The following is a 144179-nucleotide window of genomic DNA, read 5'->3' on the forward strand; positions in this document are numbered from 1 at the left end:
CTGCTGCTGCTGCTAAGTCGCTTCAGTCATGTCCAACTCTGTGTGACCCCATAGACGGCAGCCCATCAGGCTCCCCTGTCCCTGGGATTCTCCAGGCAAGAAAATTGGAGTGGGGTGCCATTTCCTTCTCCAATGCATAAAAGTGAAAAGTGAAAGTGAAGTCGCTCAGTCGTGTCCGACTCCCAGCGACCCCACGGATGGCAGCCCACCAGGCTCCTCCGTCCATGGGATTTTCCAGGCAAGAGTACTGGAGTGGGGTGCCATTGCCTTCTCCGTCTAAAAATTGAGTATTTCCCAAATTTCTTCATTCCCAACTTCTATTTTTTGTGGTTTTAAGTGATCTAAACCCTTGTAAACATATCAAAATTAGTTTTATGTCCTCAAACAAGGTATACACTGGAGAATGTTCTATAAGCTTTTGGAAAATTGTGTATTTGTTATTTTAAAGTAGAGTGTTCTATATATATCAAATTGATTGATAGTACTGTTCAAGTCTTCTTGAACATCTTTGCTGGTTTTTCTGTCTAATTATTCTATTAATTACCAAAATTGGTGTATTTAATCTCAAGCTATAATTTTCTAATTCTTTATCTCTTTTTTCAATTCTATTTTTGCTTCATAAAATTTAAGACTTTGCCAGTAGGTATTTTTACATTTTAAATTGTAATGTCTTTCAAATGTTTTACCCTTTGTCATCATGACATGCCCCTCCTTGTCTGTAGTAATATTGTTTCTTAATGTTTATTTTGTCTGATAGCAAAATGTCCCATCTGACTCTCATGTTGCTACTATTTCCATCATTTTATCCTTTACATCAATTACATCCAACCTATTTGTGGGTTGTGTGTGTGTGTGTGTGAAATGTGTCTCTTATAAACAGTATCCATTGAATCTTGCTTTTTTACAGTCTAACAATAATTGCTTTTTGATTATAGTGTTCAGTCTATTTATATTTAATATAATTATTGACATGGTTGGACTTAGGTCTGCCACTTTTTTTCTATGTCTCACTTTTAAAATCTGTTCCCTGACCTCTCGCCTTCTGAGATCACCCACACTTTGTGGAGTGTGTTTGGCTCTAAATAAATTCACTTCTTACCTATCAAAAAAAATCTGTTCCCTCTTCACTGCTTTTGTACCAAACAATATTTTCAGGTATCATTTTGATTCTTATGTTGCTTTATTGTAGTTTTGAGTTATTTTCTTATTGGTGCCTCTACAAATTACAATATGCACACTATTATACCATTTGCTACTGCTGCTGCTGCTGCTAAGTCACTTCAGTCATATCCGACTCTGTGCGACCCCATAGACGGCAGCCCACCAGGCACCACCGTCCCTGGGATTTTCCAGGCAAGAACACTGGAGTGGGTTGCCATTTCCTTCTCCAATGCATGAAAGTGAAAAGTGAAAGTGAAGTCATTCAGTCATGTCTGACCCTTCACGACACCATGGACTGCAGCCTACCAGGCTCCTCTGTCCATGGGATTTTCCAGGCAAAAGTATTGGAGTGGGTTGCCATTGCCTTTTCCGATTATACCATTTACTTTAGGTTAATACTGACAATTATCATAAAATATAGCAATATTGTTTTAATATCTTTTCATTTCTTCCCCACTAGCTTTTTGATATCAATATCATGGTTGTTGTTCAGTCGTTCAGTCATGTCTGACTCTTTGGGACCCTATGGACTGCAGCCTACCATGCTTCCCTGTCCTTCACTATCTCCCACAGTTTGCTCAAACTCATGTCCATTGAGTCAGCAATACCATCAAACCATCTCATTCTCTATCGCCCCCTTCTCCACATGCCCTCAATCTTTCTCAGCATCAGGGTCTTTTCCAATGAGTCAGTTCTTCACATCAGGTGGTCAGAGTTTAGGAGCGTCAGCTTCAGCATCAATTCTTTCAATGAATATTTAGGGTTGATTTCCTTTAGGCTTGTCTGATTTGATTTCCTTGCTGTCCAAGTGACTCTCAAGAGTCTTCTCCAGCACCACAGTTCAAAAGCATCAATTCTTTGCTTTTGAGCATCAGTGGTGCTCTGCATTCTTTATGGCCCAACTCTCACATCTGTACATGACTACTAGAAAAACCATAGCTTTGACTATATGGATCTTTGTTGGCAGAATAAGGTCGTGGTCTAGGTTGGTCATAACTTTTCTTCCAAGGAGCAAGTGTCTTTTAATTTTGTGGTTTCGGTTACTGTCTGTAGTGATTTTGGAGCCCAAGAAAATAAAATTTGTCATGGTTATCAAAGATTGTTTGAATCACACAAATACACCGGGATTCTTGGCCTCCAGAGGAGAAGAATTCAATCCAGGGCCAGAGACGAGGCTTGATCACTCAGAGATTTTATGTAATAAAGTTCTAGTAAAGTATAAAGGAGATAGAGAAAGCTTCTGACATAGACATCAGAAGGGGGTAGAAAGAGTACCTACTTGCTAGTGTTAGCAATGGAGCAATATACTCTCCAATGAATCCAAAGAATGTCTGGAGGTTGTAAAGACCTCACCAAACCTACTCCCATAATTTACATTTTAAGATAACAGAATTAGCCAGAAGGTTTAATCCAGAGACTGTCTTCAGGCAGGATACATTACTGTTATATAATCCCCGTAAAGACCAGAAAGGGAAAGTGAAGTCGCTCAGGGTCAGACTCTTTGTGACCCCATGGACTGTAGCCTACCGGGCTCCTCCGTCCATGGGATTTTCCCGACAAAGGTACTGGAATGGGTTGCCATTTCCTTCTCCAGAGGATCTTCCTGACACAGGGTTCGAACCCAGGTCTACCTACATTGCAGCCAGACGCTTTATCCTCTGAGCCACTAGGGAAGCTAGTGGCTAGTAAAGACCAGACCTACTCCCATAATTTACATTTTAAGATAACAGGATTAGCCAGAAGATTTAATCCAGAGACTGTCCTTAGGTAGGATACATAATCCTAAGGAATGTATGGGGGGGGGGGGAGTTTGTCCTTTCTTCCTCCTTGAGAATTCCAGACCCCTATCTCTTTGGGATCTGGAATTCTTATCAACTAGGCTTCTTATCAACATGCCTAAGAAATGACTCTCAGTTACCCCATCTATTTGCATTGAAGTGATGGGACCAGATGCCATGATCTTAGGTTTTTGAATGTTCAGTTTAAAGCCATTTAAGTTTTAGGTCTTTCTCCTCTTTCACCTTTATCAAAAGTTTCTTTAGTTCTTCACTTTCTGCCATTAGGGTCGTGTCATCTGCATATCTGAGGTTATTGATATTTCTCCCACAATCATGATTCCAGCTTGTGATTCATCCAGCCCAGCATGTTGCATGAGGTACTCTGCATATAAGTTAAATAAGCAGAGTGACAATATACAGCCTTAATGTAATCCTTTCCCAATATTAAACCAATTCATTGTTCCATGTCCAGTTCTAACTTGCTTCTTGACCTGTATACAAGTTTCTCAGGAGGCAGGTAAGGTGATCTGATAATCCCATATCTTTAAGTATTTTCCACAGTTTGTTGTGGTCCACACAGTCAAGGGCTTTAGCTTAGTCAATGCAGCAGATGTCTTTCTAGACTTCTCTTGCTTTTTCTATAATCCAATGAATGTTTGCAATTTGATCTCTGATTCTTTTGCCCTTTCTAAATCCAGCTTGTACAGTACATCTGGAAGTTCTCAGTTCATAAGCTGTTGAAGCCTAACTTGAAGGATTTCGAGCATTACCTTGCTAGCATGTGAAATGAGCACAACTGTGCAGTAGTTTGAACATTCTTTGGCATTGCTCTTCTTTGGGATCATGATGGAAACTGACCTTTTCCAGTCCTGTGGCCACTACTGAGTTTTCCAAATTTGCTGACATACTGAGTGCAGCACTTAAGTACTGAACTCTTTTAGGACTTGAAATAGCTCAGCTGGAATTCCATCACTTCCACTAGCTTTATTTATAGCAATGCTTCCTAAAGCTCACTTGACTTCACACTCCAAGATTTTTTTTTGTACAAATCTTCTGTGTATTCTTTCCAACTCTTCTTAATCTTTTCTGCTTCTTTTAGGTTCATACCTTTTCTGTCCTTTATTCTGCCCATCCTTGCATGAAATGTTCCCTTTTTATTTCTAATTTTTTAAAGAGATCTCTAGTCTTTTCCATCCTATTTTTTTCCCTTTATTTCTTTACATTGTTCACTTAGAAGGGTTTTTTTTTTTTTTAAATCTCTCCTTGTTCTACGGAACTCTGCACACAGTTGGGTATATCTTTCCCTTTCTCCTTTGCCTCTTGTTTCTCTTCCTATCTCAGTTATTTGCAAGGCCTCCTCAGAAAACCATTTTGCCTTCTTGCATTTCTTTTTCTTTGGGATAATTTTGACCACAGCTCCTGTACCATGTTACAAACCTCCATCCATAGTTCTTCATGCACTGGGCCTATCAGATCTAATCCCTTGAATCTATTTGTTACTTCCACTATATACTCATAAAGGACTTGATTTAGGCCATACCTGAATGACCTAGTGGTTTTCTCTATTTTCTCAACTGAAGTCTGAATTTTGTAATAAACAGCTGATGAGCTAAACACAGTCAACTCCTGGTCTTATTTTTGCTGACTGACTGGAGCTTCTCCATCTTCAGTTGCAAAGAATATAATCAATTTGATTTCAGTATTTACCATCTGGTGATGTTCATGTGTAGAGTCATCTCTTATGTTGTTGGAAGAGGGTGTTTGCTATGACCAGTGTGTTCTCTTGGCAAAACTCTATTAGCCTTTGCTCTGCTTCATTTTACACTCCAAGGCCAAACTTGCCTGTTACTCCAGGTATCTCTTTTTTCCCCCAAGTATCTCTTGATTTCCAGCTTTTGCATTCCAATCTCCTATGAAGAAAAGGACTTTTGCTTTCTTTTTGTGGTGTTAGCTCTAGAAGGTCTTATATGTATTCATTATATGTTTATATGTTTCTAACCCAACAATCGGAGAAGGCAATGGCACCTCACTCCAGTACTCTTGTCTGGAAAATTCCATGGATGGAGGAGCATGGTAGACTGCAGTCCATGGAGTCGCTGAGGCTTGGACATGACTGAGCGACTTCACTTTCACTTTTCACTTTCCTGCATTGGAGAAGGAAATGGCAACCCACCCCACTGTTCTTGCCTGGAGAATCCCAGGGACAGTGGAGCCTGGTGGGCTGCCGTCTATGGGGTCCCACAGAGTTGGACACGACTGAAGTAACTTAGCAGCAGCAGCAACCCAGCAATATAGTGTTGCAATTATTACTTTATATAATCTTATGAAAGGCAGAGGATTCAGAGAGCAAATTGCCAACACCCATTGGATCACAGAAGAAGCAAGAGAATTCCAGAAAAACATCTATTTCTACTTCATTGAATATGCTAATGCCTTTGACTTTGTGGATCACAAAAAACGGTGGAAAATTCTTAAAGAGATAGGAGTACTAGACAACCTTACTTCAGATCAGATCAGATCAGTCGCTCAGTCGTGTCCGACTCTGCGACCCCATGAGTCGCAGCATGTCAGGTCTCCCTGTCCATCACCAACTCCCAGAGTTCACTGAGATTCACGTCCATTGAGTCAGTGATGCCATCCAGCCATCTCATCCTCTGTCGTCCCCTGCTCCTCCTGCCCCCAATCCCTCCCAGCATCAGGGTCTTTTCCAATGAGTCAACTCTTCACATAAGGTGGCCAAAGTACTGAAGTTTCACCTTTAGCATCATTCCTTCCAAAGAAATCCCAGGGCTGATCTCCTTCAGAATGGACTGGTTGAATCTCCTTGCAGTCCAAGGGATTCTCAGGAGTCTTCTCCAACACCACACTTCAAAAGCATCAATTCTTTGGTGCTCAGCCTTCTTCACAGTCCAACTCTAACATCCATACATGACCACTGGAAAAACCATAGCCTTGACTAGACGAACCTTGGTTGGCAAAGTAATGTCTCTGCTTTTGAATATGCTATCTAGCTTGGTCATAACTTTCCTTCTAAGGAGTAAGCGTCTTTTAATTTCATGGCTGCAGTAAACATCTGTAGTGATTTTGGAGCCCAGAAAAATAAAGTCTGACACTGTTTCCACTGTTTCCCCATCTATTTCCCATGAAGTGATGGGACCAGATGCCATGATCTTCGTTTTCTGAATGTTGAGCTTTAAGCCAACTTTTTCACTCTCCTCTTTCACTTTCATCAAGAGGCTTTTTAGGTCCTCTTCACTTTCTGCTATAAGGGTGGTGTCATCTGCTTATCTGAGGTTATTGATATTTCTCCTGGCAATCTTCATTCCAGCTTGTGTTTCTACCAGTCCAGCGTTTCTAATGAAGTACTCTGCATATAAGTTAAGTAAACAGGGTGACAATATACAGCCTTGACGAACTCCTTTTCCTATTTGGAACCAGTCTGTTGTTCCATGTCCAGTTCTAACTGTTGCTTCCTGACCTACATACAAGTTTCTTAAGAGGCAGATAAGGTGGTCTGGTATTCCCATCTCTTTCAGAATTTCCCACAGTTTATTGTGATTCACACAGTCAAAGGCTTTGGCTTAGTCAATAAACCAGAAATAGATGCTTTCCTGGAACTCTCTTGCTTTTTCCATGATCCAGCAGATGTTGGCAATTTGATCTCTGGTTCCTCTGCCTTTTCTAAAACCAGCTTGAACATTAGAAAGTTCATGGTTCACATATTGCTGAAGCCTGGCTTGGAGAGTTTTGAGCATTACTTTACTAACGTGTGAGATGAGTGCAATTGTGTGGTAGTTTGAGCATTCTTTGGCATTGCCTTTCTTTGGGATTGGAATGAAACCTGACTTTTTCCAGTCCTGTGGCCACTGCTGAGTTTTCCAAATTTGCTGGCTTAGTGAGTGAAGCACTTTCACAGCATCATCTTTCAGGATTTGAAATAGCTCCACTGGAATTCCATCACCTCCACTAGCTTTGTTCGTAGTGATGCTTTCTAAGGCCCACTTGACTTCACATTCCAGGATGTCTGGCTCTAAGTGAGTGATCACACCATCATGATTATCTGGGTCGTGAAGATCTTTTTTGTACAGTTCTTCTGTGTATTCTTGCCATCCCTTCTTAATATCTTCTGCTTCTGTTAGGTCCATACCATTTCTGTCCTTTATCGAGCCCATCTTTGCATGAAGTGTTCCTTTGGTATCTCTGATTTTTTTGAAGAGATCCCTAGTCTTTCCCATTCTGTTGTTTTCCTCTATTTATTTGCATTGATCACTGAAGAAGGCTTTCTTATCTTTTCTTGCTATTCTTTGGAACTCTGCATTCAGATGTTTATATCTTTCCTTTTCTCCTTTGCTTTTCACGTGTCTTCTTTACACAGCTATTTGTAATGCCTCCCCAGACAGCCATTTTGCTTTTTTGCATTTCTTTCGATGGGGATTATCTTGATCCCTGTCTCCTGTACAATGCCACGAACCTCATTCCATAGTTCATCAGGCACTCTATCTATCAGATCTAGGCCCTTAAATCTATTTCTCACTTCCACTGTATAATCATAAGGGATTTGATTTAGGTCATACCTGAATGGTCTAGTGGTTTTCCCTCCTTTCTTCAATTTAAGTCTGAATTTGGCAATAAGGAGTTCATGGTCTGAGCCACAGTCAGCTCCTGGTCTTGTTTTTGCTGACTCTATAGAGCTTCTCCATCTTTGGCTGCAAAGAATATCATCAATCTGATTTCAGTGTTGACCATCTGGTAATATCCATGTATAGAGTCTTCTCTTGTTTTGTTGTAAGAGGGTGTTTGTTATGACCAGTGCATTTTCTTGGCAAAACTCTATTAGTCTTTGCCCTGCTTCATTCTGTATTCCAAGGCCAAAGTTGCCTGTTACTCCAGGTGTTTCTTGACTTCCTACTTTTGCATTCCAGTTCCCTATAATGAAAAGGACATCTCTTTTGGGTGTTAATTCTAAAAGGTCTTGTAGGTCTTCATAGAACCGTTCAACTTCAGCTTCTTCAGCATTACTGGTTGGGGCATAGACTTGGATTACTGTGATATTGAATGGTTTGCCTTGGAAACGAACAGGGATCATTCTTTCATTTTTGAGATTGCATCCAAGTACTGCATTTCAGACTCTTCTGTTGACCATGATGGCCACTCCATTTCTTCTGAGGGATTCCTGCCTGCAGTGGTAGATATAATGGTCATCTGAGTTAAATTCACCCATTCCAGTCCATTTTAGTTCGCTGATTCCTAGAATGTCGACATTCACTCTTGCCATCTCTTGTTTGACCACTTCCAATTTGCCTTGATTCATGGACCTGACATTCCAGGTTCCTATGCAATATTGCTCTTTACAGCATCAGACCTTGCTTCTATCACCAGTCACATCCACAAATGGGTATTGTTTTTGCTTTGGCCCCATCCCTTCATTCTTTCTGGAGTTATTTCTCCACTGATCTCCAGTAGCATATTGGGCACCTACTGACCTGGGGAGTTTCTCTTTCAGTATCCTATCATTTTGCCTTTTCATACTGTTCATGGGGTTCTCAAGGCAAGAATACTGAAGTGGTTTGCCATTCCCTTCTCCAGTGGAACACATTCTGTCAGATCTCTCCACCATGATCCGCCCGTCTTGGCTTGCCCCACGGGCATGGCTTAGTTTCATTGAGTTAGACAAGGCTGTGGTCCTACTGTGATTAGATTGACTAGTTTTCTGTGAGTATGGTTTCAGTGTGTTTGCCCTCTGATGCCCTCTTGCAGCACCTACCATCTTACTTGGGTTTCTCTTACCTTGGGGGTGGGGTATCTCTTCATGGCTGCCCCAGCAAAGCGCAGCCATTTCTCTTTACCTTGGACAAGGGGTATCTCCTCACCACCGCCCTTCCTGACCTTAAACGTGGGATAGCTCTTCTAGGCCCTCCTGCGCCCATGCAGCCACAGCTCCTTGGATGTGGGGTTGCTCCTCCCAGCCGCCGCCCCTGTCCTCAGGCTTGGGGCATGGGGTATCTCCTCCCGGCCGCCACCCCTGGTCTCAGATGCAGGGTAACTCCTCTTGTCACCGCCCCTGACCTCGGACGTTGGGTAACTCCTCTCGGCCGCCCCCCCGACCTCAGACATGGGGTAGCTCCTCTTGGCCATTCCTGCGCCGTCCAGTCTGGTACTCTCGGCTGCTGCCCCTGACCTCAGACGTGGGGTAACTCCTCTTGGCCGCTGCCCTTTGGGCATGGGGTCCTCCCAGCTTCTGCCCCTGATCTCTGATGTGGGGTGGCTCCTCTCGGCCACGCTTAGCATGCCTGTCGCAGCCACCTGCACTTTAGCACGCCCATCACAACCTTACTTACCTCCTGAGAAACATTTTACAGGTCAAGAAGCAAGTTAGAACTGGACATGGAACAATGGACTAGTTTAATATTGGGAAAAGATTACATTAAGTCTGTATATTGTCACCCTGCTTATTTAACTTAAATGAAGAGTACATCATGCAAAATGCTAGGCTGGATGAGGCACAGACTGGAATCATGATTGTGGGAGAAATATCAATAACCTCAGATGACACCACCCTAATGGCAGAAAGGGAAGAGGAGTTAAAGAGCCTTTTGATGAGGGTGAGAGAGAAAAATGAAAAAGCTGGCTTGAAACTCAACATTCATAAAACTAAGATCATGGCATCCAGTCCCATCACTTCATGGCAAATAGATGAGGAAAAAATGGAAGAAGTAACAGATTTTATTTTCTTGGGCTCCAAAATCACTACAGACAGTGACTGCAGCCATGAAATTAAAAGATGCTTGCTCTTTTAAGAAGAAAAGCTATGACAAAACTAGACAGTGTATTAAAAAGCAGAGATATCGCTTTGCTGACAAGTCAAAGCTATGGTTTTTCCAGTAGTCATGTATGGATGTGAGAGTTGGGCTATAAAGAAGGCAGAGCACCAAAGAATTGATGCTTTTGAATTGTGGTGCTGTAGAAGACTCTTGAGAATCCCATGGACAGCAAGGAAATCAAACCAGTCAATCCTAAAGGAAATTAGTCTTGAATATTCATCAGGACTGATGCTGAAGCTCCAAAACTTTGGTCATCTGATGCAAACAGCCAACTCATTGAAAAATACCCTATCCTGGGAAAGAATGAGGGTATGAGGAGAAGGGGGAGACAGAGGGTGAGATAATATGAAGCCAACAGATCAGAATACAGTTGCCATTGATAAGATAACTTGTTATACTCACAGAACCTAAGAAGATGGTTAGGATCATCTGCATGGTGATAAGCCATGGAGAAGCACCAGACAAGTCATGAGGCAGAGTGAAGAAAATTATTGGCCAGAGTTTTTGTTGTGGTTTCTATGTGAAGGAATAAGTGAGGCAGTGCAAGCAGGCTGAGAATTGGCTAGCTTAAATAAATTCAGCAGGGTCTAGGGCATAAAGTCTGTCCCTGTTATGTCTGGCAGTGGGGCAATGAGGGCAGATGGATAGTGGCCTAGGGTCTGATAAAGAACATAGTGGGAGTAGAGGCTCTCCATTGGTTGGTTTGTGTATGAAAGGCACACTCTCATGTGTACCTTATTTACTCTCCCTAAGAATTAAGTAGCCTTGGGAGGGGTGAAACTTTCAGGGTTAGCAAAGCTTCAAGATGTCAAATCTCAAGTATGAAAACTAGAAAATACGTTTATTACATAACACTCTTATCAACCATCCATTGCTTAGTGACTCAGGGAAGGGCTGGAAATGAGGGAAGAGACCATCTTGCTTTGGCATCTTTAACCAGGGACAGAGTTCTGATGAAGCTATATTCTAATGGGGTCATCATCTCTACCATTCTCCCTTGTTTCCTCTCTACACTCTCCTCCATTCTACCTCATCTGCCATAAGTGTATTAATAAGAAAATGAGACCTAGCATTTATTGAGCAAGTATCTTATCATGGTCTTTCTATTATTCCAATTTAGAGGGTTTTTCTGCTTCAGTGTTAGGGGAGCTAGAACAAGGCTTCTCTCTATTCTCCCTCATCATGGGTGTTTCGCCGAAAGTTTTCACTTTCATCTCAGGTTCAAAGGGTTTGTTAACAAATAGGCCACTCATTATATATAAATAAATAATACCAATATTTATTAAAGAATTAGCTTACTTTCAGTATACTAACATTAAAAGAAAAGAGAAATAGAAAGAGCAGAGAATACATCACCAAATTGGGTTTTGACCAACATCCAGACTTAATCAGCATTGGGAAGTCCCATGTTACAGAATATCTGGAGTCCCAGTTAGGAAAGGTTCCCAGGCAGTGCATTCACTTCATGGGTGAGACTTAAAAGATTGCAGTTTGGAGTTTCCGCTTATAATCCCAGGACAAGCTGATATCATATCAATCTATGACCAAATGGCAAGCCTGGTTTCATGTTAATGCTGTTTGTTTATCTTGCAAAACTTGGAATGCTGCTAAACCTGGGACTTGGTTGGCCGGGCCCCCTTCGGGGGCTCAACAATCTCAAGATTCCTCCCCCATCTTTTCTAAGGTGCTGCAAGTCTTGCACTCACAGCAGGCAGGTTAAAAGCGAGGTCAGAGGCCTGCTCTGCTTGGTCTCTGAAGCCTAAACAAGACTATTTATTTAATTTCCCTAAGAATCGGGGAGATGAATGAGATAAAATCTGACCTGAACCTTGACTTCCTGAGAAATAGCATTACATTTGGCTTTTTTGATCCAAAAGCTCTTGACACACAAAAAAAATGTCTGGGCAAAGGCTGTCTTAGTAATCAGCTCTTGGAGGAGGTAGAGATCTTCATGTTGTTCTATTCTTATCACTAAGCATCCAGAATTCCGTGATGTTTTCCCAACAAGGAAACATGTATATGATGTAGAAAATGCTTAATTATGACTTCATACTTTTCCTTGCCATCTGAAGCCACATATACATTTACAAAAGCATTGTCACACAGAAGACATTTGAGTACAATGATGGAAATTGCATGGAAGCCAGAATTTGTGCACTGAGTTGCACTTTGAAAAATTAGTAATGAGATGTGATAGGAAAAGTTGGGGGGTGGGGAATTGTTTGTGATGCCTAAACCTATTTGTAAGGCACAGGTGCTAGCATCAACCATCTCAGGTAAGTGATCTTACAAAGAAAGAGCACAAAATCAATGAGTCCTAAGTCCATTTCATTCGCCCAAGATCAAGAGGGTGGCAGGGGATTGGGGGTGGTGGAGTGGCAGTATCAGAGGATTGGACAGTGGAAGGGGAGAGAGTTCTGGGCATGATGGCTGTACACCTGAAGACGTTTTGAAGTTTATGGTCCAAAGCAAGATTCAGCTGGACAAAGCGCACTTCTGCCAGGGTAGCCTCAAATGTTCATTGTCAGTGTGATGAACTGGGAATAAAAAGAGAAAGAGAGCATCATCCTTCCACTCCCTTACCAGCCCCAGTTTGTTTGTTCGACAGGAACTCTGACTTCTGATTATTTTGCTACAAACATGGACTTTTGCCTCAACAGGAAACATTTTTTAAAAACTAATTCTTAGCTTTTTACGTTTTCCAGAGGTCCTGAGCTCTTTCTGAGCACACTCAAGTCAAGTGTGGATGGTGAGAGAGAGAGAGAGAGAGAAATGTGCTCTCTCCCTGTCAAAGAGACACCTTGAGGCACCTTGGGCAGGGCAGTATAAAATAAGCATTTTCCTTTTTTGATGAGGACGTTGAGGACAGAGGTGTCCTCTGTCAGAGAGGGACTGCAGGGAAGTGAAGCAGACTCAGCATCTGGGCATTTTTCAAGTGAGCTGGTGGAGAAGTGGATGGACTTCCTCTTTCTTTGCCTCTCTCCTGAGGCTATTTGCCTCCTCCTTCCCACCAGCTTTATCATCATGACATGGTGACTTGGGGGAACATTATTATGTAGGTGGATTTTTTCCTCTCCTCTCTGCCCTACTTCCTGGGTGTGGCACATGACAAGGTCTTGGTTATGGAAAATGGTTGGGTGAAGGAAATTAGAAGTTACTCTTAGCTGAGTAACTGCAGATGAGGCCAGATCTGGAATAGAAAGACTAGAGTTGTTTGGGGGGCAGGAGTGGAGGAGAGGCATTTAGAGCAGTAGCTCTCAACCTGGTCGCATACTCAACTCACCAGAAGTATCTTTAAAATACTACCAGGGTCCAGCCCCAGTAGGATCCAGGGATTCCCTCAGGAGGACAGCGTCGGTGATAAGGAAAGTTAAAGGGGAGAGAAAGGCTTGATCTACCTTGGTTTACACAGAAAGCCAATAAAGTCCATGACACGGGACTTGCTCTGTCCATGGAGGCCACCAGTGCCCTCCCAGTGGGGTGAAGACGCAGGGCGCCCTTCCCCTGAAGATGCTAGGTGCCTTCCCGATTGAGTCTTAGAAGCCCAGGCTGATAAGTGGACTCAGAGAGCCCCCGTGCTCCAAGTAGTCATCCTGAAAGAAGAACAGAGAGAGAAAAGGAAAAAAGAATGACACGGGAAGACCAAGCCTGATGAGCAAGGCCCGTAACTTTATTTTTAAAAGGAGCTTTTATACCCTCAGTTGTACATAGAGGATAATAGGGGGGTGCAGAGTCATGCAAGGTCAGCAGTCCTTGACCCTTATCAAGACCAGGCTTTCTTTCTGCAAACTTAACATATACAAATGCTGTAGGTGAATTACATCATCTTCTGGCCAGGAGGCCTGCTAACATTTTTCTTCTGATAAAGGTTAGTTAACCAGAAAACTTATTTTCTCTAAAGGTGATCTTTCTAAAGTTTGGCGCCACTCCCAGAAAGCACTAGACACTAGATAAAGTTGCATTTCTATAGGGCAAAGGTGCGGTGGGGTGTAACAAGGAAAGGATTTATTACCTCGAGGGTCTAAAGTTGTTAACATCAAGGCTACTACTTATTTTTCCTATATACCAACTATATTAATTAATATACTCACAAGGACACAATGGGTAAGGGATATGGAAACTTGGCAGCAAGCATTAGCTCAACAATTAAATCCTCTACCAGTTCTATTATAATAATTTTTAACTCCCCGAGTAGCTCTGCATTGTTAGAATATCTTAAGCTTCCCGTGCCTCTCATGGAGGCTATAAACAATCACATGCATAGCTGTAAGAGTCCAGATAAGCCTGTCAGGCAAGTTAGAAAGCTATCTGAGGGATTTGAATTGGAACACACCTATTATGCCCAGAAGACTTATTAACTAGAGCTTTAAGTTGATTTCTTTAGAGAAAGGTGGTCAGGGATAGCCCCCCCGTTAATGTCAGAGGAGTTGGTGAAAGTCATAAAATAGTAAGACAGACAGACTCTGGTTTTGGGGTAGGCGCTCAAGCAGGTCCAGGGGATCCCTTGAGTCCTGATTCGCCTTTGCCTGTCAGGTCCTCTCCGCATGACCTTTGTCATGGGTGGGATCTCCCATGCTAGCTCCTGGCAAAATATCAATGCTTGGGGTCCCACCCCCAGAGATTTGAATTTAATTGGTCTGGGATGTAATCAGGCCATTGAGGTTGTAAAATCTCAGATGATTCTAACTTGCGGGCAGAATTGAAAATGAAAGATTTAAAAGGAGGAGTGGGGGAAGACTGGAAGATCTTTCCTGTTGTCTTGGAGGGTGGTAAGTATGGGGCAAGGGCAAGAGCTTACAACAAAATGACTTGGCCTGTTGAAGAGGAAGAAATAGGAATATAGAGTTCATTCCAGCCATCATACCTGTGGCACTTGGGCTAGAAGTGACCTAGAACCTGAAGAAATGCTTCCATCCATGATTCTGGTACTCTGGGGCCTTTGACTGGCTAAACTAAGAGCTGCAGCTGCTGCTGCTGCTAAGTCGCTTCAGTCATGTCCAACTCTGTCCGACCCCATAGACAGCAGCCCACCAGGCTCCCCCATACCTGGGATTCTCCAGGCAAGAACACTGGAGTGGGTTGACATTTCCTTCTCCAATGCATGAAAGTGAAAAGTGAAAGGGAAGTCGCTCAGTCATGTCCAACTCTTCGCAACCCCATGGACTGCAGCCTACCAGGCTCCTCCGCCCATGAGATTTTCCAGGCAAGAGTTCTGGAGTGGGGTGCCATCGCCTTCTCCAAAACTAAGAGCTACCAAATTCCAAATCTGCTCACTCTCTCTTTGCACTATGGATACATGGCACATCTCACACTCTCTTTGTATTTATTGGAGGCAAAACCTTGATGCAAATGAGAAGTAACGGTGGGTATATTTGTCTGTCTTTTTTTCATAATGGACTGTTTTGAGTATGTACATCTTTCCTTGACATCCTTGGGGTGTTTTATACATTATCAATCAGAGGAGTTATATTTACTGAATGTGCCATACATGTTCAAGGTGAAAGAGAGTACTAGAAAAGAAAAATGTCCAGTTTCTATTTCTCAGTGAAATTATAAAATACAGGAATCTTGGGAAACTAGTGATGAGTCAACACAATAAATTACTAAGTTACATGATATTATTATAAACCAAACTTCTGGATTGAGATGAAGGCCTATATCTTTCTGCAGATGGTGGAATTGAGACACAGAGACTGACAGTTTCATCTCCCACCTAATGGCATCAGGCCAGTATCAACCTCTTTATCTAAGAATAGTCAATAAAATGGTACCTACATCCAAAGTTATGACTGAATTTGGAAGTGAACCAATGTGTTCAGTGTGGGGAGAAGAAAGAGCTCGGAGATGGGCAAGGAGACACAGGCTGTTTGCTTGACTTTTCTGCCCTTAGGTCCAGAGGAAAGCAGAGCTTGACAGGACGCACAGGGAGAGAAAAGGAAAAAAGGGAAATAAAAATTATGATCCCATTGAAGGAAAGTGTCTTGTAATTCCCCTGCCACCATCTTTGGGCAGAAGGATGTCTAAACAGTGTTCTCAGACTTCAGTAGGTTTAGGAATTTCTGTGTATCCTGATAAAATGAGACCTGTCCCAGTGGATCTGGGGTGGGCCTGGTACTCTGCATTTCTTTTTTGTTTTTATTGATTTATTTGATTGAGATATAATTGACATATGACATTGTATAAGCATAGATGTAAATGCATTGATTTGATCCATTGATATAGTGAAAGATGATCACCACTCTGACATCAGCTAACACCTCTATCACATCACATCGTTTCTTTTTTGAGTTCAGGACAATTAAGATCTAGTCTTTTAGCAACTTTGAAGTTTATAACACGGTACTGTTGATTGCAATTATTATGTGGTACTCTGCATTTCCAACAAACTTCTCTAGGTGATGGCCATACAGCTGGTCCCTGGCTCATACTCTGGGTGGTGGCAGGGAGGTGAGGGGTTGCATTATCCACTCCTGGGACCCCCTCATCCAAGCCTTCAAAACTGACCCATTCTCTCCCCTCCATCACTTTTGCTATCATCAGCCCCTGCACTGGTAAAAGTTGTGTATTCTTCAGGGTCTGTGAGGTGCATGTGCATATGCATAAACACACACACACACACACACACACACACACAAACACACATGCACCAAGAATCACAAGACCCCAGGATGACATAAGCAAGTAGTGGACATTGGAAGGCAGAAGGCAGGAGGCTGAAGAGCCTGGACAAGGTCAAAAGGGCAGGGTTTGTTCACTCACTCTTCTGGGGATTAAATCTCTCTATGCTTCAGTTTTCACCTCTTCAAAATAGGGATTTGTTGTTGTTTAGTCATTAATTGTGTTGTCTCTTTTAAGACCCCATGGACTGTAGCCTGCCAGGCTCCTCTGTCCGTGGGAACTTCCCAGGCAAGAATACTGGAGTAGGCTGCCATTTCCTTCTCCAGGGGATCTTCTTAACCTGTGAATCAAACCTGTGTCTCCTGCATTTGCTAGGCAGATTCTTTACTGTCTGAGCCACCAGGGAAGCCCCACAAAATGGGGATGCTATTAGTCTTTACCTTAAAGGGCTATTATATGACGATCAGTTCAGTTCAGTTCAGTTCAGTGACTCAGTTGCGTCCGACTCTTCGCGACCCCATGAATCACAGCACGCCAGGCCTCCCTGTCCATCACCAACTCCCAGAGTTCACTCAAACTCATGTCCATCGAGTCAGTGATGCCATCCAGCCATCTCATCCTCTGTCGTCCCCTTCTCCTCCTGCCCCCAATCCCTCCCAGCATCAGAGTCTTTTCCAATGAGTCAACTCTTTGCATGAGGTGGCCAAAGTACTGGAGTTTCAGCTTTAGCATCAGTCCTTCCAAAGAAATCCCAGGGCTGATCTCTTTCAGAATGGACTGGTTGGATCTCCTTGCACTCCAACGGACGCTCAAGAGTCTTCTTCAACACCACAGTTCAAAAGCATCAATTCTTCAGCACTCAGCTTTCTTCACAGTCCAACTCTCACATCCATACATGACCACAGGAAAAACCATAGCCTTGACTAGACGAACCTTTGTTGGCAAAGTAATGTCTCTGTTTTTCAATGCTAGCTAGGTTGGTCATAATTTTCCTTCCAAGGAGTAAGCGTCTTTTAATTTCATGGCTGAAATCACCATCTGCAGAATTTTTGAGCCCCCCAAAATAAAGTCTGACACTGTTTCCACTGTTTCCCCATCTATTTCCCATGAAGTGATGGGACCAGATGCCATGATCTTCGTTTTCTGAATGTTGAGCTTTAAGCCAACTTTTACACTCTCCTCTTTCACCTTCATCAAGAGGCTTTTTAGTTCCTCTTCACTTTCTGCCATAAGGGTGGTGTCATCTGCATATCTGAGGTTATTGATATTTCTCCCAGCAATCTTGATTCCAACTTGTGTTTCTTCCAGTCCAGCGTTTCTCAGTATGTACTCTGCATAAAAGTTAAATAAGCAGGGTGACAATATACAGCCTTGACGAACTCCTTTTCCTATTTGGAACCAGTCTGTTGTTCCATGTCCAGTTCTACCTGTTGCTTCCTGACCTGCATACAAATTTCTCAAGAGGCAGATCAGGTGGTCTGGTATTCCCATCTCTTTCAGAATTTTCCACAGTTTATTGTGATCCATACAGTCAAACTATATCAACTACTAAATGAATGAAGTGAAGTGAAGTCTCTCAGTTGTGTCCGACTCTTTATGACCCTGTGGACTGTAGCCCAGCAGGCTCCTCCATCCATGGGATTCTCCAAGCAAGAATACTGGAGTGGATTGCCATTTCTTTCTCCAGGGGATCTTCCCCACCCAGGGATCGAATTCAGATCTCCTGCATTGCAGGCAGATGCTTTAACCTCTGAGCCCATTAGCAATATTATTATTATTACCCCGAGGCTAGATGTGTACCCTCATATGCGATCATGTGTTCAGCAAGCATTTGTGAAGTATGGCCTCTACCTAGCCCTGGAGGGGTTTCTGAGTGGGAAGTCTGGGTCAGTCATACCTCATCTATGTTGAGATGAATAAACTCCTTGTTCTTCTTACTGAGAGCCTGGAACATTCCTGGTGGGAGAGATGTGAGAGAGGCATGATTGTGGAGAAGTTCCTTCAACAGGTCTAGTTATTTCCCCATTATGGAGAGGCCTGCAGGGAAGCTGCTCACTCTTCTGGTGGGAAATGAGCCTCTTCTAGGGCAGCCACTGGACTCAGGTTTCTCTCAACTAGGGGAGCCTCTGGAATCCCTGTGATGTCAGAAGCCAGTGCCCTTAGCATCAGTAGCAGGTCTCTTCATCTACTGTATGAGGGTCAGCCAGCCAGCTCCTGGATCTAAAATAGCTCCCCTATCTTAACTGTTGGGGCTACCCTTGTGGTCCATGGACCTTCTCTTTGGAATAAAACAGTGCAGATACATAATGTTTGCATGAATCTTAAAAACTGCTCAGTCTCTAAGAGTCCTTCTTTTGGGGAAGGTGAGCTCTGGGTGGCCCCACATGTAGGCAGAGCTGGGGTTAAAAAAAAAAGAGCTCATTTGCTGCAATGAATAACCTGAGACAGTTACTCTCTTCTCCTGGGCCAGTCTCCCCATCTTCATCCAAGTGGTGGAACCAATCAACACTGGCTTTACCTGAGAGTCACCCTGGGAGGTTTAAAAAAATAAAAAAAGCAAGAAGGGGAAGGAGCTTTCATAGAACAAAAGAGAACCCAGCAACCACATGCAGTGAGTGGATCCTAAGATGACCTAGGGAATCTCATTGTGGACCAGATCTTAGATGATTTTGAGGACTCACTGAGAATTTTGTGAGAGTGCAGGTGGCATGGAAATTATGTTAAAAAGAAGTCTTTCTGATAGGAATGTTTACAGATGAAAGGACCAAACTCAGGGGGAAAAGCATGCCTCAGGGGATCATATGGAAAAGATTAGCGAGATTATTGTTGAAGCTGGGTAGAAGGTGCTGGAACCACTGGGAAATTTTAATAAAAATGATACTATGTTACTACCCCTTAGATTCTAATTTAATTGGTCTGTGCATACTGGTCATTAATATTTTTGGAAGCTCTCCCAGTATTTCCATGGGGCAGGATTTTGAGAGGTACTGGTGAAAGGCACATGGAGACTGGTTATTATTCTTTATACTTAGGTGTATGAGCAAAAATTTCTAGGATAAAAAGTTAAAATTCATCTGGGGTAAAGCCCTAGTTTTGGTATTTTTGAAGTTCTCTAGACGGTGAATCTAACACAAGGATCCAGGAGGATGATATCCAGTTTCGAGTGCCTTTTTGTTAATATTCCTTCATTATGAGAATAAGCTTGGAACCTCCTGCAGGAAAAGGGTTGGGCCTGAAGGAATTCAGAAGGAAAATGGCAGCTGAGAGAAGAGAAGCTACCAAATCTAATTATGTCAGGTCAGCTCTGACCACCTGTAAGTCTAATAAGAGATGGTCTTTCAGGAAGCTCTTTCTAAAATGCACCTCTAACTGGCTCCCAGTCACACCCAGAGAAAGCCCAGCCACGGCATGGCAGATCAGGCTCTTCAGAGCCTACTCGCCTGTCTCAGACCATTTGCAGCATCAGTCAACATGTGTACCTTGCTTCTCCACTCAGTAGGGCTCTCTTGGAGAGCCTGGAAGAGACATGCTTTAAAAGAGTAACTCCTTGTGTTCTAAGAGTCCCTAAAGAAACAGAGGGGGATCTCCACAGTGGAACCAAGGAGCATAGACCTTGTAACTGTTTAGCCAGTGCTTGGAAGTCATCCAGCAAACACACTTTAGAAAGTGCCAAATAGACTGGCTCCATAATCTGTGGGGCGCAGTGCAAAATGGAAATGTTGAACCCCTTGTTAAAAAATATTGTTAAGATTCAAAATGGTGACCCCAGAGCATTTACCCAAATGTGGGCATCTGGGGGACATTTGCACAGATGGCACCCCCACAGCAGCCACCCTGATATTGAGTTACAGGCCCTGGAAGGGCTTTATTCAGTTCAACTGCATGTGGATATAAAATGCAAATACTACATAATCTCTTTCTCTTCCTGGGGTAACAGATCTTCTCTGAGACAACTGGGTCAGTGTCTAGGGCTTACAAAACACAGAACGGTGGAGGGGTGGGGGAGAGAGCAGAGGGAGAGAGGGAGAGAAATTCTTTCAATTCTGTGTGCTGTGATGAGATTTGGCCTTCTCTCAATTATAACGTGGGAACCCCCTCCTCACTCAGTTACCCTCCCACAAAGACACTGAATGAATGGAGACTGACTGTCAAAAACACACTGAAGAGAAGATACATGCACTCCCACCCTTTGGCTAACCACACAAGTCACAAGGATGTGGGTGGAGTTGGGGGTGGCTCATCCTGCCTTTGCTGGAGTTCCCAGCAGGTTGCTTCTTACGTGCTCTTGGAAGGAGACGAGGAACTGGGCTACCCCTGGAGCCCAAGAACACACAGCCCTTCTGGACACTTACGGCTTGCATTCTCCAGCCCAGTTGGAGTTCCTGGTCTGCATACCTCAGGACAATCAGCTGCAGAAGGGGCCTGCTGAGCTGGAAGCCTGTGGGGAGAGAGAGGAGGTATGGCCACCTGGCTGAGCCCTCCCAAGGAGCATCTTTGGGAGCACCAGTTCACCCAAGGGTAGAACTCCAGTGTTCTTGCCTGGAGAATCCCAGGGACGGGGGAGCCTGATGGGCTGCCATCTATGGGATCGCACAGAGTCGACACCACTGAAGCAACTTAGCAGCAGCAGCAGCAGCAGCACAAGTATTAATCAGGCTTCAGAGACAAAGAAAGAAGAACAGACCTCTGACCTTGCTTCTGACCTGCCTGGACACTGCCCTGACTTACTGGAGAAGAACCGCATTAAGTTGGTATTTCTCATGGGTATGTTAACCCAGAGGTATTGGGGGGCTCTAGAGACCAAGTTTCTCATAGTGGATGCTGCTGCCATCAGTAGGAGACCTCATGCTGGACTCATCAACATGCCCATGATGGAGTGCAAATCTGAGCCTGGATGCTTTGTGTCCCTTCTCTAGATTTTGCTCATTGGTTGAATGAGGGGTTTAGAGAAGGCAATGCTCCTCATGGATTCCACACATGATGCTTTCATTCTAACCAGCACTGCCCTTTTTCATTTTAGCCCACATGCTCACTTTCCTGGAAAAGTGAACATTTCCTGGAAATGTTCAAAATATTGCTTAGAAGTGTGTGTGGAATCATCCTGCCTCCTCATTCCTGATTCCAGACTGAGAGGGGGTCAAGAAGAGGACAGGCATGGTTTGTGGAGCCTGCACAATGGTGACGCAGCTTGTGATGGCCAGAATCCTCCATGTGCCCTCTAGGCAGCTGGGGGAGGGCAGGATGGGGACAGGGGGAAGGAAGGGTGTGAGTGTTCCTGTCCCCCTCCCCAAGTCAGGAGAAGAAAGAGGTACCCACATGTTCCTCTCTGAAGAGCTTCCTTTGTCCCCAGCTCTGTCCTCCTGCCCTAGAAACCAGGTCCCAGTAAAGTAGGAGATAGATGGGCTCCAGGTTAGATATTTACAACTAGCCTCTTGTTTGCATTTCCTGAGATAAGGGTTAGTAGGGCTCCAGTTGAGGCATTTACAATCAGCCTCCTGTTTGCCCTTTGAATGGAGTTAACAACAGAAACAGGGTAAATAACCATTCTTTGTCTCTTATACAAACATCTCAAGGAAATAATCACGGCAAGGACAAAGAGAGGCAAAATCTTTTCCAAAGAGTAAAGTATTACGGGATCTCCCTCCCCTCTCTTTTGGGACAAGGGAGACACTACACATGCTTGGAGAGGCTCCTTGTGGGTTAAAAGTCAAAGGATAATGCCAGACCATAATGAGTCTTGCACCTCCCAGAAACTTTGGTTGAGGGGTGCATGTGCACCCCAGGGGAGGGCCCAAGGGTAGGTGAGGTGTGGGAAAAGAAACTAGATAATTGGCCTGAAGGAAGACAAAGACCTGGAAGAAATGACCTATACAAATGACTTAACTGCTTCTTTACAGAGTTCTTCTTCACTAAGGGGACACCCACACCCTTTCTCTCTGGGTGTGCATCTCTGCCTTGCTTCTGTCTCAGCTAAACAAACCATTTCTCTATGTGCTCTCCCACTTGCTGTTGTGCTATGTCTCTAATGTCTCTAATAATAAACTTTGTACCTGCATTTACAGTTTCTGCCTCCTTGATATTGCATTTTTCATTGGGGAAAAGATCCAGGGAAAAACAACCTCTAGCCCTTTCTCCTTTGGTGGCTAGGATCACTGGTTTTCACCCAGGCTACCCAGGTTACCCAGGTTCAATTCCTGGGCAAAGAATTAAGATCTCACTTCAACTGCTCACTCCTGTCTCGCTGAGATCAGAGGGTTCCCAAACTGAGATTTAAGGTAAACTGTGGGTTTCACCCAATCTGCTGGCTGGAGACTTCTGACTTTTGCTGTCTGTCTCTCCCCCATGAGAACTTGGTTGCTGTCACTCTCCCTCTTTCCAAGACCATCAAGGCTTAGTCCTAATCACCTCAGTAAAGGAGCCCAGGAGTTTTTCTCTTTTCTCTCTCCTTCCTTCTCTCACTTTGCCTAAACTACAACTCTCAGCATCCCCCATGTCCAAGGGCTGTATCTTCATCAACTTTGCAAGTAGTGCACTGGGAAATCAGAGCTTGACACCTGCCACTGCTAGCCAATAAATTGCACCCTGCTACATGATACACTTATTTCCTGGGGTAGAAAAATTATATCTTCCAGGCTCCTCTGCCTTTCAGCATCTTTTCCCCTGAGAGGCTCGCCTGCACATGCACCATCCTTTACTTTTTCTCCTGCAATTTTCTTACCTACTCTACCCAGAAAGTAAGGTTTCTTTTTCACCTAACACTTATATCCTCTTCAATTTTATCTTAGATGCCAAACATCAGGGTAATAGACCTGGGGTTCTTCTGCTGTATATTCTCCCATCTTGCTCTGTGACCAAAAATCCTCTATAGGAATACTCTCAGCCCTCAAATCCTGATTCCTGTGACATTTCCCACTGTGGCCAATTCCTGTTTCTCCATGAGTTCCCCCTTCATTCCAGGCCTTGGCAACCCATACACTGAAATGACTAGCCTATTGAGTTGGCCACTGTAGTGCAGAGCATGATGCTGCAACAGACCTCTCTCAAGGAGAGCTCCAGCAATGCACTGGAAAAGAAAAGCCCTTCTCCAGCCATGCCAGGTTGGGCCCAGAGATGTCTGGCTATTATTCAATGGGGAAGTAGAGGATGCTCAAAACTCCATCAGACAAAAAGATTCAAGGGAATTCAGGGGATGCTCTGAATCCCCTTCTGGTGCCTCCCAAATGTATCTGGAACACAGGATTGTGTTTCTAGGAGTACTCAGTTCTTGGTTGTAGGCTATTCAACATGGGAGGATCCCTTTCTAAGCTAGAAGAAAACCCCTGTAAGGGCTAAGAAGGGTGGGGGGGGGGGGGATTAAGTCTTACTGTAGCAGTGCCTGGTCTTTATTTCCCTGGTGGCTCAGACAGTAAAGAATCCACTTACAATGTAGAAGACCTGGGTTTAATCCCTGGATTGGGAAGATCTCCTAGAGAAGGTAACAGCTACCCACTCCATGGCTTGGAGAATTCCATGGACAGAGGAGCCTGACAGGCTACAGTCCATGGGGTTACAAAGAGTCAGATACAACTGAACGAGTTTCACTTCACATGAAAAAAAAAAGTGGGGGGGGGGGGGCCTGAAAATGAGTCTCAATCTTATTGCCAAAGGATGGGAAAATGGATTGAGGTTCCCTTATGTCCAGGACTGTCTCTTATAATCAAAAGCCTGAGCATTCAGAAAAACATTCCTAACATTCTAAAGAATTCCCTTCTAATTTCTCCTGTCTCTTGGTGGGGAGGGGATGGGGGAGAGGAAAGAACCAAACTTCCCACACTCCTACAATTTCCCTTACTGTTCAGATTCTTCTGATGGGACTAAGACCTCACCTAGCTAGAGAGGCAACCCCTCTGGGACAAGATTTTATCAGAATCAATTGGAGCTCTCTCTGGTTTAAATTTTAGCTAGAGACCATGACCACATAAAGAAAAAAGACAGTGTGGACACAATAGTCTTTAGACTCTGGAAAAAAATTGGCTAAGACAAAATTTCTTTTCAATTTGCAAAACTGGCTTTTTTTGCACATGAGATTAAAAACAACTAGTTTATTTTTTTTTAATGCCTAGAGAAAACTTGAAGTTATCATGTCCATGAGATACACAGACTACTTTTCTGAGACTTCAGCCTTAGGTTAATTATTTTTGTGTGTGTGTGTGTGTGTGTCTTTTTTTTTTTTTTTTTTGGTTCATACATGATATTTTACATGTTTCAATGCCATTCTCCCAAATCTTCCCACCCTCTCCCTCTCCCACAGAGTCCAAAAGACTGTTCTATACATCACTGTCTCTTTTGCTATCTCGTACACAGGGTTATTGTTACCATCTTTCTAAATTCCATATATATGCATTAGTATACTGTATTGGTGTTTTTCTTTCTGGCTTACTTCACTCTGTATAATGGGCTCCAGTTTCATCCACCTCACCAGAACTGACTTAAATGCATTCTTTTTAATGGCTGGGTAATACTCCATTGTGTATATGTACCACAGCTTTCTTATCCATTCATCTGCTGATGGACATCTAGGTTGCTTCCATGTCCTGGCTATTATAAACAGTGCTGTGATGAACATTAGGGTACACGTGTCTCTTTCCCTTCAGGTTTCCTCAGTGTGTATGCCCAGCAGTGGGATTGCTGGATCATAAGGCAGTTCTATTCCCAGTTTTTTAAGGAATCTCCACACTGTTCTCCATAGTGGCTGTACTAGCCTGCATTCCCACCAACAGTGTAAGAGGGTTCCCTTTTCTCCACACCCTCTCCAGCATTTATTACTTGTAGACTTTTGGATCGCAGCCATTCTGACTGGTGTGAAATGGTACATCATAGTGGTTTTGATTTGCATTTCCCTGATAATGAGTGACGTTGAGCATCTTTTCATGTGTTTGTTAGCCATCTGTATGTCTTCTTTGGAGAAATGTCTATTTAGTTCTTTGACCCATTTTTTGATTGGGTCATTTATTTTTCTGGAGTTGAGCTGTAGGAGTTGCTTGTATATTTTTGAGAATAGTTGTTTGTCAGTTGCTTCATTTGCTATTATTTTCTCCCATTCTGAAGGCTGTCTTTTCACCTTGCTAATAGTTTCCTTTGATGTGCAGAAGATTTTAAGTTTAATTAGATCCCATTTGTTTATTTTTTTTTTTTATTTCTAATATTCTGGGAGGTGGGTCATAGAGGATCCTGCTGTGATGTATGTCAGAGAGTGTTTTGCCTATGTTCTCCTCTAGGAGTTTTATAGTTTCTGGTCTTACGTTTAGATCTTTAATCCATTTTGAGTTTATTTTTGTGTATGGAAGTTTGGTGGGAGGCAGGGAGTGGAAAATGAGTCTGGAGATGCAAGCCACATCAGATCATGACAGTCCAGGTTTAAGGGCTCAGAAATTTAATTCTGCTGGTTGAAATTGGAAATGAATGTGTGAGCCATAGGACACATATAAATCTGATAAAAATGAGCTTCAAAGCAGAAGTGTAGGATTCACAGGCTAACCCATTAGTATCTCCATTCTCTCTTTCCCAGACTCCTCTCCAAAACCTCTGAGGCTGTGAAGAACTATTATTAAACTTATTTTTTTTTTTTGGCTGCACCATGCAGCATGCAGGATCTTAGCTTCTCCACTAGGGATCAAACCCTCAACCCACAGCGAAAGCACAGAGTCTTACCATTGAACTGCCAGGGAAGTCTCTCAATATTTTTCAAAATGATAACCCACAAGATTAAATTTCAGTTATTAATAGATGGAATACTTTTGACTTTCTGAGGATGGTTAATCTGAGGATGGGGGAAAGATAGGAGGTTGTGCCAGTAGTGCATTTAAAGAGTGCAGAAATAGAGTAGCGGTCTCCAGATAGGTGGTCCTACTGAAAACCTGAATGAGATGAAATATATCAAAAGTAATCTCTGAATTTGTGTGGTCATTCTTCTCCTGGAGTACAGGCTAGAGCTGAGAGTTTGGCCTTAGCACAGGCAGCAGGCTGCTTCTGGGGAAGAGAAGCTAACAGAGCTTTCTGTGGTTGCACAGTGCTAGAGTGACAAAGCTAGAAAATTAAAGGACCTCAACATGCAACTTGTTTTCTCAGAATCTTGAGCTATGTTGGTCGAAAGGCTAAAGAAATAAACTTTTGAAAACAAAGAATAAATTTTTGCAGTTTCATAGCATTGAGAAGACACTTGCCAGAGGACAGGGGCCTCAGTGAATGTTCAGTTCAGTCACTCAGTCGTGTCCGACTCTTTGCGACCCCATGAATTGCATCACGCCAAGCCTCCCTGACCATCATCAACTCTCGGAGTTCACTTACACTCACGTCCATCGAGTCGGTGATGCCATCCAGCCGTCTCATCCTCTGTCATCCCCTTCTCCTTCTGCCCCCAATCCCTCCAAGCATCAGAGTCTTTTCCAATGAGTCAACTCTTTGCATGAGGTGGCCAAAGTATTGGAGTATCAGCTTTAGCATCAGTCCTTCCAAAGAACACCCAGGACTAATCTCCTTCAGAATGGACTGGTTGGATCTCCTTGCAGTCCAAGGGACTCTCAAGAGTCTTCTCCAACACCACAGTTCAAAAGCATCAATTCTTCAGCACTCAGCTTTCTTCACAGTCCAACTCTCACATCCATACATGACCACTGGAAAAACCATAGCCTTGACTAGATGGACCTTTGTTGGCCAAGTAACCTCTTTTCTTTTGAATATTCTGTCTAAGTTGGTCATAACTTTCCTTCCAAGAAATAAACGTCTTTTAATTTCATGGCTGCAATCACCATCTGCAGTGATTTGGAGTCCAAAAAAATAAAGTCTGACACTGTTTCCACTGTTTCCCCATATATTTCCCATGAAATGATGGGACCAGATGCCATGATCTTCGTTTTCTGAATGTTGAGCTTTAAGCCAACTTTTACACTCTCCACTTTCACTTTCATCAAGAGGCTTTTTAGTTCCTCTTCACTTTCTGCCATAAGGGTGGTGTCATCTGCATATCTGAGGTTATTGATATTTCTCCCAGAAATCTTCATTCCAGCTTGTGCTTCTTCCAGCCCAGTGTTTCTCATGATGTACACTTCATAGAAGTTAAATAAGCAGGGTGACAATATACAGCCTTGACGTACTCCTTTTCCTATTTGGAACCAGTCTGTTGGTCCATGTCCAGTTCTAACTGTTGCTTCCTGACCTGCATACAAATTTCTCAAGAGGCAGGTCAGGTGCTCTGGTATTCCCATCTCCTTCAGAATTTCCCACAGTTTATTGTGATCCACACAGTCAAAGGCTTTGGCATAGTCAATGAAGCAGAAATTGATGTTTTCCTGGAACCCTCTTGCTTTTTCAATGATCCAGCAGAAGTTGGCAATTTGATCTCTGGTTCCTCTGCCTTTTCTAAAACCAGCTTGAACATCTGGAAGTTCATGGTTCACATATTGCTGAAGCCTGGCTTGGAGAATTTTGAGCATTACTTTACTAGCGTGTGAGATGAGTGCAATTGTGCGGTAGTTTGAGCATTCTTTGGCATTGCCTTTCTTTGGGATTGGAATGAAAACTGACCTTTTCCAGTCCCGTGGCCACTGCTGAGTTTTCCAAATGTGCTGGCAAATTGAGTGCAGCACTTTCACAGCATAATCTTTTAGGATTTGAAATAGCTCCACTGGAAATCCATCACCTCCACTAGCTTTGTTCATAGTGATGCTTTCTAAGGCCCACTTGACTTCACATTCCAGGATGTCTGGCTCTACGTCAGTGATCACACCATCGTGATTATCTTGGTCATGAAGATCTTTTTTGTACAGTTCTTCTGTGTATTCTTGCCATCTCTTCTTAATATCTTCTGCTTCTGTTAGGTCCATACAATTTCTGTCCTTTATCGAGCCCATCTTTGCATGAAATGTTCCCTTGATATCTCTAATTTTCTTGAAGAGATCTCTAGTATTTCCTTCTGTTGTTTTTCTCTATTTCTTTGAATTGATCACAGAGGAAGGCTTTCTTATCTCTTCTTGCTATTCTTTGGAACTCTGCATTCAGATGCTTATCTCTTTCCTTTTCTCCTTTGCCTTCCGCCTCTCTTCTTTTCACAGATATTTAAGGCCTCCCCAGACAGCCATTTTGCTTTTTTGCATTTCTTTCCCATGGGGATGGTCTTGATCCCTGTCTCCTGTACAATGTCACGAACCTCCATCCATAGTTCATCAGGTACTCTATCTATCAGATCTAGTCCCTTAAATCTATTTCTCACTTCCACTGTATAATAATAAGGGATATGATTTAGGTCATACCTGAATGGCCTAGTGGTGGTCCCTACTTTCTTCAATTTAAGTCTGAATTTGGCAATAAGTAGTTCATGATCTGAGCCACAGTCAGCTTCCGGTCTTGTTTTTACTGACTGTATAGAGCCTCTCCATCTTTGGCTGCAAAGAATATAATCAACCTGATTTCAGTGTTGACCATCTGGTGATGTCCATGTAGAGTCTTCTCTTGTGTTGTTGGAAGAGGGTGTTTGCTATGACCAGTGCATTCTCTTGACTAAACTCTATTAGCCTTTGCCCTGCTTCATTCTGTATTCCAAGGCCAAATTTGCCTGTTACCCCAGGTGTTTCTTGACTTCCTACTTTTGCATTCCAGTCCCCAAAGAATGTACTAGGAGTTAAAATACTAATGTGGAGATCTGACACTAATGCTCTACAGCCTCCCTTTTAACCTGGGGCACTTAATCTGGATGTGGCATAAGGCTGAGAATTCAGGCTTGATCTCTGAAAGTGGCTGTTCATAACAGAAAAGCTAGTAGTACTTTTGATGATTGTACTGAGCAGAAGTGACAAAATGGTAGATTTGAAAGACTTCAAACATATGGTTAGTCCTCCATCAAGATATTTGCCATATTCTGTACTCTAAGAAGCAAGAGGCTAAACCTTTGAATCAAAAATACCATTGAAAAGCAGAATGAAATTTCTTGTAATTTCTCTGGTCTAAGGAAACCAAGAGAATCCTAGAGGGTTGTGCACTATGCACAAGGGTAAACTAGACATAGACTGAATCTCATAAAACTGCAACTAGCTTCAACTAAGCACAGACCCTGATTGCCTTACAGTGATCATCTTTGCACACTATTTGTCTGGCAGAGGAGATGGTGAGCTGTCTCTTGTGGAAGAGAACAGCGTCTAGACTCTACAGTTTCTATACACAGTATATGGTTTCAATAAAAGTGTGAAAGCACATTCACACAGGTGATTCATTTCCTTGAAGTTAACAAAGACTTAAAATAATGGTAATTAAGGACTTCAAAAACAGAAACATGGACAAAATAAACAATTTTGGAACAAAATAGAAAACTGAAATATGTTTAAAAATCAAATGATAGTTCTAGAACTGAGAGAGACAATCTGCAGTTAACTACAATATCTGAAATTGAGGAGATAGTTTTAAGAGCAGATTGATATGCAGGAGACAGGATTAGTGAACTGGAAAAGAAAAGATGAATACAAAATTTCGAAACAGAAACTCAAATGAAAAAAAGAGAAAATATAGGGAAAAGGTTAGGAAACAGATCTAGTACATTTTATACTGGAGTCCTAAAGGGGAAAAATAGAATGGGACAGAGGCAGTATTTGATGAAATAAGGGCCAGATTTTCCAAAACTCATGAAAATGTATCAACCTATAGATCAAGAAGCTCTGTGAACCTCAAGCAGAATAAGATGAAGAAAATTATATGTTGTAACATCACAATAAACCTCTTAAAAAAAAGATATATATATATATATATATATATATATATATATATATATATAAAATCTTAAAAGCAGATAAATTGGATACTTTTTAAAGCAGCAACAATAAACTTAATAGCAGATTTCTCAACAGAATTGTGGGATCTGAAGACAATGGAATGGTATCTTTAAAGTGCTGAAAGAAAATAGCAAGCTAAATCCTGCTTCCAAAGAAAATATCCTGTATAAATTATAGCAAAACAAAAAAAGAAAGAAAACGAGTATTTGTCACCAGAAGACTTGCACTAAAAGCAATACTAAATGAAGTTCTTTAGTCAGAAGGCAAATGATCTCAGATAGAAACATGAAAATTCAAGAAGCAATGAGGACCACTGGAAAAGTATATATGGAGATCAGTATACTGGCAATAACACACACAATAAGACTGTCTTGTGGAATTTAACATATATGTAGAATCAAACTTCATAATGATAATGCAAAATGTGGGAAAGGAGTTAACAGGGCCCAAATAGCTCTTACATTATGGGAAAATGGTATAAGTAATAATTTACATTAAACTGAGATAAGACAAAGATGGATCTTTTAATTCACGGTAATTACAAAAAAATAAAAGGATGTCTAGTAAGTTATTAGAGGGAAAAATGGGAGTATTATAAAAACTGAAACAAAAGAGGACAAGAAGAGAGGAAAAAATAAAACATGATTTTAAATATATCAGGAACATGGGAATTCCCTGGCCATCCAGTGGCTGGGTGCTTTCACTGATGTGGCCTGGGTTCAATCCCTGGTGGGGAAGCTAAGATCCCACATACTGAACAGCACGGCCAAAATATTAATTAATTTTAAAAAATCAGTAACGTAGTAGGTAGAAACCAAACTATATCAGTAATTCCATCAAATGCAAAGGACTAAATATTTCAATTAAAATATTAAAATTGTCATGTTGGGGACTTCCCTGCTGGTCCAGTGGTTAAGACTCTCAGCTCCCAATGCAGGGGGCCCAGGTTCGATCCCTGGTCAGGGAACTAGATCCCACATGCTGCAACTAAGACCTGGTGCAGCCAAATGAATGAATAAAATAAATAAATAAAATTGTCATGTTGGATTAAAAACCAAATCAGAGAAAACAAAACTATATTTAGTACAGGAGACACACGTTTTTTAAAAAGACACAGAAAGGCCCAAAATTAAATAACATAGAGATACACTACAATACTAACCAAAAAGAAAGCTGTATTAATATTAAAGTAGACTTTAAGCTAAAAGCATTATTAGAGATAAACACATTTCTTAATGAGAAAAGGATCACTCTGCTAGTAAAATATCATGATTTCACCTATGAGTGTAGTGTGTGTGTGTGTTTCCAACAACATGACTTCAAAATCTTTACAGCAAATATAAACTAAAAAATAGACAATTTCACAATCATAAAGGGGAAACTTGGGACTTCCCTGGTTAAGAATCTGCCTTCTAATTCGGGGGACGTGGGTTCAATCCCTGGTCCCTGGTAGATGAACTAAGATCCCACCTTGCACGGGACAACTAAGCCTTCACTCCACAACTAGAGAGAAGAAACCAAAACGTGATGCAGCCAAATAAATATTTTTTTAAAAGAGGGGGAAAACGCACACATCACCCATAATGGCTGTGAGAACAAACAAATATCATAAGCACAATTAACAAACTTGACCTTTCAAGAAGAAAGAACAGTCTTGTCAACAAATGGTGCACCAGGTTGGCCCTCAGCCGGCATCTAGCTTTTGAAACTCTTCCTATGCACTGTGAGGTTGTATCTGCTGTGCTGGCATCATTTCAGTGAACACCTGCTTACCTTCTGGGAGCCTAGAATTTTGGTGGGCCACGTATGCCTACATGGTTTAGTTCCCAGTAAAGCCCCTGAACACTGTGCCCATGTTCCTGCATTCACTGCTGGAGGAAGACTCCACTCTGTGTGGCCCCTTCAGAGGGAGCTTCACGGTTTCCTCTAGACTCTGATCTGTCTTTTCCCCTTACAGATGTAGCTGCATACCTCTTCTGTGTTGCTGAAACAAATCAACAAATCTTAGCTGTGAGTATGAACATATGCTTCATCTTGTGAATTCTTCTATTGGCACATTGAATGTGTGGATGGTCATGGGACCAAGACGAGTGTATTGGAAGTGCTTACACAAATAGTATCACAACTGTTCCCCAAAATGTATATTAAGAGTTTACAATAAAATACTGTACACACTACTCATAGTGTTATTTTGCACTAAAAAGATTTCAACAAAAGCAAGCAAAAGATATGAGGAAAGCATAGCTCAGAACTTGGACACATGACAGCATAATAAAAACAACTTCCTCCTGGGGTGAGAAAGGCATGCCCCTCCCTCTGCAACCACAGAACCTAAGAGAGTGCTGAAAGTAAGTTTTTAAATAAATGTATCCTATTATATGAAAATGCCTTCAACTGCTAGAACTTTTAGGTGAATATTCCCTCTTCCTATTAATATAAAACCACATTCTTACATAATGAGAGCAGAAATTTAAATGTAACATGATACAAATAAGTGATAGAACACTATTTTAGGTTATCACCCAGACACTATTGCATCACAAATTATTTCTAGAACCAAAAATGTCAGCTGTCCACAAATTTTCTACTAATTCTACTACAAAATTATTACTATTAATGAAAAAATTACTGGTCAAAGTGTATCAATATAAAGTTTAGGAGTCTGCAGATCTTAATACAAAAAAAAATTTTTAGAAATGACTAGTTACGGGCTTCCTTAGTGGCTCAGATGGTAAAGAATCTGCCTGCAATGCAGGAGAGCTGTCAGGAAGATCCCCTAGAGAAGGGAATAGCAATGCACTCCAGTATTCTTACCTAGAGAACCCATGGACAGAGGAGCCTCGTGGGCTACAGTCCATAAGGTCGCAGAGTCACATATGACTGAGAGATTAAGCAGCAGCAGCAGCAGCAATCTATACATAGGAATTTCTATTAGTGAAATCAGATGAATCTCTACCTGCTATCTTGTCTGTACAACACAACTGTCAGAGCAGTCAGAGAAGTACTATAAAAAATGAGAACTGTCACAAATAGTCGGCATCACATTTTAGGGCCATTAAACTGCAATTAAACTTCTGCTTTAGGAAAAATTTTTGGAAGTCATAGTTAACAGTTGATAGAGTGATGGAAATAAACTTTTAAAATCTGGATTTGTCATTATTTTATTATATTAATAGTCACTTCAATAGCTTCACCAAGAATCTCTCTTAATCCAAGAGGAAAATAAATTTCCCTAATCTTCCCACATTAAAAATACACAACTGTGACAGAGCAGGATTCTGTAACACATCAATGACTGAATCATGTACCAAGCAGGTCATTGTGATAAAACAATAAAGGAAATGAAAAACTACATATGGTCATGTTTTTATCATTTTTTAAAAAGTTACTCTTTTGAATACTAACTCAGCACAAGTTACGCTTGTGCTGTTTGTTTCTCACCTAACCCATTTTGATTCTTTCGAAATTGACTAAGTAACTTTAAAAATTCCCCTAACAGAATTCATGGAGGGGTAGCAAAAATGAATAATCATATATGGTTCACACAGGCATATGTAAAGCTTGTTCAGGAATCGTATGCTTTTGAGATAGTTGGGGGATAAGGGTTAGGTTATCCTGCATAGCCTGATAAATATACAATAAATCATGGATTTATTGTATATGGCAGTTGTCAGTGTCCAGAATCCAATTTCAATACGGTTTCTAACTGTCTCAAAGCACTGAGGACCTTAAAAGGTGGGATTCAAAAGACTACCCATTTTCCTCATTCCCAAGAGGTCCTTAAATTAATGGCTAATCTATGGAAGAAGGTCCTTGTCTTCAGATTTAGTTAGGTACTAACATACTCTTTTTTAGAATTAAACACATCAATAAACCCAAAATAGTGATCTGACTGATCATTATGCTGCTTCTGACTTTTAATTAATGATGAGAATCTGTGCTCACTCCTCAAGAGAGTGGCTGTACATTCCATATGTAAGCAAAGGCAAACAAGAGTTAGGCAAGCTTCAAAACTTTAATACAGAAAAAAAGACACTTCCAAAAATAAATGTCACACAAATAAAAGGTTTTTAAAAAGTGAAAGATATTCATGGAACAAAACCCTTTATTATCAAAATATACTAAATACTTAAATCTAATGATGTTGAGGGTTCAAATTCTGGGCCAACATAGCTTATAATAACATAGTAAAGTAGTGTTTTTCATGATAAGGCTGTTTTAAGACATCACTTAATATAGTTACTTTTTAAACCTGTATTTTCTTAAACATCCATTTCACAATTCATTTATTTATTTTACATTCATTTGTAAAACACATTTTCTAACACTGGGTTATTTTGTGCTTAATAATAATGAAACATGGTAAAATACTTCAGTGATTTAAAATCTTTGCTAATGACTATACCCATTACAGATTTTTTGGATACTTATACAGCTACTGCAATAATCAGAAGACCTACAACTCTTCTTAAAAATGACACTCAAGTTTGGTAAACATGCTAATAATTAGAGATGTATTTTTTTTCTAAGACCATCAGGATTTTCTAGTTTTTTTTTTTTTTTAATCTGCAAAGATAATCTGCTCATTTAAGTCACTTTAAACTGACAAATTATAAAACAGAGGAAAAGTGTCATTTTAGAATTTTCTTTATAATTTCTATGGTTAAAACATGGATGTCCTCTTTCAAACTGTGATAGCACTAAAATTCTGTTTTTGAAATTCTAGATTTTAAAATGTTAAGAAATACAATGCTAGTTACATCTAGAGGGGTATTTTAATGAATTAACCTAATTACTCTTTAAGTCTATAAAGACTTTTTCTTCAATGTGGGTGACACTGCCTTATATTCATCTCAGTACTCTAGAAAATAATTCATTTTATATGTGATCCAAGACAAACCCCAACATATTCTAAATTCTATTCTATAACAAAGGACTAATGTATATCATCCTTTAGATTGACAATTTAGTAGACAGATACAAATCTAAAGCAAAATTTATATAATTAATTGTGCTTAAGTTGGACACAACTGAGAGACTAAGCACGCACTCAATGCCAAGTACAACAGACTTCATCCTTACAATTTGGAATTAATTTTCATGCAAAATTTTATATAGAGTATTGATCCTTACTTGTAGATAAGGCAAATTTTTATCTTTCAAAGTAATCAAGACAAATAGTAGAAAAAGCATTTTATTTAAATGGAAAAAGCTACATTTAGATCTGTAAAAGGTGTCAATATAATATTGCCTATACAGAAAAAAATTCAGATGTGAATAGCAACAAATAAAAGTTATACATCTTTCTACTTAGCAGTGCAATTAATTCACATTGTAATAAAGTTAAGTCAAGTATAACAAAATCAAAACATTTTTCCATAATCAGTATACTGAGAATTACAGTGTAAAGATCATTTCAGGTTTAAGAAATCTGCAATCAATCTACAGAATACCCCAAGACAAGGGAGACAGTTAATTCATTTCATTATCAGATGTTGGGTTTTTTCAATACTGTTCACAGGAAAAAAGTAACAAGTTGACATACATGTAAATAGAATATATTTAGTCTATACAGTAAAAAAATACAAATTATAAAGTGAGCTAACAAAGAATGAAATCTGAATACAGATTTATAAAACTGACAACATCTTAGATAACACATACAGTATTTTTCATGTAAAAACATCTAGTTTCAGCAAAAAATAATTTGGTTGCTTTTCAGATGCATTGTAGATCTTATAAGCTGAAGATGCAGATGTCCACGTATCTTAAAAACCATAATAAATGTCTTTCTCAATGCATACAAAATGATAAATGCTCTCATCACAGTCTCAAGAATATTTTTGGAAGTTTGTTTTGTCTTGCTTCAGAAATACATTTAAAATGGGTAAAAATCAGGATTTCATGGTACAATGAAACAGTAAACAGTGCTCAGTTTACTGCTAATGTTGAAAAAAACCTAGATTTTACAGTACTCTAGTATATATGAAATTTTTTTTGATTTTACATTGCATATTTCTGAGTCCATTCTCTTGCGTGTCTGTTGTATCTGTAGATATACAAAAGGGATACAGTAAAAACATACAAATTAAATGTTTTAGAAGATCTGTCAATGTAAAACTGTCTAACTTTTTACATTTAATCACAATAATCATACATATACCAATTATTGGGTCAATGTGACTTTGGTTCATACATAAATAAAACAGAAAACATAAGGGATTTCTTAAACTAACAGATCTCTTTACAACCTATATGAAAATGTACCTAAGTTATAAATAACAAAATAAAGAAGTCATAAATAACAAAATAAAGAAGTCAATTTCTAATACAAATCTATAAAAGCCAACCCTGAATGGTCATTATCTGTAAAATGCAAATGAATCAATGGTACCAGCAAGATGTAGGTCAGTTTAGGGGTAGTTAGGGATAACTTCTCTTCCTGGAGAAAGTAAGGAATATGATATTCAGTACTTTCCAATTACCAACTTCTTAAATTTTAGATTTACTACTTAGAATTACATATAGCTTGACAGTTACTATCAAAAAACATGCATATTATGCAAAAGCAAAATAAGTACTATTAAACAGTAAAGGATGAAACAATAAGTGGGAAGGGGTGAGATTTTTTGTAAAAAGAGTAACAGTTTAAAAAGAAAGATTTACTCCTTTGGAAAGATAAACAACAAAAATACTAAGCGTAACTAAATGTACTTAAATACACTGATAATACTTATGTTTTGGCAGACTACATAGAAATGCATAGAAACCAATGTAAGCAAACACTTACTTTTCTTTGTCTGATTTATAGATTTGAGCAATATCTGGTACTAAGGGATCATCTGGATTAGGGTCACAAAGCAGAGAACATATGGACAATAAAACTAGATTTAAAAGAGAACACCATATTAGGTAATGAGTTTTCTACTTTATACAAAAGTACATATGTAAAAATAATTTTAATGAATAGACAATAAACTTACAAAGAAAAAAAGCAAAATGAACACATAAATTACATTTGAGATTAAAACATACAGACTCCAAATACACAGTTGGAAAATATTAGTATAGCATCCTAACCTCAGATGTTTCTTAGAGATACTTTTTTACTTTAACAAGAAAACTGTCCACTTTTTATTCTATTTTAATGCAAAAAAATCTGTGTTCTAATCAATTCAAGGTAAAACAATCAAATTATAGTTAATAGTTCAAACTATTTTGGGAGACTGAGCTCATGCACTTTTTATTCGGGCTTAGAGCTAAAGAGGGAAGATTTGTAAATTATTTTCAATGAAATTTTTTATTACATGTACAGTATTTGTATCAAATGCATTTAAAAATAATATGCACAGCTATCATTACATAACTTGTATATTTTACAATGTAAATTAAAATTGAAAAAATATAGTAGTTGTTTCTTGCCATGTTGAATCCAAGTACTAATGCAAATAGCTATATTTTAAAAAGCAAAAACAAACCAACAAAAAAACTAAGTATCTGAAAAAGAAGGGATCAAGGACTCTGGTTCCTCATTGTCTGCTTCCATGCCACCACTTCCAAGGGGATACATGGAGTCTTTGGAACAATCTTCCATCTTCACCTTCCTCTACTATGTTCATTTATCTTTTTCTACTGTTACACATCCAAAGGTGAATTTATAAGGCAGAGGTGATCCTTAAATGACCTGGAAAGGGGGCAATAAGGGCTAAGAAAAACTAACATTTCATTCCTCTTTTATCTTCCATCTACCCAAAGAAATTTTAAGTCTGTATATTAAACAAACAGGGTAAATTATCTGGGCTCATGTCTCCAGAAAATTTCCAAACTTAACTCATGATAAAAAGTGAAATAAAACATTTAAAATATTAAAAAGTGAAAAATGAACACATATAAGGAAAATACACGCTACTTTATAAACTAAGCAAGAAGGAGGTTCCTCATCTCCTCCCTCCTGCTACCAAGAGCCCTGTACCCTGATTTCACTATTATGCATACAAAACAAATGTTTTAAGGGAAAAGGTAAATATAGTTAACGTTCATTTGAGGCCACAGGATTGGAAAAGGTCGGTTTTCATTCCAATCCCAAAGAAAGGCAATGCCAAAGAATGCTTAAACTACCACACAATTGCACTCATCTCACATGCTAGTAAAGTAATGCTCAAAATTCTCCAAGCCAGGCTTCAGCAATACATGAACCGTGAACTTCCAGATGTTCAAGCTGGATTTTGAAAAGGCAGAAGAACCACAGATCAAATTGCCAACATCCATTGGATCATCAAAAAAGCAAGAGAGTTCCAGAAAAACATCTATTTCTCTTTATTGACTATTCCAAAGCTTTTGACTGTGTGGATCACAATAAACTGGAAAATTCTGAAAGAGATGGGAATACCAGACCACTTGACCTGCCTCTTGGGAAATCTATATGAAGGGCAGGAAGCAACAGTTAGAGCTGGACATGGAACAACAGACTGGTTCCAAATAGGAAAAGGAGTACATCAAGGCTGTATATTGTTACCCTGTTTATTTAACTTATATGCAGAGAACATCATGAGAAACGCTGGGCTGGATGAAACACAAGCTGGAATCAAGATTATGGGAGAAATATCAATAACCTCAGATATGCAGATGACACCAACCTTATGGCAGAAAGCAAAGAAGAACTAAAGAGCCTTTTGATGAAAGTGAAAGAGGAGAATGAAAAAGTTGGCTTAAAGCTCAACATTCAGAAAACTAAGATCATGGCATCTGGTCCCATCACTTCATGGCAAACAGATGGGGAAACAGTGGCGGACTATTTTTGGGGGCTCCAAAATCACTGCAGTTGGTGACTGCAGCTATGAAATTAAAAGACACTTACTCCTTGGAAGCAAAGTTATGACCAACCTAGACAGAATATTAAAAAGCAGAGACATTATTTTGTCAACAAAGGTCCATCTAGTCAAGGTTATGGTTTTTCCAGTAGTCATCTATGGCAGTTGGACTATAAAGAAAGCTGAGTGCAGAATTGATGCTTTTGAATTGTGGTGTTGGAGAAGATTCTTGAGAGTCCCTTGGACTGCAGGGAGATCCAACCAGTCCATCCTAAAGGAGATCAGTCCTGAGTGTTCACTGGAAGGACTGATGTTGAAGCTGAAACTCCAATACTTTGGCCACCTGATGCAAAGAGCTGACTCACTGGAAAAGACACTGATGCTGGGAAAGATTGAAGGCAGGAGGAGAAGGGGACGACAGAGGATGAGATGGTTGGACGGCATCACCATCTCAATGGACATGAATTTGGGTAAACTCCGGGAGTTGGTGATGGACAGGGAGGCCTGGCGTGCTGTAGTCCATAGGGTTGCAAAGAGTCGGACATGACTGAGCGACTGAACTGAACTGAGTGCTTTACTATGTGCTAGTTGCATAGTGACCATATGTGGTAATACTATTATAATTTCTTATTCGACATATGAGGAAACTAAGGTTATGTGAAACTGTTCTTAAAGGACAGCTTCTAAGCTAACTAATGAGAATCGACTGTACAGCACGGGGAATTCTACTCAATGCTCTACGGTGACCTAAATGAGAAGGCAACCCAAAAAATAGGGGATATATATATATATATATGTAAAGTTGATTCACTTTGCTGTACAGCAGAAACTAACACAATATTGTAAAGCAAATATACTCCAACAATTTTTTTTAAGTTTCTAGAAGTCGACAAAATGAATTGTTTTTTATAAAAAGCTACCAGTATCAGAAGGTAAGTATTTAACACCTGACAGTCTGCACTTTCTCTTGTAATTATTTAGCTGCATAGTTCAGTCAGTTCAGTTGTACAGTTGTGTCCAACCCTTTGCCACTCCATGGACTGCAGCACACCAGGCTTCTCTGTCCTTTACCAACTCCTGGAGCTTGCTCAAACTCACGTCCATTCAGTCGGTGATGCCATCCAACCATCTGATCCTCTGTCATCCCCTTCTCCTCCTGCATAAGCTAACTGAATTTCATTTTGTGATACTATTCCAGGAAAGTTTATTAATCTGAATAACCTAATGACAGTTATCTTTCCTATATCTAGTATGTAACAGTTATGTGAAAGATTTTTTTAAAAACACTAGCATCACGATACTGGATGCTTGGGGCTAGTGCACTGGGACGACCCAGAGGGATGGTATGGGGAGGGAGGAGGAAGGAGGGTTCAGGATGGGGAACACATGTATACCTGTGGCGGATTCATTATGATATTTGGCATAACTAATACAATTTTGTAAAGTTTAAAAATAAAATAAAAAAAAAAAAACACTAGCATCTACACAAACATTTTATAGGGACATTTTAGGTCAGAAAAAATGCCATTCATAAATAACTAACTGATCTGAAGGGCTGTTACTTATCTAATACTTGAAATAATCATGGCTGTAGACACTGTTTCCTATAAAGCTTACCAATTTTTACACAAGTTATGTAATCAGGTAGCATTTATTTAAAATTTTTTTTAATGATCATCAATTCTTCCTCTAAATTCTTCAAGAGAAATAGTTTCCTTAAATTTTATAAAAAGGGAAAACTACCAAGTTACTTTGCGGGGCAGATGTTTCTATATCAAAATAGTAACTAAGGCTCTCTTCTGTTAAGAGACAAGACAAGAGGGTGGCAAAGCAAACAGCATTAGTGAATGAAACAAACAGCTTCAGATGCCCTATATACACATCTCAAAGAATAATGCTATATAACTGTGAAAGTTGAGAATCTGTATGGAGTATTTATCAGTCCTTACAATGATGCTATTGATTGCCTAAAGTTTAGACTAACATGCTATATGTACTGCATTATTCTAAAGTGTAAGTATGTCTTTTTTTTTTTTTTTTCTGGCCATACCATGAGACTTGTTCCCAGATCAGAGATTGAACCTGGGGCCCTTGGCAGTGAAAGTCTAGAGTCCTACCCATTGGACTGAAAGCAAATTCCTGTCTTTTTAAATCATTTATTTTATCTGCCTAGTTTGGCATTACTTCTTAGATGAAGTAAAAGAGAGGTAAAACTTTATTATGTCAATAAATAATTCCATTTAATGAACAGGACAACTGGTCCTAAAATCTTATTTTTACTTCTGTGTGTGTATCTCTTTCTGTGTCCCTGTCTGTTTTTAAAGATAAAGCCCAAACTAAAGGAATGAAATGTCAACAGGCTTATCCCCAAATTTCTAGTTCTACCGTTTTAAATTTCTCTCATTTCATCATTTAGATCAGCCCATCAACACCCCTAAGCATGAGTAATATAAAAGCTATGAAAGGAAAGCAAAAGCAAAGCAGAAGAAAACAGTCAATTGGGTTTTTGTTTCAAACTTTGGTCCCTAAGACCTTTTTGCTGTATTTTTTCTGTCTCACTGTTATTAACTGTTTTAAATCTGATAAATGAAATTACCTTTTGACACAGTCAGAGCTGGTGACCACTGTGACCTCAGGATATCAAGACAAATACTTCCATTACTGTTTATGTTTGGATGGTAAATTTTTGTTGTGAAAGCAATCTAAACATAAAACAAAACAAAATTGTTGATAATCCAGGAACTATGAAAGCAAACAGAACCTATTTATTCTAGGGTAAAATGTCCTCAATTTCATATGACCTTAGAGGAGAAATGTATTCAACACAAACTGGATGAGCATCTACTTTATCCGAATGTAGTTTTAGCTACTGATAATATGAAAGCAAATAAATTCAGTTTCCTGCTCTTCCTAACACCAAGCAATTGAGAAGTATTTTAGAAATTGTAATAAATAAGTCTGTAATAGCTGGTGTGACTAGGTGAGTAACACCTGAGATAATTAACCATGGCTTTCATCACCCCTCAAAGCGACCCTTTCCTTAATTTAATGATCAATTGACACCTGAGCCTAGAAATAGAATGCTGACCCTATTCTGGAGGAAAGTTAAGGGGCCCCAGCTTATTACCTGTGCTAAGAAATCTACCAAGAATTCCAATCTTTCACAAGAATTGTTGTATCATTTCATATATAATCGATGTTTTTAAAAATCTAAAGTAATTATCTCATGAGTGACAGAATTTGTTAATGATTCGCTCCCTCACTGACACCCCATCATTTGTTGGTTTCCTCTTTAGAGCTAAGCTAAATTTAATAAGAATGTGTTTTAATCTTTCCTATTTTTGTGCTTAGTTGCTCAGTTGTGTCCAATTCTTTGTGACCCCATGAACTGCAGCTCTTCAGGCTTCTTTGTCTCTGGTGATTCTCTAGGCAAAAATACTTGAGTGGGTTCCCATGCCCTCCTCTAGGGGATCTTCCCAACCCAGGGATCAAACCCATGTCTCCTACATTGCAGGTGGATTCTTTACCACAGAGCCACCAGGGAAGCCCAAGAATACTGGAGTGGGTAGCCTATCCATTCTCCAGGGGAACTTCCCAGCCCAGGAAGCAAACCGGGGTCTCTTGTATTGCAGGCAGATTCTTTACCAGCTTAGCTAGCTACCGAAGCCCTTAATCTTTCCTATACTAAATATAATAAAAGGACTGTATCTTATTTATTATATTTTGTATTCCCCAGTGCAACAGAATATGGTAGGTGCTCGATAAATGTTGGTTGAATACTTAAAAATTGAGAAAGAAGGATCAGCCTTGGAAAGAAAATCCCCGGAATGGAAAAGTCTAATTCTTGACCATAAAAACTTCCAAACTACACATATGTAATGAGGAAGGTAAGACAGGTTAGGGAAGCTAATTTCTAACCTAACAGATACTGCTTTTTGTTTACAGACATAGTAAAATATTTGATGAGGAAACATATTTTAGATTCAGTGGCTTTATGTAAAAGTTTGGACACGCCAACCCACCCACAGTCTTTTGACATCATGAAAATATCTCTGGATAGAGAGTAAATTCCCTGACATAGAGGTGACATCAATGATAAAAATAAAAATACCTTTGGTGGTTTAAAAGGATAGTCTGTCGGAAAATGTACAGTGAGAAAGAAGACTCCACCTTGATATGCGCTATCAGGCTGAAATTACAAAATAATTACATCAGTGTCTGACTGCTGTATTTATTAGTAATCCAAGATGATTCCCTCCAAATACAATGGTTTGGAAAAAAAAGCCATCCTTTTGTCTTAAGTTCAAATCATTTACCTTGAAAACAGGTTTCTCTTTGTAGGCATGAAGGAGGATTTTCCAGCAATCATGCCAAAATCATAGTTTAAAACAAAACAAAAATAGGACACACACAGTAGAGTGGTGTGACTTGCCCAAATAAACCTGTTTATGAGTACAGGTTGTTAAAGATAAGTATACACACAAGACTTTGTGAGAAAAGAATGATGATTCACAGCAGTAATCAATATCAAAGAAAAGGGTTGAGGCTAGTATATTTCTTCTTAATTATAAAACCTAAGTTTTCATGCCTCTTCCCTTAAAGGGGCAAGAATAGAGATAAATTGAAATGACCAATTTATGAAAAGAAAAGGCTAAGTGACACTTTTACATAATTTAAACCTCAAATCTTCACTTAGTAACAGTTTACAAAATAATGTGGAAAATGTGAAAAAGCCACTAATGAAACTAGAGAAATTCAGTTTCATAGAATTATCAAATTAGGAATCAACTTTATAAGAGGAATTTAAATTTGGCCATATGCCTTTATAGCAATTAGGAAATACTATGTTACAAGCAAGAAAAAAAAAAAGGATGATTTAAAAAAGGGGGAAAGGGGAAAAAAGTAGCAAAAATACCTTTAAATTCTATTTTAATTCATTTATTTTAATTAAATGTATCATGTTATACTCTGTCAACATGTTGGTAAGAATAGAAGGCTATCATTACTTCCTACTTAAGTTTCTACATAGATATTAGAGGACCATACTGTATAATTATTCTTACTATATACATTGTTTAATTCTAGTTTAGCAAAAATTATAAGGAATGTAGAAAATATAAGTTAATTACAATCAACAGATATGATCTTCTTAGATACTCAATTATACTATACAGTGGCATATTTACATTACTAAAATAAAGGGGGGTATGAGTAACATAAATTGCTACATGTGATTCACCTGCAAAATATTTGTGGAGGGCTATAATTCATAAGGGTGAGAGGTGATGTTTTGAAAGTTCTTGGTAAGCAATGAAAAAAGATTCCTATCAAAGTAGTTAAATAAATATGATGCACTTCACCCTTTAAAAAAAGAACTTAATGTAACAATTTAGTTATTTTAAACATTTGCCCAGGACTCCTGCTCTGAAAATTCAGTAACTGGTGTATGTTTTAAAAGCTTAGCATGAGGCAATTATGATTAAAAACTCTATGGCTTCCTGGATAAAGCTCTTTCAAAGGAGGGAGGACAGAATGATGCTCATGGAAACATGTTACTAACATACTCTTATCTAGAAGCAGACCTGAGGTGTCAGTGCCCATTCTCACACAATCAGATTTTTGCCCACAAAAAGAAAAGTCACAACTGCTTCTCAGGTGTAGAAAGAAATAAGCTTAACAAAGGCAATAAGTATAATGAGAAGCCAGGTACAGAACAGCAGGTGATTTTGAATTCAGGACAACGCAACAAGAGGCAAGCTCATGAGATGCCAACAGAGCCACTGCAAAATTGTATCTGATCTCTCACACAGTGATGAAACACTGCAGTGAAACTTACTGCTTGTTACTTATAGGAATTCCATTATTGGGTTAATTAGACTTATATCTAACCTACTAAAAGGTTGAGAGTAACTACGCTTAGTTCCAAACAACTTTCTGTATTTAAAGAAAGATAAAGCAAACACGAAGCCTGGTTGCAAACTATGCATAAAGATCAGGGATTTGGTAAAGCACTGTAAATGTGTTCCAAGCAAGTATTTGCCACCAGGGCACTAGAAAATCATCATAAATCCTTTTCTCATATTTTGCTTTCTGAGTGACTCAGAGTACAAGAAAATTCAACCCTAGCCACAAACATCTGATCAAAGATGAAATGGTAAGAATGAAGGATGGTTGAAGGGATTAATTTCACATATATGAATCATACTTACAGGCCCCATAATAGTTGCTTGCCAGTGGAACACTGAAACAAACAAAGGAGTTTTGGAGTCATTAATAAGAGTTCAAACCTGTACTATTAATGGTACCAAAATCCTAGCAAGAGAGTAAAGCTTACAGTCATCTCCCACAGGTCCAGCTGAACAGTGAGCAGGTGGGTCACGTTGTAGATCACTTAACTCCTGAAGCAAAACAAAAATAGTTCAGATTAATTCTTTTCCAGTGAAACAAGTGCAATAATCCATGAAGACACAAACAATTCATTTAAATATCATTTTAGGCAGTTCTATTCAAAATATGGACACATAAAATGTACTATGTCACTGACGGATAGAAGAATATGGAATAAGATATTAAATTCCTTCATGAGACAGCTCCAAATTTAAAAAAATTAAATGACTTAAAATACTGTTTTTTCTTTACCATCCCTAATACAAAATATTTTTGAGTATCTATTGTATGCAGTGTAACTTAGGATTTTTTTTTCCCTCAAATCAATATTATACACCTAGTACTTATATAGGTACTAGGTGTATAATATAGATTTAAAAAAAAAACAGATCCTACTTCAACCAGTTTATAATCTAATTTGGGAGAGTGAAGGCTCACGGACAGATGGATATTTAAGGAACAACATGAAGGTTAAATGGAAAGAAAGAAGAGCAGCTGGGCCATATCTTAAAGCCTAGCACATTGATTCATATGCTCTTTTCTGCTTTCAAGGAAGCAAAAGATCATGGAAATGGCACAGTTGTAGTTGGTCAGTCCTAGGCTGGCATTCCACTCCTACCATAACTAACGCTATGACTGTGGGGAAGTAATTTACCTTCAGTTGGGAAGGAAATGACCACCACCAACTATGAAAGGAATAAATTCAATATAAAAGACTGTAAATTAGGACTGAAGAACCTAATTTAGTTAGGCAATCAGTTAGGGAATGTCTTTGAGAAAGTGACATTTCAGCTTGAATCTAAAGGGATGAGTAGAAGTTAGTTTTGGCAGAACTGATACTGTCAGGCACAGCAGCATAAGATGAGGTTGAAAGAGCAGGCAGAGGCCAGGCAGAAAACTGAGAACAATATACAATCATATTAAGGATTGGGGGCTTTATACCAAGTGTGTTGGGAGGGGTTTTAAGAAGTGGCATAATCTGATTTAAAAGATGGCTCTGACTATGTACTGAATGGATCAGAGATGGGAAAAAGGGGAAGCTACAAAATTAATTGCTACAGGCAATAATAGGGGCTTGGACCAGAGAACAGGGAGATAAAAGAGGATGAATTTGGGATATTGTGAAAACACTACTTATGACAGGATTGATGATGAATTACGTGTATAGAGGAAAGAGAAAAGTCACAAATATACATGATGAAAACAAGCAGCAGCTAATATTTACTCAATGTTTTATCATCTTAATAATCCTGTCAGGTAGGTGTTATTATGCTTCCCATTTTACAAACAAAGAATAAAAGTGACATGGTTCACTATGTGCTCACAGAACTAGTATAGTATGGTACTGGGATTCAGACCCTGGCAGTAGGCCTTCTACAGGTGTAGATACCAGTTACTGAGATGTGGGAATATACTAGATGATGTTGATCTGGAAAGTAGATACACCAAATCTGTGATCCCAGTGATATCAAAGAAAAATTTATTCAACATACAAGGCTAGAGCTTAAAAGAGGATGATACTAGAAATTAGAAAATCATTGTATATACTCTGTATTTGAAAACTGTGGGGATGGTGTGAACAATTTCATGGGAACACACGTAAACAAATATTGCATTCATCAAATCTAAGATGCTGTCAATGGTAAATCACATCCTTATGTATCAATAATTAAGCAGAAATGTTGCTGATTAATTTTAAGACACATCAATTACAAGGCACATCCAGATTTTAGAAATGTTAAAATGAAAAAGATGGGCATCTTAGCATCATTGCAATGAGTTTAGTGCTCTAACAGAGACAAACAAGAAAGAGGATGTGGTAGGGAAAAGAATCTAATACATGATTAGATTTCCTAAGAATTTCTTTCTTTCCTAAGAATCTGATACATGAGCTAAGTAACCAAGCCAAGTGCAAACTCAGGTCTCCTTCCAAGTTTTCTAGTCCCTTCCAGTGTAACTCGGTACTTTCCTTTTTGTTTTTGTTGTTTCTTCCCCACAGCTTGTGCTGTGCTTCTCTTCCTAACAGGAATTAACTAACAGAGTTAGCAACTTCTTTGGTCCCAGTATAGTTCAACGATAAAGTGGAAGATGTCAGTGATAGTGTTAAAAAAGCAAGGCTCTGAAGTTTAAGTCCAAGTACCATCACTTATTTGCCACATGATCTTGGGCAAAATCTCTTTTTCCCTCTCCAAGTGGCTTGAGGAATCAGTTCCCCAACCACGGATCAAACTTGGGGCCCCAAAAGTGGAAGCACAGAGTCCTTACCACTGGACCGCCAGGGAATTCCCCATAGCCTCATTTTATTTTATTTTTTTTTTAATTTTATTTAATTTTATTTTTTTTTAATTTTATTTTTAAACTTTACATAATTGTATTAGTTTTGCCAAACATCGAAATGAATCCGCCACAGGTATACCCGTGCTCCCCATCCTGAACCCTCAATGACTGCTTTATTTAACGATTTTCTAATTTAGACTTTTAGGAGATTGCTTTTAAAAAGATTCATCACGTTGTGTTTTCTAAACATTAGTGTAAATGAATAAATGGAACTTCTTGGCCCTTATTTTAACTAGAAAACTAGTTAAGTGAAAAATGACAGTGTCTTATGAAACTGAAACAGAATCACACACATAGCTGGAGGAGGGGTGGAATGAGAGGCTGGGGTTAGCAGATGTAAGCTTTTAAATATAGAATGGATAAACAACAAGGCCCTACTATATACCACAGAGAACTATATTCAATATTCCTATGATAAACCATAATGGAAAAGAAAATATACATAAGAATGTGTGTGAGTGTACATGTATATATACATGTGTAACTGAAACACTTTGCTGCATAGCAGTAATTAACATTGTAAATCAACTATACTTTAATTTAAAAATAATTTTAAAAAGGAAAAAAAGTCTCTAATTGAGATTTTTAAAAACTGTTAATGGTTTGCATGTATATATTTTACAGAGTAATGCATATGTGAGTAAATCATACAAAATTAATTTTACTAACAAAAAACCCCAAACCATATTTTACTTGGAATAGCCTTGAATAGCATTCAAATTTCAAATGTTAGACTGTTCTTTCAAATCCCTTTAAAATAGTATAGAAAAATACTCATTATCACGTTCTTAAATTTTTGTGCCCTGATTCTACCTCCTGTTGGAAGTTAGAGCTAAGGATGAGAAAGATAAAATCTAATAAGAGAACTCCTGCAAAAGCCAGGTTCTTAAGTTGTCTATTTAAACCTGACATTATAGGAAAGCTCACTTATTATAGAAAAGAGGCAGCTGATGGTACATCAAACATTCTTAACAGTCACATCAATCATTAGTTACTACTAAAAATGACACAAGTGCTTTGGTGAGATATACACATCCTAGAATTTTTAGGAGGGTCTTGAGAGTCCCTTAGACTTCAAGGAGATCCAACCAGTCCATCCTAAAGGAGATCAGTCCTGAGTGTTCACTGGAAGGACTGATGCTAAAACTGCAGGCTCCAGGAGTTGGTGATGGACAGGGAGGCCTGGCATGTTGCAGTTCATGGGGTTGCAAAGAGTCGGACATGACTGAGCGACTGAACTGAACTGAACTGAAATTTCTAATGTTCTATCCCTTTATCAAAATATGTATCTGGTAGCTAACAAACACATGAAAAGATGTTCAACATCACTCATTATCAGAGAAATGCAAATCAAAACCACAATGGGGTACCATTTCATGCCAGTCAGAATGGCTGCTATCCAAAAGTCTACAAGCAATAAATGCTGGAGAGGGTGTGGAGAAAAGAAACCCTCATACTGTTGGTGGAAATGCAAACTACTACAGCCACTATGGAGAATAGCGTGGAGATTCCTTAAAACACTGGGAATAGAACTGCCTTATGACCCAGCAATCCCACTACTGGGCATACACACCGAGGAAACCAGAATTGAAAGAGACACGTGTACCCCAGTGTTCATCGCAGTACTGTTTATAATAGCCAGGACATGGAAGCAACCTAGATGTCCATCAGCAGATGAATGGATAAGAAAGCTGTGGTACATATACACAATGGAGTATTACTCAGCCATTAAAAAGAATACATTTGAATCAGTTCTAATGAGGTGGATGAAACTGGAGCCTATTATACAGAGTGAAGTAAGCCAGAAAGAAAAACACCAATACAATATACTAATGCATATATATGGAATTTAGAAAGATGGTAACGATAACCCTGTATGCAAAACAGCAAAAGAGATACAGATGTATAGAACAGTCTGTTGGACTCTGTGGGAGAGGGAGAGGGTGGGATGATATGGGAGAATGGTATTGAAACATGTATAATATCATATATGAATCAAATCACCAGTCCAGGTTTGATGCAGGATACAGGATGCTTGGGGCTGGGGCACTGGGATGACCCAGAGGGATGGTATGGGGAGAGATGTGGGAGGGGGATTCAGGATGGGGAACACGTGTACACCCGTGGTGGATTCATGTTGATGTATGGCAAAGCCAATACAATATCATAATTAACCTCCAATTGAAATAAATTTATATTAAAAAAATATGTATCTGGAAATATGCCCTGTTACACTGTTTGGAAATAAGTGACTGAATCTATGGTATATATGCACAGACAGAGTGACCAACAAAAAACACAATATATACCCTCCCCTGCCTGCAAAAAGACAGACTTCATATTTGAAAAAGGAAAAATTCTGAGATATCCTAGGGAGGTAAAAATATAAAACAAAATACTATAACTAGACATATCAAAACTGTACCTTTTTGCTCTAAGTCTATTCAAAAGCCAGTGTACTTTTAAACACAAAAAATCAAAGACTACTTATACGTCTCCCTTTTGATTTAATTTACTCAAAGTTTTCCAGAAACTGCCCTACCTGATTTATGCTTTCTCTACCATAACTGGAATTCTTATGTATCTACTTCAAGCATCACAGCCACATATGGAGTATTAAAAATAATTTAATGATTCTTATTTTAAAAAGAAATGCCAGGGTCAGTAATCGCTTCCTTTGCTCTTCTCTCCACTCTTTAAGAATTAATACTGAACTACTGTCTTGTGAATTACACAAGCTGCTCAAGTCCATAAGATCCCCATAAGACCCAATGTATTCCATGCTGATCAAACGCAGATCTCAAAGACAAAGCATTCAGAATCATTCATTTTAATTATTGTGTGTGTGTGTACAAAAGCAAAACAAAGCAAAATAGTGCTGTGTAGGGAAAAATAAGATAAAGCAACGTATAAACTGTGAGACACCCATAAGGTTATTACCCAAATCAAACCACTATCACCCTGTTAGAATACCTCCATTATGACTTTGGCAGGAAAGCATGTCACTTGCAGTTGGAGGGAGTCTAAGTTGAGATTTATTTCCCTGGTGGTCCAGTGGTGAAGAATATGCTTTGCCATGCAGGGAACATGAGTTCAATCCCTGGTTGGGGAACTAAGATCCCATGTGTGGAGCAACTAAGCCCACATGCCTCAAGGAAAGATCCCAAATGACTTGAGCACCACAACTAAGACCTGATGCAGCCAAATAAATAAATGTTTAAAAAAAAGAATGAGAGGACTTCCCTGGTGGTCCAGTGGTTAAGGCTCTGTGCTTTCACTGCAAAGGGTATAGGTTCAAATCCTGGCCAGGGAACTAAGATCCCACATACTACAGAGCCAAGAAAAAAAGAATGAGATATATATGATGTATGTTGACATCAAACAATGTTGTGTGAAAATAAAACAGTTTTTGAGTGAAAAATATATGTGGCAGAAGTACGCCCAAGAGATCCCATAATACTATACATGCAGAGAAAATAAACTAGAAGAATACACACCAAGCTCTTAATAGTAGTTATCTCTAGGGGAGGGTTGTCACCTTTTATTCTTTTTACATTGTTCTAAATTTTTACAATACTTTTTCAACTTTTTTTTTAATTTTAAAGATAACTGCTTTACAATGTTCTGTTGCTTTCTGCCGTACAACATGAATCAGTCATAATTTTATATATATATATACATAAAATTTTACATATACATCCCCTCCCTCTTGAGCCTCCCCTCCCACTCCCCCTAATTTTTCAACTTTTCAGAGGAAAAAAATGCTGTTTTTCTCAGCTTCTTATGCATTTTAAGAGAGATTAAATGACACTTTTCTCCCCCACTACATATAAGCATCTTCTTTTTTTTTTTTAAGGTCACTTTAACTTATTTATTTTTGGTTGCCCTGGGTCTTCGGTGCTGTGCACCAGCTTTCTCTAATTGCAGTGAGGCAGGGCTACTCTGTTGAGATGCATGGGCTTCTCATTGCACTGGTTTTTCTTTTCATGGAGCACAGGCTCTAGGCACACAGGGTTCAGTAGTTGCACATGCGGGCTCAGTAGTTGTGGTGCATGGGTTTAGATGCCCTCTTCCTGGATCAGGGACCAAACCTGTGTCCCCTGCATTGTCAGGCAGATTCTTATTCACCGTGCCCCAAGGGAAGTCCTTCTGTCAACTTTTTTTAATTAAAAATTTTTACAAGACAAGGAAAGGCTGAGGAACTGTCACAGATTGAAGCGCGCGCGCGCGCACACACACACACATACACACAAAGGGGATACAACCACTAAATCTGGGATCCCAGATTGGATCCTTGGACAGGAAATGATCCCAGACTGGATCCTTGGACAGGAAAACAACAGTGAAAAACTGAATGGTAAAATCTGAATTAGGTCAGTAGCTTAGTTTACAATATTGTATCAATGTTCCTTTCCTTATTTTGATAACTGTACTATAATTAAAGTGAAAGTCGCTCAGTCGTGTCCAACTCTTTGCGACCCCATGGACTATACTGTCCATGGAATTCTCCAAGCCAGAATACTGGAGTGGGTAGCCTTTCCCTTCTCCAGGGGATCTTCCCAACCCAGGGTTCAAACTGGGGCCTCCTACATTGCAGGCAGATTCTTTACCAAATGAGCTATATCTATGGTTATGTAAATTGTAAGTAATAGGGGAAATTAAGTGAAGGATTTATGAGAACTTTCTGTACTAATTTGGCAAATTTTCTATATGACTAAATTATTTCAGAATAAAAAATAATGAAAAATATTTTTTACATATTCTAAAACTTAATTCACAATTTTCCTTCCCAAGCTTCCTTCTTTTTATGTGTTCCCTTTATTTATTAATGGAATTATTAGTCTCCTAGTCACCAGGCTCATTTTGACTCCCCTTTTTCTTGTTCACCTCATCAGACAAACAAAATAATATATTCTACCCCAATACCTATTTGTTGTTGTTGTGTAATCACTAAGTTGTGGCTGACTCTTTTGTGACCCCATGGACTATAGCCTGACAGCCTTCTCTGTCCGTGGGATTTCCCAGGCAAGAATACTGAAGTAGGTTGCCATTTCCTTCTCCAGGGGATCTTTCTGACCCAAGGATTGAACCCTGCTTGCCAGACAGATTCTTTACCACTGAGCCACCTAGGAAGCCCCCAGTAAACTATTACCTCAAAAACCTATTACAGTTCAACTATAATTGTTTCCCAATACTCTACAAATTACTTGCATAACAATCTTCTAAAAGCAGTTTGATTTATTTCATTTTTCTGTTTATAAAAGGTCAGTGGCTCCCTATTACTTATTAAAGACCAAATTCAACCAATGAAGGTCTTTTCATTTTCTAGTCCTAACCCTACTCTTTCAATAGGGCTCCCATTCACAAACATGTCCAATAATTCTCCAAAGAATGCCCTTGGGTTTTCTAAAAAACGTTCAGGAGATCTGTGAAGTCAAAAGTAATTTCATAATAAGACTAAAATATTTGTATTTTTCACTCTCAATTATCTCATGGGTATACAGTAGAATTTTCCAGGTTAAAGATAAGTAGTACTGTGATAGACTGAACGCATGAGATGTGAGAATTCAACTATCATTTATAAGCCTGACTATAATGAGGTCTGAACACGTATAAAACAGTGGCACTTTATTTTTGTTGTTGCTGTTTTGGAATATATAGTTGTTTTTAATAAAAATGTTATTTATGTTAATACATATTGTTCAGTTCAGTTCAGTCGCTCAGTCATGTCTGACTCTTCATAACCCCATGAACTGTAGCACACCAGGCCTCCCTGTCCATCACCAACTCCCGAAGTTTACCCAAACTCATGTTCATTGAGTCGGTGATGCCATCCAACCATCTCATCTTCTGTTGTCCCCTTCTCCTCCTGCCTTCAATCTTTCCCAGCATCAGGGTCTTTTCAATTGAGTCAGCTCTTCACATCAGGTGGCCAAAGTATTGGAGTTTCAACTTCAACATCAGTCCTTTCAGTGAACACCCAGGACTGATTTCCTTAGGATGGACTGGTTGGATCTCCTTGCCATCCAAGGGACTCTCAAGAGTCTTCTCCAACACCACAGTTCAAAAGCATCAATTCTTCAGCGCTCAGCTTTATTTATGGTCCAATTCTCACATCCATACATGACCACTGGAAAAAGCATAGCCTTGACTAGATGGATCTTTGTTGGCAAAGTAATGTCTATGCTTTTTAATATGCTGTCTAGGTTGGTCATAACTTTCCTTCCAAGGAGTAAGCATCTTTTAATTTCATGGCTGCAATCACCATCTGCAGTGATTTTGGAGCCCCCAAAAATAAAGTCAGCCACTGTTTCCCCATCTATTCGTCATGAAGTGATGGGACCAGATGCCATGATCTTAGTTTTCTGAATGTTGAGCTTTAAGCCAACTTTTTCACTCTGCTTTTTCACTTTCATCAAGAGGCTCTTTAGTTCTTCTTCACTTTCTGCCATAAGGGTGATGTCATCTGTATATCTGAGGTTATTGATATTTCTCCTGGAAATCTTGATTCCAGCTTGTGCTTCCTCCAGGCCAGCGTTTCTCATGATGTACCCTGCATATAAGTTAAATAAGCAGGGTGACAGTATACAGTCTTGGCGTACTCCTTTTCCTATTTGGAACCAGTCTGTTGTTCCATGTTCAGTTCTAACTGTATGAGTTTATTGATATTTTTAAATTGCTAAATATTTTTATATTTCTGTTTTAATTTCTCACGTGGTAAATACTAATAGATACAACCTATACAAACAAAAGCTCACTGAGGCACTCAATGCTTTTAATATAAGGGGCTCCTGAGACCAAAAATTTGAGAACCATGTAGTCAGGTCTGGCCTGAGTACCTGGATGTTCGCTGAACATGGCTACGTTTTCTGGCCTTCAAAATTTTCCCTCTCCTAAAACAACCTTCCATCTATCTCCCTATGCCCAAATTTTAGCCCTTCTTCTTAACAGTAACAGTGCTGTCTTCTCAATGGGCACTTTAAAAACAAGAGGTTTGGAGTCAGATCTGGCCTTACTACTGACCCTTAATAGCTATGTGACCTTGGGCAACTCCCTTAACCCCTTGCTCAAAGGCCTCATATGAGGACATCACTGGAAGAACTATGCTGCTGCTGCTGCTAAGTCGCTTCAGTCGTGTCCGACTCTGCGACTCCACCAGGCTCCCGGGTCCCTGGGATTCTCCAGGCAAGAACACTGGACTGAGCTGCCATTTCCTTTTCCAATGCATGAAAGTGATAAGTGAAAGTAAAGTCTCTCAGTCATGTCTGACTCTTCGCAACCCCATGGACTGCAGCCTACCAGGCTCCTCCGTCCATGGGATTTTCTGGGCAATAGTACTGGAGTGGGTTGCCACATTAGAATTAAATGAAAACATGTAAGTGAAGTAGCTTAATGCCTAGCATGTATAATAGAACCTCAAGAAATACTAATTTTCTCCTTCCTTCTCCTCTTCTACCAGAATATTATTTTAAAACTAGAAATTTTTTTGCATTTATTCATGATCTCCTCCACTATACTTAGCACAATGCCTTTCATATAATGTGCTTGATATTGTTTGAGTTAATACAGTTGAAGAAACAGTGTGATCAGAAGAGCATAAATCTCTCAAATTTCTATTTTTTTCAAAATGCAACTAACTAGATTCGACAACAGAATCAGAATCAATGCTCCCTTATGTAGAATGCATATAATAAAAAAATCTTAAAAACAGGTGTTAGAGAACAGTGCAGGTCACTTAAAAAGGCAGGGGCAGCCCTTTAAATAACATATAACAACATCTAGAAATGCATCTCTAAAGAATATTCATCATTAAGGTATCAAAAACATATGCTGCCATGACAACTATTTTCATTTACAGAATATATTATATTCTAGCAATTCTAAAGCCACACAAAATTTTTGTTAGACATTTTTTGTTGTGGTTCTTCTGATTTGGAAGACCTCAAAACTTTAAATATTCCATCCTTATTATTTATTTAAGATGCTGCTGACCTACTTTGAGAACATAGCTTTGGGCTGCCTTTCCAAGATGAGTTAGGGTTTTGTGCTGAGCTGACCTAGTCTCAAAGTTAAGCTGTCTGCCAGTCACCAGCGATCCTTGGTGGCAGAGATACTTACAGAGCTGCAGTCTGTGGCACCGACAGAGGTTTTTTTTCCTTACTTGTACCAACCTCAATTTAACCAGCTGAACTAAGCCTAGCAGGAATGAAGCACTTCCATATCCTTCCTAATAGGGGTCATGATTCTGATTTTACATTCTCGTCCCAACTCCACTCCCAATGTTTTCAAGATTTCTTTTAATGGTATAAGATTATGATGTTAATAAAAAAAAATCCTCACAAGTCACTGGTCAGGCACATTTGCTGATGATTAAAACCAGGGCATGAAATTTGAGGAGAACTTATTTGTGGAGAAAAGTAACTTCATTAGATATAGCTTAAAAGATATATAAAAGAGGTCCTCTGGAACCTTACATGTCTCCAGGAAAATATATATAAGAGTAGCTACAGGCCTCAAGGGTCACCTCCGGAATGTGGCCATTAAAGTTTAGATCACTCAAGGGAGTCCTGGAAAGTTTCTCCTAGGACAGAAAGTGTGATCTAGAAAGGAACTGGTATAAAATATCTTGTCTGACACAAACTATTTTCTAGATAAAAAATAAACTCAAATGTGAAACATTAAGAAAGTTATAAGAGCTAGTAAATTCTGAACAGCCACATGAATCACCTCAGAGTTTTGTTTTCTTTTTTCATTCCACTTCTTTAAAATTGTGGCACATCACAATACTTGAACACAAATAATGCTTATTTGTTAAAAATGTGGATTGCTGGCGCACAAAAAAAGGTAATAGTTTTTCTTTTCCAATTTGCCAGTTACTAAACACAGCACTCAGGGCTGCTGCATTTTGTCCCATAGGCCATGTGCACCAACTCTAAGTGCCACCATTCACATAGATTTCAATGTGATTGGTGTTCCCTGGGGTTCTACAAAACTTCACTACAGAAAGCTGCATGTTTAAAAAATGGAAAGCATATCTTTTAAACCCAACTTAGGATATGATCTGTTTTGAATAAACAAATAATACTTTTGATGTCGAAGAAAAAGGTATAGTGTTTGACATCTGAGTGTACTACTAGCACTTACTTTAACTTCAATAATGTACCGAAAATGGAAAGAAAATAGCAAGCTTGGAATTCAAAAATTCAAAGTGAAGACAGTGACATTTTAGTGGAGGGAAAAGGAAAGTTTTTTTTTGATAAGCACTGCCAGGTCAACTTGGGGAAAAAATGTAGGGGGAAAAAAAAAGACTTGATCTCCTCCATTTCAAACTTATCAGAAAAAAGCCAACCAATTCTAAATAGGTCATAGATTTAAATATGGAAGGTAAAGTAGTAGTGCTTTAAAAAGAAAACATAGAATGTATTCATGGCCTTGGGGGAGACAGAGATTTCTTAAATAAGACACACAGAGCATTAACTATAAGAGAAAAAGAGAAAAACGTGAACTTGATTAAAATAAACAACATCTATCTGTTCACAGAAAAGACACATTAAAAGTGTGAAAAGGTAAACCATGAAATAAAAGATACTTGTAATACATATATCTGACAAAAGGCTTGAATCCAGAATATGTTTAAAAAAATATATTCCTACAGATCAATTTTTCAAAGACAGACAAATAAGCACGTTACAAAAGAGAGTATCCAACTGGCCGACATGCACCAGCTTCATTTGTCATCGAGGAAATGCAAATTAAAACCAAAATGCTATGTCACTATAACCCTCCAAGGATGGTGAAACTATAAGAAAAGTACAAATGATAGCAAAGATGTGAAGCAACTGGAACTCTCACATGCCGCTAGTAAAAGTCTGACAGTGACCATTAAAAGTGAACACAGGAATATACCATGATCCAGAATTCTACTGCTAGTTACACAGAGAGAAATCATATAATGTAAAAGATGATCACCAAATAATGAGACTATATATATAGCTGTAAGTCTATATATGAAAAGAACTCGCTATAGTTAACACACTGTGTATACATATATTTTGTGTGTCTATCTTTCAGTTTCATTTCTGGTGGCTTTTTAAATTGAAAACTGAAAGACATAGTTTCAACTTTTGTCTTCTTTGAGACAAAGTAAGCTTAAAACAAACTAATGTTATAATTAAACAGAGACTATGCAATAAATTGGAGAAGGCAATGGCACACCACTCCAGTACTCTTGCCTGGAAAATCCCATGGATAGAGGAGCCTGGTGGGCTGCAGTCCATGGGGTTGCTAAGAGTCGGACACGACTGAGAGACTTCACTTTCACTTTTCACTTTCATGCATTGGAGAAGGAAATGGCAATCCACTCCAGTGTTCTTGCCTGGAGAACCCCAGGGACAGGGCAGCCTGGTGGGCTGCCGTCTGTGGGGTCGCACAGAGTCGGACACGACTGAAGCGACTTAGCAGCAGTAGCAGCAGCATGCAATAAATATCAAAGTGGTGAATGTATACCCCAAAATAGTCCATGTCAATGAAGCAGTTTTCTATTCCAATCTGACACTCAAATTAAAAAAAAAATTAATTAGGGTATTTAAATTTCAAAAAAGATACAAGATACAGCAATGAAAGGCAGATTACAAGATACTGTTCCTGTATTATGACTAGCACTATAAAAGCACTATGAGTCCACAAAAACATGTACTTAATGAATTTATACAGCCTTACATGGCTAAGCACCTCTACTGTAGTTTAGATTTGTACATCCAACCAGACACAAAGAAAAGTACTGAGAGGCCTGAAACTGAATTTTAAATTGGCACAGATGGCATGCTTATAACATCCCTACAATATGCTAAGTGTTCTCCATAAAACCAACCTAGACACAGTCCCTGCCTCGAGGGGACTTAAAATCTAAAAGTAGATGAGGCAGCCTAATTCAAAGAGAGTAAACAAACAAAAGGAAACAAAGAAGGAAATGTAAGAGAAGAGAAGCCTCATTAATCTCTCAGCTCTCAGAAGGGTAAGAGCCCAATCTGAACAGTGGAGAAGGAAAGCTGACAAGTCAGAGTTTCCTTATTTACCATCATCCTTAATATGACAGGATGCAGTAAATATTCTCCAACAAATTGTGCTGACCAGACTGAAAATGCTTTGTTGTTCTCTAGTCTCAACATTCAGAAGGTCTCAATCTCCATAATAGATAAAATATATACCCCAATGGGTATGCGTAAAAGACATTAGCAGCCCATGCACAGGAACTGATTAACAGTCCAAAATCTAAATTACTGAACCCAAAGCATATGAAAGTGTTATTTTAAAAATCCTGGCTCAACAGGCAATTAATTAATGTGACACAACCATCTTTATCTCAAAATTCCTAAAACAAGACAGCAATTCTTACTGGATTGCATTTTTGATGTTGTCTCTAAAGGGATATATGAGCTATATTTGGTTTGTCTGTAAATAAACAATTCATGGGCTTACAGTTCAGACTCTGATCTCCTTATCCAGTTGACGAGAGCTATTTCAATAAGGAGATGTCAAACAATTCTCAGAAATGTCTCTGAATACAGAACCTCTCTAAGCCCTTGAATTTAAAAGAAAAGAAAAAAAAGTATTTTAGACCATGAAGATTCCTTTTGGAAGACTTCAAAAAGCTGACGACATCCAATTAATTAAGTTAGAGGAACCAAATTCATTTCAATAAAAAGGTCCTGGCTGCTTCACTGTCTCTTTGGATCAGGTATCTCTGGCAAAGACTGTCTATTAAAAATGATGATATCACAGCCAAATCCCACACAAAAAGATGATGAAGAAAGAAATGACACTATTGACTTTGCTGCATCAAAGTTATATTTATTGAGTCTGAACTATAAAGAGCACAATTTAGAATAAATGTTGGAGGTCATTTAGGGACATTATCTAGCCAGTGTCTCAGTCAGATCTGTAACCACTTTCCCCCAGTGCTCTCTACAGTACCACAATATGATGACTTTCAATTTCCCAAAATGTTATTTTGCCTCTAGTTTAAAACATGACTTCCTTTTAAAGAAAAGACTCAATAATCTCCCTTTACACATAATATTTCCCTGGTAGCTCAGCTGGTAAAGAATCTGCCTGCAGTGAGAAGACCTCAGTTCAATTCCTGGGTCAGGAAGATCCACTGGAGTAGGGATAGGCTACCCACTCCAGTATTCTTGGGCTTCCCTGGTGGCTCACCTGGTAAAGAATCCACCTGCAATGTGGGAGACCTGGGTTAGATCCCTGATCCCCTGAAGAAGGGAATGGCTACCCACTCCAGTATTCTAGTCTAAAGAATTCCATAGACAGCGGAGCCTTGCAGGCTCCAGTCCACAGGGTCGCACAAGTGGGACACGACTGAGCGACTTTCACTTCATACATAATATTTTCTCAGGAAGATCTCCTGGAGAAGGGAATGGCAACCCACTCCAGCATTCTCAACTGGGAAATCCCACGGACAGAGGAACCTGGCAGGCTACAGTCCATTGGGGTCCCAAGAATCGGACACAATTTAGTGACTAAACCACCATCATACGTAATATTTCCACCATAGGACTTACATAAATAAAAATATATCTTGACAAATTCAAGGTATCCCAGTAAAAACTGTGTTTGAGTCCACCTTATGAAGATTATGGTAAAAATGCACTTATTCCAGTAACTTGAACTCTAAACCTTGGGATCACCATGATTCCTTCCTTCCTGCACACCCCATCCCCCTCTACACTAACCAGTACCAGGTTGTTCAGATTCCCCTTTAGTCCAAATCCTCCCAATGAAAGGTCCCAGGAGGAGGCCCATCATGTAGAAAAACTGAGGTCCAAAGGGCAGAAGACTCTGAGAAAAGTCAGAGAGACATTTCAGAATAACAAGCCAAAGGTCTGAACCAGGGAGACACTATTAAAGAATATGGGATCAGACTGGGCAGTAGACCAAAGAGTCTCTAGAGACTCTAAGACCCAGAGCCTGAGTTGTGACTAGAAGGGCCAAGCACAGGGAGGTGTGGTGGGTCAGACCAACTCAAAAAGGCCGGGTGGTACAATCATCCTACAACTCTTCTCATATATCCCTCTTTCCAAATGTCCTCTGCCATCAGGCTAGCTCAGACCTTCCTGGACCTCACTTGAACAAGTGCAATAAGGTCGTAACTAACCTATTTCTCTACCAACACTCTGTGGTCAAAGTATCTTAAAGTACCCTGTCAAACCTTTTCAATGTTTTTCATTAGCCTTAATAGAAGATTTATAAATCCTTAAAATGACTTTGAGGATCTGTCCCCTCTCTAGCCCCACATGTGCAACCACTTTCCCCCAACCATTCTCTGTATCAGTCATAATGACTTTCACTTCCCCAAAATGCTGTCTTGTCTCTAGTTTCAAACATGATTTCTTTTTAGACAGAATACTCTTAATCACAACCCACCCCCCTCCCCACACACACACAATCACTTTCTCGCATCTTAAATATCATTTCCTTAAGGGGGCTTTCCCTGAACCCTCCAAAGGGTCCCTGCTATATTCACATGGCACTCTATATATCCCTTTTTGTGACAAATCTATAAACGGTAAAGAATCTGTGTTCTATGAGGGCAAGAATGTATATCTAGCAATAGGATTAAGAATGTTACTTCCTTACTTAAAAACCTTCAATGGTATCCACCAACTTCTGCATTAAGAACACATTTGTCAGCATGGTGGCTCAGACAGTAAAGAATCCACCTGCAATGCAGGAGACCTAGGTTCGATTCCTGGGTCGGGAAGATCCCTTGCAGAAGGGAATGGCATCCATTCCAGTATTCTTGCCTGGAGAATCCCATGGGCAGAGAAGCCTAGTGGGCTACAGCCCATGGGGTTGCAGAGTCAGACACAACTGAGAGACTAACACTTGTCAGTACAGGTATTCAAGGCCCTCCACAGTGTTAAGGTCGTACTATTTTCTGAGCCCCCAAAACAGGATTATCTGTTCCTTTCCAAATAAGTCATGTACTTTCTAGTGCTTGCATTTCTGTAGCTTCCTCTGTGAACCTGGTTTCCATGTCTTTGCTAACCAACACCATCATTCCACTTTTTTTTTTTTTTTTTTTAATATTTACTTATTTATCTGGCTCTTCTCAGTCTTAGTTGTGGCATGTGGGATCTAGTTCCCTGACCAGGGAATGAACCTGGGCCCCATGTATTGGGAACATGGATTCTTAGCCAGTGGACTGCCAGGGAAATCCCATTCTACTCTTTTTTAGTCTGCAGTTTCTGAATTTTCTACCATAAACATGGATTTCTTTTATAATAGGAAAAAAAATGCTACCCAATCTTCCAAACCTATATCTAATTCTATCTTCTCCATAGACTTTTTCCTGATTTCCCCCAAATAAATTTGGCCTCTCCCACCTTTGACTCCCTTTATGCTCAAGTATGGTGTATTTTCCTTAGTATCCGAGTTGTTGTGATATATCTCATATCTTTATTAGTTTAAAAGTTTTTAGATAATACTGCTTATACCTTGCTTTTCCATACATCTTCTTATCATATTTTGCATATGCCTTATATACATAAGGTGCTCCATAAATGCATTAATTTGAATCTAAAAAATCTACTATATGTAAAGCAGTTGTGTAAGGCAGTTGTCTAAATACATGGATAATCTTTTTTTTTTTTTGGTTGTACTGGGTCTTTGTTGCTGTTCACAGGCTTTCTCCAGTTGCGGTGAGCAGGGACCACTCTCTACTTGCAGTGCATGCTGGGTTTCTCATTGCAGTGGCTTCTCTTGCTGTGGAGCACAGGCTCTAGGTACAGGGGCTTCAGTGGTTGTAGCCTGTGGGCTCAGTAGTTGTGGCGCACAGGCTTAGCTGCTCTGTGGCATGTGAAATCTTTCCAGACCAGGGATTGAATCCATGTCCCCTGCATTGGTAGGATTCTTATCCACTGTACCACCAGGGAAGTCCTAAAATTATCTTTAAAGTACAAAAGATACCTGTGAAACAGATGGGTACTAAATGGAATGAGAAAATCACATTATGTTACAAGTATAAAAAGAGAAATAAATCTTATTTGCATCTCAAATAAATGCTCTTTAATCAAAAGGTAATATATATTTAGAGACTCATTAATTTTGTATTATACACAAAGCTAAACATTCAGAAAACTACGATCATAGCATCTGGTCCCATCATTTCATGGGAAATAGATGGGGAAACAGTGGAAACAGTGTCAGACTTTATTTTCTGGGGCTCCAAAATCACGGCAGATGGTGATTGCAGCCATGAAATTAAAAGATGCTTACTCCTTGGAAGGAAAGTTATGACCAACCTAGATAGGATATTAAAAAGCAGAGACATTACTTTGCCAACAAAGGTCCGTCTAGTCAAGGCTATGGTTTTTCCAGTGGTCATGTATGGATGTGAGAGTTGGACTGTGAAGAAAGCTGAGTGCTGAAGAATTTATGCTTTTGAACTGTGGTGTAGGAGAAAACTCTTGAGAGTCCCTTGGACTGCAAGGAGATCCAGCCAGTCCATCCTAAAGGAGATCAGTCCTCGGTGTTCATTGGACGGACTGATGCTGAAGCTGAAACTCCAATACTTTGGCCACCTCATGCGAAGAGTTGACTCATTGGAAAAGACCCTTATGCTGGGAGGGATTGAGGGCAGGAGGAGAAGGGGACGACAGAGGATGAGATGGCTGGAAGGTATCACCGACTCGATGGACATAAGTTTGAGTGAACTCCAGGAGTTAGTGATGCACAGGGAGGTGCGTGCTGTGATTCCTGGGGTTGCAAAGAGTTGGACATGACTGAGAGACTGAACTGAACTGAACTGAAGATCCCCACATTTATTTCAATTCTGACAATTTAAAATAGAATTTTAATTCAAGTTTCATGTAGCAGCAAAACAGTACCACTGCTCCGTATTTATTTTTATGACCATTTTTGCTGTTTGCAGGACAAAAGGAAAACAGCACATAACATTAGTTAAATGTGATGAAAATTACAAGTCAGAAAAGGCCACAGTAGTTACCTAGTTCAACCCACTAAATTTCTAGATAAAGAAAATAAGGATTATGAGTTTCTTGGCCAAGGTCATAAAGCCAAAGCCAGGACATCTGACTTCCACTTTAGCACTCTTCCTACTGCAAAACAATTCTCATCTCAAGGCTGTAATAACTAGAGCACATTATTTTCAATTGATATTGAAGCCAACAATGCTCCAGTACTGAATTAAGGCCATTTGCACATTTCAGTCATGCTCAAGAGAAACCAAAGTGTGACGAATGAAGGAATGAAAAGGAATCCTTATTATCTTTTCCCAGGAGGCTTCTTCCTTATAAACGGATAGAAATGAACACTACTTTACAAGCTTTGAGAGCATCTGTGTTCAGACACTCTGAAAAGCAAGAAAAACATGATAGGAAATTACATACATAATAGAATTTTGACACATGATGGAACATGCAACACAGCATTTTAAATGCTACATTATCAAAAGTTACCATTTATTTCATAGTAACCAAGAAAGATATGCTTCAGGGAAAAAGAAAAAAAGGCAGCAGCCTATTTCTCAAAGCCTACTTAAAACATAAACCTATCTACCAATAGTTACATTTTTACAATTTCATCCCTAATAACTGGCACATAGTAGGAACTTAATAAGCATTTTCATAATAAGAAATCTCTCTTAGTATCACCCAGTACTATTCTTGAATACTGCAGCTGTACCTCAGTGACTATAAAATGCTGCTACTTGTAGTAGAAAATAATGAGCACTGACAGTTTGTATCAAACAGAAATGTTCCAAGACTAGAACATTTTATGTGTTGTGTACATGTATGTCTGTATGTGTGCTTGTATGTATGTATATAGGTTCATTTGCTTTCTCTCTATATATATGTACACATATAGGTATACGTATGAATATATGGTAGGCTTCCCAGGTGGCTCAGTGGTAAAGAATCAGCCTGCCAATGCAGGAGACAGGAGATCCAGGTTCAATCCCTGGGTCAAGAAGATCCCCTGGAGAAGGGAATAATAGCAATCCATGCCATTATTCTCACCTGGGTAATGCCATGGACAGAGGAGCCTGGCGGGCTAAAGTCCATGGGGTCACAAAGACTGAGCGACTGAATTTCTGACAATAGTGATCTTACCTAAAGATCTTATGCTATGGGACAGTGATTTTGAAACTTTAATTACAGCAATTACTAATAAAAAAAAAAAAGGATTATACACCACAACCTAGTACACATAACACACATGCACAGGAACACACATACATAACTAAAACTAAGGTCTCATGAAACACCATTACTATATCCAAAGCACTAATATTTTCTATTCTATTTTTAAAGCTGCTGTTTGTGATCCACTAAACTAATTTTGTCACCCCTGTTCTGAAAGCTCATAAAAGTGCAAGAAAACATTAAAATATCAGCAAGGTGCATTCATTCCTTAGACCATAGCCTAGAAGCCAACCAGACACTGGCAAAATGAAGACTAGATATCCCTGGTAGCTCAGACAGTAAAGAGCCCGTCTGCAATGCAGGAGACTGGGGTTCAATCCCTGGGTCATCAGGAAGGTTTCCTGGAAGGAAATAGCAACACCCCACTCCAGTATTCTTGCCTGGAGAATCCCATGGACAGAGGAGCCTTGTGGGCCACAGTCCATAGGGCCACAGAGTCAGACACAACTGAGCAATTAAACAAAAGATGCCAACCAGAGATGGGCAAAATTAAGACTAGAAATCACTAAACACTATTCATTCCAAAAATCTATGTTGAATGCCAGAAGGATGTTATTATTGTGTAAGTAAAAAATAAAGACCATAAAACAGGTCAAAAATTTTAAAGGCATCAAATAATAACATATATTATGATCACAATGGAATTAAGTTAGAAGTCAGTAACAGAAAGCTCTGTAACATCCCAATTATTTGGAAAATAAATCATGTTTTTTAAATAACTCAAGGACCAAAAAGGAAATCAAAAGGTAAATTATAAAGTATTTTTAACTAAATGAAAATACAACACGTTAAAACTTGGGGGAAGCAAAAAAACACCCTCAAGAGTTTTACGGGTTTAGAGAAGAACAACAGGCCCAAGTCACCACCTCAGCTGGGTTCCCTCTCAGTTCAGTACAGTCGCTCAGTCGTGTCCGACTTTGTGACCCCATGGATTGCAGCCTGTCCATCACCAGCTCCCGGAGCTTACTCAAACTCATGTCCATTGAGTCGGTGATGCCCTAGAGCAATCCAAACTGCTCACAAAAGGAGGGTGGCAACCTGGAGGGAAATCCGTTGGGTTAATTTTACTAATAAAGGTGAAGGAATCAACCCCCACCTCACCCCAGATAGAAAGGCTTTCCTAAATCTGAAAAGAGAGTAGGAATCTAATAAGCTGTCAGTGAAGGAGAAGAGCCACGCAAACAGGATAATATGAATAGAGAAGAGTGGGGACAACATCCAGGAAAAGGCAAGACAGGAAGCTGCAGAGCATGGTGGTGATCCGACCCACAGAGGTAGATAAAGTGTGTCATGGTGGTTTCCTCCCCATACTGAGGACAGCTCCTGGAACATAAGAGCCTATCTATTACTACTGTCTAATGTAACTGAACCTTCAGATTCTGCCCAGAACCAAGTTAAATTTGGGGGGGGAAACCCTCAGCTTCTCAGAGGCCATCTAGACCAACAAAAATAGAAACTGTCTTGCCTTCAGTTGTTCTGAGGTGCCCTGAGGCTCCCTCCAATACCCAAACCTGCAAATCTGGATTATACTAAATATTCCAGGTTTTTTTGGGGTTTTTTTTAAGATTTATTTTGGCTGTGGTGCATCTTTGTTGCTGTGAGTGGGCTTTCTCCGGTGGCAGTGAGTAGGGGCTACTCTTCATTGTGGTCCATGGGCTTCTCATCATGGTGGTTTCTTCTGTTGCAGGCACTGGCTCTAGGTGCATGGGCGCCAGTAGTTGTGGCAAATGGGCTTAGTTGCTCCAAGGCATGTGGGATCTTCCTGGACTAGGGATTGAACCCATGTTCCTTGTACTGCAAGACAGATTCTTAATCACTGGGCCACCAGGGAAGCCCTATTCCAGTATTTTTTAAGCCAGCATACAGGGTTAAGAGGAGACAGGATAAGTATTTAAATACTTATTTTTAATTAAACATACTCTCAATTTATCCAGTGTTTAAAAAGGGGGAGGGGGCGCCAATTCATTATAGACAACCATTAGCTCAGTTTGATGGAAAGTATTACTAACTGATCATTCTGATTAGTGGTGTTTATTAAATATGTTTTCTACATGTATTTCGGGGAACTAAAATGAATAAGGATGCTACTTTGCTTTGCTGGAGGCAATCCCACATCCTGCTAGGTTTAGTTTTTATATGTGCCTGGCTTCCTAAAATAGGCATAAACTGCCATATTTAGATCTATGCTATTTATTTCCACAGAGAAGGAACCTCAGAACTTTTAAAGTAGGATAGGTTATCTAATCTTTTTACACCTTTGTTGTGATAAAGGAAGAAAAAATACATGATCCTGGAGGCAAAAGAAAGAGTGAACTTAATTACAAAGATTTAAAAGCAGAAAAATTCATACAGTGTCTTTTTAGAAAAAGCATATTTTCTTCCTTTCATCTCAAGGCAAACCATTTATCTACCAAGAAGCACAAATACTGTGTTCCTTCTTTTTAAAACTTTTTAAGTCATATCCTTTTTAATGGAAGAAACCTGGAGTCTTAATCTTATAATCTGAAAATCCTTCTAACATATCTGAACTGTTGACTACTTTTCAAAGCCATTATAGAAACTAATAGCTAGATTAATTCATAAAACATTTTCTCAAAAAAAAACTTCACAATGAAATTTTCTTTTGACAGAACATTTATGAATTACAACCATTTTTTCCTAAATCCTTTCAGAGGGGAAAAATTTAAAGTTATGGAACAAAGATAAACAAAGTTATATTATTCTTTTACCATGTTAACTGATCTAGTGCACATCACTTTAAAGCTGAAATTTACAATGCATAGTCAACACACTGAGTGATGTATCTATGAAAATCATTAAATATTCCAAGGTATTAATTATAATACCACTTTACATTTGTATAGAATGTTTCAGTTTGCAAAACATGTCCATAAATTCTTATGACTGTATGTCCTTCAATTTAAGTACAACAGATAGAAGATGTGAGTCCATCTGGATATACCGAAATAGTTAAAAGCATGGATTCTGGAGCCAACTGTTTGGTTTGGACTCCTAGCGCTGCCACTTACAATTACAGAATGTGATTCTGAGTACATTACTCAACATCTTTGTGCCTTAGTTTCATCATCTGTAAAATGGGGATAATAATCATTTCTACCTCGTGGGTCCGCTAATGATTAAATCAACTAATATATGTCAAGTACTTAATCCAGTGTTTAGCTGAGAGTAACCATTATATGTCATACATGCCAATTTTACTTATCAGCAGCATAATTGTATGGATAGGGAAACAAGCTAGTAAGTCACAGAGCCAGGAATAGAAACCATAGCTTCTTCTCCCACTCGATGTTTCATCTACAAAAGGCTGGAGTTTTGTTGTTGTTGGGGCTTGTTGTTGTTGTTGCAATTGTGAAGCATCAGAAGGTTTTCTAGACTGACAAAAATCAGTGTAATCTGAAATTGTACAAATCAAAAAATTCAACAGCTCAAAACACTTATAAAGTTGTATTTTAATCTATATTATATATATACATTTTAAGTTAAACTGAAATTAAATTAAAAATATAAATATTCCATTTTGTTGACAGAAGTATATATACACTGAGGAACAGTCATCTGTGTTGCTATATTTGCAAAGCAAAACTCAAATCTAGAAGGAAAATACTAAGACGATAACTGTGTTAGAATTTCCTTTTTTTTCTTTCTGGTTTTCAAGACATTTAGGACTATGATATTTGCAATTTAAAAAATGATTTCCAAAATATGTTTACAAAAGTTGGTATTGATAGAAGAGAGAGAGAGTGTCCAACTCTTTGCGACCCCATGGAATGTAGCCTGCCAGGCTCCTCTGTCCATGGGATTTTCCAGGCAAAAGTACTGGAGAGGGTGGCCATTTCCTTCTCCAGGGGATCTTCCCAATCCAGGGATCGAACTCTGGTCTCTCGCATTGCAAGCAGATGCTTTAGCAAGCAGACGCTTTACCATCTGGGCCTCCAGGGAAGCCCCACTGATAGAAGAAAAACTTCAAAAAAAAAAAAAGAAAAGAATAAAGAAGAAGAAACACTTCAGAATTAATTCTGGAAAATAATAAATGTCCACCTGAAAAACTATACTCCTTATTCAGACATGTTTGAGGGTATCCTTCCTCAGACTTTGTTCGAATTTCTTCCCTTTGGTGATTTAAGTGACTGTGACAACATCTTCCACTGTATCTAAAAATAGGGAAAGAGTGTGTGAATTTATGAGCTGAAATGCAAAACTGGCACTGGATGCCTAAATTAGAGTATTAAATAACTTAGCATACTCTTAGCATAGAAATATATTTTAAGCACTCATATCCACATGCTTTCTATATTCATACAAATACATTTAATTCAACCATCTTTCATCTTTTCCTATGAAGTGAAAAACTGTGAAGTCATGACCTTTTTAAAACACGCCAAATCACTTCTTAAGAGATTAACTTGGACAAAGCACTCCACTCCAGACCTCAAGCTCCTTCTCTGAACAACAGTGAGTACACTAGAATGTCAGTCAGTGGTTCACGACCTTTTTTCCACGGCAGCCCATCTGAGGGACTCACCAGCATCTCTCCACTTACAGCAGTGGCTCATTCAGTTCAGTGGCTCAGTCGTGTCCAACTCTTTGCAACCTCATGGACTACAGCAGTGGGGATGGTCTGAAATGTCCCATGGTTGATTCTGATGTACTACCCTAGAAGCTGTTCCCCTGCCTTTCACTCCTGAAAGTTCTTTAGGGTTCTGCACAGTTCCAAAGCCTGCCACTGTAGGCCCAGGAAAATTGCAACCCAATGACCTTACCTGACAGTGTTACTTTAATACATTTTAAAAGGCCAAAAGTTAATAACATGGATTCTTTTGTTGAAGCATGGAAGATTCAAAAAGAATTTATATATTGATGATATCAAAGAGGGCTCTGTAACTTAACTGTTTATATGGCAAACAGCACACCTCCCCTAGAATTCACTTCTCATCAAGAAGGTAGTAAAGAAAGAGAAAATGTGGAGAATCAAACAAAATACTTCCTAAAGTTGAGAGTGGTCTGAACAAGTGATTAATGGGAAAGAGATCTGTACAAGTCACTTTTTTTTGGTAACAGAGAAGGGAAGCCAAAGATTGACACACAGAGAAATGGGATGCTATGTCATCCCCAATTTTTTTTTTTTTAACCAGACAACTCTGTTATAAACTAATAATAATAGTGACTAAAAATATAATTTGGGTATGTGCCATATTATAAATATAAGCCAAATACATTGGCTCAGCAAGAAGATTGATAAACTGCCCAGGACACTTAACAGTGTCCATTTTCTTTGAATGTTCACTTATTGTCAACAAATTTACACTATTTGAAGCTACTGTACATGCAGTCTTGCAAAAAACTCTCACAACTATGGAAGAAGGAAATGGAATTTTAAGACTTGCTTGGAAAATGTGTGTTTACCTCAAATGTGAGCCAACATTACATCATCATTTAAAAGTACACAAGGCATGGCAAAGATGCTGAGTGGGGTTTCAAAATTAGAATCATGTATATGAAAAAAAGTGTGTAACTGCATTATCTTCAAATCAGAAAACATATTAATCAATACATGCTGATTTTAGCTATGTGCTTTACAGTGAAAGTAACCTTAACAGGCACAAAAAATAACAGATTTCTCAGATCTATCATTTGACCCCTCCCCTTCACCACCACCAAATTGGCTGGGTCAGAAAGTTGCTGTCCTCTGTACCAGAAGATGACATCAATGGTGACTGAGAATACAATGTATACTTCCCTATCACTGCCCTATTGATTCGTGCCTGAAAAAGTTGATAAAAGAAGTTTTCGGTAGTATTTCTTCTGAAATCCTTTACAAAACATGCTGTCCATTGCTGGCTTAACTTGCTGAACGCACTTCCCATTAAAAAAAAACAAATTCTCAGTGTTCTCCACGTGAACCATAACAGTAAAGCCTAAAACTTGTGAAAATGAACAGACCAAATAACCCAACAAGAAACAAAGTGAACAGAAAGAAAACGCCCCAACCTCAGGTCTGTAACATGTTCACATTAGAGACGGTAGCAAAAAACATTCAAGAGAAAACAATTCTTTACACTGAGTTGGGACGGACACATATTTGTTTAATGTATACACACATTTCTTCCTCATTCTATACCCATGTGTCAAAGCATGGAACTATTAAATTTGTGACAGTTTCTGTTGTGTCTCAAACTTTACATATAAGTTTATCATGGCGAGGGAAAAAAAAAAAAAAACTTGCTTGGCTTGACTCACCATGAATCACAGCCAGGAGGTCATCTTGTTGTGTATCAGCAACTATGTTTTCACTACAGCTATGTGACCTCAAGTGGCAGGAGCAGAGGCACCAAAATAGAAAGGGCAGGAGGCTTCTCCTGGTTTCTCGGCCCCAAATGGGCTTTCCCAGCCCATTCGGGCATCTGAGCAAGAGCCAACCGCAGAGGAGAGAAAGAACAAACCCAACAGCTCCGCAGAGAAAGGTTGCAGGCCCACCACACCTTCCATGCCCTCCCGGGAGCACGGGAAGGCAAGATCATAAAAGAGGACAGGCTTCAGAAACAGCATGAAGAAAGCAGCATGACAAGGGCCAAAGCTAGCCGGGTGTAAGGCAAAATCCAGCAGTGGCCGAGCGGCACATATTCTGGGAAGGTCTGGAGACAGAAAAGGCTCTCTTGACAGGGATCCCCGGGCGCAGCTTCGGCATGAGCGCACATCGGGCCCCCTGCCTCCAAGCACCTCCAGCACCCGGGACCTGTCGCTGCTCCCACCTCACCTGTCGGGTGCCCGCTGGCCCCGCCGGCATCTCTGGCCCCATCCTCCCTGCACGCTCCCTCCCGGCGCGTCTCTCGGGACCACCACTGGGGTCAGCGTGGGCAGCGAGCCGAAGCCCGCCCCGCTGCCCCAGGCCCGGCCCCGGCACTCACTTTCTGAATCCGCTTCAGCGCCATCGGTCAGGGAGGGCGGCGGGGACACCGGCCGGCGGGGCACGGCTGCAGGGCTCGGGAGCGTGGGGTAGTGCGGGCTCGGATCGCCGGCTACTCGGCTGGCTCAGCCGGATGGGTCCCCGGTTCGCTGCTGTCTAGCTAGCTCTGGGCGCGGGTGCCTGCTCCGAGTGCGCCCGAGCGCTAGTGTGCGAGTGTGCGGGCGGGGACGCCGGCGAGACTCTTTTGTTTCCGCTTTTGCTTCTGGGAAGGAACCTGCGGCCGCCCGGCCCCGCCCCCTCCCGCCGAGCATACTGGGAAATGTAGTTCCTGCATCCTACTCGGCCACTGCCCAGGTCGGAGACCTTAACCCACTGTCTGGGCTCAGAGGTGCCAGGTCTGGGTTAGTCTCTGCAGATGGATTTTGATCAAGTAACTGAAACTGGAACTCCCAATCTGTAAAATGAGAATAACAAATTAGCTCGAAAAACATGTACCGGGTTCTAATGTGTGCTACAGCTAGCTCATCTTGTAATTTTTTTTTTTTTTCATCTTCCCTTTTTCTGTTACCAAATCCTCTTCTCAAGAGTTAGAGTGCCCTGGAGTTCCAATCTCAGACCTCTCGCCATTAATATCTTCCTAGACGATAGACCTTGTATCCTCCGGTGAACTGGAAGGCCACCTAGCATAGCCGGAGAAGCGTGGGCTTTGTGGACTGACCCCTCTCCTGGGATGGAATCCAAGCTCTGATCCCTGTCCACTGTGTGACCTTGTAGCACTTAAATTCTTTAAGCCTCAGTTTCTGCATGTCCAAAGAAAAAATAATCTCCATATATTATTGTAAGAATTAACTGATATTAATATAATGTGCCAAACACACTACCTAATATGTTGAAAGTGCTCTATAAAAATTATTTCCTTGTTTTTATGTATATGATAATGATTTTAAGATCTCTCTTTCCAGCCAAACTCTTACCCCAGTTTCAGCATTTCATGTCCAAAAACCTCCTGGACATGTCCACATTTATTCCCTGTGGCCAGGAATCAGAATGTGTTACAAGATGAGGGTTGGAAGAAGGCTTTACAGGAAAACCTAAACAATAGCCACCGTACCATTCTAAATGCTTACAAAGAGCAAGGAACAAAAATCCACTCAGGTAACTTAAAAGAAAATGTTCAGGGAAATAAGATAGTGAAAGAATGATAGAAATATTAATAGAATCTGAAACTTAATTTAGAAGCCTTTCATTCTCCCTTCTCACCACCCCCTACATCCAAAATAAACATAAAAACTAAAACCAGTCTGGAGTCTGACTACTCTCTTATTTTTCTTTTCCTGAGATCTTTGTTCTCTCTGCATGCTGGCCCACCCTCCTTTTTCCAGCTCCCCCTTAACTTCTCTTGTACAGGGTACGAGCTCCCACCACCCTTACTCCACTTTCTGACACTCTTCAAGCAACTGTTTCTGCTGCTAAATGGCCAAGCCTTTTGGTACTCCCTATTTATCTCCCTAAAGGGAAGAATCCCATTGACACAATTCATCTTTTTACTTCAGGCTATACATTTTCAGCTAATGAGCAAAGTATAGATTGACCACTTTTGGATTAGTTTGCCAACCATGGTCCAATCAGCTGTGGGAAATTTAAAGTACTTTGGGGCAAACAGGTTTCTGAAACACGCCAGCAAGGTCATATGATCCTGCAGAGAGCTGTACTGGGGCTAGCTTGATGCACCATCTTTGGGCTCCTGAAAGTGGGACCCTACAAAACATTGCTCTTCCTTTTCATAGGGCAAGTGTGAGAGTGTCCTTCTAAATAGGGGAGAAACAGTCTGGGTTTGGGCACCAACTGCATTGGAGAGTTACATTCTCAAGCTGATAGTATCTGGATATAATGCAGCAAGTGAGGCCATCCCCAGCCACTCGCACTACAGGAAGCACTAATTCCAAGTAAGTGCTCATTACCAGAAAGCCCAGGAAAAAACCCTCCAGTGTTGTTAAATGGACAGTCCTGATAAGTCAGTCTATCACCACCCTGTAGATAAAAACACACAGTCAGAGACGACAATCAGGGCAGTTTCATTCAAAAGACACTGAGAGTCTAAGACATTGGCATTAATTTCTCCCTTTTCAAGGCTATTGTGTGTGTGTGTGTGTGTGTGTGTGTGTGTGTTCAGTTCCTAAGTCATGTCTGACCCATTGCAACCCCATGAACTTCAGCATGCCAAGCTTCCCTGTCCTTCACTGTCTCCCAGAATTTGCTCAAGTTCATTACCATTGAGTCGGTGATGCTATCTAACCATCTCATCCTCTGCTGCCCCCTTATCCTTTTGCCTTCACTCTTTCCCAGCATCAGGGTCTTTTCCAAAGAGTTGGTTTCCAGGTTACCATGCTGCTGCTGCTAAGTCACTTCAGTCGTGTCTGACTCTGTGCGACCCCATAGACGGCAGCCTGCCAGGCTCCCCCATCCCTGGGATTCTCCAGGCAAGAACACTGGAGTGGGTTGCCATTTCCTTCTCCAATGCATGACAGTGAAAAGTGAAAGTGAAGCTGCTCAGTCGTGTCCGACTCTTAGCGACCCCATGGACTGCAGCCCACCAGGCTCCTCAATCCATGGGATTTTCCAGGCAAGAGTACTGGAGTGGGGTGCCATTGCCTTCTTCCCAGGTTACCATACATACTACTAAAAGACATACTATTCATATCACTCCACCGCTTAAAAATTTCTATTGGAAGTTCAATGCCTCAGTGTACTGAAAAATACCCATCCCGATTTGTCCCTAGATGCCTCCTTTTCATCTTTTAGCTCACACATGGTCATGTGTCTATGCACAATGTATTCTCTTTGCATAGAATGACCTCCCACCATGCACCTGACAAACACATCTTTCATGACCCAACTCAAATGATACAGACTTTATGAGAGGGATTGTTCTTACTTTCAGAAACTCATATTTCAGGATATGAAACAGTCATTCTTAGCACTTGGAATATGGAATGGTTGCCAGATGCTGTTTATCGGGAAAAAGCATGATCCTGGGGAAGAAACTGAAATAAGGAATTAAACCATTTGGAGAAGTCTCTGGAGAGGTTTGCTCATTGAGTAAAAGAGATGAATGAAGAGCTTCTTGAGACCAAGTGGAGAGTGCTGACTCTTTGATAGGATCAAAGCAACAATCTGGGCAGTTTAATGAAGACCCTAGAGAAACTAACACATTGTTCTAACCAGAAATTTTCAGAGTAGAGTGAAAAGGAAGGGTTTGATGAAAAGATTCAGGCACTCCTGATGAGTGTGGCATGATGGAACAGGGCATGTGTCAGGAGTCCAGAGTCCATAGTTCCTGAATTTAACCATGAATAAGTGAGGCAAGCGGAGTGACTGCCCTGCTAGGAATATCACCACCAGCTCTGCCTCTCTGGAACAGAAGTTACTTGTTTCCTAGGTACTTCTGGGAACAGTCACTGATTGTCAATTTTGCTTCTCTTCCACCTGTTCTCCATGAAAACACATTTGTCTTTGCAAATATAAGAGCTCTCTTTGGTTTCTTCTTTGTGCCTCTTTGTGGCTGTGCTGTCAAAAGTCTTTGTAGGGCTTTTCTGGTGGACTAATGGTTAAGAATCCATCTGCCAATGCAGGGGACATGGATTCAGTCCCTGGTGTGGGAAGATCCCACATGCTGTGGAGCAATGAAGCCTGTGCACCAAAACTACTGAGCCCATGCACCACAACTACTGAATCCGGAGCACCTAGAGCCTGTGCTCTGCAACAGGAGAAGCCACCAGGATGAGAAGCTGAAGCACTGCAATGAAGAGTAGCCTCAGCTCTCTGCAGAGAAAAGCCCATGCAGCAATGAAGATCCAGTGCAGCCAAAAATAATTGAATAAATAAAAGCCTTTGTGAAAGACCTCCCCACTCAAGTGCTCCCCTTTCTTTTGACCTCTGCAAGCTCTTTTGGGCTGATGAGATCTCTTATTTGTCCTAGGACAGTCGACCCATGGTATGGTCTTCAGACACAGCAGGGCCTTTTTCCCTTGTGAGTCTATTGTCCCATAACTGACAACCAGAGTCATCAGGAGCCGAAACTCAGTCAGGAAAGTTGGGATGGCTCAGAACAGGTGTTTGGCACACATATTATTCAAGCATTCTTTCTTGAATACCTTCAAAAGTATTTCCATAATATCTGTCTGGTTTGTTGGCTCACAGATTCTATCCTTACACCCTCCCTCACTAACTCTCTCTAGCTAAAGGCCAGAAGATTCAAGGGGACCATTCCGCAGTTGGGGCTTGGGATTGAAGCACGAACTTCCCTATGCGCAAGTAAATCTCCATAGGGTCAGGACCCAGTGTTGACTGAACGTCTGCTTGAAACTAGGCCAGAACCATGGATTAAGAAGGGCACAGTGCAGACAGCCTCAAAAGTTGTGAAATCAACCATAAACTTTTCAGGAGTGACAGGCAGGTATTTCCTTTACGGGTATTTTCTGTTACGTGTACCCTTCTAGGGCCTATGTGTCCTTCAAAACTGTTTTTGTCCATTTTTTAACATATTTTTTAAATGGTTAATTAAAACCAACTGAGTGATGAACAGCAAGCACAAGAATGTTTATTTTTTGTTTTCTGTTTGATGAGGTCTGAAAAGGAAAGTGTTCTGTGGTTCCAGTCATTATCTATTTTAATAAAGTTTTAATCAGCCCTGTGTATTAGGCAGGACTCTCAGGAGAAACAGAACCAATAAGGTGTATGGCACATTGATATGTAAGAGGAGATTTTTCATGGGGATTGTCTTACATGATTATGGGGGCTGAGAAATGCCATGATATGCTGTCTGCAAGTTACAGAACCAGGAAATCCAGTGGTGTCCAAGCCTGAAGGCCTAAAAATCAAAGAAGCCTATAATGTAATTTTCAAACTTAGGCCAAAGGCCTGAGACAGAGGAAGAAAAGAGAGGGGTATTGGTGTAAACTCTGGAGTATAAAGGTCCCACATCAGGGACTCTTGTGTCCTCCTATGTCCAAAGGCAGGAGAAAATGGATGTCTGAATTCAAGAAGAGAGAGAGAGAATTTGCCGTTTCTCAGCCTTTTTGTTCTATTTGGCCCCCAAAGGATTAGATGACACCTGCCCACATTGATGAGGGTGGATCTTCTATATTTTTATTTTATTGGATTATAATTGCTTTACAATGCTGTGTTAGTTTCTTCTGTACAGCAAAATGAATCAGCTTTACATAAACATATATCCCCCTCTTTTTTGGATTTGCTTTCCACTTAGGTCACCACAGAGCACTGGGTAGAGTTCTCTGTATAGTCAGTTCTCAATAAGTGAAAAGTGAAAGTGGAACTTGCTCAGTTGTGTCTGATTGACTGTTTGTGACCCCATGGACTATACAGTCCATGGAATTCTCCAGGCCAGAATATTGGAGTGGATAGCTGTATCCTTCTCTAGGGGATCTTCCCAACCCAGGGATTGAACCCAGGTCTCCCACATTGCCTGTGGATTCTTTACCAGCTGAGCCGCAAGGGAAGCCCAAGAATACTGGAGTGGGTAGCCTATCCTTTCTCCAGGGAATGTTCCAGACACAGGAATTGAACCATGATCTCCCGCTTTGCAGGTGGCTTCTTTACCAACTGAGCTACTGGGGAAGCCCCCCCGCCCCCGTTCTCATTAGTTATCTATTTTATACATAGTAGTGTATATATACAGGTCTTCCCAAGTGGCGCAGTGGTAAAGAACCCTCCTGCTAATGCAGGAGATGCAAGAGATATGGGTTTGATCCCCTGGGTCAGGAAGATCCTCCAGAGAAAGAAATAGCAACCCACTCCAGTATTCTGTCTGGAAAATCCCATGGACAGAGGAGCCTGGCGGGCTATAGTCTATGGGGTCGTAAAGAGTCAGACACGACTGAGTGAGCATACACACACACACACAGTGTATATATATGAGGGTGGCTCTTCTTTACTCAGTCTAGTGGTCACTGTCTCACATTCACCCAGCTGCCTTGACATCCATTAGTTCAATCAAGTGGACACATAAAGTTAAGCACATCTGGGTAGCTAGAACTCTTCTTAAACTGAGCAGCTGAGTCACCTTATTCTTTAGCACAGTGTCCAGCAAACAGGCTCCAGACTGTTCTCTCTGAGGCAGAGCAGTGTTTCACTGAAGTCCCAGAAGCTAGGACTAGGATTGTGGAAGGCAGGACAAAACAGGGGTGAGGGCAGATGGGTAGATGAGGCTCTAGGCCTGGCTTCTCTCAACCTCAAAAGGAACTGGAGCAGTTCAGTATGTACCTGTTTTTCTAAACTATCTTAGTGGACGTGGGTAAGTTTCCTCATATAAACATGGGTTTAATAGCACCTACCTCATATAATAAAACGAGGTAATGCATGTGATGCGCTTAGCACAGTGAGGGGATCATGGCACTTTTCAGAAAAATGTTAACTGCTATTGTGTTTGGATTCTATTTTAGACTTGGTTAGAAGATTAGCTTCTTTGTACTTGAAAAATGGGTTAGGGACTCATTGATGTGGCCCTCATTAAAAAAGTGTTTTGATAAATTATATAAATAGTACATGAATTCATTTGTGTAATTTTTTTTTTAAAGAAGTAACAATGACCATACAGCAGTCTCCCCTCATGTTTTCTTCTCTAAAATGAGGGGGAAAAAAATCTCTGTAAGAAAATGTCATGAATTAACTCAGTTCAAATTTTTAATGTAAAACAGATTAAGGCAGTGATAGTCCTAGAAAGGAAAGCTATATGTACAGAGAATTTTATTCCAATTAGATGTGCTCTACTCTTTTGAAGAATTCTTCCTTCTCAGATCTCTCTCTCTTTTATTGCAATTCCATTTACCAATTCTCTCCCTATGCCAGGACATCTCTTGCCTCTCCACAAGTATTTTCATTAACTTAGTTTTTTCATTCTTTGATACAACTTGTTATATTAGGCTATGATATAAATATTATGGATGCAGCCTTTCATCTTCACCCCCACATTTCATTGCTCTGAGAATTTTCATTCTATTTTACAACAGTTCCTTTTCCATTTTATATTACCATGTAGTGGTAAAGATTATTCTTTACAGGCAATATATGACTGCCCCACTGTAAATTCTCCAAGTAATCCAGGACAATTAATGACAATTTACTGAGAAAGGGATGTTAGTAACTTTTCTCCCCAGTTTAAACAATATTAAGCATGTTAATGCTATAAAAACTATTTAAAATGGACTTCCCTGGTGATCCAGTGGTTCAGAATCCATCTTCCATTGCAGGGGACACCAGTTTGATCCCTGGTCCAGGAAGATTTCACATGCCACGGGGCAACTAAGCCCATATGCCACAACTACTGAGTCCAAGTGCTGCAACTATTGAAGCCTGTGCCTAGAGCTACAACTATTGTAAAACTTAAAAGTAAAAAGAAGCCAGCTGCTTGGCAAACAGTGAAGAGAAAACATATTTGTCCAGGAGAAAAAGCCCAAGACTGCAATGAGAAGCCCATGTGCGGCAACTAGAGAGCTCCCCCCGCTCACCACAACTAGAGAAAGCTGGCATGTGGCAATGAAGACCCAGCACAGCCAAAATTAACTAAATGAATAAATAACAAAATTTTAAATAGTTGTTAAACAAATCTACATGATATAGCCCTTTAACAAACAAACTCATTTCCAGGTGCCCTGAATCATGGCAGGATGTGCTTTTCTGCAAAGTCTAACAGGATCTAATTATGTGCAGTAAATGCAAACCCAACTGCATAATCAATTTAAAACTGCAAGGACTCCAAAAATCAGTCTGGCCTGGAAGACCTTTCTATATATAAATATATATTTCTGCCTTCTGAAATGCAGAAAGGGGATTACTTCTGACTTCCCAGGGGAGTTTGGGAAGTTTGCTTACCTTGGGCAAAACAGGATAAAGTGTGTATTCCTAATTCCTTTCTGTACTTCTTTCTCCTTTTCAGAAACTCTCCTCCAGAATATCCTTCTACTATCTTCCTTCCTCTTTTCCTTCTCTTTCCCCTTCCCTCCCTTGCACTTAAGACTGCACAAGAGACTTTGCTTAACCCTCAGGATGATAAATGCTCCTTAGCCTTTATAAATCCATGCCTTCAACCTGAAAAGAGAAGGAATAAATCTTGAGGACATTATGCTAAGTGAAATAAGCCAGTCACTAGAAGACAAATACTATGTGATTCCACTTATATGAGGTATTAAATTCATAGAGAAAGTAGAATAGTGGTTTCCCAGGGTATAGGGAACAAAAAATAATAAAAGAAAAGAAAATATAAAGTAAAATAGATTGTCAGAAATCCTAAACGACATCCCAATTGTAAATATTTAAATCCAAAAAAAGTCCATATTTAAATTAAGTCCAAATTTAACTTTTAGGCCCTTTTTACATATATAGAAACTAAGATTTAAAGAGAAAAAGTTATTTTGTGAGGTCACATAACCTGTAAGTAACAGAGCAAATATTCCATGTTGTTAGCCATGGCACTTTAGTCCCTTCCACCCCACTAGAATACACTTTTTCTAAATGTATAATATATGCTCTCTCAACAAATAACCCCCGTCTCTTGAGAACCGTTGATCTCTCAGTGTGGGATGTGGCATTCATTCTGCCAACCCTTCTATTAGAGAGACAGCAGATGGGTGACTCAACTCGGAGCCAGTCCCTTTTGCACACTGTCTCTGGCTTTTATTTGTGAGAGAACTCCATCCATTGCTGTCCTAAAGAAAAGAGACATACTCTATCATTAGATGATCAGGAAATGCAAGAGATGAGAAGAGACTGAAAATGAGGGAACAATCTACCTTGTAAAACTTGAAGTCATCTGCCTAGCAAACAGTGAAGAGAAAACATATTTGTCCAGGAGAAAATGTGCAAGACTTTAGGCAGAGGCCCTCTGTTTGCTAGGAGACAACTGTGCTGTTTTGATGCTTGCCTGTCGGGAAATCATTTTAATTCAGTTCAGTCGCTCAGTTGTGTCAGACTCTTTGTGACCCCATGGACTGCAGCAAGCCAGGCCTCCCTGTCCATCACCATCTCCCGGAGTTTACTCAAACTTATGTCCATTGAGTCGGTGATGCCATTCAACCATCCCATCCTCTGTCGTCCCCTTCTCCTCCTGCCTTCAATCTTTCCCAGCATCAGAGTCTTTTCAAATGAGTCAGTTCTTTGCCTCAGGTGGCCAAAGTATTGGAGTTTCAGCTTCAACATCAATCCTTCCAATGAATACTCAGGACTGATTTCCTTTAGGATCGACTGGTTGGATCTCCTTGCAGTCCAAGGGACTCTTAAGAGTCTTCTCCAATACCACAGTTCAAAAGCATCAATTCTTCAGTGCTCAGCTGTCTTTATGGTCCAACTATCACATCCATACATGACTACTGGAAAACCATAGGGAAACGGGAGAGGGCAATCATATAGAAATGGGAAAATGTCTGGCTTTTGACAAAAACATCCCATAAAGGTGCACTTATGTAAGTGACTGCTATTTGGTTAATTTCTTAAGTCTCCTCTGCCCACCACTCTAGTAGGGGATGGGAAAAAACTGAGTCACCTCTGAACATTAACATCCCACCCACCCCCAAATAAAATAAATGTTTGGCATCTGGATTGAAGTTTCTTTTGCCTTTGCAGGAAAAAGGAGGTGGAATTAGTGAGGATGTAGGTGTTGTAGTTGGAGAAGGCAATGGCACCCCACTCCAGTACTCTTGCCTGGAAAATCCCATGGACGGAGGAGCCTGATAGGCTGCAGTCCATGGGGTCTCTAAGACTCAGACATGACTGAGCGACTTCACTTTCACTTTTCACTTTCATGCATTGGAGGAGGAAATGGCAACCCACTCCAGTGTTCTTGCGTGGAGAATCCCAGGGACAGGGGGGCCTGGTGGGCTGCCATCTATGGGGTCGCACAGAGTCGGAGACGACTGAGGTGACTTAGCAGCAGGTGTTGTAGTTACATAGCTACTGTAGCTTTCATACCTTAAAAAAGAAAATCACCTTATTCTGCTGGTGTTAAAATGTCTCAGAAAACTGACAGGTTTAAGAACATTAAGCCTCTTGGAATAGTTTTCAGATATTTCTAACACCGAATGCTGGGGAAGGGAGAGGGAAAGAGAGAGAGTGTGGGAGAGAGAGACACAAGAACCACAAGACAGAAAATTCATTATCAGAGGCAGGGAAACTGCAAAGTCATATAGAATGTCATTTAATACTAGATTCCACAATCCCCTGGATTACTGTGTGGTTTAGCATTTGGGCAGCCATAATACAGCTGCCCTAAGTTTAGAGTATAAAGGAGTAAAATTTAATGACAATTACATTACATAGAATTATGAACACATGAATTGACCCAGTGGCATGCCAAGTGAGCTGTTCACCCTGGATACAGACTATATGAGGCTCATTGTAGAGCATTTAAGAATAATATAAAATTGCCAGTGATAAAATTCTCCTACCCACAAAAATCTCTCATTGATGTAAATTCTAGACTATTGCTGCAGCTCCTTTTGAGTTTTTAAAACTGTCTTTACTGTGATATAATCCACCTAGTGTAAAATTCACCTGTTTATACAATTAAATAATTTTTAGTATATTCACAGAGTTGTTCAGCCATCACCACAGTCTGAGTTTGAAACATTTTCATCACCTGTTGGGTTTTAGTAATACATATGTAAGCTTCTAATTAGCATATCTTTATTACTAATCCTTAATAGCTGTGCATAGTACATAGAGGTTAATCTGGAGAATTCCAAATATACTGCTGACTTCTGACCCAGTAGAATTTAGCTATATCCATTCATTTGGAAAATAAGTTCATAACGATCAAAAATTGTTAGGTCTCTGGGCAGTTTTTGCCTCCAACCCATGTAATTTATATATTCTTAACATTTTAACTGCAGATTCAAAATAAGCAACAATAGATGTAAGGTTTTTTTGTTGTTGTCTTTTTTTCTGGTATGAAAATTTTAGATAAGGTTAATCAGATATGAAAATACTTGCAAACAGTGAGAGCCAGACTTGAATATCTGACGAAATACCACGCCTTGAAATTGCTCCCTGAAGAGCTATGAATAGAAATTGAGGAGTAAGCTATACAACAACCAAATGTAAGGAAATGGTACATTTACATGAAGAAGAAGAAGAAGAAAAGCTCAAAGAATGCCAAAAGGAACAATGAAAGATTCTGGTCTTACATTGCTAAAAGAAATCAAAAGTCAATGTTTGAATCCCAAGCCCTGAACACCCCTTTTAAAGCAACGAATAAAAATAAATGCCAATATTTACTATTATTCATTCATTTTTTCAGATTTTTTTATGAGATACAAAACGTTGGAAGTGTTTACTAAATTACCGAGAAAGTAATCTCTGATAAAGAAAACATTTTAATAGAAAATGTTTGATTGTGGGGACATTTGAAAGCCTCTAGAATCATTTGTGAAGACAAAGACATGAAGCATATTGCAATTTCTGGAATTTCTTGTTAAATCCTATTTTTATAACTCTGCCAAATTTATCCTCATGTTTAAGCCTTTCCCTAACTCTTTGTATGTCTGTTTTTTTGTGTGAAAGAAACTTGTCCAAGTTAAAATTATTAAAACATGTTGTTTGCTCTAAAGATAGATTGACAAATCTATTGAATGTGAATATGTGAATAAGGTCTGCTTTGATGAAGTCACTAACAAATTTCTCTAAGTCAACACCCCCAAAACTGAAAATGTAATGTTAATTATTTCCGTCACAGACAAATATGTACATATTTTTCTTTTCTTTCAAGAAATACATGAATGTAATTTTAAAACAATGCTTATTTTTCCTTTATTTTACTGAAATATTTTAATTTTAGTTTTTACCAGCATGCTTTTATATATATAAAGCTAAATAAAACAAAAATTTCTCCATCTCTATTTCTTTTCTGGCCACTAGTATTATTTATTCCCGTTTATAATCTTACTGGGGCTTCCTGAGTAACACTAGTTGTAAAGAATCCACTTGCCAAAGCAGGAGATGTAAGAAACTCAGGTGGGTTCGATCCCTGGGTTGGCAAGATCCCCTGGACTAGAACATTGCAACCCACTTCAGTATTCTTGCCTGAAAAATTTCATGGGCAGAGGAGCCTGGCAGGTTACTGTCCATGGGGCCACAAAGAGTCTGACATGACTGAGGGACTGAGCACACATACACAACACAATATTGCTGAAGCTAATTTTTTCTTATAGAATAGAACGTGTTTAAAAGCAACAACAATAAAATAATCTGCTCTGTCAGGTAAGCAAGCTATTTGATCACTACATTGATCATCTTTGAAAATTACTTTTACGTTTGGTTTCTTTTTTTTTTTCAAACCTATGTTATCATAAATAAAGATAAACTAAGCTGGGAAATTCCTGGCAGTCCAGTGGTTTGGACTCTGTATTTTCACTGCCCTGTGGGGTTGGGTGGGGGGGATGGGAGTGGTGGGGAGATAACATTAATGACTTCCTGAGAGGACATCTGGTACTCACATGTGTGAGATATTAAGACAGTTTCTCCTGTGCTTGAATCAATCATCCCAACTCAGTGGGGTAGGTCTTACTGTTTTCAATTTACAGATGAGGTTTAGAGAGGTTTAGCAAAGTAAACCGGAGAAGGCAATGGCACCCCACTCCAGTACTCTTGCCTGGAAAATCCCATGGATGGAGGAGCCTGTCCATGGGGTCGCTGAGGGTCAGACACAACTGAGCGACTTCACTTTCACTTTTCACTTTCATGCATTGGAGAAGGAAATGGCAACCCACTCCAGTGTTCTTGCCTGGAGAATCCCAGGGACAGGGGAGCCTGGTGGGCTGCCGTCTATGGGGTCGCACAGAGTCAGACACGACTGAAGTGACTTAGCAGCAGCAGCAGCAGCAGCAAAGTAAACATGGTTACATAGTAATGTGCTTTCTAACTAGTGGATTTGAATCCAGGTCTACTTGAATGAGAGGACTTCTGATGTTGGTGTTTACAGCCTAACTGGGAATTCAGAACCCATAATTGAAGACTAAAAAGATAAAATAATATAAATAATACATGCCAAGTGCCTGACCAACAACTTTACTGAGTCAAAAAATGGAGCCATTAAAAAAAAAAAGGAACCATCACTAGGAGCTCTCGCAGTTGAGAAGGTTTTGTGAGGAGAAGATGGAGCAGGGCCTGGAGGGAATATTTATATACAGAACTATAAAAGAAAGAGGAATCTGCCTAAATATACACATACAAAATATACATTTTCACAGAAAAGATAGCTATGGATAAAGCACATGCATATTCTTTTGCACCTTTTTAAAAATTTAGTATCAGCACATAAAGGTCTGCCTTAATTTTCTTTAATATTTATTCATTTATTTTTGGCTATGTCCAGTCTTAGCTGCAGCACATGGGATCTTGCCTTGTGGCACATGGGCTTAGTGGCCCCTTGACATGTAGAATCTTAGTTTCCCAACCAGGGGTTGAACCTGTGTTTCCTGCAGTGGAAGGTGAATTCTTAACCACTGGACAGCAGGGAAGTCCTGAATTTTTTATTTTTAAAAATGGTGAAAAAATTTCCTTCATAGAGGTTGGCATTAATAGTTTTTAACTTACCTAGAACCAAATTATTTTCTTATACAAACAAAAGATTGATCCAGGCTTTCCTGGTGGCTCAGTGATAAAGAATTCACCTGCCAATGCAGGAGACATGGGTTCGATCCCTGGTCCAGGTACATTCCACATGCCGCAGAGCAACTAAACCTGTGTGCCATAGCTGTTGAGCCTGCACTCTAGAGCACGGGAGCCACAAATACTGAAGTTCACGCACCCTAAAGCCTGTGTTGGGAAACAAGAGAAGCCACCATAGGTAGAAGCCCGAGCACCAAAACAAACAGTAGCTCCCCCTCTCCACATCTAGAGGAAAGCTCTTGCAGAAACTAAGACTCAGAACAGTCTGCGGGGGCGGGCGGAGGTGGCGGGGCGGGGCAGGGGATTGGAGGTGGGGGTGAGAAAGATTGATCCATTAATGTTTGTACTGTCTTCTGGGTCCACTAAAGCAGCCTACCATGAAAGTGCAGTCAATTCATTTCAGTCCATATTTTTGGAGCCTGTGCTACATGCAAAGCATAACTTAAAATAATGAGCAAAGAGAAAAAAAAGACTGAGGGGGAGAAATGGGAACATATTGTAAGTACTAAGAGAAGAAAAAAAAATCCTTCACCAAAACACCCACTTTCACACAGGTGGAAAGTACAGAGAAATCTTGAAAGAAGAGCCCTTTCATGTTTTTTTCTAAGGCCCCTCTCACAGCCTTGAGAAGTCTAGGACAGGCAAGGTGGGGGGCTTGGCTGTCCCAGTCTTTAGACAGGCAGGGAACTCTGGCAACAGAGGTCAGGCTTGAGTAAGTACACTGAGAAAATGGATACCATCAAGGTGCTCAGCTAAGAAAAAGTCTGGGTGGTTGGTAGTGGAGAGGAGGGAGAAGCTTTAGAAGGGGAACCAGTGGTGAAGATGGATTGGGCCTCTTGAGAGGCAGAGAGGAAAGAGATTATAAAGAAAAAGGTAAGGGGATAGGGTTTGTTGAAAATAAGTTTATTATAATCTCTTTCCTTACATTATCTCTTGAGTTTTTTTCTGTTTAAAGCCGCTTCAGTACCAACCTAGACTCAAGACCACTGTTTTCCTTCCATTGAGACACAAGCCAAAGCATCTGGTGGCTTCATCTTCCTCTTCTTGCCTCTTTCCTTCTCTGTATCAAATGGTTGGTGTAACCCAGGCAGATGGTTACCTCCTTTGTAAATGGGATCTTATCCCTGAACTCCTTACCCACTGCGACAGACAGGATACGTAATGTAGGGTCAATCATTTATCTGAATGCAGACAGGATTTGCTTTGCTGAAACACTCTGAGCTCTTTCTACTTCCAATTCCTTCACCAGGTCCTCCAGAAAAGATCCCCTCATATATCAACCTCAAGAAGAAAATACAGATAAGATGCTAGTGGGAACTAAAAGTTCAGTAAATTTATAAAGTCATAGACTGGAAGTTTGGAAAGAATGTTAAAGGGTCACTTGGTCCCATCATTCAACAAGTATGGGAATTTCCAGACAGTGCTCTCTAATGACAAGGAACTCTAGTAAGTTTGGGAACAGACAGCTCTGGGGATAGTTTCATCATTAACATTTCTCTTTACAATAAGTCTAAACTTGATTTCCTTGTACTATTCACCTTGTAATATCTATAGTCATGAAATAAATTTAACTTATCACTCCTTTGAATGCTTATAGTACTTACTGTCTATGTAATTTCTGTAGGACTTATAATTTATACTGAGATATTTAATATGACAATTTATCAGGGAACACCTATTGCTGCTCTATAATGTAGCAGGCATTTGCTTACATCCTGTTATTATTTCAATGACTAAAACAGGTTCATACCCTCGAATCTGGAAGTATGTAAGACCATAAACAGATAATAATAATTGTTAAGTGCTATCTCTACTAGAGGTTTGAAGAAAATACTATGGAACAACAAAGGAGGGAATAATAGAACAGATGGATGGCGTACCATGAAAAAACACTTACTTAATCATTAAATAAATATTTGATCTAGGTTTTGAAGGTTGCATTTGGCAGGTGAAGGAATAGGGAAGTGTTTTTAGGAGATGTTGGTTTCAGAGATTTCTTTTGGGGTTATAGAAAGGCACATTAGAGCTTGGAGACCTACAATTCCTTGCTCCTTGTGGTGGACAGACTTTAAAGATGGCCTGCACTGATGCTTGCCTTCTGGTATTGATGCAGTTGTTAATCCCTTCCATTTTATTGTGGGTGGGGCCTGTATTTTCCTTCTAACCAACAGAACATTGCAAAGGTGACAGTCTGTCACTTCTGAAATTTTACTATACAAGGAATTATGCCCATCTCAATAGCATTGATGATACAAAGGCTGTGTTGGGGGGGCTTACATGGTAAAGAACTAAAGGTGTCCTTTGGCCAGCAACCAGCCAAAACTGAAGATGGCATCTGCTGATAGCAAGAAACTGAAGATCTCAAAATAACTGGCCACACAGAACTGATCTCTGCTAACAATCACCTGAGTTTGAAACAGGTCCTTGCCCAGTCAGACCCTGAGATGAAATGAAAGACTGGCCAACACTTTGATCTTAGCCTCGTGGGGCCCTGAAATAAGGAGTCATGACCCACAAAAGCTGTGAGATAATAAATGTGTGTTGTTTTAAGATGCTAAATTTCTGATAATACTGTTATGTGATGCATGACAGTATTGCTATAGATAAGTGATACCTCGATGCATTTTCTCTTCCTGTTCCGTTTCTTCTTCGTTATCTTCCTTTGTTTTAAAGCATCTCCTTTCTTCACTCTTTCTTTCTTTCAAAGAGAGGAACTAAGCTGACCTTTCTGCCAGTCAGTCTGAGTGTTCTCTCTCCTGTTTATTTATTTGGTTACACTGGGTCTTCGTTACTGTGTGTGGGCTTTCTCTAGTTGCGATGAGTGGGGGGCTACTCTTTGCTGTGGTTCACAAGCTTCTCATTCAGTGGCTTCTCTTGTTGCAGAGCACAGGCTCTAGGTGCATGGATTTCAGTAGTTGCAGCACGTTGGTTCAGTTGCTCAGCAGCATGTGATCCCTTTCTGGACCAGGGATCAAACTTGGGTCCTCTGCATTGGCAAGCAGATTCTTATCCATCTGGGGGAACTCCTCTCTCTTCTTTAAATACAGCACGTAATAACTTTAGCATTCATCTTTATCTAGGAGTGAGTGAAAAATGGAACTGTGCCATTGGGTTTGTGGAGACAGAAAGATTTGGGTTTGAATCCTGATCCATCCACATAACACATATGAACTGAGGCAAGTTATTCAACCTCTCTCTGCTTCACTTAAAGTAAATTGGGCATAAAATTATTGAACCAGGGTAGAAGATGTAAATTTTAGGAATTTCCCTGTAGTCAAGCTGCTTCTTCTATGGGCATCTCTAAATATTATGCATTCAGTTGAGCAGCAGAAGCACTAGTAGCTAACAGTTCTCCCTAGCAACACCAAGTAGCATTAACTGCTGCTGCTGCTAAGTTACTTCAGTCGTGTCCGACTCTGTACGACCCCATAGACGGCAGCCCACCAGGCTCCCCTGTCCATGGGATTCTCCAGGCAAGAACACTGGAGTGGGTTGCTATTTCCTTCTCCAATGCATGAAAGTGAAAAGTGAAAGTGAAGGCGCTCAGTCGTGTCTGACTCTTAGCGACCCCATGGACTGCAGCCTACCAGGCTCCTCCATCCATAGGATTTTCCAGGCAACAGTACTGGAGTGGGGTGCCATTGCCTTCTCCAAGCATTAACTAGTGTTCAATATAAAACGGGTCCTGATTGTACAGAAGTCCTTCACTCTTATATCATCTGGGAAAAATACCATTAGATATTAAATTTTAAGTCCTGGTTAGTTCTTCTAAGAAAATGTACTTATTCATCTGGTGATGAGAAAGACTTTGCATATTTCATTTAATGTATCGAAATAATGGGAGATTTCAATTTTGCTTTTATTTTACTTTTATAATGATTTAAACAGAGACAACTCCATTTTAGCAGGCTCTGATGGAACACACACCATTCACTTAAAGAGTATTCCTAGTGTCTATTTTGGGCAAAATACATTTTACAAAATTCACCTATCCTAGAAATGAGAAAATATTTTATAGAGGAAAGTAGTCAAATAAATTAGGAAAAAATAAACCATTCCTTATATTGTTTAAAAAGAGAAGAGAAGACAGAAGAGAAGTGGCTGTATTCCTACTCCCAACAGACACAGGAGATGAAAGGATACTTTAAAAACCAGGTGTCCAGAATGTCCTGGTCTCTAGCATAGTGCTTGGCAGTGTCTGTATTTATAGCTTCTGCCTAGTGGAGAGAAACTGAGGAATAAAAGGAAGAAAATAAGGCAGAAATGAGAGGACAGGAAGGAAAAGGACTGGGAGGAGAACAACTTTTTTTGTTAGAAACTCCACCCTCCTTTTTTAACTCAATCACTCTCAAGGGCTACAGAAAATAATCCAAGGCCTTCAGGAAACAAGATGAAGCACATATGCTGGGCATTTCTCAAACAGAAGTCTTAATCTCACCAGGGTCTTAGTCTCATCAACATTATCTTGAGAAGATAGGCTCGGTGGCAGTAAGTATAGGGAGAAACATTAAGTGCTAGCTATTTCTATATGGGAAGTAGAAAAGGGAAAGGTGCACTGGGATGACCCAGAGGGATGGTATGGGGAGGGAGGAGGGAGGAGGGTTCAGGATGGGGAACACATGTATACCTGTGGCAGATCCATTTTGATATTTGGCAAAACTAATACAATTATGTAAAGTTTAAAAATAAAATTTAAAAAATATTAAAAAAATAAATAAAAATAAAACAAACAAAAAAAATAAATAAAATGTTTTGGATTACAATCTCAAAAAAAAGAAAAGGGAAAGGAACAGAGAAGTTTATCCTGTAGGAGAGGCTATAACAGTGTTTGAGAAAGGATGCAAAAGCTAAAGTAGAGATAGTAGAAACTTTCTTCTGGTCATTCATCCCTTTGGACGATAATGCTGGAACAGGACTGTGGAGGCCCTTTCATTGTTGGGTTACAGGGAAGTAGGTAGAAGAGGAGTCTGGGAGAAGATACATGAAAGCTGGGGCAGCATTTAGGGGTCATCTCTGGGCAGTAGCCATTTGCCATCTGGAACTTCAATAATTTCACATCTTGAATGCCCATCCTTGTGCTTCCTGGCCTGAGCATCAGCCCTGCCAGGGTCCCTGCCCAGGAGCCCCTCAGGTTCTTAACTATATTTTCCTGAAATTAGTGAGGCTAATAGCTCAGCCATTGGGCCAAATGCCCCTATTCCATTTTCTTTTCTAGTTTTCAGTGCCCTGGAATGAAGTACTGAAGTATCATTACTTTTCCTTCCAAACAACAATACCATCACCACGCAGGTTTTAAAGGAAGTTTACTCTATGATAAATCTTCATCCACAGTTTGCTTATCCCATATAAACATTTCACAAGGATCTTCCCAAAGTTACAAACTCCAGAAGCAAAGATATACCATATATAAGAAAGAAAGGGATTTCCCTGGTGGTCAGGGACTAACATATCATGCTTCCAATTGCAGGAAGTTCAGATTCCATTCCTGGTCAGGGATCTAGATCTCACCTGTAGCAACTAAAAGATCCCACATCCTGCAACTAAGACCCAGCTTAGCCAACTAAATATATTTTTTAAAAGTATCGAATTAAAAAAAATAAAAAGGAGTGTTTCTTTGGTGCACAGACACAACATAGAACTCATCCAACTCCACGGAATAGAATTCCTCCACCACCTACCAAAGATTCCCCACAGTCCTCCATTTGAAACCCTCTGTCAATATGTATGGGCTTCCCTGGTGGCTCAGATAGTCTCCTGCAATGCAGGAGACTTGGGTTCAATTCCTGGGTCAGGAAGATCCCCTGGAGAAAGGAATGGCTCCTCACTCCAGTATTCTGGCCTGAAGAATTCCATGGACAGAGGAACCTGGTGGGCTACAGTTCATAGGGTTGGTTGCAAAATGTTGGACACAACTGAGTGACTAACACACACATCACTATGTATAATTTGCATGTCCTGATTCCAGTATTGTCACTGGACTTGGTGCTATCCTGCTGTTACCTTTAGTGCCCAGAGGAGAGCTGCATCCAATGGGGACTTGTCACATGCAATGAGCCCTGCTTCCTCTGCTTTCTCCAGACGTCCCAAAAGGAACCATCCACATCCCAGATCTTACAGCCCTTTAGTGGCATTGTGTTCCCTGCAGCCCTCAGTGTTCTGTGTGCGGCCCCCAGAGAGCCTGACGAATCCCTGCCTATCTTGTCCAGAGTGCTCAGATATGGTCTCAGCTCCCATCTCTAGGAACACTCTGCAAGACTAATTTCTCCTTATTGTCCAAAACCCTCTCTCCCTTGGCATACTCTACCTTCTTCCTTCTCTTTCTTGGTTTGGTTCTTTTAAATCCCTTTGCTACTCCCTCATTCCTGGGGTTTAAATTGTTCTTATTGCTTGGGTTATAAGATGGGGCCAGGGATTTTCAGATTCTAAAGGTAGGACAGGTGGTGCTAGTAGTAAAGAACCTGCCTGCCGATGCAGGAGACATAAAAGACGTGGGTTCGATCCCTGGGTCAGGAAGATCTCCTAGAGGAGGGCATGGCAACCCACTCCAGTATTCTTGCCTGGAGAATTCCATGGACAGCAGAGCCTGGCAGACTATAGTGCAGACAAGCAACAAGGAAGAGGCACTTTCTGTGCTCTGGACAACTGATGGGGTACCTAAAAAAAAAATGCCAGCCTTTCACACTGTTAAAATTAGCCTCCTGTCAACATAGCTCCAATAGGCTGAAAGGATGTTTGTCTCCTTCTTGGCCTTGAGTTGCATTACCAAGGTTCCTGTCTGTTTTCACAGCCTTAGTACATATCACGAGTCATAAAAGAAATGTGAGGAAAAGAACTTGCCCACCTATGCCCTACACTGTGTCTCCTAGAATTTTAAAGAAACTATTTTCAGTTTTTATTTACAGAACTTCACTCCCTCTCTCTCTCCTCCTCTCCTTTCTGCCAGAAAACTCTGGGCATAAGCCCATGGGGAGAGTAGAGACTTGGCTCAATGAAAAAAGTGAGTAGAAACATCATGTGTTACTTAAAATCCCAACTTCCCAGTGATGACGAAGGCTTTGGTACTAGATTAAAAGCTTGTCTGCGTCTCTCTTTAAATTATAACATATTTTAAGCATACAGAAATGCCAGTTATATAAAAGACCACAGTCAATTCCTACTACTCAGATATAATGAATCTTTATGTTCTGTGATGTTTAATACTACAGAGAAAGACATTTCATTCCCCTAGTTCTTTCTGGAGAGGTAGCTCCTCTTTTGAAGTTTTGGTGATCTTGGTGTATGCTTTTATAATTTTATCACATTTCTGAACACATAGCTATGTATAATATTGGTTATATAATGTTAGATATACAATACATATGTATATGGATGTTAAAATATTAGCCATATTGGTTAATGATTTAATCATTATAATCAGATAAATATTATTCACAGCAGAGCCACACACATATATTTTTCTCATCCTGTATCATATTTACTTGTCCTAGAATTTATCATGCATCTACTAACTCCAAAATGACTTATCTGTTATTGGTTTGGCCTGGTGATCATTGGCTATTGGTTCATATTTAAAAGAAGGCACTGAAAGGCTGGCTTCAGCCTCTGAATGTAGCAACAGGGTTTGCTGACCCATGGGTATTACTTTAAGGTTATCTATTTAAATTACAATTGTCAGTGTTTTCTCTCAACTATTCTGAGTTGGGGTGACGCTATGAACCAGATGTTTGTGTCCACCCCACCTTTAAGTTTATATGTTGAAACCCTAATGTATTTGGAGATAAGTCCTTTGGAAGGTAATTCATTCATGGATATGGAGACCCTATAATGGAATTAGTGTCCATGTAAGAAGAACGAGAGGGTTAGTCCTCTCTCGGCTCTCTACCATGTGTAGATACAACAAGGACACGTTCATCTGTAAACCAGGAAGTGGGTTCTCACCAGTTGGTCACCAGATCTTCTGAGCACCTTGATCTTGATCTTAGCCTCCAGAACTGTGGAAAATAAATGATTGCTATGTAAGCCACCCAGTCTATGATTATTCATGTTACAGCATCCCAAACTGAATAAGAGTGGAAGGAGAAGTGTAAAGGAGTTATAAGCAACTCATCAGAAAAAGGAGCTGCAGGTTTTCACATTTAATAACAGATATCAACTTAACCCTTCTGTTTTCAACCCAGTTTCCTGCTAAGTTTAGGGCCTGGAATCCAGTGTCTACTCATGACAACCTTTCCTCAGAATAAATTTAAGTCATCTTTCAGAGAATGGAAGGGACAGACCTGCCCATACGAGCCTCACAGGAAATTTGATGAGGGGTGTATACAGCTTCCTAGTCAGATGTTGAATATATTCTCTTGTTTTTAGTGCCATACCCCTTCCCCCATGTTCACAGTTACTCCAATTCCTGAATCTCTGTAGAATTCTATTTTCTTATCAACATTTTTACTATGAGATTAAAAACAATTTTTTAATATAAAAAGTTGACAAATAACGTAATATATGTCTGTTCCAATATTACCCCCCCCCCAACTCCCAGTTTCTTGTTTGTTTTTTAATTTTATTTATGGGGTATTTGTCATACAAAAAATTTTTTTGTTTGTTTTTAAAAATGAAGTAAAAAATGATAGCTTCTGTGTTTGTGTTATAAAGTTCTTTCCTACTTCAGGAGTTAAGAAATACTGTCATTGGAATTCCCTGGCCATCCAGTGGTTAGGACTCTGACCTCTTATTGCTGAGAGCCAGTGGGGGAACTAAAATCCTGCAAGTCGCACAGTGCAGCCATACAGATACACATATAGGGGCTTCCCAGGTGACACAACGGTAAAGAATCCACCTGCTAACGCAGGAGACACAGAGATGCAGGTTTGATCCTTGGGTTGGGACGATCCCCTTGAGGAAGATATAGCCACCCACGCCAGTATTCTTGTCTGAAAAATTCCATGGATAGAGGAGCCAAGCGGGCTTCCGTCAATGGGGTCTCAAAGGGTCAGATATGACTGAGCACACACACACACACAAACACACACACACAAACACACACACAACAACAGTTCTGTCTTTTCTTCCAGAACTTTATAATCTCTCATCATCTTTAATTTTGAGAGAGGATTAGCAGTTATTTTAAGATCTCAGGTAGCAGCAGGTATCCCACACAATTCTTTCTTCCCAGCTGGCTATTTAGTTGTTTCAGCACAGTCCTGTGAATTGTTTATTCTTTTGATGATGATTAGAAATACCACTTTTCCTTTAAGTCTTTAATTGACTTAATGTCCTTTCTAGGAGGCTTCTATTCTTTTCATAGATTTTTTTTTGGGGGGGGTGTAAATTCATGCTCCATTATCACACCATTTCAATTATTATTGTAGCTTAATAATAGGTTTAACTATCTGAGGTTGCTAATTTGGGGTTTAATAATAGGTTTTGCTTTCCTCCTACAGCAATCTGGAGAATGCTCTGTAAATGCTCAGGTCAAAAGCCTTGCAGTAATCCTTTCTCTTTTTCTTACAGGCTACATTCAGTCTATCAGTAAAATTCAATCTATTCTAGTTTCAAACTATATCCTGCATCTGACCAATGTACTACTATTCTATCCCAGATGAAGCTGCCATCATTTCTCTCAATTGAGTTATTGGAGCAGACTCTCGAATGGTGTCCACATTTCTGTGCTTGGTGTCCCTAAAGTTATCTCCATACAGAAGCCTGTGTTGTATGTAAGTCAGATGTTAGCCTCAAAAACCTCCAGTAGCATTTGATCTTACTCAGAGTAAAGACAAATACAAAGCTCTAACCTCATCACCTCCCACTCCTTCCTTCACTCAGCTGAAGCCTCAGGGGCCTCTTTGCTATTCTTGAAACACATAAACAAAAAACACTTAGCATAATTTACTCCAGGTCTTAAAAACTGCTGATCTGCCACCCATAACTTACTTCCCTCAGATGCCTATTTCAGTAGGCAGCAAAGAGGAAAGAAAGGGAGAAAGAAGCGCAAATATGCTCATGTCATAATTTTTTAATAGATAGTAGTAAGACTCTACCTAAAGAAATAGAGGAGAAAGTCTATTTTATAATAAAGGTAACAACTAAAATAAAAATATGAACTTCCCCAAACTGTCAGATGAAAAACATGTACCAATATAGAAGAAGCATAGAGTACATAGTGAAAACCTATTGTAAAAAAAAAACAAACTAAAAATAGGAAGGAAATCCTTACAAAAACTATGGAACTGAGACTCATCTAACTATTGTATCCATAGGTGGAAATATGTTAAGAACTACCTATTAAATAAAAGACATAAAACTACCTATTAAATAAAAGAATTATAAAACAAAGAACTTTATGCACTTCTCTACGTATATTCTGTACATAGAGAAAGTACTAAGTTAAAATTATTCAGAAACTTTGTAAAGAAAAGGATGAACAAAAATATCCTAGGAAAATACATATAAAAGGAAGTGAAAGTGAAAGTCGCTCAGTCATGTCTGACTCTTTGTGATGCCATGGACTGTACAGTCCATAGAATTCTCCAGGCTGGAATACTAGAATGGGTAACCTTTCCCTTTCCCTTCTCCAAGGGGTTTTCCCAACCCAGGGACTGAACCCAGGTCTCCCACATTGTAGGTGGATTCTTTACTAGTTGAGCCACAAGAAAAGCCCAAGAGTCCTAGAGTGGGTAGCCTTTCCCTTCTCAAGTGGATCTTCCTGACCCAGGAATCGAACTGGGGTCTCCTGCATTGCAGGCAGCTTCTTTACCAACTGAGCTATCAGAGAAGCCCCAAAGGAAGTAGGGTTTATGATATTAATATCATGAGATTGAATTCTGGAAAACAATCACAAAGATGACACTTCATAAACTGTCCAATATACAGTGAAGTTCTTACAGACAGTTATGCCCGACTCATATGTACAATTTGACCAAAATGGTTGGAAATTACATGTGAGGATGGGGGTGTGGTAGCAGTGACAGAGAATCTGGAGGCCCCTGCATTGCTCTCTACAGCCTGTTGTTCAGTCACTAAGTCTGTCCGACTCTGCGACTTTGTGGACTACAGCATGCAAGACTTACCTGTCCTTCACTATCTCCCAGGGTTTGCTCAAACTCGTGTTCATTGAGTTAGTCATGCTATCTAACCATTTCATCCTTGAATCATCATTTGAGTACCATGTTCACTTTTTAGGATGTATCCAGATACTGCCTGTACAGTTATTTACCTTATGCTTTGAGGTGACGTATTCTTTAACTGAAATAAGTTTATGTAATATAAAAACTGGTAAATGTGAATGTCATATCTAAGAAAGGAAGCTATTCCTCAGGTCTGAGAATGTAGTTCTATGTTACTAAATTATTCAAATAAAGCCAAAAATCTACCTTATTCTATAAAATTTTCTGATTTTTTTTTTGATATTAGCTTAAAGAGGCAAACAACACTTGCTTGTGGCACTTTGGGCCGTGCGTCTACCAGTTCTTTGTGTTCAGTAGGTGCTGGGGACACACAAAAGAAAATATCCCTCTCCCTCTCCCTCTTCTCCTTTCATCCTCAGCCACTGATAACACCACCTGTGACTATAAACTCCTTATCTGAACTGTAAACACCTTAAGAGCAAGGATTATGTCTTAATTGCATCCCTCTTTTCCTCCCCTCCCCTCCCAGAGTTTCTGGTACTTACCAGGGGTCCATTCATTCATTTTTTTGTTCAACAAATGTTAGGTAGCAGGGAAAATATTCCATAGCTTAATTGAAAAGCTTATAAGTATAATTAGGATTCAGAAAATAAGCAGAGTTCTGTGGGCTGCAAAGAAGGGACACTTAATCCTAACAGAGAGAGTAAGGATGGTTCCCAGAGGAGGCATAAACTCTCTGATTTGATTGATTCTTATAAAAAAAAAAATTGTGGGGAGCCATTCCAAGAAGAGAAAGCACAGTGGTTTGAGATCTAAATTAGACTGGGATTGCTGATTCCTAGAGCATGCGTTGGGAATGATTAATGATGGTGCTGGAGGATAGTCAGCCTTGGTCACAACTGTGTTGAATCTGTAACTTCATATGACAACTAGCACTCTGCACAACTTGATGACTATTCACTTTTTTTCTCAATGGGTTTTTTTCCCTGAATTCTATAATTTCTTGTTATTTTCTGACTGGGAACATCTCACTTATCCTTCATGTACCAGTTCACATGCCAGTTTTTTTTGAAAAATGATCTCAACCTCTCTGTAACCCCTTTTATTGTTGTTGTTGTTCAGTTGCTCGGTCGTGTCCCTAATAATGGAATTTGAATTGATTGAACCATGGTACTTTGCACATACTTTTATTTTAGCTGTAATTATTTTGTTCATGCCAAAGTGAAAGTGTTAGTCGCTCAGTCGTGTCTGACTCTGCGACCCTATGGACTGTAGCCTACCAGGCTTCTCTGTCCATGAAATTCTCCAGGCAAAAATACTGGAGTGGATTGCCATTTCCTTCTCCAGGGGAATCTTCCCAATCCAGGGTTTGAACTGGGGTCTCCTGTATTGCAGGCAGATTCTTTACCGTCTGAGCCATTATAGTTATTATTATCAATTCTCAAACTAGGCTGGAATTGTTTTGAGGTCAAGGGCTGCTTTTTAGTACATCTTTGTCTCCAAAACATCTGTTAAGATATTTCATATTTGTTCCTCGAATGACTATCTCCATATTAGTGTCTTGGCAGTGCAAAAGGAATTGGAAATAATCATTAACTTCTCAGAGGAAATAGCATTTGTGGACGTTTAACAGAAGCGACATACACAAAAAAAGAGTGAAAGAGGGCGTATATGCAAATGGAATAGCACAAATGAAGATGTGACTTTTTAAAGAATATAATTTATTTATTTTTTATTATTTATTTTGGCTGTGCTGGGTCTTTGTTGCTGCAATCAGCCCCCCTGGAGTGTGGGGCTCAGTAGTTGTGATGCATGGGCTTAGCTGCCCCTCGGCATGTGGAATCTTCTTAGAGGGTTAGAACCTGTGTCCCCTGCATTGGCAGGTGGATTCAGGCTTCTGTTTTCAGTGGCTTATCTTGCTGTGGAGTGTGGGGATCTAGGGTGCTTGGGCTTCAGTAGTTGTAGCTCAGTCTTCAGAGCAGGGGCTCAGTAGTTGTGATGCATGGGCTTAGCTGCCCCTCGGCATGTGGAATCTTCTTAGAGGGTTAGAACCTGTGTCCCCTGCATTGGCAGGTGGATTCTTAGTTAGTGGACCACCAGGGAAGCCTCAAAATATGATTTCTTATTAAATCATTTGGATTAAAATGATTGCCCAAGTGATTAGTGGGGATAAAGAAAATTTGATAATATTTGCATAGGAGGAAGGTTGTAATAAAATTCCATTTCACATTGAGCTCTTCTTCTATTACTTTATCCTTGTTCCAACATTTTTGAGGCGGTGGAGCTATTTGTTCTTGTGTGTGCGTGGGCTAGTGCAGTTGAACAGAGTACTATGACAGGTCTTCTAGTCCTGTGTGGTTGTTCAGTCACTAAATCATGTCCACCTCTTTTGTGACCCCATGGATGGTAACCCCCCAGTCTCCTCCATCCATAGGATGTACCAGGCAAGAATAGTGGAGAGAGTTGCCATTTCCTTCTCCATAGATCTTCCTAAACCAAGGATCAAACCCTTGTCTCCTACATTGGCAGGTGGATCCTTACCACGGAGCCACCAGGGAAACCCATCTTTTATCCCTTACTAAATGTATTTTAAGTTTGTTTTTGGCCCTTCCGTGAAGTCTTTTCCAACTATTGAAACCTCAAGGGCTCCTTTATCCTTTCTGAATTTTTCTGGACTTTCTGCTGGTTCGGTTCAGTTCGGTTACTCAGTCGTGTCTGACTCTTGCAGCACACCAGGCTTCCCTGTCCTTCACCAACTTCCAGGACTTGCTCAGACTCATGTCCATCGAGTCAGTGGTGCCATCCAACCATCTCATCCTCTGTTGTCCCCTTTTCCTCCTGGCATCAATTTTCCCCAGCATCAGGGTCTCTTCCTATAAGTCAGTTCTTTGCCTCAGGTGGCCAAAGTATTGGAGCTTCAGCATCAGTCCTTCCAATGAATATTCAGGACTGATTTCCTTTAGGGTTGATGGGTTGGATCTCCTTGTAGTCCAAGGGACTCTCAAGAGTCTTCTCCAATACCACAGTTTAAAAGCATCAATTCTTTGGTGCTCTGCTTTCTTTATGGTCCAACTGTCCCATCCATACATGGCTACTGGAAAAACCATACCTTTGACTAGATGGACCTTCGTTGGCAAAGTAATGTCTCTGCTTTTTAATATGCTGTCTAGGTTAGTCATAGCTTTTCTTCCAAGGAGCAAGTGTTTTTTAACTTCATGGCTGCAGAAACCATCTGTAGTGATTTTGGAGCCCAAGAAAATAAAGTCTGTCACTGTTTCCATTGTTTCCCCATCCATTTTCCACGAAGTGATGGGACCAGATGCCATGATCTTAGTTTTCTGAATTTTGAGCTTTAAGCCAACTTTTTCACTCTCCTCTTTCACTTTCATCAATAGAGTCTTTAGCTCTTCTTCGCTTTCTGCCATAAGGGTGGTATCATCTGCATATCTGAGGTTATTGATATTTCTCCCAGCAATCGTGATTCCAGATTGTACTTCATCCAGCCCAGCATGTTGCATGATGTACTCTGCATATAACTTATATAAGCAGGATGACAATATACAGCTTTGATGTACTCCTTTCCCTATTTGTAACCAGTCTATTGTTCCATGTGCAGTTCTAACTGTTGTTTCTTGACCTGTATACAGATTTCTCAGGAGGCAGGTCAGGTGGTCTGGTATTCCCATTTCTTTCAGAATTTTCCACAGTCTGTTGTGATCCACACAGTCAAAGGCTTTGGCATAGTCAATAAAGCAGAAGTTTTTCTGGAACTCTCTTGCTTTTTAGATGATCCAATGGATGTTTGGCAATTTGATCTCTGGTTACTCTGCCTTTTCTAAAACCAGCTTGAACATCTGGAAGTTCACAGTTCACTTACTGTTGAAGCCTGGCTTGGAGAATTTTGAGGATTACTTCATTACCGTGTGAGATGAGTGCAATTGTGAGATAGTTTGAACATTCTTTGGCATTGCCTTTCTTTGGGATTCGAATGAAAACTGACATTTTCCATACTAGACCATTCAAGCATGACCTAAATCAAATCCATTACAATTATACAGTAGAAGTGACAAAGAGATTCAAGGTATTAGATCTGATAGAGTGCCTGAAGAGCTATGGACAGAGGTTCTGCTGGTACATCTTCCGCAAAGGCAGGATTATTTCTTTTGCAATTGTATACTTTTTATTTTGATTTGTATTTGTAAAGTGAAGTTTTGACTTGGAGCTTATAGTGCAAAATATAAACATTTACGAGAAAGAGAAGACAAGGAAAAAAAAAAAACCAAAAAACAAAACAAAAAAATATATAAATATTTACCACATATATAAATATACAGAGAAAAAGGACTGACTCTTCATTTCACCTTCCCAGAGAATTATGAGTATATTGAATACTTCTCACCAAGAAGAAAAGGGCTTTCCTGGTGGTTCAGACAGTAAAGAATTTTCCTGCAATGCAGGACACCCAGGTTTGATCCCTGGGTCAGGAAGATCCCCTGGAGAAGGCAATGGCTACCCACTCCAGTATTCTTGCCTGGAGAATTCCATGGACAGAGGAACCTGGCAAGCTACATACAGTCCACAGGGTCAAAAAGAGTCAGGCACGACTGAGCGACTAAGATGAAAAATAAATCTTATTTCTCTTTGGAAATTAGAAGATTAAGCCTAGAGAATTGTACTTCACTTAGGAAGTATTTTAAAAGTTTCCTATCATTTAAGATGTGTTTGAAGGCAATAGGAGATTAGAAATATTATTTGATATTACACATGGAGTTTTATGAAGCTCTTCCCCTGCAAGTGTGCATTTTTTTTCTGTGCTTACTGATAAAGAACAATCTCAAATCCACTTGCTTTGATCTGCTTATTATTTGGAGTTTGATTCTGCCCTTAGGGTTTACATTCTCTTCTTAGGACACTAATAAAAACTGAACTGGATGAAATGGCTTCTTTGAAATCCAGTGGTACTCCCCATTAGTCAACAGTACTGAAGCTCTCAGTTCAGTTCAGTTCAGTTGCTCAGTCATGTCTGACTCTTTGCGACCCCTGCAGTATGCCAGGCTTCCCTGTCCATCACCAACTCCCAAAGTTTACTCAAACTCATGTTCATTGAGTCAGTGATGCCATCCAACCATCTCATCCTCTGTTGTCCCCTTCTCCTCCCTCCTTTAATCTTTCCCAGCATCAGGGTCTTTTCCAGTGAGTCAGTTCTTCACCTCAGATGGCCAAAGTATTGGAGTTTCAATACAAAGTGTTGGAGTTTCAGCCTCAGCATCAGTCCTTCCAATGAATATTCAGGACTGATTTCCTTTAGGATGGACTGGTTGGATCTCCTTGCTGTCTAAGGGACTCTTAAGAGTTTTCTCCAACACCACAGTTCAGAAGCATCAGTTCTTCAGTGGTCAGCTTTCTTCATAGTCCAACTCTCACATCCATGCATAACTACTGAAAAAAGCATAGCTTTGACTAGATGGACCTTTGTTGGCAAAGTAACGTCTCTGTTTTTAATAAGCTGTCTAGGTTGGTCAGACTTCCCTGCTGCCTCAGATGTAAAGCGTCTACCTACAATGTGGGATACACAGGTTCAATCCCTGGGTTGGGAAGATCTCCTGGAGAAGGAAATTGCAACCCACTCCCGTATTGTTGCCTGGAAAATCCCATGGACGGAGAAGCCTGGTAGGCTACAGTCCATGGGGTAAAGAGTGGGACACGATTGAACGACTTCACTTTTGCTTTCTTTCTAGGTTGGTCATAACTTTTCTTCCAAGGAGCAAGCGTCTTTTAATTTCATGGCTGCAGTCACCATCTGCAGTGATATTTGAAGCCCCCCAAAACGAAGTCTGTCACTATTTCTACTGTTTTCCCATCTATTTGCCATGAAGTGATGGGACCAGATGCCGTGATCTTAGTTTTCTGAATGTTGAGTTTTAAGCCAACTTTCTCACTCTCCTCTTTCACTTTCATCAAGAGGCTCTTTAGTTCTTCATAGTTGTTCTAATCTAGATTAAATGTTAATAAGAAACTTTTAAAATGAGAAAGCTCCACTCTACCTAGTACCTTGCCATAGAAATGTGTGGCTAGGCCTCCCCCTGGTGGTCATGGTAAAAAGTACATGGGAGTCTTCAGAACTTTGCATTTCTCACTAGGCTTTTTCATTCTTTGGAGTAGACATTAATAGAAAAGCTGCTGCTGCTGCTAAGTTGCTTCAGTCTTGTCCTACTCTGTGCGACCCCACAGACGGCATCCCATCAGGCTCCCCCGTCCCTGGGATTCTCCAGGCAAGAACACTGGAGTGGGTGCCATTTCCTTCTCCAATGCATGAAAGTGAAAGTGAAGTCGCTCAGTCGTGTCCGACTCTTAGCGACCCCATGGACTGCAGCCGACCAGGCTCCTCCGTCCATGGGATTTTCCAGGCAAGAGTACTGGAGTGCGTTGCCATTGCTTTCTCCTTAATGCTGCTAAGTCGCTTCAATCGTGTCCGACTCTGTGAGACCCCATAGACGGCAGCCCACCAGGCTCCCCCGTCCATGGGATTCTCCAGGCAAGAACACTGGAGTGGGTGCCATTTCCTTCTCCAATGCATGAAAGTGAAAAGTGAAAGTGAAGTCGTTTTGGCGTGTCCGACTCTTAGCGACCCCATGGACTGCAGCCCACCAGGCTCCTCCACCCATGGGATTTTCCAGGCAAGAGTACTGGAGTGGGTTTGCCATTGCTTTATCCGTGATAGAAAAGGCTAAAGGACAAAAGGGGCTTCCCTGGTGGCTGAGAGGTTAAAGCATCTGCCTGGAATGCGGGAGACCTGGGGTCGACCCCATGGATCGGGAAGATCCCCTGGAGAAGGAAATGGCAACCCACTCCAGTACTCTTGCCTGTAGAATCCCATGGAGAGAGGAGTCCGGTAGGCTACAGTCCATGGAGGACAAAAGACTTCCCTGTTGGCTCAGTCAGTAAAGAATCCGCCTGCCAATGTAGGAGACAAGGTTTCTATCCTTGGGTCAGGAAGATCCCCTGGAGAAGGAAATGGCAACCCACTCCAGTATCTTTGCCTGGGAAATCCCATTAGTAAGAGGAGCCTGATGGGCTACAGTCCATGGAGTTGCAAGAGTCCAGTACGACTAAGTGACTAAACTACCAAAGGACAAAAGGGGAAGGAGAATAATGTAGCAATGTTTGGATTACTTCTCTCAGCTTAAATTTCCAATCTCATTACATTTGTGTGGTGTGTTTATTGCTTCAGTTATTTTCCAGCTTCTTGTTCAGGATACTGATCAAATAAAGCGTGTAACAATCCAAGCCTCCTTACGCTCAAATCTAAATATGGTTGGTTGACTATAGTTCTAACCAAACAAGTTTTTGATTAAGAAAAGGTTTCTTTGAATTGAAATGGTCATGGCAGATGCAACAGTAGTGATTCCTACAGCATTTTGATACTGTTAAACAGCTAAAATTCAATAAAGGACAATAATAATTGAGTACACCTACCTGAGGCTGAGCATAGTGTGAAGTGCTTCACATGCATTTCGTCTTCATGACAGCTCTGTGAGATAGCCCTATTATTGCTGTTTTACAGGGGCTCAACTAGGTTAAGGGATCTGATCAAATTCACACAGTGGAAAACACAGAGTCCCTAGCTCTTAGTCACTTCAGTTGTGTCTGACTCTTTGTGACCCTATGGACTGTAGCCCACCAGGCTCCTCTGTCCAAGGAATTCTTCAGGCACGAATACTGGACTGGGTTGCTGTGCCCTTCTCCAGGGGATCTTCCTGACCCAGGGATCCAACCCATGTCCCTTACATCTACCTGCAATGGCAGGTGGGTTCTTTACCACTAGTGCCACATGGGAAGTCCTTTCACTTCACTATCTTTTTGCTTTGTTAGGGACCTTCTAGCATGCTCATGGATGGGCAGTGAGCAACTAGGATGATTTTGGTATAAATACCCACTTAACCTTCTTCAAAATTACTTTGTTGTGTAGTAATTTCAGTACACTCCAGTACCCCAGTTGTTTGGGGGTACTGGGAAGATTTATGTAATGATTAATATTTGAAACATTTTCTTTCCCAGGGCTGAAAAAAAAAGTGAGTTGTGCAGCATTACCAATGTCTTGGCAAATCAGACACTAAAAGCACAAGAGAACCACAGAACTGTAAACTGAACTTGTACGTCACTAGAATTCTGGGGATATTAAGGTTCTTACAAACAGCTGAGAAGAGAAGCTAAATGCAAAGGAGAAAATGAAAGATATACCCATTTGAATGCAGAGTTCCAAAGAACAGCAAGGAGAGATAAGAAAGCCTTCCTCAGCAATCAATGCAAAGAAATAGAGGAAAATAACAGAATGGGAAAGACTAGAGAACTCTTCAAGAAAATTAGAGATACAAAGGGAACACTTCATGCAAAGATGGGCACAATAAAGAACATAAATGGTATAGACCTAACAGAAGCAGAAGATATTAAGAAGAGGGGGCAAGAATACACAGAAGAAATGTACAAAAAAGATCTTCATGACCCAGATAACCATGATGGTGTGATCACTCACCTAGAGCCAGACATCCTGGAATGTGAAGTCAAGTGGGCCTTAAGAAGCATTACTACAAACAAAGTTAGTGGAGGTGATGGAATTCCAGTTGGGCTATTTGAAGTCCCAAAAGAAGATGCTGTGAAAGTGCTGCACTCAATATGCCAGCAAATTTGGAAAACTCAGCAGTGGCCACAGGACTGGAAAAGGTCAGTTTTCATTCCAATCCCAAAGAAAGGCAATGCCAAAGAATGCTCAAACTACCGCGCAATTGCACTCATCTCACATGCTAGTATGGAGAAGGCAGTGGCACCCCACTCCAGTATTTTTGCCTAGAAAATCCCATGGACGGAGGAGCCTGGTAGGCTGCAGTCCATAGGGTCGCTAAGAGTTGGACACGAGTGAGCGACTTCACTTTCACTTTTCACTTTCATGCATTGGAGAAGGAAATGGCAACCCACTCCAGTGTTCTTGCCTGGAGAATCCCAGGGATGGGAAGCCTGGTGAGCTGCCATCTATGGGATCGCACAGAGTTGCACACGACTGAAGCAACTTAGCAGCAGCAGCAGCACATGCTTGTAAAGTAATGCTCAAAATTCTCCAAGCCAGGCTTAAACAATACGTGAACTGTGAACTTCCAGCTGTTCAACCTGGATTTAGAAAAGGCAGAGGAACCAGAGATAAAATTGCCAACATCCACTGGATCATAGAAAAAGAGAGTTCCATAAAAACTTCTACTTCTGTTTTATTGACTATGCCAAAGCCTTTGACTGTGTGGATCACAACAAACTGTGGAAAATTCTGAAAGAGATGGGAATACCAGACCACCTGATCTGCCTCCTGAGAAATCTGTATGCAGGTCAGGAAGCAACAGTTAGAACTGGACATAGAACAACATACTGGTTCCAAATAGGGAAAGGAGTACATCAAAGCTGTATATTGTCACCCTGCTTATTTAACTTGCAGAGTACACCATGCAAAATGCTGGGCTGGATGAAGTACAAGCTGGTATCAAGATTGCTGGGAGAAATATCAATAACCGCAGATGATACCACCCTTATGGCAGAAAGTGAAGAAGAACTAAAGAGTCTCTTGATGAAAGTGAAAGAGGAGAGTGAAAAAGTTGGCTTAAAACTCAACATTCATTGGGATTAATATCATATGTGAAATGGATCACCAGTCCAGGTTCGATGCATGATACAGGGTGCTCAGGGCTGGTGCACTGGGATGACCCAGAGGGATGGGATGGGGAGAGAGGTGGCAGGGGGGTTCAGGATGGGGAACACATGTACACTGTGGCAGATTCATGTCAGTGTATGGCAAAACCAATACAATATTGTAAAGTAATTAGCCTCCAAAAATATAAATAAAAAAAGAGTCTGAAAAAAAAAAAAACAAAAACTCAACATTCAGGAAGCTAAGATCAAGGCATCTGGTCCCATCATGTCATGGCAAATAGATGGGGAAACAATGGAAACAGTGACAGACTTTATTTTCTTGGGCTCCAAAATCACTACAGATGGTGACTACATCCATGAAGTTAAAAGACATTTGCTCCTTGGAAGAAAAGCTGTGACTAACCTAGACAGCATATTAAAAAGCAGAGACATTACTTCGCTAACAAAGGTCCATCTAGTCAAAGGTATGGTTTTTCCAGTAGCCATGTATGGATGTGATACTTGGACCATACAGAAAGCTGAGTGCCAAAGAACTGATGCTTTTAAACTGTGGTGTTGGAGAAGACTCTTGAGAGTCCCTTGGACTGCAAGGAGATCCAAACAGTGAACCCTAAAGGAAATCAGTCCTGAATATTCATTGGAAGGACTGATGCTAAAACTGCAACTCCAATACTTTGGCCACCTGATATGAAGAACTGACTCATTGGAAAAGACTGTGATGCTGGGAAAGATTGAAGGCAGGAGGAGAAGGAGACGACAGAGGATGAGATGGTTGGATGGCATTACCGAACCGATGGACATGAGTTTGAGTAAACTCTGGGAGTTGGTGATGGACAAGAGAAGCCTGGCATGCTGCAGTCCATGGGGGTCACAAAAAGTTGGACAAGACTGAGCAACTGAACTGAAAGGTTTTTCAGGATCAGGGACTCACCTCAAGTGCATATGCTGGATGGCACTGTTAAATTAAGACATGTAATTCATGGTATAATATTCCCATTACAAGAGAGTCTACAACAGGTGGTTTTCAGGGTCAGAATAGAAACAGTAACCAACAATGAAAAGTCAATGTTGTTTTAGCTTCTGTGCTAGAAGCAGCTTCCCAGTGGGTTCTGAGAAATAGTATTAAATGAGAAAGGGATGAGATTGCTTTATATGATGATCAAAATGCTCTTCACCCGAAGAATTGCAGAGGAGAAGAGATAAAGGTTCATGTGTTGACTTCCAGGCAGACTGCAAGTTGGAAAGATAAAGGCTGACCAATTCTAAAAGTATAAAATCATAATGATATTAAAGGAAACATATAATATCATATTGTCTAGAATGAAGAGAGGAAGTCAGTATCAAGAAAGTTTATGATAAAAGAGTGCTGTGCAGAGATGGAATACATAAGTGGAACTCCATTTTTCATAGTTGGGAGATTTCAAAATAAATTTAACATATTTAGTTAGCTAAGTTTAATGGTTGATACAGACATAAGAGACACCATCTTTCATGTCTACCTTATACATGGAGTGAGATGAGCTGCTGCCTAACCCAATAATGAAAATGTTGACAGGCAGTATTACCATCAGAAAACCAATTTATCCTATAGTAATGAGCATGTAGAGGCAGTGAGCAATGTTCAAAGTTATTTAAAATTGAAAATAAAGCTGAGAATCTATAAAACTCTATATGCTTACAAATGAAAAAAACTTTTGAAATAGCACTTGAAGAACCAAGTCTTGACAGAAATTGGCTTCTGTTCATCTGTAAGGGACAAGCTGGAAGAACAAGAAAGATATAGACTATCCTCAAAGACACAGGCATTACTGCAAGTGAAGAACATCCAGTTTCTACATGGCCTAGCTGACAACATTCTCAGCCTGGCACTGTTCAGTTCCATGTTTGAGGTTGAACTGCCTTTAATGTTGTTCAGAGACCTTAGGACAAACATCATACCAATACCCTTAATTTATAATCTGAATAATAGTTACCCATTTACTGATTAAAATTTGATTTCTAGTCTTTCCCCTTGAGCATGATTACTGGTAACTTCAGCTCAACATGCAATTCTTTTGTTTATGAAATACTGTTAAGTCCATAAAAAATACTTTTCTCAGAAAATGCAGATGTGCAGTTAACAGTCATCCTATGCAAATCTCAGTGTTATTTTATTTAACCCTTTAAAGTCATAAGTTGTGAGGGGATTAGGATGGATTGATGTCATTCTTTTTTATTTTTTGGCTGTGCTGGGTATCCATTGCTGTGTGTGCTTTCCTCTAGTTGTGGTGAGCAGGGGCTTCTCATTGTGGTAGCTTCTCTTGTTGTGGAGCATGGGCTCTAGAGCATGCTGGCTTCAGTAGTTTTGGTTTATGGTCTCAATAGTCCCAGCTCCTGGGCTCTAGAGCACAGGTTCAGTAGTTGTGGCTCCTGGGCTTAGTTGCTCTGAGGCATGTAGGATCTTCCTGCACCAGGGATCGAGCCCATGTCTCCTGCATTGGCAGGTGGATTCTTTACCACTGAGCCAGTAGGGAAGCCCGGATTGACATTATTCTTAATCTTGATCATGATAGTAAGTTGAGTGGAAGTAAAATCCACTTTTATTACATGAATAACTTTGCATGAAGGTTCACTCATTGTCTTAAGTTATATATAAAAAAATTCAAATATACAAACCAAATATCAAGATCAATGAACCTATTGTTTTAACATCTTTATAAAATAATAACTAAGTCCCAGAACTTTAGAAAAACTCTTGGTTTAGTGGTTCCCAGATTTTTAGATTTCATGGAGCAGTTAAAGTGGGAGCTAATATGAGGCTGTCAACATTTTATTTTGCCAAGAATATTGAAACCAACTAATACTACTAACAATAGTATTTCATAAAACAATACTTCAATACCACAAAAGTAGGGATTAATCATGTAATAAAAATGGAGTTCAAGTTGATCGTCTATCAACCTTTTTTTTCACCCCTTTAGGGATGCTGAAATTTTAGTTGTGGCCTAGAATTGGGGAACAAATGCCTAACATGCCATTTCATCCAACTGTTCTAATTAAAAGGCTAAGAGGTAGCTTTGCCTGACATCAGTTGGTGTTAAAATTGGCGAGGAAAAGCAAAGACAAAGTAGCTTTGCCTGACATCAGTTGGTGTTAAAATTGGGGAGGAAAAGCACAGCTCCTGACAGCCAGTAGAGTAAAATACCCTGAGAGACACCCAAGCATTAAACATGTTGCTAATTAGGAGGAACCTTAACCAATTAGTTAGGACTTCCCTGGTGGCTCAGACGGTAAAGCGTTTGCCTACAATGCAGAAGACCCAGGTTCGATCCCTGGGTCGGGAAGGTCCTCTGGAGAAGGAAATGGCAATCCACTCCAGTACTCTTGCCTGGAAAAATCCCATGGATGGAGGAGCATGGTAGGCTACAGTCTATGGGGTTGCAAAGAGTCAGACATGACTGAGCGACTTCACTTGGTCACTTAACAAATTAAAAAAGTTACGTATTTATTTGGCTGAGCCAGGTCCTAGTTGCATCGTGGAGGTTCTTTAGTTGTGGCATGTGGGATCTTTTACTAATAGTTGCTGTGTGTGAATTCTTAGGTGAGGCATGTGGGATCTAGTTCCTTGGCCAGGGATTGAACCCAGGCCCCCTGCACTGGAAGTGTGGAGTCTTAGCCATTGGACCACCAGGGAAGTCCTACCAACGTTCATCTTAAAATCTTTGATAACTAATATAAAATCAAATAAATGCACCTACTTGGTAGAAAGAATTGGTGTACTGACTGCACCTGTTATAATGTCAAGGAAAATAAATCATAAATTATCATAATAATATAACCTATGTCATAGATGATATGATCTAAACTGTGAGCTTTTAATTCTATAAAGTGTTTTGTTCTCAATTACACAGTCTATAATAAATGCTTAATAAATATCTGCATGAATAGGTGTATATCACTCCAAATAGCTGCAAAACAATTTCTTCATAACATTAGAAACTTCTCAACCTGGCAGATTCTTACTGCAGAAATCCATAAAACATAAATGATATAAAGAAAAAAAGATAGTGATGGTATGGAGGAGTCCCACTTGCTTGATCTCTAATCAAAGGAAAAAACAATTAGAAGTTTTAAGTATTTAAGTGAGAACAGTAACTATACATAACACCTACTTTACTTTGTAGGTTAGTAACATGAAAAGGTTTTAAAATCCTAAAGGAATTCTAGTTCAAAAGCATGGAATAGAATTTTACATGACCCTGGAACTACACTTATCTAATTAAATGCTACAGTAGATCTGCCTTTCACAATAAAGTGACCATTTCCAATTTTACCATAAACATACTCACCCATTTGAGAATTGGCACTAGTTTTTTTCCTTCTGCTAGCTATAAAAATGCATGACTCATAATTTATCATTTTAAATTCAAAATTAAGACTACAGAAGAATTCACTGGTGGTCCAGTGGTTAGGACTCACAACTTTCACAAGAGGGGGCACGGGCTCAATCCTTTGTCAGGGAACTAAGATTCCACATGCCATGGCCAAAACAAACAAACAAACAAAAAACAGCTTAGTCTGTTTAAAGGATGTCCTTTCATCAGTAAATCTGGGAGTTCATAGATGTATTTTTCTTTAAAGCAATTCACCTTTAAAAGCATGATCCTATGGCTGACCTAGTCATACTTATTATAAAAAGGGGGGAAGAGGCATGAAAAGATTCACCCTAAGAATTTTTCAGGTAGAATCAGAGTTTGTAGTACCATCACCAAAAGCTCTGCCTACACTGGTGCCAATCAAACCCCAGATGGTTTTGGATGTAGTAGAAAGGATGGCTTTTATTGCTTTACCAGGCAAAGGGAGACAAACCTGGCTTCACCCTTGAAACACTGTCTCAACTGGAGAGCTTGATGAGGGTTTCTCTAACAGTGGATCAAAGGTGGTCTCTGATAAGATAAGGAACTCCTAATCTTGATGACTATGCCAAAGCCTTTGATTGTGTGGATCACAATAAACTGTGGAAAATTCTGAAAGAGATGGGAATACCAGACCACCTGACCTTCCTCTTGAGAAATCTTATGCAGGTCAGGAAGCAACAGTTAGAACTGCACATGGAACAATACACTGGTTTCCAATAGGAAAAGGAGCACGTCAAGGCTGTATATTGTCACTGTGCTTATTTAACTCATATGCAGAGTACACCATGAGAAACGCTGGGCTTGAGGAAGCACAAGCTGGAATCAAGACTGCTGGGAGAAATATCAACCTCAGATATGAAGATGACACCACCCTTATGATAGAAAGTAAAGAACTAAAGAGCCTCCTGATGAAAGTGAAAGAGGAGAGTGAAAAAATTGGCTTAAAGCTAAGCATTCAGAAAACTAAGATCACGGCATCTGGTCCCATCACTTCATAGCAAATAGATGGGGACACAGTGGAAACAGTGGCAGACTTTATTTTGGGGGGCTCCAAAGTTACTGCAGATGGTGACTGCAGCTGTGAAATAAAAAGACGCTTACTCCTTGGAAGAAAAGTTATGACCAACCTAGACAGCATATTAAAAAGCAGAGACATTACTTTGCCAACAAAGGTCCATCTAGTCAAGGCTATGGTTTTTCCAGTAGTCACGTATGGATGTGAGAGTTGGACTATAAAGAAAGCTGAGTGCCAAAGAATTGATGCTTTTGAACTGTGGTGTTGGAGAAGACTCTTGAGAGTCCCTTGGACTGCAAGGAGATCCAACAAGTCCATCCTAAAGGAAATCAGCCCTGCATATTCATTGGAAGGACTGATGCTGAAGCTGAAATTCCAATACTTTGGCCACCTGATGCGAAGAGCTGACTTATTTGAAAAGACCCTGATGCTGGGAAAGATTGAAGGCAAGAGGAGAAGGGACGACAGAGGATGGTTGGATGGCATCACCGACTCGATGGACATGGGTTTGAGTAAACTCTGGGGGCTGGTGACAGACAGGGAGGCCTGGCATGCTGCAGTCCATGCAGTCGCAGAGTCGGACATGACTGAGCGACTGAACTGAACTGAATCTTGATGAGCTTTTTTGCTTCTTTTAATCTTGCCTCAGGTGATTTCTTGGCTGCTGTTCTCTTGATTTGCAACTGTTCAAATCTACCCTTTGGAACTCGTGGAAGGTCATAATGGCTGGAGTCTTGCCTACAAGAAATGGGGGACAGAAAGGCCTGGGAGAAAGCCCTACAGGGTCCCACTCAGTTTCAGTAACTTTAGATATTGTGAAGATGTGTCTTGAAGACAAGTTCAACTAAGTCATGTGCACTACTTAAAAACTGGTACACACAATTTTGGGATCAACTCTATCTACTGTAATATACAAAGCAATATGTTAAAAAATACCAATGAGCATATTTAATATAACACTGATGTTTGGTTTTACTGACTCCTGTTACTTCCAAGGTAATTCTGGATTCTACATGACTGATTACTACTGTTACCTTTGTCAATTTCCAACTCTGTCTTCATATATATATATATAAACTATTCCTGTCATTATCTTCAGTTTTCATATTCTTTTCTAAATCAGCAATGAAATGCAAAGTTACTGGTCTGTCTTTAAAGAATATTACATAAACAAAAACTTGTCTTCAAATTTTTGCTTTTAAGATTATATAATTTAAAAGAGGATATAATTCTTATTTTTCTCTCTAAAATAGTTTCTTTTGTAACCGTATGCCTGGTGATTGAGAATGAGGAAATAAAAATCTTTCCATGTCTTTGATCTACCCTCATTATCACTATTTCTGCCAAGGATGTGTGTTTAGTGTTCAAGAGACTTGGCATTATGTGCTCTAATTCCTTCAGTGTCCCCAGTTCAAGTGCTTGCCACTCCTTGATGAGAATTCTGGAATATAACATTTTAAGACATCCTTCATGACAATTTAAAATCTCTTATTACTTTGATCTAAATTTCAACTATTGGTTTCCTTAATGGATTGATTAAATATCCAGGAAGATGAATACAAAGAAGTTACTGTCTCTTTATTACTGACCTGGCCCATTTATAATTGAATTAACATTCAAAGTTCATTTTGATTGAAAACACAGAAACTGTATTTTCTTAGTATCAGTACTACGATCAAGAAAAAAACCAAGGTCATAATAGGCTTTTCCTAGATTGTTATTAGGAGATTAATGTAGCTTAATCACACCCATTTTACTTTCTAGGCTAAGTAATATTAAATTGTGATTAATTCTTCTTTGAAACTTACAAGTACAATCTGCACATACATGATTTTGAGAATAATTTAATACGTTAACTTTGACATACAACTATATTCTAATGTCAGTTTTAAATGTTAAGAAACAGATCCTTAAGAGACCAAAATAACCCTCAGGCCATGAGATTGGTTTTTTGTTTTTCCTTTTTTGTTTCAACAGATGTGCACCACAATGGTTCCACATGTAAGGCAAATGCCGTGAATATGAAAGCTATAGTTTACCACACATCTAGAACCCAGAGGAGGTGAATTAGACGGAAGTGGTAGTCATTCTAATTAAGCAATCAGGAAACATCATGACAAGTTGGTTTGCAGCATCAAAACTGTCCATTTAAGTGTCTTTTTTCTTAATGATCAGAGGTCCCACGTTGTCTCCAGTTTCTTCATTGTGTTTTGTGTGAGATCCATCACAGAGTGGGAACTAGGAAGAGAAAGAATGTGAAATGTCTAACTGCAAAGTCAGTATTATGTTTGGCAGAGTAGCGTGACACTTAATTCACATATATAACATAATAACTCAGTAGATTTTTCTTGGCTACCTTAGAGATGGTTTTCTGAATGAGCATATGTAAAGTGTACACACTAAGGAGGAGGAAGAAATTGACTTGTGGATAAAACACAGATCATTAACTGCATTTCCATTTGTGATATCTGCTTATGGATGTGAAAAACCTTTTTTATGTTTATGTACTAGTCATATTTCCTTTCTAGTGAATTGTATTCCTGACCTATCTACTGGAAAGAGTCTAAGTTTATAATTTGTTCAAAATCAATCTGTTCATTATCCTTGCTAATCAACTTTATAGCAGTTTTTCACCCAAACCCTTTTTATTTTATTTGTTCATATCCTTAATTTCTCTTTCATACAAATAAGTCAGTATTTCCCTTGTTAACATCCATCATGGAGACTTCTTTCTCCTGGAGATGTGATAAATTTCCATTTGTTTTCAAGATCTCACATTTTAGATAAAACAGACATTTTGGTGTCCAGTGGGAGGAAAGGGGACAAAACTAAATATTTAACACGGTGTTTCCCAAAGTGAGCTCTGCAAACTAAGAATCCCTGCAAAATATTCTGATTTGGTTTCATTTCATATACAAAAAACATATACAGTTCTCCTGGTTAACAACATATATTATTATTTTAAAGAGGATCTACTATTAAAAACACACACACATGGGGTGGGAGTTGGGAGGGGTGGTTCAGGAGGGAAAGGACACATGGATACCTGTGGCTGATTCATGTTGACGTATGGCAGAACCAACACAATACTGTAAAGCAATTATTCTCCAATAAACACATACACAGATACACACACAATTTTAACCTCAAATTTCCCAGGCTGACTGGATTTACAAACACTTCTTTGCTGTCCATTATCTTCATGTTCTGTGGAGTGCAATTTGCAAAATGCTGTTCTAATAGCACTTAAGAACCTGTTGCTTCCGTATTATTAGAAGTGGTTGCCTCCCAAATTGTTATATCTTTATTCAAAATTTTATCAAAACTAAGTCTACATATAAAGTGCTTATTTATAGGTTCCGCATTATCATAGTCATCAGCCTACTTCGAGATAATGACTGTGTTTAAAATTGCTTCAGTATTAGGTAGGGCTGGTTTTCCTTCACATTTTTTCTTTGTTAAAACTTTCTGATTTATCCTTTACCTATTTATTCTTCCAAATAAACTTGAGAGTTTTTCAGCCAAGTCCTATTTTATTTCTCTTCTGTTCTTCATCCTTAGGTCTCATGCATTTTTCTGATATGAACATTTCTGCTTTATATGTTTTACAGGTATTAAGTATATATTTTCATATCTGACTATTCTTGATATATATCACATATATATATAAATATATATTTGTGTGTGTGTGTGAGTGCCTGTATATCACTTGTTTTTTGCAAGTATATCCTTTTTATTGTTAAATGATAAAAATAAGAACTCAACAATGTTTTTAGGTGTTTCTCAGGATTTTACAATTATCAGTAAATCATTTTCTTTCCTTCTATATTTTACCTTTTATTTTTATTTCATGTCAAATGATGATACCTAGAATCTTTGTTTTATTCTTTTTGTCTGGAACGTACCTTCACTCTAGAATCTAGCTTCACTGTTTGGTATAAGGTATACTCTTCCACTGAAGGAACCTATTTAGAAGAGTAAAGTGCTAGGAGTCTTGGTCTGAAGAGTAAGATCACCTTATTACTCCACCAAGGAAGTATAATTTTCAGTACCTGAAACTAGACAATAATGGTATATAATCTTTAACCTTGATGAAATGTGTCTAAGACTAAAATAATATTTAGTTGATATTAAAGAAATTCAATCTTAATTTTACTATCTGTATATAATTCTGAGAGGCAGTAAATTAGTTAAAAACTACCTTGGAAAAAACTCAAGGTATCATCATATTGTAAATTTCTAGATGTAAAATCTATCCTGGGGTAGCAATACAAATGTGATATATATGAAATTTAAATTATTTCTGTCAATAAGATGTGGCACAGTATATTCATACTACAAACAAGTCCTTGCAGCAAAAAGATTAACTCAAGCTTTCAGGGTTTTCTTGTATGGATGACAAAACAGGCCATACAAAAATCAAATGGAAATGTATTCCACAGCAAAGAACAGCATTTCAAAGTGACATATATTTAATATACAAACACAGGTGATTTTACAGTGAGAAAAAAGGTTTGCATTGTAAAAAAAAAAAACCCTCCATTTTCATAAATAGGGATTGAAATATATACACTACTGTATATAAAATAGGTTAACTACTCGGTTAATTTATACAGGAAAAGAAACTAGAGTGTATATACGATACGTATAACTGATTCACTTTGCTGTACACCTGAAACTAAGACAACATTGTAAATCAATTATACTCTCCACCCCTCCTCCAAAGGGCTTCCCTTGTGGCTCAGCTGGTAAAGAATCCACCTGCAATGCAGGAGACCTGGGTTTGATCCCTAAGTTGGGAAGATCCCCTGGAGAAGGGAATAGCTACTCACTGCAGCATTCTGGCCTGGAGAATTCTATGGACTGTATAGTCCATGGGGTCACAGAGTCAGACACGACTGAGTGACTTTCACTTATGTTTCTCCTCCAGAAAAAAGGAGTGACTAAGTAGATCATGGCTATTTCTTAATTAACTTTTATGCTTTTTAAAAAAAAGTATATAAAGCTTTGAATGCCTTTAAAATGTAAACTCAGGATTCAAAATCATTCTGTTCAGAGGCCAATACATCTTTTAATAGTACTTCCTATATTACCTAATATTAGTCAGAATAATTTCCCAAACTTCATGTGAAGATTAGGTATTCTGTATTTATCTATTAGAGATTTCTTATTTTAAGATGATGAAAAGATTCAACTTTTTATTTTCCAACAAACAACAAAGAGCCAAAATGAGTTATTTCAAGAAAGGATTAGAAATTTCATAATATGCTATATTAATGAAATATATTTATTAAAATTAACTCATATTTCTAAATACAGTATAAACGAATGAATGGTAATTATTGGTACAAAAATTCAAGTGGCAAATTATCTGACAATATTGTGTTTTTCAGAAAGTGTCTTATTTCATTTTTTACCTTTCTGTGCAGGAGAAAGAAAACATGTGGTGGATATATACTTTTGAGCATAATCTAGAAAGTACAGCAGTTTTGTATTAAATAATAATATAATGAAAACATGAATTTTATTAGCCCTCTTTCATTTAAAATTTTAAATGTGTTAAAAATGTCAAGCAAAGAGCTGAAATTTAAAAAAAAAAGGTATATTTAATTCAGTTCATGTAGTATCAATACTTAAAAGAATCAGAAAATTGATGAGAAAACATTTAGCTCACAGATGATTCTAAACTTGTTCTAAGATGTCACTGTTTGTTTATTAACAAATCCTGGAGAAAACTTTGAGAATTAAATTGGCTGCATTCTCTGTATGTCCAGAAAATATCCTATCATTTGTTAACCCAATTAGAAAATTACAAATCCCAAACAGCTTTACAACTAGAGAATACAGGGTGTGGAGAAGAGATGGGAATAAATGTTTAAGGGAAAAAACCCTAGAGATCCTTGTTCTCCTCTTGGAAAGTTAGCAAACTTGGCAGGATGTTCATAAGAAAACACAAAATGTTGTTTCTTCTTAATGGTTGGTTCCCACATCCCAAATTAAGCTGTTTCTGTTTTTAGGGAGATTCAACATGGAGATAAATAAATACTCCTTGAATTATCTATTCTAGTTGCAAAAATTAAAAAAAAAAAAATTGAATCTTCCTTCTCTAAACTTTGTATTTTTAATTAGAGTTTGGATTATAATTTCCAAGGAGGCTGCCTGGGGCAATTTGGCTCATTACCATAAATTGTTCTGAGGAATGAATTTGCTTTGGATGAGAAAGAAAATAAAAGCAATGAGATCTTTGAGACTACAAGAGAGAATATGACATTTTATACCATTCTTATATACTTAACTTTAGCAATGTTAAGCATAAGATAGTAGATATAATAGGAAAATACATAAGAAAAAATTAAGACTTACAAGACTGTCTTCATATGGATTGGGCAAGCAATGTAACCAATGTTTAGAATACTGTGTCTGTGAGGAAAGGGAGTCAGTGCAACACACCTCTAACCATTAATGGGAGACTTTCCATAATCACACCCCAGCCCCTCAAAACAAAAACAAACTCACCACTAACAAAAAACCCCAACTCAAATTCTGAAAGAAAATGACTCTCCAGTTACATTTCAATTTCAGTTGAGCTCCTGATATGAACTGGCTCATCTTTCCTCTTATTTCTTAGTCTGCTTTCTCCTTCAGTCCTTGTTCAAACTTTCTCCTGGCTACCTAATGATCACCACATAACTCAGTAAATGATGTAACCTATTTGAGGTGCGTAAGGGGCTCCCTGGTGGCTCAGAGGTTAAAGCATCTGCCTGGAATGTGGGAGACCTGGGTTCGATCCCTGGGTCAGGGAAGATCCCCTGGAGAAGGAAATGGCACCCCACTCCAGTACTCTTGCCTGGAGAATCCCATGGAGTGAAGAGCCTTGTAGGCTCCAGTCCCTGGGGTCACAAAGAGTCGGACACGACTAAGCGACTTCACTTTCACTTTCACTTTCAGTGGGTGGGAATCTAGTAAGACTGCTGAACACTGTTCCCTTTGATATCAAGTTTCCCTCACCTTGTTTCGAAAGACTACTTCTTGTTAAGGGCGAATCTCAAATCATTGCTTATACTTTTGTTTCCTTCCAGTCTCTTACCACTGTCTCAGATGGGATTTCTCCTTGTAGTTGTTTTAAAATCATTTCCTTTGTATTGGCTCCTTTTTCTTTCACTTTACTTAGGGATAGCCCTTTTGTGAAATACTATGAAACAGGCCAGTTTCTGAAGAGAAGAGGCCACACCAGGGGGGCGGGGTGTGGGTGGGAAGAGAGGAGGAATGAAGCATGTTAAAAGCATGTAATTTCTGAACATGACTAAGAGATCTGATTCATTAGGTCTGAGAAAACTGCTCAAAATGTTAGAAACACACAACAGGTTACTAGTGACTGTACCTTAAGAATGAATTAGAGGGAAGATGGACAAATTTAAGAGTATGGGATTAACAGATGCAAACTACCACACATAAAAAATAGATAAGCAACATGGATTTACTATATAGTCCAGAGAATTATATCCAATATCTTGTAAAAACCTATAATGGAATATAATCAGCAAAAAAAAAAAAAAGAAAGAAAAAAAACCCAAAACTGAATCACTACACTGTACACATGAAACTTACACAATATATTTTTTTAACTTTTTATTTTGTATTGGGGTATAGCTGATTAACAAGCAATGTTGTGATAGTTTCAGGTGAACAGCAAAGGAACCCAGCCAAATATATACACTGAAACTTACACAATATTATAAATTAACTATACTTTGATAAAAAAAAGAATGAATTAAAATTGAATTAGTTTATATGACATGAAACTTTTTTTTGGGGGGATAGGAGCTTAAATTTTGTTATATTATTAATATTATAAAAACTCGTTTATATGAAGAAAAACTACTGAATAAAAACTCAATATAGCCATCTAATCAAAGTTATCAGTTATAGGCCTTCTGTGCATAGACATGTAAATATATGACTTGGCACCTGTGTGACAACCTTAAAGAACCTCAGGAATGTGCGGAGTTTTCAAAAATTTCTGGAGAACAAGCACATCCACTAATTTGAAAAGCATTCAAAGTGATCTCTGAATCTACTCATGTGGGAATAAAAAGTGCCCAAGCTTCAGTGAAAATTCAGAACTGACAAATCATAGATGCAAAGAGGATTAATAATGACATAAAAGACAAGCTTAAAAAGAAAGAAGACATTGAGAAAACTGAAAAATTTAAACCATTAGCTTGTGTCCATTTGTGATTTTTCCTGAAATACTTGAGATTTTAGTTTGTAAAAGCCCACATTTGCTTTATTGACACTTTGTTGCTGTTTTTCAGTTGCTTAGTCATGTCCGACTATTTGTGACCCCATGGACTGCAGCATGCCAGGCTCCTGTCCTTCACCACCTCCTGGAGTTTGCTCAAGTTCATGTCCATTGAGTTGGTGATACTATCTAACCATCTCATCCTATGCCACACTTTTTTCCTTTTGCCTTCAGTCTTTCCCAGTATCAGGGTTAATCCCAATGAGTTGCGTCTTTGTATAACGTGGCCAAAGTATTGCAGCTTCAGTTTCAGCATCCATCTTTCAAATGAATCTTCAGGGTTGATTTCCTTTAGGATCAACTGGTTAGATCTCTTTGCAGTCCAAACACCCAACCAAAGCAAACACTCTTTACTTGGCTTCACTCAAGCAGTCATCGTATTTTTCTTTCCATGCAGTGTCATATTTACACATTCATACTATAATCAACTTGGACACAGCTCCTGTTCTAATTATTCTGTTCAAATGATGCCAAAAGGTCAATTGCCTAATTGCTTAACCTCATAGTCTTAGTTTAATAGTCTATTCACCTCCTTGTCTTTTGTACACACTGATGTTCATAACAAAATCTTCTTTGAAACTTTTCCCTTTTTCACTCTGAAGCCATGATATTACTAGTTTTCATTTAACTCTGGTGTCCATTTCATCTCCTTTTTTTGACTCTTTTTCCTTTTTAGAAGACACAGAAAATTCTCCAGATTTCTTGCTTAGCCCTTCCTTGATTTTTATCTGTACCAAGGATCTGCTGCATTCCTACACTTGGCTCACAGTTCTGCTGATTGCTATCTCCAACCCTGATGTCTCAACTTTAGTCCCACACTTCAGACTGCTGTATGTTTCTATTCGAATGTCACCTTAATGTCACTCTTTGAAATTGCACTTTTCATTGGTGTCCTGAAAAATCAGCCATTCACTCCAAATTCCTTATTTCTATTGATCACACCATCTGGTCTAACCCTACAACCCTATCTTAAGCAAGACACTTCAGTGAGCTTCAGTTTTCCTCCCTCAATCTTCCACACAAATCATTCACAGCTAATCCTTCCTTCAAAATGTTTCATATATCTGTTCGTTTTTCTTCATTCCCACAGTGAGCACTCTGGTTTAAGTATAACTTTATGTCTGAACTCCCTGACAGGGAGCTCCCCCATGTCAGGAGGCAAACTCCTTTCGAAGGTGAAACAGGAGGGAAGGGCACAGGGCACAATCTTTAAAAGACTGATGTAGCCTAAGGACATGACATAAACTGATTAGAACCAAACAGGTCCAAGATGGCAAACAAGTCGACTTCCACTAGAACTTAAGCCTCCATATAAGATCATTGGAATACTGGGTTCTAGTCCCCACCACATGGGCTACAGTCCCAAGCAGGGTTCTGGCTGGGTTCGAGACCCTGCACATGGGTTCAACTCCCAGTTTGAGGTGAACCATTTCCTTGGTACTTAAGATTTTTGATTCAGACTTATTCTTTTGAGGAAGGAGGTACAAGGATCAGACTAGAGTCTTCATTGATTCATCTTCCCAGGGGGCAATTGAACTCCTATGGATATCACTATGTCTTTCCAGAAAATTCGAGCCCACAGTGTAACAAGCTCTTTCTTTTATTTAAAGCACTCATAGTGCACCAACTGTACACATTTATGACACCTGCTGTTTCACTATTTCAAGTGTTCTCATGTATGTATCTAGTAATAGAAGCTAAATGAACTATTTTAGATCACTAAGAATCAATACAACTCTGGACTTAGAAATTCCTTAATTTCTAAAGATATTACTTTTTATATCTTGGTGAGCAACTAGCGAATGAAACCTATTATAGGTGTTAATTAAAAAAAAAAAACAAATCTAGACTATAGAATATTATTGAGGATTATTTTCTAGCAACCTCAATAGTACGTATAAACAATCCCACACTCCAAATGAACAGTGCTCTTCTGAAGGAACAATTTGTTGTAATGGGACTATTAATTTTTGGTTCATATTCCGTATGTTCATCAAGCAGTTTTCAAACAGAATGACATAATCTAAGTGGTGTGTCACCACTGGATTATACAACATCAACTGCAGCCAGAGAAGGGGGTAAGTAGAATATGCTTTCCAGTACCTGGTATGTGACTTTTTCCTTATCTGCAATATGTAATTTGTGATAATGGCTTTCCACTGTGGGACAAGGTCCCTGATACAACATGGTTTCAGAAATAGATACATCATTTTTATTGTCTATGTTCTTAGGCCTCATAGTATCAAATCTATTTTATATAAATGCTAAATAGTGTCAGTACACACAGTATGCCATCGTATTTCTCTAAATATACCAGAAATTTTAAAGTCATTCAATGTATGAAGCTTTTCAAGATGACCTTAGAAGAACATTTTACCATCTTTAGATCACTAGCTGTCATCACTATCTAGAAGCTGCAGGTATCACAGAGATACTTCCAAATGGAACTTGATAAAATGCAATTCTCACAAAAGAAAAAAAGATCTTGTGTTAGATATTTAAATACAGGAGTTGCAGCTTAAAGAAAGCTTAGGATACAGGGTCAGTACATATGTACTAGGTAAGAAATCTTCAGGGGCAATTTTCTAATAGTTTCTCTTGATATTTCTTTTTTTTTTTAAACTAGCATTTAATTTTTATTTATTAAAAAAAAACAAACAAAAACAACCACCTTATTTTCTATTGAGGTATAAAGTAAAGACTAGCATTTAATTTTTATTTATTAAAAAAAAAAAAAAAAAAAAACAACCACCTTATTTTCTATTGAGGTATAAAGTAAAGACTCAGTTATGTCTGACTCTTTGCGACCCCATGGACTATACAGTCCATGGAATTCTCCAGGCCAGAACACTGGAGTGGGTAGTAGTCTTTCCCTTCTCCAGGGGATCTTCCCAACCCAAGGATTAAACCCAGGTCTCCTGCATTGTAGGCAGATTCTTTACCAGCTGAGCCACAAGAGAAGCTCAAGAATACTGGAATGGGTAGCCTATCCCTTCTCCAGGGGATCTTTCTGACCCAGGAATCGAATCCAGGTCTCCTACATTGCAGGAGGATTCTTTACCAACAGAGCTACTAGCTGATTAACAAACAATATTGTGATAGTTTCAGATGAATCTCTAGATATTTCCAAAACTTATCCTAGAATCCAGGAGCTTGAAATCCCAAGAGGAGAGAGAGAGAGAGGAAAAAAAAAAAGACCTATTTCTCTTTGTATTTATTTATTATTTTATTTAATTTTTTGTTTCTCTTTTTATTTAGGCTGTGTACTCCTTTTCCTGGGACAGTGGACACTAAGACAACTTGGGGAGGAAATTCTAAACATAAGCAAAGGAATTTTTCCTTCTTGTTTGGCAAAGAATATGGTTACATTCACCTAACTCAACGAGGGTGTGATGTAACTTTACTGCATGTTGCTTATACATTTCAGTAAATATATTCCTGAAGAGTACACAGAAAATAGAGAAAACAGAGATTCCATTAAAAAGAGAAAGAAAAGAAGAAGGGATGGTGGCAGTGGTGGTGTAGCTGCTAAGTTGTGTCTGATTCTTGACACCCTATGGACTGCAGCCCACCATACTCCTCCATCCATGGGACTTTCCAGGCAAGAATACTGGAATGGGTTGCCATTTCCTTCTCCAAGGGATCATCCCGATCCAAAGACTCCAGGTCTCCTGCATTTCAGGTGGATTCTTTACCGACTGAGACACCAGAGAAGCCCAAAGAACAGATATCTTAACAATTCATGATGATGCCAGCTTGACAGAATAGTTTAAAAAGAAATGTTACATTAAAAATGACATTGACATAAAGGACTTGTTTCTCTTACCTTTTTGGACCTCCAACAACGGCAGTACACAGCTTTATCTCCCAAATCCTCCATATCAAAAGCATGTACTACCTTGGGGTTATCTTTCTGGATGTGAGGGTTTACCATAGATTTGTTGCGATGATCTTTAACATAAAATCTTTTGTAAGCTAGATAACCAATTGCAGCTGTTCCAGCAGCAATGGTAACAGCTGCGATCCATTCAACTAGAATAGGGAAGGAAAACAGGAATAATTATCAAAACCAAAATGCATACTAATAATCTAACAAGAACGTTCAGGAAATCCAAGTTTTGAGTATTAAGTATCCCAACAGTCAAAGGTTTTTAATGTTAACAAAATGATCAAAACACACTGGTGTAGTAGTCCCCTGTTAAAACTTTCCCCAGCCTTTATGGAGGCAATTGTATATTTTCTATTGAGTGATGTTAGCTAAATTAATATAGAAGAGAGAAACTTAAAAATTATTTCATGGTTGGAGAAGGAAAAACAAGGCTTAGTAATCATTTAAAAGTGTTCATAAATAGATTTAAAGTAACCTGTGAGCCTGCACATTGCTTAAAAAAAAAGCAAAAAAAAAAACCTGATACATAACGAAATTCAGATTACAAACAAGAACCCCTTATCCCTCTTACTATCAGGAGGTGATTATGTTAACAAAATGACTCATCAGAGTTCATTTAAATAGGTCCTATAGTCATTTAAAAAGGAATAACTTCAAAGAGAAATGCTATCCAAAGAAAAAGCAAGAAAGGACAAAATTAAACCAAGCCTTAATATTAAACATTCAAAGGAATATATCCAGCAGTATTCTGGTCTTCAAGTCATGCAAATTTTTTTTGTTTTTTAATTTCAAAGTGTCTCATTAAAATAAAAACCAGAATATACTAATTTCATAGAAAAAATAATTAATATAATTAGTTAGATTCTCCTTTAATAAATTCTAAATTTCCATGATCCACTAGTGGATGATCTGAATTCTCTACAAATTCATTTTAAATTTAATGACTGTTTGTATGGCTGAGTCCCTTCACTATTCACCTGAAACTATCACATCATTGTTAATAGACTAAACCCCAATACAAAATGTTTTCAGTGTTAAAAAAAAAAAAAAATTAACTAAAAAAAATGACATTTTCCTGCCCAATTATTTGCTTGACTAATAGACCATCTATTTATTCTTTTTTAAAGTAGCTTTTCAAGGATCCTTTGGAAATCCAAGCACTTAACAACTACCCCAGTTCCAGAGAATTGTGGAGAGAAGAGGGTGCTGCATAGTCTGCTTAGCCTCAGCCTCAGAGGAGAGTTGTCTAGTCCCAGCATGGAGTGGACTGTAGGAAAAAGTTGAACAGGGGTCAGGATAAACACACTGGACTGCGTCCCAGCATTTCCTGAGTCAGATCTTCTCAGTGTTTGAAATAAGTTCCCAGACTATCAAATAAAGCCCTAGAGAGATAAGTACAAAAAACACATTCCAAAGCCAAATAAAAACATAAAATGAATAATTAACTGTATGGCTTACTTGCACTACTGAGTCAAATTTCTTATTGTACTAATGTGAGTAATCACTGAATCTAATTGTATCTTACATAAAATTGGAGCTCATTCTTACAAAACTCTAATGGAAGGAAATAGCCATTCTCACACTTAGTTCCTTTTATCTTAGTCTTCTCTTCTAGCTTGTTTAATAATTTAGTTTTTATCAAGTGTTTCTAATTAGCATGTTCCTTGGCTCCTGTTTTCAACCACAGTATTTTTATCTGCGAAAAAATTTAGTTTGTTCTTCTGGCAACGTAACCCTTCTATTCCTCCCTGCTATAATCCCCTAAAACAAACATTAACTTTATGCCCTTCCCATGTGCTGCATGACTGCGAAAAGTTAATAAGTCATTTGACAGCTTCAAACCTTTGGCCTCATTGAAAGATATTTTCAGCTACACACCTTGTATAGATTTGTCTTGAATGCTATGTTTCATTAATCAAAAATTGTTAAAAAAATATTTCTTTATTACAAATTTTTTTTTTTTTTTCCCTCAGTGATAAAGGATATATATTTTTTGTTTTTGGTGCCACTGTGCATCTTATGGGATCTTAGTTCCCTGACCAGGGATTGAACCCAGGCCCATGGCAATAAAGGCATGGAGTCCTAACCTCTGGATTGCCAGGGAGTTCCCTGCCTTGAATTTTACCTGCTTCATGGTATCATTCTGTGGCAACTCCAAGCAGGGCTGACACTAGCTCTGATTTCTAGTTTGATTCAAGATCTTCCTTTCTGATGCATTTTTTCAATCATGGAATTCCCTTAATAAAATGTCAGGAGGTATGGGAATCCACTTCTTAGCTAAGGGAAAGCCACTCTGAATAGCTAATTACCCATCACAAAATGGGCTAAAATAGAGCTTCGAAGGTATATATTCAATTATGTCTTCTGAATGCTGAATCCTTAGGGCAAACTTAAAAGCGGGAAACAGCCAAAAGACTGAAATAAAATAATTCCCTAAATGCTGTTGATCCTAGTTACTACTTACTTTGGAGGTGAAATTTGAAGTATTGCTAACATATTTGTTCTAATGGCGCCTACATATTATATAAATGTCTGAGATTGAAAAACAACTACAATTGGCTAGGATTAATTTGTCTCAAAACATGTACTCTGTTAACCTAACCCAAGGAGGGTCACTTATGACAGTATACAAATTTCACGGCACCATATGTGTGCTAGGGAAATGGCTTTGCATTTGCTCCAATGAGTTTGATAGATTCATAGAGTCACATACGGTCTTAAGAAAACAACTTCCATCCCTCCCTCCTTCCCAAATTCTAATTCTCTAACCTCATTAGAGACAAATATAAAAGTTCCCAGAATAAGAAAAATGTTGCTGTTTTATCATTTCATTACTGCAGCCTGAATCAGTCTTTCTGGCAAAAAGCTATGGATGCCACTGGCAACTCTAGGGAAAAGAGAGAAAAGGAAACTATACGGAGATAGACGAGAATAATGATGGATTTCAAAGTCAACAATTACAATGGACAAAGAATTGAAAACCGAAGACATTAAACAGATAAAAGCAATAAGCAAAACCCAAGTAACATTTAGTTCTTGATAGTGTATACATCTATGAACAACAGACACAATCTCAGGGTAAACAAGGGATTTTATCAAGATCTAATTTCTAAAGATATTTCAGTTGGCACCTTTCAGACATTCTTTCAAAATTGGGGTCCAGAAATATCCTGAGCTTTATTTCTGCCTCTTCTAGTTATCCTTACTTCCCTTTTTTGTACGCCTCTCTCAATGTACAGTAGTGCTATAAGATCAAATCCTTCCTTTGCTTAACCATGCTTTCTATCTACACAATTATCACATATGCCAATATAGAAAACACAAAAAATACATTTCTAAATAATCCTTCCCTTTCTTACTCTTCCCTTGGCTTACATTCTTTGTATATAATCTTTGGTTTTCTTAGTATTAACTACAGATAGAGAAAACATCAACTGATTCCCAAATCCCATACCCTCATTTATAACTCATTTCTTAACTTTTCTTTACTGTGGGAATCATTTGCTTTAACCCAAGACAGAAATCTCACCCTGCTTCTTTTCCTTTAGCCCCTTTTCGGCCCCAAACTGTCCTCTCCTAACCAGTGTCAACTGCCATGGAATCAGAATGTACCCTCCACCTCAGGAGAGGGGGAGGGGAGCTGTGTTTAAGTCTCTGCCTTTCTTGGGTCTCCCTCAGATCTGTAGGCTATGCCTGGTAATGTTTTTCTTTCCAGGACCAGTGTACAGGCAGTGTCCAATGTTAGTTTAATAAAAAGATATAACAGATTCCTAATTTGAATTTGCTACTCCATCTGTCCATCCTACTATCACATTGCTCTCACAAAAATGACTTCTCTTTGGCCTCGTCTTATCCTTCAGTATCAAAGTGTGGAATTCAAATACTTCCTGAGATTAAAAATAAAACTTCATTATGGAATGCTTCAGATCAACATAGAAAATAGTGTAATGAACTCCCACTTACCCTCACTCAGCTCCAACAAATATCAATTCTCTGCCAATCTTGTTTCATCGATAGCTCCCAAGTCCCTTCATTATTTATTGCTTATAACCTATAGGAGCTTCATTATATATTGCTTATAACCTATAGGAGCTATCTCCTTTATTTGCAGTATGATCTGCATGTTCCTTCTCTGATAAAAAACAAATCCTTTAAATGACTCGATAAATCTATTGAACCCAAGCAGTATTTTTATATGTTGAGATTAAATGGAATGGAAAATTATAGTTAGTTTCAATAAGAGACAACAATATAACAGTCAGAGGATTAGTTTCGGTTACATGCATTGTAGTGGTGGTGGCTTCCCTGATGGTTCCGTCGGTAAAAAATCCCCCTGCAACATAGGAGACCAGGGTTGGAAAGATTCCCTGGAGAAGGAAATGGCAACCACTCCAGTCTTCTTGCCTAGAAAATCCCATGGACAGAGGAGTCTGGAGGGCTACAGGCCATGGGGTCCCAAAAAGTCAGATACCACTTGGTAACTAAACCACCACCTCCACTGTAGCACTCAGGGTTTGGGTTACATAACAAAGCACCAGGCAGATAGCCTAACACCTATTTTATACCTTGAGAATAAAGTAGAAGGAAAGGGATTAAAGATGAGAGCAGATTCAATGAGTTTGAGAGATACAGAGGAGCAAGAAGTTTAGTAAACTTCCTAGAAGTCATCTGTTGGGTATGAAGAAGAGTCATTTGAGAACGGGGACTCTGTAGCAGTGAAAGCTGCTTAATGTTTCTTATAGTTTCTAAAACTGCAATAAATATTTGGTGTCCTATATAAAGGGGCTTTTCAGGTGGCACTAGTGATAAAGAATCTGCCTGCTAATGCAGGAGATGCAAGAGTTTCGGGTTCAATCCCTGGGTCAGGAAGATCTCCTGGAGTAGGAAATGGCAAACCACCCCAGTATTCTTGCCTGGAAAATTTCATGGACAGAGAAGTCTATCAAGCTATAGTCCATGGGGTCACAAAGAATTGGACATGGCTGAGCATACATACAAACACACACTCACAGACATTACATGAAAAGTAAGTTTGGTATAAGAATATCAATTATACATCAGTAAAGAAAAAAAGTGGGTACCAAAAACCATCTCTCTGGCTGGGATTGTTGGATTACAATTCCAATTACTCATCCTCATTGCCTCTATCAGATTCATGTCCTGACCTGATCTGCATTCATTTTATTTCTAGCCCAACCATTATTTTTTAAAATTTATTTTATTATTCTTATTGTAATTTATTTATTTAATTTTTGGGTGAGGCGAGTGGCATACAGGATCTTAGTTCCCCGACCAAGGACGGATCCCAGGACCCCTGCATTGGAAGTGAGTGAGTGACAGTTGCTCAGTCATGTCTGACTCCTCGCAACCCCACGGACTGGAGCCTGCCAGGCTCTTCTGTCCATGGAATTCTCCAGGCAAGAATACTGGAGTGGGTTTCCATTTTCTTCTCTAGGGGATCTTCCCGACCCAGGGATCAAACACGGGTCTCCTGCATTGCAGGCGGATTCTTTACCATCTGAGCCACCCCAGAAGCTTACTATTAAGAGACACTTCTAAGTATAAAGATAGGTCAACTTAAAAAGTATCAGCAGATACATGCTTGACTTTATTTTATACCTATAGACAATACATTAGAATATGTAATGAATCCACACACCTTTTCCAAAGGAATACCTGAAACAGAAGTAGCAATAAAGCTGTAAATGACATTCATCAATCAGATGAAATAATTTAGATGAAGCTTTTTTCTAAGAGATTTGCTACTCCATCTGTCCCGAGTCCTAAACACCAGACCCTCAAGGAAGTCTCCCACCCATTATTTTTTTACCTGAATATAAACAAGAATTCTGCATGCATATACACACCCTTTTATTTTTTATTTAACATTTATTTATATCGTGCTTTGTTGTTATGGTAGGTTTAGTTGCTAAGTCATGTCTGACTCTTTTGTGATCCCATGGACTGTAGCCCACCAGGCTCCTCTGTCCAGTGCCAAATACCATCCTATTCCCTTTATAACAATATAATATATACACAAACTATAAAGCATATATATAATTCACTTACTTAACTGAGAAATGCTAAAGCTGAAACTCCAGTACTTTGGCCACCTCATGCGAAGAGTTGACTCATTGGAAAAAGACTCTGATGCTGGGAGGGATTGGGGGCAGGAGGAGCAGGGGACGACAGAGGATGAGATGGCTGGATGGCATCACTGACTCGATGGACATGAGTCTGAGTGAACTCCGGGAGTTGGTGATGGACAGGGCGGCCTGGCGTGCTGTGATTCATGGGGTCGCAGAGTCGGACACGACTGAGCGACTGATTTGATCTGATCTGATCTGAACTGAGAAATGACATGATCATCCTCCCCCAAATCAAAAAATTTAAGCTGATTTTCAATCTATAGCAATGAACAGGTTTGGTTTAAAAACAGAGTAGAAGAATTTGAGATCTAAATGGATCTGTCCCTTGCCACACTACAGTATTTGTGAAAAGAAGGCACTCGTAGAGGTGATTTACAAAGGCTTTGGGCCCCTCCCCATAGTCCTCACAACAATCCTTATGCTTTTAGGTGAAATAAAAACTTTCAAAACTTGAAAATAAGTTGTGCAAATGACCAGCTCTTATATACTGCATTAGTAACTTAAAAATGTCATGCGTTATCACTCTCATTCAGGTAGGTAACTTTTGGCTACAAGTGAATTCTCCAATTTATAGAATCTATTACAAAATTAGGGCACAAGTTACCAGGGATCTGTTACAGAACCTGGCACTACATGAATCAATAAGGCTATTTTAAATTAACTTCTGGACAATCTCTTTACATAACTACTTTCACAGGGAACCAAACCTTGAGGTGTGGTGTTTTATATCTGGGCAAAGATCACTTCTATCACGCAGCGGGTATACATTATTATACTGACAATTATACTACCACTAAGAGTTGCTATAAAGTGAAGCTCCATATTAATTGACTTCTAGAAAGTCCCTTAATTTTAATCGGACCTTCTGTGAAGTAACATTTCAGAAAGCTAGGTACCAGCACTAGGGAAGCAAGGCTGAGAAACGTCAAGGCTCAACGAACTGTTTTCAATCCTCTCTCCTGGACTACCGCCACCGAGCGCCAGATGCCAGAGGCGTAATTGAAAAAAAAAAGAAAACAAAACAAAACAAAAAAAACACACAAAAAACCCAAACTGGTAAAACTGAAGACCTCGGATTGGGTTTCTTCCTTTTAAAAAAAATGTGCAAAACTAAGATGTGATTAGTCATGCCTCGCTTGAGAGCTGTAGGAAATCCACGTTTTCGCTCCACGGTGATTTAAACCTTGAGAAGGGGGAAGGGTTTTTTGGTTTGTTTATTTGTTTGCTTTTGTTTTCACCTTTCCTTTTTCCCCAAGCCCTGTGACCTAACAGAGAGGAGTTTCAGGGGAGAACAAGAAAAGCTAGCAGCGTAGCGGGATCATTAGGATTTAGGGTTTAGCTAGCTAGGGGAAACGAGGTCTAGACCTGGGTAGATACCTGCATGGCTCCCATGGCACTCATGCCCCGCGATCGTAGCCTGATCTCACCCCCTTGCCCCATGCGGCTCGGGGAGCCTGCAGGCCCTCGGAGCTTTTGCCCTTCTGTATTTCAAGGTTACGGGACTGGCGGGAACGCACGGCAGCTGTATCAGTCCAAGGAGGTGCTGAGTAAGCTGCAACCAGTGCGCAGGCCGCCAGCGGCACCCACTCCCATGCCCCACTTCACCTCGTACGCTGGAAGTCATAGTCATGGCGCCGACGCTTGCAAGGGTGTGCACAGGAGACTGAGCACAAACCGGCTCGCGCGGACAGCAGGAGTCAAGGTGCGACAGGCGTACGTCCTAAGGGCACTGACTCCAGGCAGCTACCGCGCAGGCGCCGCGACTGTCCGTCAGCACGTGTGTATTAAGCACCCGGGCTGATACTGAGCATGCGCGGAGCTGAGTCCCAGACCTTTAGGAAGTGTTGAGTACGGAATTTGACAGCCACAAGAGGAGCGAGGAGGAAGAGACCGAGAGAGGTAGCAACTGAGTTTGCGCAATCCTGAGGGGCTTGGTCCTGGAGCCCAGGGGACCCACCTTTGGAATAGAGAGTCCGAGCCAGGTTTTATGTCTCTCCCAGGTGTGCGGATTTATGAGGGCAGATTGTGTGTGCTGATATAACACTTGCCATAGACGGATATCTAAGATTTCACTCCCAAATTTCTTGCTTAGTCTGGTACCTGTAAGGCCAGGTCCAGTTTTCATTTGAAATGCCAAACACAGGAACCAACTGTGGTGTCCCATCCCAGAATCTCCCCCTCGCTCCCGGTGTGCACACCGCCCCCCCTTTTTTTTTCCTGATTTCGACACAATTCTCCATCTATGGAGCATCTTGGAACTTGCGCTAAGGGTCCAGTGGGAGAGAGAGAGAGAGAAAAAAAAAATCCTGCTCATTTCTTTTAAAAAACGTGCTCACTTAAAAAAAAATTAAGATTATTTCCTATCTTCTACAGTCTGAAATTAGTGTCGGTTTCAAAATTTTTTGAATAAGTTGTTTATAACTTGTTATAAGTTGTTTAGAGGCACCAATTTGGTGAGGAGGATAGGATTACTTAAAGGGTGTTTCGAAGGCTGCCTGGTTTTACTCCTATTGTATCTTTCCGGAGCGGGAGTTGGAGGGAGGTGATTGCGGTAAAAGATGGTCTCCCAAGACACCCAGGGCAACGCTTCTGCCTTCCACCTCTTAACGAGTGACTGACTGCCCCTTACAACTGCAAGAACCAGACGTCTTTAAGCCGGGGACGCGCTGAAGCGCGTACTGAATGAAAGAAGGAACAGCCCGGGCTGCACCAAAAGGCCCATCGGGTAGGGGTGAGAAGAGCTCCGCTTGTGCTTGCCCCTTCCAGGTCCTTCCGCTCTTCCGGGCAGCGCCGAGCGCGCGCCCCGCCTCGGGGGTCCCGTCGGGCTGCCTCTGGGCATGCTCAGTAGCGGCGGCTGCCGCGGGTCTCGCAGTAGGAAGCTAGCGGCGGAGGCGGCGGTGCAGGCGGCGCTGACGCGCACGCGGCAGCTAAGGGGACTGGAGGACGGCGGGAGGGGGCGGGGGCGCGGGAGGTGGGGCTGTCGTCGCCGTCAAGGCCCCGGGGAGCGCGAGGCGCCGCCGCCGCCGCTGCTCTCGTGCTTGGAACTGTCTCCAGGGCTGTGCCGGGATCGGCAGCCGCGGCGGCAGAGAAGCGGGAGCCTAGAGCCGCCCGGAGCGGAGAGTTGGGCAGGGGAGCGCCCGCGCCTCCGCGGCGTCATGGGTCCCCTCCCCGGGCCACAGCGGGCACCAGCCGCAGGAACCCCCGGGCCTCCTCGCGGCCGAGCCTGAGCGACCCTCGGGTCCTCCGGAGCCCTCTCCCTCCGCCCTATTTTTCCCCTTCTCTCGCCGCTGCCGCCGCCTCAGCTCTCCGTTATGGCAACGGAGCCGCCATCCCCTCTTCGGCTTGAGGCGCCCGGCCCCCCAGAAATGCGGACCCCACCGGCGAGCGAGACCGCCCCCGAGGGCACTCCGAAGTCGGCGGGCGGCAGGCTCCGCTTCCTCAACGGCTGCGTGCCCCTCTCGCATCAGGTGGCCGGGCACATGTACGGGAAGGACAAAGTGGGTAAGTGGGGGTGGCGCGGGGCTCGCCGCTCCCCTTCCGCCTTCGCGAGACCCCGGCCGGCGGAGGCCCCGGGGGGCTCACTGACCGGGCTGGACGCCTGTGCTGGTGTGCACGCCGCACCCTGGGTCTCTTTCACTTCCCCCCAGAGCCTCGCGACCCGTGCAGCAGGGGCTTGAAAAGTGGGGCGATTTCTGGGATGTGGGGTGTCGGGCCTGCAGTGGGAGGTGGCGAGAGAGGAGTGTCTGGTCTCCCCAGGGAGGGTGGATATTGATTGGAGACGGCGTTCGTTGTTAGTGAAAATAAGGAACTTCGTTTTTACTGGATGGGGAAGTAAATTCTCCCCTGAGCACAAGGTCTGTTTATTATAGGCGGGTAGCTAGTATTGCAAAAGAAAAGGAATGAAACGCAGATGATGCTAATCTAAGTGCTTCTCTTTTCGGTGCAGCTGCATAGCTGGAGGGGAAGGAAAAACAGTTTTGTTTTTTAATGTTTGTTTGTTTGGGTTCTGTTTTGTTTTGGGAAAGCTTGTCCTGGTTTATCTCTCTCCCCCGCCCTTTGGAGAGGTTTTTCTGATAGCTCTTGGATTTCTATGGGAGGCGTGGTTTCAGTAATGCTGAAACTCGGATTCACGGTCGAAAATACACTCTGCTGTTGTACTAGGATGGTACACAGTTAAGACAGTCATTCTTGATCATCTTTTTAAGACTGTATCTTTAGCCTGTGTAATACATTTTTTGAGTCACAGCGTTTAAAGCACAATCCAGGGCCTTTTTATTCTCTTGGTGATGTAAAAGTTCAGTTTAGGAACTGGAATTCACCTAGCTTACTCACACTGGTTCCTAGGCCATGATTACTTGGGGAAATCAGATGAGTATGTGAGTAATGCGGATCTTTGACCTGGAAACCACTGAGGACGATTTGGTTTATGCTGGTAAGATGATTCTGGCTTAGGCTAGTAAGATAATACTGACATTTTGAGGTGAGATAATAGGCCAAGACTGGTTCAGTGACAAACCTAAGGTTATACAGGTACTGTGTGGAGAATATGGAAACCAAGGGCCCTGCCTCGTAGCACGTTTTCCCCACCATGTTCTCAGGTGGCCCAGTGGTAAAGGATCAGCCTGCCACTTCAGGAGACTGTGGAGATGAGTTCCATCCCTGGGTGGGGAAGATTCCCCTTGAGGAGGAAATGACAACTCACTCCAGTATTGCTTGGGAAATTCCATGGACAGAGGAGCCTGGCAGGCTGGCTACAAGCCATGGGGTCGCAAAGAATTGAACAAGACTGAGTGAACACACATACATTGTGCTTGCAGAAAACCACTCAAACAAGGATTTTTGAAAATGGATGGGACAATGTATGTATGTTAATTGTCAGAGAACAACATTTTCCAATACTTTTATCTACTTTTCTCTTTTTCAAAGTTAGGGGTTAATGATTAGTCAATTGTATTCCTTTCTTCCCTTTAAATTGTTACTACCTCAGAGGCTGAATCTTTGTATTCCAGTAGCCTCCTGCGTGGCCTTAGGCTCAGTTAAACTCCAGAAATGTTGAAAGAGTGAAAATTATCAGTTCTTTTGATACACCCTGGTTAGGAAAAAAATAATTGTTATCAAGTGCTTAGCTTAGATGTAAGGAAACATTATCAAGGTGCTTAGAATAGAGACATTCTCCTATATGTTCCCTCTGTTAATGGAAGTTTGAGAGTAATTATGGAATACTTTTTAATAGATTTATACTACATACCTATTGATTTATATTAATGAATTATAAGGATGATATTCCTAATAACATTCTAGAGGCATGAAAAAAAATAATTGTTTCCCTGAGGGCCCCTAAGATGGACTTATGTACAAAGGAGAACGAACAAAATATCTGAAATTAAACCACAAACACGTTAGTGTAACCACTGCTTATCAAAGTATGTAATAATGAACCTGTTCAGAGTTATCTCTGACTAATAACTAATGTACCTTAAAGCTGCATTGCAAACAGTGACTGAAAGAGTTTGTCATCCAAATGAACTAATCAAAGTAGTATAGATTCTAGAAGCTGGAGTCCTTAGCTTTATTTATTATTACATTTAACTTAAAATGTTATTAGTGAAAGGACACCTGAATGATGATAATCTACTTTATTCATAGCATGGATAACAAGATGGTCAGTAATTCGAAGTTCAAGTTTATTATGCCTCTGTACTATCATAAATCACTTAGAGTTGTAAAGTATATCTTGTAGTTCAAGATGTACTTTGGCTATCAACTGAAATTCTCAGAATAAACTTTGTTAAAGACATTGTGGATTTTTAAAAAAAAATTATTGCTATCATTTAGTAAGCAGGGTTTTTCAATTTAGGATTAATGTCTTATCTATTTCCAAAAGGGATTTGTTGGCTTTATTAAATTTAAAAACATAGAACTAATAGCACCAAGTACTTGAACAGAAAAATAGATCTTGTTATATCGTTATAACTGCTTAAGAAGGTTATGTTATAGTTCTGATATCAAGAGATATATTTTTTGTTCTTCAGTGAAATCATTTCATCAAAGTATATTTATGTCTTATTTTTAAGAATACAAAATATTTGCATTTTCAAGTTGTAAATTGTACATGATCTTTCAGGAAAAAAATTTCAAACATATATCAGTGCCTTTCCTCCTATTTTCCCTCTCCCAGGGCAGTCACAAACACTGGTAACTTTCTGGTGTATCCTTTCAGGCCTTTGTTTCTGGTCACATATGTAAACACATTAACACACTTCCAATTTTTCGTACAAATATATCTGCAACTTCTGGCTTTCATTTTGTATTGTGTTATATAGTATGTCATATTTTCATGCTTATAATATACTTCATCTAAAAAACTGTTGTATGGATAGTGGATAGTGTAATGTGGATATGTCATAATTAGTCCTCTGGTGATGAAATCTTAGGTTTTCACTATTTTGTGTGTGTGTGTGTTAAAAATAATGTATTAAGCATTCTTGTACATCATAGTATACCTTGCACATTATACAGCCTTTTTTTGGCCATGCTGCAGGCCCTGTAGGATCTCAGTTCCCTCGACCAGGGATTGAACCTGGGCTTCAGCAGTGAAAGCCTGGAATCCTTTACCACCAGGGAACTCCTGGGTCTTGTTTTATACAACTTTTTCCATAGATATGTTTCACAAAAATGTAATTGCTACCAATTTGAAATCAAAAAGCTTGCCAAAATGTAAAATCCTTTTTTGTTTTGATATTTAACATGTACCATTAATTTCCTTCAAATGTCCTTGAGGTTTTAAACAAGTTGAAATCAGGTGTTTGTATCTTAATTCAATTTAGGATATAGAAATGAGATGATCTATAGGGAAAAGAAGGATTTAAACTGATATTGTTCTGGGGGAAAAACCCACAACTATTTTGGCTTACTACTGGTCTATTACTGGTCTATTTTTTTAAGATACCCTCTGAAACTAATTGACTTAAAATAATTTCAAACTTCCAGAAAAGTTACAAGAATAATATAGGGAATTTAACATTTTTCTGAATTTATCTCTCTGTATATACATACTTATTTTTTTCTTGGGCTTCCCTGGTGGCTCTGTGGTAAATAATCCACCTGCCAGTGCAAGAGACGTAGATTTGATCCCTGGGTTGGGAAGATCCCTTGGAGAAGGAAATGACAACATACAGCAGAATTATTGTCTCTGAAATCCCATGGACAGAGGAGCCTGGTGGGCTACAGTCCATGGGATCACGAAAGAGTCAGATATGACTTAGCGACTGAACAACAACAACATTTTTTCTTTACTATTTGAGAGTCGGTTGCATACATCATGCGCCTTTCTTTATACAGTAATGCCTCAGTGTGTAAATCTTAAGAATGTACTTTAGTGTGTATTTCTGTAACCACAGCACGTTTATCAAATATGGAAAATTTAACAATTTGATACAGTGACAGAGCTGTGGAGCACAGCCCTTAGCACCTGACTGTCGCTGAGCTCCATTACCGCCTCACACCAGACACCCCCACCCCCAAACAGGTAGCGGTCCTGTTCTGCCATTGGTTGACCCACAGTGGGCCTCTCCCACAAGCAACCAACTGTAGGTGAACTACAGTTAGTGGGGGATTCAGCCAACAGTTGGGGGAGTGGTGGTCGTCAGGTGGAGAGTGAGGTAAGAGGCAGACTCCAGCCTTTGCCTGGGGGGGGCCCTCCAGCTCACCCAGCCTTGGGCTGCTGGATGATCTGGGGGTCCCAGGGAACAGACTGGGGGCTGTGTTCTGCAGAGCTCCAGAGCCCTGGCCAGGGCCACCCACCTTGAAGCATAGTTGACTTTGTAAGAAAATAAAAAAAAAAAGAAATAGCTCTCTGTTATTCCTATGTATGTGTGTTCTTTTTTATGATCAATTTGCAGTCATGGATTTTTATTTTATAGTGTCATAATCTATTATAGAACTTGTTTATTTTGCTGTTCAAATTGTCCCAGATTTGACCAGTTTGGAGCACTTCCTTCCTTTCTGTCAAACTATTTTTTTTTTTCAATAATTTTTTGTGTGTGTGTGTGTGTGGGCACACCACATGACCTGTGGGGTCTTAGTTTGCCAAACCAGGGATTGAAGGCCTGCATTGGAAGCATGGAGTCTTACCCAGTGGACTGCCAGGGAAGTCCACACAGCTCTGGAACCTGCCATTTCTACAAGGAGCCCTGGTTCATTTGTAGTGGGAAATGGTTTTTAGAAACCAAGATCTGGGTGCAGGTTTGCTTGTTACCACTGAGATGTCATTGCTTCCAGGTCTTTTCAATGGACATTACTAAAAAGTGTATATAAATATTTTAGAAATCATAATTGCATACTGATACTTCTAGTTTCATTCCAATTACATGGAGTTCTTTTCCTTTTCCTGATTCTATATTTGTATTTTCCATTTACCTCAGTGAGAACCTGGCTCCCAGCAATATTAAATTTTTTTTTAATCCTATGATCTTCAGAATTTCTGTACTCATACTACTGTAGAAAACAAACCTAGAATAAAGAATTCAAGATTAGATTCCCTTTCATTGAGGGTATGTGGTTGGACACTTTCAAAAGCTATTTGGATTAGGATTTTTTTGTGTGTGTGGTTATTTTTACTTCCCTCTTCTCCATGGTAATATTATTCATTTGAAATATGTTTGTTTCTGTTTAAATTCATTTTGCTTCCTTCAGTGATCAGTTTTTGAATGCTTATAAAATTAATATGCTTCCAAAAGCAAAACTTTACAAAAAAGGTGTATCAGAAGTGTCACTCTCTTCTGTATCACTTCATCCCATTTCTCAGCATCCCTTGTAGGTAACCAGTTTCATTGTTTCTGATTTATCTTTTCTGAATTTCTTGTTGCAGAATTAAGCAGATCTCTATTTTCTTCTTTTCCTTTCTTCTGACAAAAAGTAGTATGCTGTATATACTCTTTTGTACTTTGTTTTTTAAACTTAGCAGTATTTCCTAGAAATCAGTATCAGCAGTTCATAGAGTGCTTCCTTATTGCCTTTTTACAACTTATTAGTACTCAGTTGTGCATATATACCTTAGTTCTTTCAGTTTCATATTGGACTTGTTTTACTGATTTGTTTATCCTAGCAGTAATACCTCACTGTCTTAATTTAAACTGCTGTATAATAAATCTTGATGTATGGTAGAATAAACATCTCACTTTTGATTGTCTTGACTATTTCTGGCCATTTACATTCAGTGTAAAAGTCTTACACTAGATTTTACCTAAATAATTGATGCTACTGTATTTCATGCTTCCTTTTTAAGGAATTTAAAACATTTCTGTGTTGGGAAATTTCAAACTTCAAGTTGCAAATATAGAACAACAAACTAATACATATTACCATTCATCTGTATTTGCCTATTAATATTCTGCCACAATTGCTTTATCATGTATAATAATGGTTTTGTGGAACCATTTAAAACTAAGTTGCAGGCATCATGACCTCTTGTCTGTCTCCTAAAAATAAGAACATTTTCTTACCTAACCATAGTAAAATTACCAAATTCAGAATATATATCATTTGGCTTTTGCCACTATTCCTATAATATTTCTTTATAGCAGTTTTCCCTAATATTCTTTATAGCAGTTTTCCCCCATCTGAGGTTATATACATTGCATTTAGTTATTATCACCCTCTAGTTGCCTGTCATATGGAGCAGTTCTTAACATTTTTTCTTTATCTTTTTTAACTGTGAAATATTTGAAGACTATAGGCATATGACTTTTAGAATATTCTTCAAGATTCTCTAATTACTTCCTTATGATTAGAATCAGATGAATGCATTTTTTCTAAGAATATCAAATGAATTATGTTGTTTTCTTGAAGCATCATATCATACAGCACAGGATATCAATTGCATTACTGGTGATATAACTTTGATCAGCTGATTAAATGATGTCTGCCAGATTTTTCCACTGTTAAGTTTAATTTTTCCTATTGTAGGTAAATAATTTGAGAGGAATATTTTGAGACTGTTAAACATCCTGCGTATCATTGGCATTTTCACCAAATGTTACAAGCACTCGTAATGATATTTGGCCAACTCAACTTACTACCGTGTTAGCTGGAAAATGATGTTCTAATCTCTTATTCCTGTTACATTTGTTAGTTGGCATTCTTCTTTAAGGAATACAGATTTTCCTTCTCTCTCTAATTAGGACAGACTGCTGGGTTTTTCAAACTTCAACAGATGAATCTTAGCCTTTATTGTTGCTGCTTAATTTTGTTGCTCGATTGTCCCAGATTTTGGCATTGGGAGCGTCTTCAAGCTGGCTCCTGGGTCTTTTTAATGTTCCCATATTTTAAAGCATTTTCTCATTTTGTGGCATGAAAAGATGTCCCACGTTCATCTTATACCTTTCAGGTTCCAGCCTTAGAATAAGACACTAATTTCTCAAGAACCTAGTTCATTTGGGTGTTGTTGTTGTTCAGTTGCCAGGTCATGTCTGACTCTTTGCAACCCCATGGACTGCAGCATGCCAGGCCTCCTTGTCCCTCACCATCTTCGGGAGTTTGCACAGTTGGATTCATGTTTATTGCACCAGTAATGCTGTCCAGCCATCTCATCCTCTGATGCCCTCTTCTCCTTTTGCCCTCGATCTTTTCCAGCATCAGGGACTTTTTCAATGAGTCATCTGTTCATATCAGGTGGCCAAAATACTGGAGCTTCAGCATCACAGCAGAGTAATGTCTCTGTTTTTCAACACACTGTCTTGGTTTGTCATCGCTTTCCTGCCAGGAAGCAATTGTCCTCTGATTTCATGGCCTGTAGTCACTGTCAGCAGTGATTTTGGAGTCCAAAAAGAGGAAATCTGTCACTACCACTTTTCCCCCTTCTATTTCCCATGCAGTAATGGGGCCATTCCATGATCTTAGTTTTTTTCATATTTAGTCTTAAGCCAGCTCTCTACTCTTTTTCACCAACACAAAAGAAAACTTTACACATGGACATCACCAAATGGTCAATACCAAAATCAAATTGATTACATTCTTTGTAGCCGAAGATGGAGAAGCTGCATATACAGTCAGCAAAAGCAAGACCTGGAGCTGACTGTGGCTAAGATGATAAGCTTCTCATAGCAAAAGTCAGGCTTAAACTAAACAAAACCAGGAAAAACACTAGGCCAGCCAAGTATAATTTAAATCAAATCCCGTATAAATTCACAGTAGAGGTAATGAATAGATTCAAGGGACTAGATCTAGATAGCAGAGTGCCTGAAGGACTATGTACAGAGGTCTGTCATATTGTGTAGAAGGTGGCGAACAAAACCATCCCAAAGAAAAAGAAAAGCAAGAAGGTGAAGTGGTTATCTGAGGAAGTTTTATGAATAGTGGAAGAATGAAGAGAAGCAAAAAGCAAGGAAAAGAGGGAAAGGTACATCCTTTGGGGATAAATGGTATTTAAAAACCAACATCTGGGCAACAGGTATACTAATTGCTCCTTGATTGTTATTACTGTTGGTCCTTTCAGCAGAATGAATTAAGAAATAATTTCTTATTGGTAAAAATTAAGGTTAATATTCATATCTGTAATTAAAATCTAATATCACAGGGTTCTTTCTTCTCCCTGTTCTATATTCATATCTCCCTTTTTTCTCAGAAAACTGTCTTCCCAAACATAAATATGTTTACTCATCTTGGAATATTTAAATCAACTGTGCATTCCTGGATTAAGGTCCACATGGTTGTGATAAATTGTTGTTGTTCAGTTGCTAAGTCATGTCTGACTCTTTGCAACCTCTTGGACTGCAGCATGCCAGGCTTCCCTGTCCTTCACCATCTCCCAGAGCTTGTTCAAACTCATGTCCATTGAGTTGGTGATGCCATCCAAGGATCTTGTCCTCCGTTCATGCCCTTCTCCTCCTGCCTTCTCTCTTTCCCAGTATCAGGGTCTTTTCCAATGAGTCAGCTCTTTGGAAGCATCAGGTGGCCAAAGTACTGGAGCATCAGTACCTTCAGCATCAGTCCTTCCAAAGAATATTTAGGATTGATTTCCTTTAGGATTGACTTATTTGATCTCCTTGCAGTCCAAGGGACTCCCAGAGTCTTCTCCAACACCACAGTTCAAAAGCATCAATTCTTCAGCACTCAACCCTCTTTTATGGTCCAACTCTGACATATGTACGTGACTACTGGAAAAACCATATCTTTGACTATAGGGACCATGTCGGCAAAGTAATGTCTCTGCTTTTTAATATGCTCTCTAGGTTTCTCATAGTTTTTCTTCCAAGGAGCAAGCATCTTTTAATTTCATGGCTGCAGTCACCATCCACAGTGCTTTGGAGCCCAAGAAAATAAAGTCTGTCACTGTTTCCATTGTTTTCCCATCTATATGCCATGAAATGATGAGAGCAGATGCCATGATCTTAGTTTTTTGAATGTTAAGTTTCAAGCCAGCTTTTTCATTCCTCTTTCACCTACATCAGGAGGCTCTGTAGTTCCTCTTCATTTTCTGCCATTAAAATGGTATTATCTGCATATCTGAGGTTATTGATATTTCTCCCAGCAATCTTGATTCCAGCTTGTGGTTCATCCAGCCTGACATTTCGCATGATGTACTCTGCATACAAGTTAAATAAACAGGGTGACAATATACAGCCTGACACGCTCCTTTCCCAATTTTAAACCAGTGTGTTGTCCATGGTTGGTTCTAACTGTTGCTTCTTGACCTTCATACAGATTTCTCAGGAGGCAGGTAAGGTGGTCTGGTACTCCCATCTCTTTAAGAATTGTTTACAGTTTGTTGTTGTGATCCACACAGTCAAAGACTTTAGCATAGTCAATGAAGCAGAATAAGATGTTTTTCCTGGAATTCTCTTTCTGTGATCCAGCGGATGTTGGCAATTTGATCTCTGTTTCCTCTGCCTTTTATAAATACAGCTTGTATATCTGGAAGTTCTTGGTTCATGTACTGTTGAAGCCTATCTTGGAGGATTTTGAGTATAATAACCTTGCTAGCATGTGAAATGTGTGCAGTTGTGGGATAGTTTGAACATTCTTTGACATTGCCCTTCTTTGGGATTAGAATGAAAACTGACCTTTTCCAGTCCAGTGGCCACTGCTGAGTTTTCCAAATTTGTTGGCGTGTTTGGATTTCATTTCTTAGTGTTTTTATTGTAGATTTCTATGACTGTATTCATTTGAGATAATTGCCTGTAGTTTTAAGTCTTTGTTGAGGTTTTTAAAAATGATTATGCTGGCTTCATTAAGTGAGCAGGGAAATGTTTCCTACTTTTCTTGGTAAAACTGGTATCTTTTTCTGTAAGTGTTGGATAGAATTTACTAATGAGCACATTTTGGCTTCAGTTGTCTTAGTATATTTAAAAATATGAAATCAATGTTTTTGGTATACATAAAAAGTTAGCGCTAAGTCGTGTCCGACTCTTGTGATACCATGAGCCGTAGTCCGACAGGCTCCTCTGTCCATGGGATTCTCCAGGCAAGAATACTGGAATGGGTTGCCTTTTCCCTCTCCAGGGGAACTTCCTGACCCAGGAATTGAACCCAGGTCTCCCGCATTGCAGGCAGATGCTTTACAGACTGAGCTATGTGGGAAGCCCTTGGTATACATCAGTTCAGTTCAGTCATTCAATTATGTCTGACTCTTTGCGACCCCAAGGACTGCAGCACACCAGGCCTCCCTGTCCATCACCAACTCCAGGAGTTTACTCAAACTCATGTCCATTGAGTCGGTGATGCCATCCAACCATCTCAGCCTCTGTCGTCCACTTCTCTTCCCACCTTCAATCTTTCCCAGCATCAGGGTCTTTTCAAATGAGTCAGTTCTTTGCATTAGGTGGCCACAGTATTGGTATACATAGGAGAACTTAAATTTTCTATTCTCTGTCTAAAGGTGTTTGTACACTTTATCTGTTTTTTTTAATAATTTTTATTTATTTTTGTCTGTGCTGGGTCTTCATTGCTGCATAGGCTTTTCTCTAGTTGCAGTGAGCTGGGATACTCTTTGTTGTGGTGTGTGGATTTCTTACTGTGGTGGCTTCTTTTGTTGCAAAGGATGGGCTTTAGGTGTATGGGCTTTAGTGGTTG

The 144179-nt window shown here is 39.7% G+C and overlaps 3 protein-coding genes and 1 non-coding gene across 26 annotated transcripts in view; 2 read left to right on the forward strand and 2 right to left on the reverse strand.

Moving 5' to 3' along the window:
- Positions 1-35352: 35352 nt before the first annotated feature.
- UBE2D1 (ubiquitin conjugating enzyme E2 D1) lies at positions 35353-72141 on the reverse strand. Of its 5 annotated transcripts, XM_044935536.1 has the most exons (8): positions 71724-71863; positions 45319-45382; positions 45194-45225; positions 43096-43173; positions 41581-41686; positions 36965-37058; positions 36569-36616; positions 35353-36223 (listed from the first exon to the last, which is right to left on the reverse strand). In XM_044935536.1, the coding sequence occupies exons 1-7, from the start codon at positions 71763-71765 to the stop codon at positions 36598-36600; spliced, it is 435 nt and encodes a 144-aa protein (XP_044791471.1). In that variant the 5' UTR covers positions 71766-71863; the 3' UTR covers positions 35353-36223; positions 36569-36597. The 5 variants fall into 5 exon arrangements, with proteins under 5 accessions (XP_044791471.1, XP_006051297.1, XP_006051296.1 ...); XM_006051235.3 differs by lacking the exons at positions 36569-36616; positions 71724-71863 and adding an exon at positions 71875-72137; XM_006051234.3 differs by lacking the exon at positions 36569-36616 and having other exon boundaries at positions 71724-71859.
- Positions 72142-109608: 37467 nt separating this feature from the next.
- Positions 109609-109680, forward strand: TRNAC-ACA. Its single transcript has one exon. It is a non-coding gene; the product is annotated as a tRNA-Cys (tRNA).
- Positions 109681-113597: 3917 nt separating this feature from the next.
- On the reverse strand, positions 113598-131869 carry CISD1 (CDGSH iron sulfur domain 1). Of its 3 annotated transcripts, none has more exons than XM_025274095.2 (4): positions 131715-131842; positions 125133-125227; positions 123898-124103; positions 113598-114007 (listed from the first exon to the last, which is right to left on the reverse strand). In XM_025274095.2, the coding sequence occupies exons 2-4, from the start codon at positions 125170-125172 to the stop codon at positions 113918-113920; spliced, it is 336 nt and encodes a 111-aa protein (XP_025129880.1). In that variant the 5' UTR covers positions 125173-125227; positions 131715-131842; the 3' UTR covers positions 113598-113917. The 3 variants fall into 3 exon arrangements, with proteins under 3 accessions (XP_025129880.1, XP_006051298.1, XP_006051299.1); XM_006051236.4 differs by lacking the exon at positions 131715-131842 and adding an exon at positions 127490-128302; XM_006051237.3 differs by lacking the exon at positions 125133-125227 and having other exon boundaries at positions 131715-131869.
- Positions 131870-131913: 44 nt separating this feature from the next.
- Positions 131914-144179, forward strand: part of IPMK (inositol polyphosphate multikinase) — a 116464-nt gene continuing 104198 nt past the window's right edge. For 16 of the 17 annotated variants that reach the window (XM_025274090.3, XM_025274092.3, XM_025274093.3 and 13 more), the window contains exon 1: positions 133419-133610. In XM_025274090.3, the coding sequence (XP_025129875.1) occupies positions 133421-133610 (190 nt within the window). In that variant the 5' untranslated portion in view covers positions 133419-133420. Of the gene's footprint in view, positions 132009-133418; positions 133611-144179 lie in introns of those variants that run through there. The other variant, XM_044935155.2, reaches the window with a different exon arrangement.

This window comes from Bubalus bubalis, chromosome 23 (genome assembly GCF_019923935.1).
Source record: "Bubalus bubalis isolate 160015118507 breed Murrah chromosome 23, NDDB_SH_1, whole genome shotgun sequence".
Lineage (NCBI taxonomy): Eukaryota > Metazoa > Chordata > Mammalia > Artiodactyla > Bovidae > Bubalus > Bubalus bubalis.

Bases quoted from the DNA above. Each gene is read 5' to 3' on its own strand.
- UBE2D1 (XM_006051234.3), bottom strand. From the start codon at position 71,765: ATGGGGCCAGAGATGCCGGCGGGGCCAGCGGGCACCCGACAG. The intron at 41,687-43,095 runs GTATTTTTATTT...TTTTATGTTTAG, and splicing joins ATCCTTTTAAACCACCAAAG to ATTGCTTTCACAACAAAAAT. The intron at 36,224-36,964 runs GTAAGTGTTTGC...GTATATCTACAG, and splicing joins TATAAATCAGACAAAGAAAA to ATACAACAGACACGCAAGAG.
- CISD1 (XM_025274095.2), bottom strand. From the start codon at position 125,172: ATGCAGCACCCTCTTCTCTCCACAATTCTCTGGAACTGGG. The intron at 124,104-125,132 runs GTAGTTGTTAAG...TCCCTATTCTAG, and splicing joins CACAATTCTCTGGAACTGGG to TTGAATGGATCGCAGCTGTT. The intron at 114,008-123,897 runs GTAAGAGAAACA...TTCTCTTCCTAG, and splicing joins GTTGTTGGAGGTCCAAAAAG to TTCCCACTCTGTGATGGATC.